The sequence below is a fragment of the Leptopilina heterotoma genome, unplaced genomic scaffold, assembly GCF_015476425.1.
Source record: "Leptopilina heterotoma isolate Lh14 unplaced genomic scaffold, ASM1547642v1 Lhet_42, whole genome shotgun sequence".
Lineage (NCBI taxonomy): Eukaryota > Metazoa > Arthropoda > Insecta > Hymenoptera > Figitidae > Leptopilina > Leptopilina heterotoma.
In genome coordinates this window covers 2,536,389-2,658,284 of record NW_025111078.1, presented here as the reverse complement: position 1 = coordinate 2,658,284, position 121,896 = coordinate 2,536,389, and the positions used below count along the sequence as shown (strand labels likewise).

General features: G+C 26.0%; 6 protein-coding genes across 14 annotated transcripts in view; 2 read left to right on the top strand and 4 right to left on the bottom strand.

The window, feature by feature from the left end:
• Positions 1–915: 915 nt before the first annotated feature.
• LOC122506554 (growth/differentiation factor 8) lies at positions 916–58,052 on the bottom strand. 4 transcript variants are annotated; one of them, XM_043618809.1, is made up of 6 exons: positions 57,611–57,835; positions 57,236–57,288; positions 57,037–57,117; positions 56,476–56,696; positions 3,195–3,795; positions 933–2,386 (listed from the first exon to the last, which is right to left on the bottom strand). In XM_043618809.1, exons 1-6 carry the CDS (start codon positions 57,677–57,679, stop codon positions 2,167–2,169), a joined length of 1,245 nt encoding a protein of 414 aa, XP_043474744.1. In that variant the 5' UTR covers positions 57,680–57,835; the 3' UTR covers positions 933–2,166. The 4 variants fall into 4 exon arrangements, with proteins under 4 accessions (XP_043474745.1, XP_043474744.1, XP_043474743.1 ...); XM_043618808.1 differs by lacking the exons at positions 933–2,386; positions 3,195–3,795; positions 57,611–57,835 and adding exons at positions 52,511–54,793; positions 57,876–58,052; XM_043618807.1 differs by lacking the exons at positions 933–2,386; positions 3,195–3,795 and adding an exon at positions 52,511–54,793 and having other exon boundaries at positions 57,611–57,831.
• On the bottom strand, positions 34,759–46,341 carry LOC122506552 (endothelin-converting enzyme homolog). Of its 3 annotated transcripts, XM_043618804.1 has the most exons (14): positions 46,268–46,341; positions 46,121–46,170; positions 42,151–42,264; positions 40,788–40,959; positions 40,442–40,654; positions 39,903–40,183; positions 39,640–39,738; positions 39,333–39,503; positions 39,059–39,207; positions 38,698–38,920; positions 38,105–38,564; positions 37,889–38,035; positions 37,663–37,802; positions 34,759–37,579 (listed from the first exon to the last, which is right to left on the bottom strand). In XM_043618804.1, the coding sequence occupies exons 2-14, from the start codon at positions 46,130–46,132 to the stop codon at positions 37,403–37,405; spliced, it is 2,358 nt and encodes a 785-aa protein (XP_043474739.1). In that variant the 5' UTR covers positions 46,133–46,170; positions 46,268–46,341; the 3' UTR covers positions 34,759–37,402. The 3 variants fall into 3 exon arrangements, with proteins under 3 accessions (XP_043474739.1, XP_043474740.1, XP_043474741.1); XM_043618805.1 differs by lacking the exons at positions 46,121–46,170; positions 46,268–46,341 and adding an exon at positions 43,830–44,124; XM_043618806.1 differs by lacking the exons at positions 46,121–46,170; positions 46,268–46,341 and adding an exon at positions 43,892–44,124.
• A 1,524-nt stretch (positions 58,053–59,576) lies between the features above and the next one.
• LOC122506477 (acylglycerol kinase, mitochondrial) lies at positions 59,577–61,884 on the top strand. The gene is made up of 7 exons (XM_043618687.1): positions 59,577–60,079; positions 60,164–60,283; positions 60,402–60,792; positions 60,870–60,985; positions 61,146–61,330; positions 61,399–61,673; positions 61,748–61,884. Exons 1-7 carry the CDS (start codon positions 59,970–59,972, stop codon positions 61,859–61,861), a joined length of 1,311 nt encoding a protein of 436 aa, XP_043474622.1. The 5' UTR covers positions 59,577–59,969; the 3' UTR covers positions 61,862–61,884.
• A 167-nt stretch (positions 61,885–62,051) lies between these two features.
• Positions 62,052–65,543, bottom strand: LOC122506476 (protein lethal(2)denticleless). The gene is made up of 8 exons (XM_043618686.1): positions 65,386–65,543; positions 64,675–64,919; positions 64,402–64,582; positions 64,110–64,335; positions 63,839–64,044; positions 63,429–63,631; positions 63,169–63,367; positions 62,052–63,098 (listed from the first exon to the last, which is right to left on the bottom strand). The coding sequence occupies exons 1-8, from the start codon at positions 65,432–65,434 to the stop codon at positions 62,473–62,475; spliced, it is 1,935 nt and encodes a 644-aa protein (XP_043474621.1). The 5' UTR covers positions 65,435–65,543; the 3' UTR covers positions 62,052–62,472.
• Positions 65,544–66,021: 478 nt separating this feature from the next.
• Positions 66,022–80,787, top strand: LOC122506493. Its single transcript, XM_043618709.1, has 10 exons — positions 66,022–66,210; positions 66,615–66,709; positions 66,797–66,927; positions 68,926–69,001; positions 69,089–69,229; positions 69,316–69,492; positions 69,697–70,173; positions 79,426–79,708; positions 79,830–80,049; positions 80,567–80,787. The coding sequence occupies exons 1-10, from the start codon at positions 66,171–66,173 to the stop codon at positions 80,625–80,627; spliced, it is 1,701 nt and encodes a 566-aa protein (XP_043474644.1). The 5' UTR covers positions 66,022–66,170; the 3' UTR covers positions 80,628–80,787.
• A 21,877-nt stretch (positions 80,788–102,664) lies between these two features.
• LOC122506494 (protein bric-a-brac 2-like) overlaps positions 102,665–121,896 on the bottom strand; it is a 296,899-nt gene continuing 277,667 nt past the window's right edge. For 3 of the 4 annotated variants that reach the window (XM_043618712.1, XM_043618714.1, XM_043618713.1), the window contains one exon: positions 102,665–103,903. In XM_043618712.1, the coding sequence (XP_043474647.1) occupies positions 102,941–103,903 (963 nt within the window). In that variant the 3' untranslated portion in view covers positions 102,665–102,940. The remainder of the gene's footprint in view (positions 103,904–121,896) is intronic. The other variant, XM_043618711.1, reaches the window with a different exon arrangement.

Sequence of the window (121,896 nt, the reverse complement as noted above, 5' to 3'; positions counted from 1 at the left end):
AACAATTGAATTTTTGCAACGAATTTTAGTAAAATTTTCAAAAGTAATTGAATTCTTTCGAAGAACTTTATTAATTTTTTTTTAAATACTCATTGAATTCTAGCGAAGAATTTTATAAAAATCATTTTAAATAATTGATTTTTTTCGAAAAATTTTATGAAAATTGTGTTTGCAAATTTTATTAAATTCGTGAGAAAATTTTATTATTTATGAAAATAATTGAATCTTTGTAAAAATTTTATATTTATGAAAATAATTGAATCTCTGGTAAAAATTTTATATTAATGAAAATAATTGAATTATTGCGAAAAAATTTATAAAAAATTTGTAAATCATTGAATTCTTGCAAAGAATTTTATGAAAAAATTTGATAATAATTGAATTTCTACAAAGAATTTAATTAATAATTTACGAAAATAATTGAATTCAAGCGATGAATTTTATTAAATTTTATTTAAATAAAATTGAAATTTTGACAAGAAGTTTATTAAAATTGTTGACAATAATTTAATTCTTGAGAAAATAATTGAATGTTTTCATAGAATTTTATCAAAACTTTTCTTTAATAATTAAATTTTTTGATAAATTTTATGAAAATAGTGAATATTGAAAATTATTCTAATGCGAAAAACTTTTTAAAATAATTGAAATTTTGCAAAGAATTTTATTTAAATTTTTCTGAAAATAATTGAATTTTTGGGGAAAAATTTTGCTATTTATAAAGATAATTGAATTCTTGACGAAATAATCGTTCAAATTTTTAAAAATAATTGAATTTTTTCGAAGAATTTTATTACTTTTGAAAATAATTGAATTCTTGTAATAAATGTTTTGTTTGTTTTATTTTTATAAAAATAATTGAATTTTGCAAAGAATTTTTTTTAAAATTCCTAAAAATAATTGAATCTTTGTGAAGAATCTTGTTATTTATCAAGATAATTGCATTAAAACTTTTGAAATAATAAAATAATATTAAAAAATTCCCTGATTTTCCTGACCTGTGGCAACCCTGCATTTAGTTAAGCTTTTTCGTTCATACGACGCTGATGGTTCTATAGCGGACAGTCTTAACAAAATTACTAATTGTAATTTAATTCCGCAAACTAAGTGACAGTAGTCAATTTATTCAGGTGAATTTCTGAGTTATAATTATTTTTTATTCTACAAAAATATTTTTCTAAATATGGTGAGTACGTACCGAAAAAGTCCGTATCTGGAAAACTTTATTAAACTGGAAGACAGTGGTTAAATTTTTTTTTTTTTATCGAAAATACGTTTGTTAAATAAGTACAGAAAATTAATATGAAAAGCCTCGTAAAAATTCAAAATTTTACTTTTCTTAAAACCTCTATTTCTATAAATTTTTCTCTAAAATATTGTATTTTTGTTCCCTGATAAATTTTGATTGTATAACGTTAGGAAAAGTTTGGTTTTCACGAACCCAAAAAAAAAAGAAAAAAAAAAGAGTATACGAAAAGAAAGGACAGTTTCAATAAATTTTGTCGTCAGTTTATGTACCGGTTTCCCTCATAATTTAACTTGTACGTGTACAGATCGTAACTTCGAGTCGATTCGATTTATCGCGGCACCCATACCCACAAGGCACTTCAGTCTATCGATAAAATGAAAGGTCGATGCGACAAAAAGCGACAACGCGATCCACCCCGTCGATGTGCTTCTTGATTCACAGCTGCGCTTATACTTGTATTTGAGGTACTTACAGACAAGTTACTCCCAGTAATTCGTTACTGAAAGAAGTTGTACAATGAATGATATGATTTTCAACAAGATGGCAATTATTATTTTTTTTAAAAAATTATCATGTCGATATGAAATTTAGAAAATATGCTCCTTTATGTATATATATCTATATATATGTATATAATGCACACGACGATATGTTTAGTTTTCAAATACAATCTTTTTTACATTATGAAAAATTTATATGATTAAAAAAAAATTTTTTCATAAACTGTTACTGAATTAGGCATAAATTTTTTAAACTTTTTAGAGAGAATGAATAAATTTTGCCAACTTAAATTACATTTTGACGATGTAGAAATATATAAAAAATTGAAAAATTGTTGAAAAATATGAGATGATTATGTTTGAAAGTGGGGGGATTGTAAAAAAAATTGTTGTCGTCGGTAGAGTGATCAAAAGAGACTATGAGCAGCCACAGCGCTCGACTACCATTCCTGGCAATCGTGAAAAAACAATTTGATACTCATTATCGAAGTAAAGCATTGTGATTTCAGAGAGCTTCCTCGGCGCACAACATGGTCCCGTGTTGTTTGGAGGCTCCGCAAGGCTCACTATGTGCGTGTTTGGATAGGCAGGCAAAAATGCCATTGGACAGTCACCCGAACAATAGTTTGCATCGTACCTGCAACAAACCAGTTGATGGTAATTATAAATCAAATATATTTCACATTTTTCAATTTTTAAACGAAAATTTTAATTTCCTCTGGGCAAAAAATCATGTTTATTACAAAAGAGGTTCTTAATACGGTTTTTAGAACCTTTCAAACCTTTCATGCCGTTCGAATACTGTTCCAAGAACATTTAGATCAATACTTTACTGTAATTAATTAATTAATCATAATTTAATTTACAATGAAGAAAACGAGGGTGTCAAAGCTTAAAATTGTGAATAGGAAGAGTTCGAAGTTTCTGTTAGGCTAAAGTGTCACAAATCAAGGAGACGACGTAAGGAATTTCACTATTACAACATTAAACTACATTCCTGAATAGAGTGTTGGAAGATACCTTATTGGGAAACTTTCGATAGTTTTTCCATCTGCCTAATGTAACACACACTACCAAATGTAATCTACTGTCACGTCACAAGTTATGTTATGTTCTCTAACCAAGCACCTAATATTCTTAGGATATAGTCTGTTTAAATTATTCGTACCGTCGAATTCTGTATTTTAAAATTCCCACAAGGATTCTTAAAGGTTCTCAAGGAGGATTTTAGAGAATCCCTAGGAGGATCTTTAGAGGATCGTTAAGAGGATCTTTAGAGGCTCCTTAGGAGGATCCATAAAGGATCCCTAGGAGAATCTTTAGAGGATCCTTAGTAGGATCTTTAGAGGACCCTTAGGATGATCATTGAACATTGCATTTAGCTAAAACCCATTCGTAATTATCTGTCTAATAAAAAAATCCAAAAGATATTATCAAATTCTTACTTTTTAGGCGCGATTATCCAATCCCAGCCGAATTTCTCAAAGTCAACGGTGAGCTTATAACGACAACACCTTGATTCTTGACTGGCTTCGTCGCAATTGAGACCAACATTCCTCTTGATTCTGCCACCCCTTCTCGAGTCCAGCTCCTGTGTTTGAACTTCCAGATAGGGGGCATTTTCCGCGGCAGGATTTGTTTCAACCGGTTTATAATTCCTCCTGTGATTGCCGCCACCGCCACCAATTTTCAAGGCCACACCAAGATTATCCCTCGGATGCTTAAACCATTCGGCGACCATGCGTCTGAGTTCAATTGTCACCCATTTGCCACGTCTGCCAATTGGTCGCGAGTATTTTGTCGTTAATGGCGGACCCAATAATGGACCACCCGTCTCTGTTGCACCACGAAGAATTCTTTGGAGTGTTATCGTCACTGGAATATCCATATCCAAATCGATTTCCGCCTCGCAGTCTTCTCTTGGCTCAGTGGTACCGTATATCCACAATGAGAGTTCCGCCCTTGTCACTCGATGCTGAATTACTTTATCCGAAAATTTAAAGTAAAGCACGTCCAGGCTGCCCTTCGAATGCCTCAGCCTCTGATCTGAAAATAGAAAATAGATCCAAATTATTAGCTATTATAAAGAATTTACAAATCGTGAACATCATACAGTTATTGATAATAATTAATTAATTACTGGAACTTTAATTCAGTTTCGGTTACTGTTCGGTTTATTCTTCGGATTTTCTGTTACGATATTCGAGTACTACATTTATATACTGTTTTAATTGGAGCGAAAGAAAAATGAATTCAGAATGACATGTTGACTTACATAAAAGTATAGTTTTACTTTAAATAACTTTTCCCGATGATTTATTGTCATACTAAAAATTCACAAAAAGGAGTGCACTTGAGAAAGTGAGCCGTCAATTCTATCAATCTTTATTACAGTTACATACAAAGTAAAACGAAAGCGATTACTCGCCAACGCGGAAGTTATTTTGCAAGACACATAGTGGTATTGTTAATGATAAGTTGAGAAAGCAGCGATCGTACACGAGGCACTGTTTATAGACACTACACGTGGAGTCCAAAAGTGGAATTTTATGCTCAACTTTTGCATCTCTCAATATTTAATAATATAAATATATTTACTAAGAATTGCATCATTTGTTTTCTCAAACGTCAGATCTGTTATTTACTTTGTTAACTTTCTTAATTAATATTTAAAATCACTTTAGCTAGGAAAAGTAAATTTTTATCTTACAAAAGCTTTTCATACCCAATCATCATAATTTTTCAAAATCCACTTTCTACATGACATAATTTAAATTTTTAACACACAGATAAACAGTGCAGAATAATTTTTTTTTGAATGTCTTTCCCAAAAGGTCATGGAGACAACATTTTAAAATTATGCATAACAGTGTATGTAATACGATATACATCTAGCCCAAAAAACTGTCATTTCTAATTTTTTTTTGCTTGTGTAGCGCGAAAAAAAAGTTCAACCCAATTTCTATTAGAGATTTTTTATCTCAACATCCTTCACGAAATGATTTCTAAAATTAGCCTCAAGAAATTAATCAACAGGTTTTTTTTTTGCTGTTAAATTGTCAAGTATCAAACAGGATTTATATTTTTTTTCGTAACTATAATGTTGCTGTTCTAATTTTGTTGTGTAAAAAGGATAATAATATTCTGAATGTCACTAAATATAGTTGATACAATTTTTTCAGTTCAGAAAGTAAGGTTTCATAAATTGTAGTAAGATGTAATTTTTATCTGGTGTATTATCACTACCGCAATGACAATTTTTGCGGTGTTACTGGGTAATATTTTATACCTATAACATTATAGAGAATCTAATTCCCGCAATAGGATATCTCTGATCAGAAATAATCTCTGCCTTGTTAATAATAAATACGTGTGAAACACAAAACATTTTATATTTTTAATTCAAACACGTGTAATTATTAATTATTCAATTAAAGAAAATAATAATTGTACAAAATTGTTTATATTACCACAGAATGTCAAGTTTTCAATTATTTTTCACCTAGACAAATATTTTAACTAAAGTAAAAATGAAAGAAAACTCGGAAAAATCGATAAATTTTTTATTTTTTCATAAAGAATGCTAACTTTACTCAACTTTCAGGGGCTCAAAAAATTGGATAAAGAATTCTATATAATTTTCCTCTATTCTACGTTTATTTAGCTTTATTTTGATCGAAGGTTCATTCATTTTGGTCAATTCCTTCAAGAGAAATTAGGTTTTGAAAATGAAAATGCAAAAATAACACACTGTGGGTGGATAAATGATTTTTCTCTTTTAAATGATAAAAAAATATCTAATTCGATTAATTATTTAATTAAAAAAACGTAGCAAATTGTATAAAATAGCTCAGAATTTCACCTGAAAACACTTTTTTCGTTTGTGTCACCATGAGACATGTACAATATTGTGACTACTATGCTCCGAAGAGTGACACGAAATTAAACGAATCATTAGTTGCAGCGCTCTTCCGCTCAGTCAATGGCGCTAGTAGTACAAGCGAACACGGATGAAGCAGAACTAATAAACTGCTATTGCTAATTTTTTTTTTCCGAAAATACTTTTCGTCACGCACATAAAACATTAAATTAAAAAACCAGTTGCAGAAATATTTTAAAATTACATTTATTTACAAGAGTGAAAATTTTTTTTCAAACCCAGTTACATATTTTATTAAATAAACAAAAGAAAAATATCATTTAAAATTATTTTTGTAAATAATTTTCAATATTTAGTTAAATTAATTAATGTGAGTGCAACGTGCAATAAATATGTTGGCATTAAGAGAGCGACAAATGTTATCGATCATTTTATCGAGTTCAGTCCTCAGACGAACCAGTTGTTGATATCGCATAATTCAATTTCACTTAAAAATGAATCGAAAGTAAAATTCCCGTTAATTTTATTTCAATGTGCATCACACTTTGGAAAATTACATTGAATGTCGAGAGAAAAAAAATTTGACAACAATCTACGATTTTTTTTTGCGAAAAATTAGAAAGTATTTTCCGTAATTCCGAAAAAAAAGTGTGACGAAAATTTGGGTGAACGCATATGATTTTAGTATGACAATTAACTCATATCGAGGTGTAGATATGACAAATGATGACCCTTGATCTTTAGTGAACACTCATATGTAATTTAAATGAAGCAGAAATAATTTTTTAGGATTAAAAAAAATTTGTAATTAGAATGTCGTTTAAGTAAATTAATTTCTATTTTTGAATTTAAAAAACAAATAGCAGGAGAGATAAGTTTTCTTTTTTAAGCTACGCACTCACAATCGATCAGATAACACATTCATTAATTTGTGATCATTGTAGTATTTCACTATCTACTGCCTAATTTAATGTGCTTTCTTGTTAATCTCACTTATATTCCTTTTGCAATTTAAAGCAGGTCAAGAGATATGAGAGTATTATTCGTTGATCACTGGCATCGTGACCTTCGAAATTTGTAACACTCTTCGATTATACCTATTACTTCATCTCGTGTTCAAAGTAAGCTCTCTCTCTCTCTCTCTCTCACGTTTATTCAATATAATTATAAATAAATAATTTATATCCGGAGAATAAAATACTTATTAGTAACGATATAATTTGTTTTTTAATAAATTAAATATTTAGATAATCGACATTTTCGAAGTAGTCACTTCTAGACAAGTTCAGTGTTAAAATATAAATCTATAGCCTATTGAATAAATACGATCATTGAGAAAATAGCTTATCATAGATTTTATAAAAATTAAAAATTCTTTTCCATAATTTCTATAAAAACGATTATTATTCTGACTTTGTAGCCTGATTTGAATTTTAATTTCGATAATAGCAAGCATAGGCATAATTAATTCAATCTAAATACATTAAGATAAGAGCTTTTAATGTGTTATATAATAACATTAGAGACTTGAGTAAACTCCCTACTTCTTCTTAGGTGAATTAAGTATTAGTTAGTATTAAGTATTTTTAAATAATTAAGTATTAGTTTATTTAATTGTTTTTTTATTTTAATTGTTTTGATTAGCTCAGAAATTCACCTGAAAACACCTTTTTTAGACGACTGGCATCGACTTAATGAAATAGATGACCAACTCTTCCTTCCACTTTGGGTAATAATTTCTCCATTATTGTCCACTGCTATTGGTTAGTGTTCTTTTGGACAACTAGCGCCATCTGAGGGGAAAAGCAGTGCAACTAAAAGTCCCCTCCTAGTTGATTGGCTAACAAATCCTTTACTAATTTTCTTCAATATATTCAACTAAACTTAATTTTTTTTCCATGAACGATTATTTACATCACTTATTTGTTATAAACTAAAACTATTAATCTGTTCGTCGACAAAGTGAAGTGAGATTTCCCCAAGGAGACATAACTATCGTATCGAATAAATCAGGAAAGTACTGCTGCACACTAGCCTGGTTATACTACTGTTTCTCTATGTTTCTCAAATACAAAAAAATCAGATTGTCATACTATGTCGCGGTAGTTGCAAGTCGTCTAATCAGGCCATTGGTCAGAACCGCTTCCATGAAGGGTAAGACGTTCAAATCGTTACCGTTATACGTGCGATACGACTTTTTCTATCGATCAATCAGAGTTCGATCTGCTCGATACGATTGTAAACTTTGTGTTCGCAACACTGTCGTTTAAACACCGATTCTTCAAATTTATTATTTTGATTCCTATTCCTTTATTTAAATATTTTCTATTGATTTAAATTATTAAACTATATTAAATTTAAATCAATTCGGAAATATTTTTATTTATCCAAAAGCGATAATTATCACAATTAGAATATTCTTTTTTCCACTTATACGGAACTCCCGTACGACAATTCAATCGATCCACACGTCTATTATAAAGGGAATATTCTGCTACACGTCAGTTACAATTGCGACATTCCGTCCATCAGTGCCTGATTCCATTTTGGGAGAGAAGTCAATTTTCGAAAATTTACACAGAATGACAAGTTAAATTGAAGGGAGGGGATTGAGACATTATTCAGGAAATCTGTCAAATTCGATTAATTCACAATTTCGAGCAGCGCCAACCCCTTTCATGCAAAATTTATTTCGAAACTAATCTTCTGTCAATGAAAAAAGAATTCAAAAAACAAAATTTACTTAATAAAAAATTCATTTTACAGAAATATTTTTAATATCTTCATTATAGAAATAAATATATACAACTATATGAAAATTTTGCGTAAGGAGACTCAATGAATTTTGAGTGAAAAGCAAGTGGGAGAGGTAGAGAGAAAGAAAGGGGATAAAAAAAGAAACTAAAAGAAAGTACAATAAAACAAACTGCACTAAAGTACATCGTGCTTCAACCACGAGATAAATATAGTTTGGCGAACGGAGGTCACTTGCATTGCTCGACGGTCGTGGAAATGTTTTCTTCTCCGTTCGCTAAAGATTTTCAAATGGCTTTTCACGGCTAAATACAGCCAGACAGAATCCTTCAAAAAAAAAAAAGAAGGAGAAAAAATTATTTCCGTCTGACCTTCAAAACACCACGTTCAATTTTTTTACTCAACTCTTTTGTATGTTACAAAATTTGATTAAGAATCTTCCAAAAATGCATTAGACGATTCTTCTAATAATTAATAAAATAAATAGTAAATAGATTATTAATAAAATGATTAAAAATTAAATTCGAAGATACTAAAATTTTGTATCTCGGTTGTACCCAAATTATTTAAAAAATTAGTGATAATGTATCGTGAACCGTTCATAAATCTCATATAATAAAAGATATTTGACCATATATCAGCTTTCATTTCTTGTGACAAGAATTTTTTTTTTATTTATTATTCCTGCATGTTTTTAATGTCACACTTACAGTGAAAGTTGATTGCACAAAGCGGCAGTTAATAAACTAATTATCGATCGTTATCGATTAGGAAGAAAAATTATCTTTAGCCTTTGGAGGAAAAATGTCAACTAGAAAGGAGTTATATGAATCAATTTTCTTCTAAGTTATTTTAATCGCTTTTATAGAAGTTCTATAAACACTCAGAGTTTGGAAGAAAATTTTCAATTATATTCATTTGGGAAAGTAAGTTAAAAAGAAATTTTCTTGATATTCGTACCATGGCTTAAAATTTTTACAACCAAAAATTAAAAAAGTGGGTAAGAACGATAACTTTTTATTTATTACTTCGTGACGAAAGGGTTTTATCACGATACGTTTGTTATTTACTTTTTTATTACTTAATTAATAAACTTAATTAATAATTTAGTTTTTGAATTTGGCGCGCTTGCAACTTGACTTAGGGCGTGGGGAGATATGCAAACTCCCCTTTATGTCCCAAGTGTGTAGCGGGGTTTGGCATGAAAACAGCAGACGACGAAAGTTCCTTTTTTTTATTGTTTTAAGTTGGAGACATTTTTCTTTTGTTACACGACAAGTGAGAGTGATTGAAGTTTTATTAATAAAGTTGGATTATTGACTATATTTCTTCTGCATAATTGTTTTTCCTCTTTTACAATAGGCAGGTAAGTAGAACCTTCATCTGCGTTTATAAACTAGAAAAATTCGCCAACAATAGATATTTTCTTATACATTTTTTGCGGTCGAAACGTAAAAAAATTGTTTTTTTTCAAGATTTTGTTAATTATGGAAATTCGTTTTCATTGAATATAGGAGCTGGGGTTTGAAAATTTGGAAAATAGGCCGATTCCTACAAGTTTCAGTTGACCGAAGTTGGATCCATTTTTGTATAACTTTACGACGCTTGAGGAGGGGTGAAAAATAGTCGCAACTTTATTTCCCACAATGGGGGATAAATACAGGTAACTGCTTAAATGCTGTCCTTCCGGTTTGTATACATTTTTAAAAAACCGTGGCACTTCTACTATTATGCTATTAGTTCGTAATTTATTTAGTCACGAACTAAAAGATTGAGATAGAAGTGACACTGTTTTTGAAAAGATTGTACAAACCGGAAGGACATCCCTCTAAGTCTGCAATCTTAATCCATCTTTATCTTTCTAGCACCATCAAGTGATTCGCCCACGTCTTCGAAAAATTAACTTAAGAGAGTTCTCTTTCGAGATTAACAAACCGGGACAAATTTAAAAAGGGTTTTAAGGTGAAATTCTGAGCTACTATCATCACCTTTTTTCCCCTTTCATGAAGAATTTAATTTTCAACCCAATTTGAAATTTTTTGAATTTACGAAGAGGGGATTCAGATACTATCGGGGAATCTCGTCGAGAAGAGAGAACAGAATGGATAGTATGGGGCATGATGAGGGGATGAGAGGGAGAAAGAGAGAGCGAAAGACGGGGTGAGTTAGAACTGCCTGGGATGGCAAGTGCATTACAACATTAATTTCGGGGTTCAACGCTCTTGGTGGTTATAAGGTAGGTGTAGGTATAGCCGAGCCGAGAAGTTTCGGTAGACTCACGCAAAGGGGCTTCTGCCTGCTATAGAACCAATAGTTGGATGGATGGGTTAACTAACTGACTAGATGGCTGTCTGCTGACCCCCTCCTTTGAATTCTCAATTCTCGCAACCCTCAATTTCGTCGAATTCTGCCCACGCCTTGGGGGTACAACATCCTTCAGGTGGCAAATACGCCTTGCCTCTCTTCTGACTTTGTACTTCCAAGAAATACCACTGTTTCTAAATATAGTCCCTATTCTTCACCCCTTTTTGAAATTTGTACCATTTATTGACACTTAATCTTATTACCTCTAGGGTAGGTATATCCTTCATTTCCTCAGTCTCATCTTGCAATCCTTCTGAATAAGAATTCATAAGGACAAGAGACTAAGGTGGCCAAAAATCATCAAGGGGAGGATTCTGATACTTGCGAATTAAAAAATTAAATAAATTACCAAAAGTCGTGAACTACCCTCAATTTCACCGAACTCATTAGTACCCTTCCTATCCATTGATTGTAACAACACCCCAGAAACACGATAATTGATACCGTACACTAACTATATACAAACTTGTCATTTGTTCAACCGGTTCTAGTCTTCTTTATATTCTTCGACTGATTTTCAAAAAAAAAATGTCCTCTCTGCACCCGTTTCTCCAGGAAATGTTTGTTTACATTCCTCATTTGATTTGTTTTTATTTTTACAAACCTTGTCGTCACGTTACCCCGACGTGATTATATTTGTCTTTCAGAACATCTTTTTCAACAAATCAGTTAATATTATATTTAACTGTTGACTTTTTTTTACTTTTTACCACGAGACAAAAGGAGAGTCAGAGTCGAAAAAAAATATTCAAAAAATAATTTTAAAAAATCGAAAATAAAGATATGCTGATGTAAGAGAATTGAATGCTGCGCTGTTCTAACTTCGAAGGACATGTCACTTCACCAAAGAGATAAAAAAAACCTTAGACTTGAATAAACGTCAATATCATCAGTGATATCTATGAAATTTGTAATCCACCGTTATATCATTTAATGAAATATTTAAAAAAATAAGAGAAAATTATTAATTGTAAATTTCCAATCATGTGACGCACACCTTATGCTATCAAAACGATAATTTCATAAAAATTAATAATTCGAGTGGTAATTATAAATCAATATCACTTTGTAAATATAATTCTCATAAATCTGTCAATTAGATTTCAAGTAAATTTTAATTTTTAAAATTTTCAAGGTTAATTTAAAATAAATTTGAAAGGTCGTTTGTTTTTTTTTATCTTTTCTCCAAGTGGATAATAGTTTTTTTCCTCCTCTAGATTCAATTCACTCTTTAACTCGGGGCGCACTTAAGTACCGGCACCTTTAGAAGGTGCTTTCGCTGGCACTTTCAACTTGCTCGCGGTTCCCGTGGCTTCCGGCCGGCGTAAAACGCCCGAGCGTTAAAATAATTGCATCGCGTGACGTAACACTACAATTGCAACTGCACTTTGGCAATAACAGTAACTGAATAAAGTGCGCATTTAGGTCACGCTTATGTGTCCTTTTTTCGACAAAAAAAAAAAACTATAATAAGAATCAAAACTTTAACGGTCGAGTAAAAGTTTAATGAGGGAAGTAAAAAAATCGGACAACGATTCTTTATTGATTGTTACTGAAGGGCTCTAAGACCCTTGACTGCAGGTAATCGGTAGGAGATTCTAATAACCGTTCTTATAATTAGATGACCATTGTTGGGCGTCAATATAATTATTTGTGACAGTTGGTTGCCATCCTTTATTCTAGATAGAAGGTCCACGATGGAGCAATCCTCAAGTTTATTAAAAAAAAATTATTTGTAATTTATACAATCGAATATAATTTAAGTATATCTTTGAAGCAAGAAACTTCTCTCTGTGTACAATTTCCAGTATCAATTGTCCACAATCGAAAAAAATAGAAATAAGTAAATTATGAATGTACAAATACAACATAACCTTAAAAAATTAACTGTCATTCACATTTACATGTTTTTCAAGTTAATTTAAAAACTTTTTCTTTTAAAGTTGCTTAGAAAGTCCCTAACCTTAAAAAATTTATTAATAGTTCTTTTGAATTGTTTATTAAAAAAAAATTTAGTTATAATTTACGTTATAATATCGTTCCTAATCTTAAAATAAACTTTCTATAGTTGTCACGCGTGATAAAGTTATTCCAAATTATTTAAATGATTAGAATAATAAGAAATATTTTTAAAACAGTTTCTAATATACTTGTTTATCCACATATTTTGATTTAAAAAATTTTTCAACTTAAATGTACAATAAAAAATGATAAAATCGATAAATAAAATTTTACTCTAATTTCCACGTGTATTGTTCACGTAAAAGTAATACGATCTCGAAAAATCACTTGCCCCGTGTGTGGTGGTCTATTACTGCATTATAGAAATTGAAATCTAATCTCTGAAAAATGCACTAACCTCTTCTATAAATATTTATATATCTCTATCAGACAGTATTTAATACTAATCATAATATTTTCCAATTAATTCCAAAAGCATAATAGCCAAATAGAATCGAGAAGATAAATATATAATTGTCGAGTTTGTAAGGAAAAAAAATTTTTTTTTTTTCAAACCATTTTTGCATGTACATGAAAATTAGATATATGAATAAAATTTAAACGATATCGATATGTACAAGTGTGAAAGGATAATGGAGTTTTGACGTAAAAAGTGAAAGTGAAGGAGAGATGAAGAGTGAAGAATATATAAATGTTATACGAGGGGGGGACAGGTTGCAGAGTGATGAGAGCCTCTGTACGAGCGGCGCCTGTCTGCTAGTATGCTGACCACACTATTCCCTTATTCAACCGTCATTATTCACCAGATCCATTACAGATTTATTAATTTCCCCACACCACTTTTGTATATATAGATGAAATCATTTTATTCGAGCTGATACAATTTAAAAGTTCAGCAGAAAAAAAATAAAGAAAAAATATTTATAGATCCTTTGTTTCGTCACTGTTGAGTGCAATTTTACTTTTCGATTCAAATAGAAGAAAAAAATCATTCATATCTCACGTGATTCTCTTAAATGCAATTCTCTTAACGCCTCTGGGACAATATGTCCCACCTGTCCCACTTACAAAAACCTTAATATCTAGGAACAAAATTAATTTTTTTTATTCAAATGTTTTGCGTTTTCTTCAGGAAAAAGAGGAGTTCAAAAATATGTTAATGGGAAAGTATCTAAAAATTGCTATTGTTTAAAAAACGTTATAAACAATAGTTGTGAAAATTTACGGAATGAAAAATATTTTGAATTTTTATAAAACTCGTTACTTTGGGGGTTTTTAAGGTAGTTTTATAAGAGAACAATCATTAGATCATAGGTACATTTTGAAAAAAGTGAAAAAATAGAAGAAAAAAAGGGTTAAGAAAAGGAGAGAGAGAAAAAAGGGAAAGAGAAAGAAGAAAAATAAGAGAAAGAAAAAAGGAACTAAAGCAAACAGATAAAAGAAATTTAAGATAAAATAGGTAAATAAAAAAAAATTTTAAATTCAGAAAAAATAGATGAAGAAAAACTAGAAGAGAAGAAGCAATTTTTTTCAAAAAAAAAGGAGAGAGGGGGAAGAACAAAATTTAGAGAGGGAGGAAAAGGAAGAGTGAGAGGGGAGGGGGATGAGAAAAAAAGAGTATAAGGGATCATAATAACATGAATTCGCACGTAACGCAGGGCCGAAGCGCCGTTGTTATAGCGCCGGCTCTGCATCTTAACGATCGCCAAATTAACTTATATCTTCCCACGTAATTACAGGTTATACTTTAGTCCTGTATTTTCGCCTTTACACGCACGCATATCGACGATCACGAATAATATTTTTAGTCAACAAAGAGGGGTGTTCGACTTGAACGATATTATAGAAGAGAATTTGAGAAAATTAAAACAGAGAGAGATAGTTTTAGAACCGAGAGAAAGAGAGAGAGAGAGAAAAGGAGAGAGACTCTCTATATACATAAAGCCAGCTATTATATTAGAGAAAAAAAAAAGTTTATTCAAATTTTCTTTTTGCAAAAAATCCTTATTTTTAACATCAGATTATGGAAATAATTCATTAATTCATAAAAAAATGTTACTGAAGCAATTTATTCAAAATTTATTAAAAATTATAATAATAATTGTAATGATAATAATAATAATAATTATTATTTTTAATACTATTATTATAAACAAGTAAAAAATATTTTTTTTACAGTCAAATTTTGAATTTTATGAACAGAAATCTATCGGAATATAATCGGAAATTATTATATTAATTCTCAATGTAATCGCAACGCAAGCGCAGGAATCTTTTTTTCGAAGCGCGGTTAATTATGTAAATAACATAAATTTAGAAGATGAATTTTTTTTCTGCACCTCGTTACTTTAAATGATAAACGTGAAATTTAATGCCCATATAACGATATGAAGCACTTAATAAGAAAACATTCTACAAAGTAGTTTTACTCTCTGCCCACTACTGCGTCGGCCTTCAAAAGGTTCGCAAAGAGGGTCACTAATAGCGGCATAATTTGCGGTACTTTATAAAATACTTTTTTATTCTTTCTAACTCATATATATATACATCTGAGATTGAGAACTTGAAAATTCAATTTTTCTTTCTATTGATTTTTCATAACAAAAAAAAAAGGAAGAAAAATATGAAAAAAGGGATTTTTAATAACAAATTTTTGAAAACAAATTTGTCTAGCACTTGTGTAAAGTAATTAATGAATAAAAAAAAATTTTTGCAAAAATTTTCGCAAAATTGAAGAAAAAAGTGCATATATATATGTAAAATGCATGGTGACGGATGCAAAATTCTTGAAGAAGAACTTTGGTCTTTGAAATGTTATTATATATCGTTTGGGGGATCGATTTTTATTTTCTTTTTTTTAATATGCAAAAGTCCTAATATAGCCTCGAGGGAATTTCATTTCGGTGAGAGAAAGCAAAACAAGCAAAAAAAAAAAAAATATATATCGTGATCGTTCATTTGTAGAATGGTCCTATTTCTAGTTGTGATTTGCCATCCACAAACCATGTTTAACACGATAATGAGCGATGGGACTGACCTAGGCTCCGGCAACGGCGGCCGTGACCTTCGCTACGAATTTAGGCTGACGGTCAACCATATGTGCGTGAAATTTTAGTCTTTGTCATATATACATTTATGTTTGTATTACTTTTAATCTTATTAATTTTTTTTTTCAATTATAAATAAACATAACCTTAAAATCGATTAAGACACCTATCTTCACCTTATATTAACTCAAATTCATAGTGAAGAAAGGTGTCTTAATCGATTTTAATCTTAATAAAATCGATTTAGTCTTAAAATCGATTAAGACAACTTTCTTCACTATGAATTTGAGTTAAGATAAGGTGAAGAAAGGTGAAGAAAGGTGTCTTAATCGATTTTAAGGTTATGTTTATTTATAATTTAAAAAAAAATTTAATAAGATTAAAAGTAATACAAACATAACCTTAAAATTGATTTTCTTTTCAGACACCTTTCTTCACTCTGAATTTGAGTATAGATGAAGAGTCTTCCACTTAAAAAAATAACTGCACATGCACTTAAAATAAGTGAAGATCAACTTATCCACAATAAATTTCACTTATTTAAAAAAAAAATAAAAAAATTGAAGACGAGGAAGACTTTTTAAAACACAAATAAGTGCATATGCACTTATTCATATTTCCAAGTGCATCAGATATAGAAAATTTATATATACATATATATGTAAATTATTTATACATATATATATAACATTTTATGTATATATATATATATATATATATATATATATATATATGTGTGTGTAAAATATAATAATTTATATATATATAAATATAAATATATATAAACACACGGATGCATAATTCTTTTTGTATATATATATATATATATATGTTATACATATATCGGCATCGACCGGTCGACCGAGATCAATCTCTCGAGGACAAGAAGCAAAAAACTGGCGGTTACTTCTCCGAAGAAGAGATAGATAGAGAGAAAGAGAGATGGTGAGCTATGAAATAAGTGAAGAAAGAGGAAGAGAATGAAGAAAGAAATAGAATAAAGTAGGGATGAGAGAGAGAAAGACAGAGAGGGGGTGGGGAGGAGAAAGAGTGGTCGCAATCCAAGATGAAAGACAAAGAGAATGACAAGGGAATGAGTCAAAAAAAAAGAAAAAAGTGAAAAAAAGAACAAAAAAGGAAAAAAAAATGAAGAAAAAGAAAAATATTCGTACTCCCAACAGATTCCAAGGAGATCCCTTCCCCCCTATATTGCACTGACTGAACTGGTGTCTAGAGAATGTGGATAGGTCATTTAATGGCGATAACCCTTTAACTAAATTGATACTACATTGTTATCACACAATTTTTAATTGACATCGTCATTCTCTTCTTTTCTTGGTTCATTTTGTCACTCGGTGAAGCTATTTTTTTTTTAAGGGGGGCGTCAATTTCGTTTTAAACACCTTTGTTTTTTTCTATAATGTTGTCTTTAACTTTTTTTTCTACCTGTTTTACTATTTATTTTGTTCACTAATTAAAATTTTGGTAATTTTTAAATATTGTTGAATTTGACACTCTGTTTATAATAAAAACCTTCACTATAAGGTCCATCCTTGACTGCATTTTAATTTGTAAAATATTTATAAATTAGAAATAATGGGCCAACCTTGACTATAAGCTCCAACTTTGCCTATATTTTTTTAAATGTTTATTACTTAAAAATTACGGTCCAACCCTGACTATGAGGTCCAACCTTGACTACCTTTTTTAAAAATGTTTATATAATTTAAAAGTAATGGTCCAACCCTGACTGCAAGGTCCAAACTTAATTAAATTTTCTTTTTTTTTAAATGTTTATAACTTAAAAATGTTATAAATTATCATTATAGTCAGGGTCCAACCTTGACTATAAGGTCCAACCTTAACTATAAGGTTCAATTTGAACTACTAAAAAATATTTTTCAAAGAATATCAGAAATGAAAATAATGGTAAAAAATATTTTTCAAAGAATATCAAAAATGAAAAAATTTGTTTACCTAAAAATATAAAAGAAGATCAAAATAGTAACTTTTTAATATTTTACAGTCTAGGTGAGCCGAAAAAATTATTGTAGTGATCCAAGGAGAGAAAAAATTATATTAATCATTTCTAATCAGATATTATAATAATTTTTAATTATACTGCAAATAAATGAACAAAAATTTCAATTTTTCCATAATCATAGATTCTATTAAATGTCAACAAAAATTGTTACCACAGTTATTAATAAATTTACACCAAAAATTAAAAAAGAAGACAAAATTATTATATTGATTAAAACTGAGAATAATTTTCTTATCTATTTTTTAATTTCTTAAACATTAAAAGAAAAAAAAATTCAAAGACAAAAATTCTCATTTACAGAAATTTGTTGTTTTTGTGACGTAGTGCATTATAAGAAGTAGAACATTTCACGATTTTGACGTGAGACATACGTTTATTATCGAACGATAACGATTTTATTGAGTCACAAATCTATCAAATTAACCCCTGCCAATGGAAACGATCTTTTATAATAAAAATACGCAAAGTGGGGTCGTTGCATGACCCCACGTGTTTGTCTATAACTTCAAAATACCAGAAATTTCTATAAGAAAAAAATTTTTCTCTTCATTTGCAGAGAAAATTGATTTATTGATTTTTAAGAACATGAATTGCAACGAAAATACAATTTAAAACTACTTAAAGGCATTAAATTATAATACCTAAAAATAAAATATAATTATAATATATAATAATTATTAAAATATTAATATAATATAATTATATAATATAATCATAAAATAAATTTAGAATTATAATTAAATTATTTAAAAATTATTTCTGTTAATTTCAGAATTTTAAACAGTAATTACATAGTTAAAAACAGTAATTAAGATATTTTAAGAAATAAAAAGAAGGGGGATTATTTAATGGAAGTATTTGCATAATACTTAATTATCAATTTAATTAATTGCAAAAAGAAAATGAAAAGAAAAAATTATTTAATGAAAGTACGAATTGAAAAATATTTCGATTGTTGAAAAAATAAGAAAAAAGTCTGTATACTTTTTTTGATTCAAACAACAACAAAAAATTAAGATTATAAAATTTTGGCAACATAGAAAGAGAAAGATATTGAATAACTTTTAAAAATTAAATATATTTAGGAAAATAGAAATTTTAAAATTAATTATCCCTATTGAAAAACAATTCTAAAAAATTGAGAAGTTTATTCTTTTTTTATAAAATAATTTTTTTTTCTACAGTGCGATTAATTTAAAATAAATTATAACTGTCTTATCAGTTATCGTATCTTTTTCACTTCTCATTTTCATTCATTATGAACTATACATTTTGTGTCTGTAAATACATATTTGCATTCTGTCAACAAAAATATCAATTTTATAACAATATTTTTTAAAATATCGAGAAAAAGGCATAAAAAAAATTATTTTCAAGTAAAAATATATACAAAATATATTCGTAAGAATTGAAAAAAATCTTTAAATTAATTTGAATTGAGAAATTGTTAAATTTTAGTAACAAATTTTTTTTATTAATGAAATGAAGTGAATTCACCTATAATAGCAGAAAATACATTAGTTTCGGGTCCCAGTCGATTTTCTTGAAAGTTTTTGAATTTAAATATAGTTTTCTTCATAGACTTAATACAAACTTAAAATTCAAAATCAACTGGGATCCAAAACTAATGTATTTTCTGTGAGGTCCTTTGAACCAAATGATATTTTTCTTTAAACCAAGTAAACTTTTCTTTAAACCACATGGACTTTTATTTAAGCCAAATAAACTTTTATTTAAACCAAATAAACTTTTATTTAAATTAAATAAACTTTTATTTGAACCAAATAAACTTTTATTTAAATATGGCACAAAGTTTGGTAAAGTATGGCTAATGAGCGAATACCATTGTTTAAGATCTACTGTAGAAAACAAACATTAATTTATTCATTAAATCAACTGAAATAAACACTATAAAACCTTTTATTTTTTTATTTTCAAAGTGTGGGCAAAGTATGGCACACATTGCCAAACATTTCCCATAGTTTAAAAATATGAATTATATCATTTTTCTTCTTTCCATGGTTCGACATTCTTTACCCATAGTTTGAAAAATATAAAAAAAATAGTTTTTTTTTAATTTAAAAAAAAAATTTCTTTTCATGGTTAGACAAACTTTGCCCAAAGTTTGGAAATATGAACAAAAGTAGTTTTTCTTCTCTCCATGGTTCGACATTCTTTGCCCATAGTTTGAAAATATAAGAAAAATAGTTTTTTTAATTAAAAAAGTAATTTTTTCTTTATATGGTTCGACAAACTTTGCCCATAGTTTGGAAATATGAAAAAAGTAGTTTTTCTTCTTTCTATGGATCGACATTGCCCATAGTTTAAAAATATAAGAAAAATAGTTTTTTTTAAATTAGAAAAAAAAATTTTTTCTATAGTTTGACAAACTATGCCCATAGTTTGGAAATATAAACAAAAGTAGTTTTTCTTCTCTCCATGGTTCGACATTCTTTGCGCATATAGTTTGAAAATATAAACAAAAGTAGTTTTTCTTCTTTCCAATGTTCGCTAAACTTTGCCCATTGTTTAAAAATTAAAAGAAAATAGTTTTTCTTCTTTCCATGGTTCGACATTCTTTGCCCATAGTTTGAAAATAATAAACAAAAGTAGTTTTTCTTCTTTCCACAGAACGACATTCTTTGCCCACACTTTAAAAATATAAGAAAAATATTTTTTTTAATTAAAAAAAAAATTTTTTTTTCCATGGTTCGACAAACTTTGCCCATAGTTTGGAAATATAAACAAAAGTAGTTTTTCTTTTTTCCATAGTTCGCCAAACTTTGCCCACAGTTTAAAATTTTGATTGTAAACTTTAAAAATATATAAAAAATCTTTCTTTTTTCTCCCCATACTTTAACATAGTTTGTCCATATATGGTTTAAGGATAGAAAAAATTAAAAAGTTTCGTGTTTATATCAGTTATTTTAATAAAAGATTAATTATCTATTGTCGTCACTCTTTAACCATGGGATTCGCTTATTAGCAATACTTTGCCAAATTTAGTGCCATTTTTTACCCATAGTTTTCCATAGAATGACATTTTTACTCATAGTTTTCCATAGTGTGCCATTTTTACCCATACTTCTATTTTCATGCTGATACTATTCAAAAATAAAAAATTTGTTACCCAGAAGAAAATTGCTCGATAAAATAACCAAAAAATGATAGACAAAAATGGCATCGTCAAATAAAATGGCACTGGTGGTGAAAGATAAACCCATGAACTTCATAGAAAAAATGGCAAAAAAGGAAAGAGAAAAAAAATAAGAGAAAGAAGGAAAGAGAAAGAGTGATAAACAGAGAAAAGAATAAAAGAGTTGTCTCTAAAAAAAAAATTTTTTTGTTTTGAAAACCAAAATTATTGGTAAACTTACGAGGTTGCGCCAAGGCAAAGACGCTTTCCGTTTTAGCGGCAAACTCGTCAATCTCCTCATGATGGGTAATTCCCGGCTCTAGTGGTTGGTCCGCCTGCACTCCATACATGTCCATCAATTTTGATATTGGCGGTATTCTCGGCAATGCCCTACCAGTCATATTTGGCGCTTGTTTCAAGCCCAATTTATTCAAAATTTGCTCCTTTATCGCCTCAAGGCTCAAAGCCCTAATCTCCTCATGCATTCGACAAGCATTACAACCACTACTTGCGTGAACCATTTTCTTGGATAATTTTCCCTCAATATTTGGTGCGTCGAAGGCCCCGAGCAGGACCAGCGAGAGTAGCAGCACCCTCGTGATCATTTTTCCTCAAGCTGTCCACTGTTCCCGGAGAATTGCTTCCTCCTTTTGAACGTGATTTTCCCCAAAAAAAAAAAAAAAAAATTACCGAAAAATGCACCCAAATTTTTTAATCAACGAGCGTCATTCTTATTTTTTCCACTGTTTTCACTTTGCAAAAAAAAGGCACATAAAAAAATAGATTTTTTTCTCACTAAACAAAATTTATCTTCTTTCCTCGAATGTTGAAAATCACAATCCGTTGGGCAGTCTTTCGTTTTACTTGATTTTTTTCTTTCTCTCTCTCAGTCTTTTCTTTCTCGGAATTTTTTTTTTTTTTGAAAAGTGAAATTTGAAAGGTGAATTCCCACCTTTCTTGATTTGCACTCTGGCGAGTCCTTATTCTCAAATAATACATACACACAACAACACAAAATTCCCCTTTTGGTCCACTTTCTACGTGCCTTCCTTTTCTCCCGCTTCCTCTCCTTCCGCTGCTGCTGTTGCTGCTGCTGCTGCTGCTGCACCACCACACACGTTGAATGCAACAAATTTCCGCACCCGCCTTTTGATACACTGAGATACCAGCACGACACCCGATTATTCTTCATTAGCGGTGACAAAAAGGCAAAATCACATCTTCCCGGACACTTTAGGTTTTTTTTAAACAAAAGGGTAGGAGAAAAAATTTTTTTTTCTCTTCTTTAGTGAAAAGTGAAAGAAAGAAGGGAAGAGAGGGAGAAAATAAAAGTGTGAAATTAAAGGAAGATATCGCATTAAATTGAAATATTATGATTATCATGATGATGATGGTAGCGATCGGACCAGTGCGTGCACCAGTCCGTCCACTTTCTGTCAATTATCATCATTTGTTATTTTCGATTGACAATTTCTTTTGTACTATACGAGAAAAATTGATTATTTATTTAATCATAGCATTCTGAATCCAATTCAATTGAGATTGACAATTATTTTAAGGATTTTTGGAAAACATTTGTCGGGGACCACGTTGGGAAACTAAAACACGATTTTTAATTATGATTTTTGAGTCAAAAGTTCTTGTTTTTTTTTTTCGTTTTTGCTTCAGGTTTTTTTATTCGAAAATATTTTGACTTTGAGGACTAAATTTGTGAAATGTGAAACGACGTGCGATTCGTGGTCGCGTGTAAAGTCAGTGTTGCCACCACCAGTATAAGCAGAGAGAGAGATGCTAAGAGCTTGCTGGCCTGTCAAGCACTGAGTCAGGAGGCGCGCGTCCCTCACCGCATATATGTATGTTGAGGAGGAGACCTCCTCCTCTCTTCACTCTTCTGTATCTTACGCATTCGCATGTAGGGACTGACAAGAAGAGAAAGAGAGAAAAAGGAATATGAATGAGAGTATATACACATATACATACCGAATATCGAATATATAGCCCATTTGCGAATGACCAGTATACCAAACGTCAAGGAACTGTGTTTTACGAGGGCCAAATGGCCAGGCGAATCTTTTACCCCCTTTTCCTGTTTGTTTCTGACGCATCAGAGAGACGATGAGCTTCTAATGCAATGCCCACCCAACTTAGGAACAATACATATATCGTATCCTTTTCTTAACTTTCAATCTCTTTCTTTTAATTTTTCAAACTATACTCCAAATCATATATACACTATACTACATCATAAATTTTTTAGAAAATTTATCAACTAATTTTGTTGTCTTCTTTTTTGATTCGATTCTGGACCATCATCATCATATCATGTTCGCAGTATCGAACAACATCGATACTGACATCTACTAATCAAAATTGTACGAGATTTTGTACTAAAACCTACAAAGCCTTTTTATCTTAAAGTTGCACCTCAGAAATGAAGTCATCAATAATTTAATTCTTTGCCCACTGGGCAAAGATATTCTAAGAACATCATAAAATGTAAGGTTGCTATGGTTACTATTTCCATAGTAACAGATGGTATAGTAACCACTACCATAGCAATCGTTGCTATAGCAGTTGCTATGGAAACACTTGCCATGGTAACCATTACCATAGCAACGGTTTTCTAGATCCAGTTTCTATGGTAACCATTCAATTACTTTCACTAAGTGAAAGTGGAATTCAATTTTTCAAAAAAAAACAAAATTTTTTTTTGCTAAACTTCTAAACAAGAATTCAATTATTTTTATAAATAATAAAACTCATATAGAAGAATTTTAATTATTTTTAACACTATTCAAAAAATTAATTTTAATCGAAAAAGTCAATTATTTTCACAAATAAAGTTTTACAGAAGAATTCAATGATTGAAAAGAAAATGTTCATAATATTTATTATTTATTTCGAAAATATTAATTATTTAAAACCATGTTTATAAAATATTGAGAATTTTTTTTTTTTTTTTGAAAATAACACTTTTTTTACAGAAATTCAATTCTTTTTAAACATTTTAATAAAATTTTTCGCAATTATTTAATAATTTTAAATTTTCATAATTATAATAAAATTCGATTCATAGAAATTCAATTATTTTTGAAAATTTTAATTAAATTCTTAGCAACTATTCAATTATTTTCATGTAAATAATAAAATCCATTGCAGGATTTCAATTATTTATAATAAGATTTGGAAAAAATTGTTCAAAAAATGTAGGCTGAATTATTCTTAAAAATTTTATTTCAATTCCTCGAAAAAATACAATAAAAAATGTTTTTTTTTAATTCTTTGGAAGAATTATTTATTAATTATTTACGAAAATATTACAATTTTCGACAGAAATTCAATTCTTTTTAACAATTTGAATAACATTCTTCACAATAATTCAATTACATTTATTAATAATATTTTTTATGAAAATTTAAGTTTTTAAAAAAAATTTTCGAAACAAATTCTAAGCAACTATTCAATTATTTTCATAAATAATAAAATTCATCGCAGGATTTAATTATTTTAAATACAATTTTACAACAATTGCTCAAAAATTCAATTGTATGAAAAAATGAATTATATTTAAGTTCCAAATGTTTTTTTAAAATTCTATGAAGGAATTCAATTATTTACAAAAATATTAGAATTTCTTTTACAGGAATTCAATTAATTTCAAATATTTTAATAAAATTGTTCGAAAGAAATCAATTATTTTAAATACAATTTAAATTCAATTTTTTGAAATAATTCAATTATTCTTCTAGATTTTAATAAAATTCTCCTTAAGAATTCAATTATATAAATAATTGAATTCTTGGAAATTAAATTATTTTAAATAATTCTAATAAAATCGTTCGCAAGATTTCAATTCTTTTAATTAACTTCTTTTTAATTTCAATTCTTTTTAATTCAATTCTTTTCATAAATAATAAAATGCTTTTTAGGAATTCAATTATTTTTGAAAAATAAAATTTAATAAAATGCCACACACACACACACACACACACATTCAATTATTGCTAAAAATTTTAATAAGAATTCATTGTAAAATTTAATTATTTTTAAAAACTTTTCGCAATTCAATGATTTTCAATATCTTCTATTTTCATCAAATTTCTAAACAGAATTCAATTGTTTAAAAAATATTTTTGTAAAAATCATCGTAAGAATTCAATTCTTTTCATGAATAATAAAAGTTTCTCAAGAATTCAATTATTTAAATTCGAATTTTGCATAAAATTAGTCGAAAGAAATGAATTATTTAAAAATTTTCATAAAATTCTTCGCAAGAATTAAATTATTTTTTTATTAACAATTAAATTCTTTCATGAATATTAAAATTCGTTGCAGGAATTCAATTTATTGGCAGGATAAAAAGAAAGTAAATATTTTTGATGAAAATTAGGAAAAACTCGGGAAAATAAACTATTGAATGGAATTTTTTTCAGTTTTGTGAAGTGTCTAAACTGAGTTTGTTTGGTCGGCATGTTTAATTTTTCGATAGCTACTTTTTTACTAGGGGAGTGTGTCCAGTTCTGAGACACCTCCAGTTGTGAGACAGTCATATTTTGTCGAATAAATATTATTATTTAGTTAATATATTTTTTATTAATATATTCAATTATTTCTACTAAACATAACGTTTTATGTCAAACTTTTTAAATTTTAACAATTTTTAATAAGTGTCTCACAACTGGACAGATTTTTTTTTTTTTTTTGACAAATGCGTTGAGCTCGGAAAATTGATCATAACTTTTTTTGAGTCCATCTGAACACTACACTTTCTTTGAATAAAAGTTTTGTATTTGTGTTACTTTTCGAACGGTATATTTTATTTACAATTTCGTTTACTTATTTAAAATTTATGGGTTAAAAACAAAACCCGTCTCATACCTAGACACACTTCCCTACTTTTTTTTTAGTTTGAAAGCTACTTTTTGTTACTTTTTTAAATTAATTAACAAGTGCGAAGTCTGCATAAGCAGATAAGTAACCATATAAGTAACCATATAAGTAACCATATAAGTACCATATAAGTAACCCTTAAGTAATGAAGCCTTAACTTTTTGTAAAGCAAAACGGTAGCTTTGCTACTTTTTCAAAGCTTTGCTATTAACACTTTTCGTTTAGAAGGTCGGTAGTACTGATCACCTAAGGATGGTGCATATATAAAAATCTTCTATTAGACCTATGCAGAATAACTCCTAAGAAGATAAATCCTGAACATTTGTTCTTAGTTCATACAAAAGAAGACCATCATCTCTAGGGTTAGACATACAGTGTCCTGTGGACAAACATAGCGCTGTATGTCCAACCCTAGAGATGTTTTTTTTAAAAAAAAATTCTTTAAAACAATCATTCAATTACAAGAAATTAAAACATGAATGATGAAAAATTGTTGACTGCAAAAATTACACCTAATAGGTATACTTAAATGTATAGTGAGAGCGGGTCATTTTTTTCCACTTCATTCTTTTTTTTCGGTGGATTCTTTAAACATCTTCTCCTATATATGGCGTTTCTCCCCTTATTTCGCGTAATAATAACGTTATGCGTGTCAACGGACTGCACGTCAACAATGCAGTTCTCATTCCTGTTCGAATATAGTTCAATGGCCTTGCATACCTGCCACAGCAATCTTTTGTTTCTTAGAAAATCGTCTCGGCCACGTTCTTATTTCTGACCTTGAAAAATCTCATAGAAATTTGTAAAAAAAATTCCCCATCCAAAATGAAATTAGAAACAATTTTATTGGATATTAATCACAATAGATTGAATGTTCACATAGGATGGTTTTAACTAATGATAATAATCGGTTTGCAAACGAGGTTTGAAAAATAAAGTTGTCACAGTTTTCGAGTTCTGTTTGATATGTGTTCGCTGACACTACCAGCAGCGCCACTGACTGAGCGGAAAGTGGTACAACTCATGAGTGGTGTAAGTTTGTGCCTATTCTATTTGTACCAGTCAGCAGTCACCCTTTACCTATGGTGGAAGATGCAAGATGGAACATTCTGATTCTCAAGTTTATTCAGAAAAAAAAGAATTTGTAATTTATACAATCGAATAATTAGATCTTAGATCATTATTAGACGTCAATATATTTATGACATTCAACAGCCATCCTTCATTCAAGAAAGGAACAATCTAATTTTCAAATACATTTCAAAAAATGTATTTGTAATTTATACAATCGAATAAATAGAAATACTAAATAAATAGTATTGCCATCTTTAAAGTAAAGTGTAAAATCACTTGTCTGTATTTCAATTTTTCAGAAAGTTACAATTAAACGTAAGTTCTAACCTCTTTGAGCAAAAAAATAATTAAATTCTAAGAAGATTAATTCGACTCAAATTATAAGGGATTAAACGAAGAAGGGTACATGTGTGTCTATAATTTGTGCACCCTTTGAAAAATATCCTCTTGCAGAATCGATGAAATCCTTTTAACTTGGCTTCATTTAGCATATAATTTTATAACCATTTGAAGCCAAAAGTATTACAGTATTTTTTCTCCAATTCAATATAGCGAATATGGTTTCAAAAAGTAATTAAAATTTACCGATTTTGTTCTGTAGTTAAAAATACCTCGAAAAATTTTCCAATTAGTTAAAATTTCCAAGTTCTCCATTCTCTATTCAAAGAAATTCAAAAATTATATTAAATAATAATAATTATAAGATTAAAAAAATAATACCAGTATTAAATAATGTTAAAAATATATCTGACGCGTGAAATTTTTTTCCTTATTAGAATAAACAATCTTTTCCTCTAAATTTGGTTTTACAATAATTCAAATTTTTTTTGCAATTTAAAATCATGGAATTTCGTTAGTATATTTGCTTTTGCCGGATGTACCTGCATATCCGTTTTATCGATCTTATAAATCGGAGATTATACACTTCAGCATATATTTCATATTTATATATTTCAATTCCCTTCGATTTTTAATACAAAACACGGACATTTGTTTTCAATAATATTTTACTGCTTTTTTCAATATTTTCAGTAAAGAAATAATTTTCTAGAAGGAAAAATTTTTTTTTAGACAAAATATAATTTAAAATTGGAAAATGTTGCAAATTTTTTTTTTTCAACGAAACGGTTTCAATGTGAAATGAATAATAACCAAAAGTATGAGTTCTCATATCTTACTGTGAGTCAGGACTTTAAACAAATCAGATCATATTTCTTTACTGGTACAATATGAGTCAATTACTGCATTTCGTATATATTTTTAGCATGTTTCACCCTGGAGAGATTTAAGACTAAACCTATTTATGTATTTTCAATCAGTTTCTTATTAAATTAATATAAATTTTTTTCTTTCTAACAAAAGTCAAATGCTATCGAAAGAAAAAATATTTTGTTTTTAAATTAAAAATGTGAAAATATTAATTTTAAATTCAGTGAAATAAAATACTATTTTTGACATAATTTTTGTCTTTCTATTATTATAAAACTGATGTGAAAAAGAAAACAACAAAGGAAATGTGTAAATTTTGATCCGGATAAACAGACATTTTTCTGGTCGACAATTTTTATCGAGACAAAAATAAAGCTTTTGGTGAAAAAAAAATTGGCCGATTTGGCCCAGATCCAGATTTCCGAAATTCTACATTTTCTCCCTTTTACCCCGCGGGGTTCTCTTCACTCTTCTGTTCTGGTACTCTTGATTCTCTCTTCCCCTTTCTCTTGACTTATTGCAGTCAGGGTGCTGACCCTGGGCTGGTTTCTAAGTTTCCCAAATCTTCTTCGATTCAACTTTAGTGGTCGTCTTAACACTGTCTGTTTAAAGTATATCTGCGCTTCTTAGAAATTTAAACGAAGTGTAATTTAAATTTTTTCCGAAATATTTTAATTAGTTTCTATTTATCAGTTTGCAAAATTTTTTGGTATTCATCATCTACTATGAAAATTTTTACCACAAGTGGTAGACTTCCTTCCGATAGGTAGTAATATAAGTTTCTGATCCTTGGAAACTGTTTATTGGATGGGATCTTTTTCTAATCCTAAAAACCCTGATATACTTTTTTGTGCAGTTCCTATTTTTCCTCAAAATTTTTTGTTATTCATCATCTACTATGAAAATCTTTACCGCAATTGGTAGATTTCCTTCAGTCAAAGTTTCTGATCCTTAGAAACTGTTTGTTGGTTCGGATCTTCTTCTAATCCTAACAAATTTCAAGTATTTATTGTATAGTTTCTATTTTTCCTCAAAATTTTTTGTTATTCATCATCTAGTAAGAAAATCTTTACCGTCAGTGGTAGACTTCCTTTCAATAGGTAGTCACATAACTTACTGATCGTCAGAAACTGTTTGCTGGATGGGTTTTTTCTTCTAATCCTAACTAGACCTGACGTCTTCTTAATGACTTCAAACACCAGAACTGAACCTGAATCAAAAGTTTTTGGAAATTAAAATTTTTTTCTTGATTTTGTATCATTAGTGATGCATATATTAAAAAGTAAAAATAATAACATAAACTTTGTGAATTACCATCAAGGACCACGCTGAGGTTCCCCTTCCAGATCTGCATAAGCGTCACCATCATGAAGCAGAAAGAGAAATCTCTAAGCAAAAATAATTCTAGGAGACATCTTCTATAATGAAAAATTATTTCCCATCACCTGTCACAGACACCTTATAAATTTAAAACGCAAAAAGAAAATAATTAAACAATTCATGATGTTCAATTGCTATCACTAATTGTTTGACAAGTTTTCGTCTTTGTAGATATCTGTTGGCGCAGTTAAATATACAAAGGCCAACTCAACATCTTTCTGAATTGACGATAACATTTGGACTTTAAAAATTGCATAATTTTTCTCTTCTTCACAATAAAGTGTACATTTAAAATTTTTTTTTATTGAAAACAATATTGTACGTGTCGTTTTGTTATGTTACACTTTTGTATCTTACAATGATAACGTAACTCGAAAACATTTTACACATTACTATATGTTTATAATTCGTCTTGAGAAGATTGTTAAAGATTTTCTGGCATCATAAATGTATCTTGACCAGAATAGAGATTCTTTGTGTTCATTCCGTGGCGGCAGACGCTAAAAAATTTGCAGACGTTATATTGGCAGTAAACTCTCAGTGCATTCTGATTTATGAAGATGCAACATTGAAACTAAACGAATATTTTATTACTTCAACTCGACCCAAACGTCGCGCGTATACGTCATCTTCCGAAGAAAATCCAACACGACACTCTTGTGACTTTTTAGAGCTTTTTAATGGTTCTTTCATTTTCTTCTTAATGTTAATATATATTGTAGTTTCAAATGTTGTACTACTTTCTTATTTGGGTGTTTCAAAATAATCACTGTTAATTAAAATGACACCTATCGCTAATTAACCTTCTGCCAAGGTTGAGCCAGCGTATTTTATAACCATCTGCCAGTCTTTCGACGATCTTAGCCCTACTTTCAGAAATCATTTCTGATTCTTTTATTTCATAGACTAAGAATTAATTTTGTGGAGTTAATTTTTAAACAAGTTTGCAAAGCCATGACATTATTTATTCATTTATATTAAAAGCAACAATTCTCCAATTCCATATATAAAACGTGGGTAAAAAACAATCCCCAAGAAAAAAGATTGACGCGTAATGATTTAATTAAGTAATTATGTAAATTAATGAAAGCATAATACGTTTTTACAAATGGTAAATTTGACGAAAAAAGAAGAAGTTCATTAAGACATGAAGTGAAGCCGATTCGAGGAGTTCCAGGAAAAAGTGTTTCCTAAGCCATCGAGTTGTCCCGATTACGATTTGAGATCGTTCCTTGTTAAGAAGAGACTCGTGGAACAGGGGATGGAAAAAAGGATGAGAAATGATTGAAGATTGTTTTTTCGGGCTTACCTGCTGCCAATGATGGCAACTGTACACGACGGGACGCCGTTTGACGTTAAAGGAGCATCGTGTGGGGGCAGAAACATATGTGGACAAACCTGCACGATATATTCCCGGTCCCATGCTCTCTCCAATCCATTGATTCGTATCATGAACAAAAACCCTAAGCAGTTCCTCATGCGAATATCTGTTCTCTCTTTCTCTTCTGTGTCCTCGGTTCGTTCGATCGATCACGAGAAACCGCAAAACTTATACTATATGAAGTTTGCAAAAATAAGCGAGTTTTCGATATTAATTTTGATGCATAATTTAGGGAGAATAAATTTTTGAGTTGTGAAAACTTTTTTTTTTTATTCAACTTACAATTAATTTGAATGCATTTGCTTTTTCCAGGTTTTGCAAATTTAATTCTTTCCAAAAGGGGTAATTGGGTGCGACTGTGGATTCCATTCGAAGTCATCCAGGAGAACGGATCTGTTAGGATTAGAAAATCATCCCATCCAACAAAATGTTTCTAAGGATCAGAAACTTATACGACTTGCTACTGGAAGGACGTCTACCACTGCGGTAAAGATTTTCATAATAGATGATGAATAACAAAATTTTTTTAGGAAAAATAGGAAGTATGCAGTAAATACTTCAGGTTTGTTAGGATAAGAAAATAATCCCACCCAGCAAACTGTTTCTAAGGATCAGAAACTTATATGACTAGCTACTGGAAGGACGTCTACCACTGAAGGTAAAGATTTTCATAGTAGATGATGAATAACAAAAAATTTTGAGGAAAAATAGGAACTTTACAATAAATACTTCAGGTTTGTTAAGATTAGAAAAAGATCACATCCTATCAACAGTTTCCAAGGATCAGAAACTTATATGGCTGAAGGAAATCTACCACTGGCGGTAAAGATTTTCATAATAGATGATGAATAACAAAAAATTTTGAGAACTGGTTAATAGAAACTATACAATTAGAATCTGTTAGGTCTGTTAGAAATTAGGAAAAGATCCCATTCACCCAACAGTTTCTGAGGATCAGAAAGTTATGTGACTACCTATCTACCAGAAGGCAGTCTACCACTGATGGTAAAGATTTTCATAGTAGATGATGAATAACAAAAATTTTAGAGAACTGACAAATAGGAACTATAAAAAAACACTTTTTAATACATCATAATTTCGTCGGGTTAGCGCAATATCATACTTATTCGATAAACAAGGCAAGAACATACTTATTCAGAAAAGAGGCAAGAACATGCTTATTCAAAATATAAAGTAAAAACAAACGAATTTGCAAATTAACCTTTTTAATCTGACTTTAAATTATCAAGAATATTATAATTTTATTTCAATAATACTTTTCATATTAGAAAAACAAAATATTAAAAAAATTATTCTCAATGGAACTAAATAAAAGTTATTATTCGTAAAACAATTGTACAAAAGTAAAATTTAAAATCTGACTAAAAAGGTTAATTTGCGAATTCGTTTGTTTTTCCTTTATATTTTGAATAAGCATGTTCTTGCCTTTTTTCTGAATAAGTATGTTCTTGCTTTGTTTGTCGAATAAGTCTGATATTGCGCTAACCCGACGATTTACTGTGCTCTTATTTCAAAAATGCTATTTTCTTATTAGTTTCTCTATTGAAAAATGGCGAGAATACTTACTTTTTATAAATATATCACTTAGTCTCAGCCCCTAAATAGAAAATAGAGACTTTCGGCAAATAAAACTAAGAGTATTTTCAGTTTTTAAAAATATAACATTTAGTCTTATTCTCTAAAGGAAAAATAATGACTAATAATATTAGGCTCAAACCTTTCGTATTTATATTAAAACTAAAAAAAGGAAAGGACCGAGTGCATATAGACATATCTCGCTGCCGACATCTGTCATGCAGAATGCGCGGCTACATATCAACATTTCATTACATTATCGATGTTACACACATACATAAATCGTAGAGTGGAACTTCTATCGCTCTTTTAAAACATTAATATCTTAATAAATAATTAAGTATTTACCTCAAATTATGCATAAATGGAATCTGGGATTATTAATTTATTCATTTCAATCGTTTTTTAGAAATATTTTAGTGTTTATCGTTATATTTTCCACCTCTAACCGAGTCGTGACCGAATCGTGACTATGAACTCGGTCACAGTCCGGTTTTACCTAACCGCCAGGGTTTGTGAGGATGAGAAATAGATCCCATCGAACAAACAGTTTCCAAGCATTAGAAACTAATATGACAGAAGGAAGTCTACCACTTGTGGTAAAGATGTTCATAGTAGATGATGAATAACAAATTTTAAGAACTGATAAATAGGAACTATACAACATTGGCATTAAAGTACATCAAAATATAAGTATTAAATAAATATTAAATCTCTAGACTGGAGACTCAAAATATTTTACCTAAACATATTTGATAAAATCATTTTTAGTCCTTTAGTTCCATAATTTATTTTCTTTAAAAGACCTCAGCGTTTTTTCCTCATATTCTCGTATTCAAAAATATATTGCCTTATTTGTCAAGCTTTCAAGACCACGAAAAAATATATATTGCATAATTTTTGAATGCACTATTGCGCGTGAAAAAAAATTCCGAATCTGTTTAAAAAAGGCGAGAACTGAATTATTGAAAAAAGTAATCAAATTCGATGCTGATAAAAATGATAATATGAGGCGCATTTTGCAGTCGCATGAAAAATAAAACGTGACTTCTTGAATTGTAAATAATAAACAGTTTTTTAAATTTGTATATTGATTTTTCGATCAAGATAGTTATTTTTTACGACAAGCGAGAGAAAAAGCTAAAAATAAACTAAATATTCAGAGCAAGAAATTTTTTTAAGAAAAAAATATAGTCATATTTTTAAAAAACCAATAAGAATGTTAATAACAAAGTCATTGGACTTAGAGGTACAAAGAGTCAAAAACTTGATGAAGAATTGCAGTTAATATAATATTTATTTTTACCCTGAGATTTAAGGTCGTAATAATCATTATTGAAACGTGTCCCATTGCGGACAATGATGCATAAAAAATAGTCCACTTTATCACTTCTCAGCGAGGAATCATGTAAATATATTACCTCGGAAGTCGGTCATTTTTAATTTATACTCAAGAAATTCTTTCCCTTTATTATTCTTTCACTGGTAGATAAGATTTGTAACAATTATAACTCTTTAGAAGATGATTAAAAAATTTTTTTTCGACTTTTCTACGTCCTTAAACAGAAAGAAGAAAATAGTCTAAAATCTAAAAGAAGAAAATGATTAGAAAAGGATTTCTAACAAATAATTTTCGTCTCACACAAAAATAAAGTTTTAACTGATGAGTAATTAAAAACATTAGCCACATGTTCTTCATTAACAAGAAGACGAACGAAAGTCGAAAAGAAAATTCAAATAAGAATTATCCAAGTAGATACTCATTTTTATCAACAGAAGTTAATGCATCTGCTGAAAGTGGATTTGTCGAGTATTTCTACTCCTGCAGACGGATTGTCAAATCATTATAGGTAACTCTCGCTTATCATCAGAGTTAAGAGTTACCGGTAAAGTACCTAAATTATCGACGCACATTCAAGTCTTAATTATAATTAATTTAATATTTGTAATTTACAGAATCGAATATTATTCAGAATGGCGGAAGTATTGGAACAAAATCTTAGGTTTGTTTAGAAAAAGGAATTTGTAATTTACACAATCGAATACTATTCAGAATGGCAGAAGCATTGGAACAGAAATAAAGGTTCAAGTACTCAGGTTTGTTTACAAAAAAAATTATTTGTAATTTATACAATCGAATTATTATTCAGAATGGCAGAAGAATTGAAACATAAACGTTCCAATTCCCAAGTAATAGGTTTAGAAAAAATGTATTTGTAATTTACACAATCGAATTATTATTTAAAATTGCAGAAGCATTTTGGAACAGATTGATAAATTAAAAAAATAATATTTTACTTTTGTCAATGTTAACTTTAATAAGCGTAACACATAATGTACAAGAATAATACACCGAAAAATAATCACACGCACTCACACCTCATCGTTTAAAACCTCAATTTTTGTTTCTTGCATTTTATCAAACTAGCCACGAATTGTGAACAACTAATATATTTATTTATATATATATATAAGTTTTGTTTAACGTCAGGTAAGTTTTAAGTTTGATACAATTATTATACAATTTAAAAGTATCATAAAAACACACGTGCTTACCTCTTAACACACATAATTAAGGCCTAGGAATCTTATTAATTCTACTCTAAATTTTTTTTTTTGGTAGCATTCATAATTATTGTTTTTTTGTGGTTGAATCCATGTTAGGTGGCAGGTGCTTAAAGTGACAAACGACTCTATAATTTTTTTTTTAAACTGCAACGTTAGACGAAAGATAATTTAATATTGTTTAAGAAACAAATAACTTACAGATGTTTAATTTCTAAATTGGGTTACTCCCAAAGGACTTGAATTAGACGAATCCACACATGGTTTCAACTCTTTTTTTCTTGCTTTGTTATTCACAAACTCTTATACTAAAAGCAATATATGCTTTTGAAATTATTTTCCATTCTGTTTTTAATTAACACCTATTTTTATTTTTTTTTCTCCATTAAACATTCAAATGGTCACTATAGGTGGGTTTTAGAAACGAAAAAATCTATTTTCACAAGAATAAGGCAGTTTTTTTACAGGTTTCCATAAATTTACGGAAGACGGAATTGTTCGGATAATTTTACAATTTATGTGGAAACAAATATGTCAATGAAAGTATGCTGTAAAGAAAGATTTTGCAAAAAAAAAAATACTAGATGAACATTCATTACTGAATGAAAAGTTTTCTTTCTAGTTTCAATTATTTTTACAATTCACAATTATTCACTCTACTTCACTATACAAAATGTCAAGTTTACTGTACATGAAATCCACTGTTAAAATATTAATTTTGTTCTCAATGTGTTACACGCCTATTTTCTTTTAGCGTCAATGAATATTTTTTATTCTCATTTTCATAATGATATGTTCTATGGGGAATTTTATTTTTTAAACTTTTGCTACACTTCATCTAGATTTGATTCGTTATTTAATTAATGATAATAATCTTGTACTTCAAATAATTTATTTTTATATATTTAAACTAAAATTTTGGCTGAAAAATAAATTGAAAAAGTTTTTCTCTTACATTTTCCATAAATATACCTGTTTTTAGTGTTATATATACAAAAAGTGGTTATTATAGACATTTTCTAAGCTCTACATTCAGAAGCTCATAATTATTCGTGTAATGCTTTGTACCCTTTTACAAAAAACTATGTATCGCCTTATTGAAGGTATTTTCTATATTCTTTAATTAATTTCAAGATTTTATTAAAATAAATTACTTTACATTTAAAACTAAATCTATTTCACTAAATAATCTTTATGCATTTTGTTTTAATTGCAATAAGTAATACAATTTTCAATTCGAAATGAAATATTTTTAATGATTCAATCTGGAAATAGGAAATTTTTTTTACAGAAATAAAAAATTATAGTTTTTTAATGAAACTGTTCATTTTATAGCACCGAGTTACGGATCCATTGTACATTTGTTCTATCACAGTAAACATATACATTTACATAACAACAAAAATAAATTTCTTTCTGCAAAAAAATATTAAAAGTACTTTCCAGATAACAATCGTTTTTCGGCGCAAAGTTATATGCACAGAGCTTTAAATTCTAAAAGCATTTTGTTATCTGGACTTCTAATTCTTTTATTTCTAGATTTTTGAAATCAAAATTTCATGAACTATGGCAAAGTGTGGCGGACCGTGGAAAAAATAAATGTTCATTAATTATACATCTTTGATTCAGAGGAAAACATTTTTTAATCAAATCGAATCTTTATAAAATCATTTTTCCTTAAATTCTTTCTTTCACTTATTTTAATTAATGTGACAGTTGAGAAAATGTGTGCAATTATAAATATGCCTAAAGTGGACAAAAATAATTTAATAATATTAAAATTATTTTGAATAAGGTAATTAAAAATCATGTCCCTGTTTCATTTTTCATCGCAGTCAGTCTTAATCTTCAGTCTATTTTTAATTTAAGTGAAAAATGTATTTCTCTGAGAAAAGAAAAATTTCCTAGCGTCATCCTTGATAAATAATTTATTTTTTTCTTTTCCGTTAGTATTTGAAAAATTGTGGTATAAAAGTGAAAAACATGAAAAATTTTAGTACACAGTAGTACACTTCTGAAAAAGGTTAAAAATGTTTTTCTCCGAACCAAAAATCAAAAATTATTAACACTAATTTATAAAAACAAAATGAAATTTTAATTATCTTAAAAGTCTATAGTGCCCTGTGACCAATGAGTGCAATCATAATAATTTCAAGATTCACACTTCTAATTCCTTTACATTCGTACATTTATTCATTTTTGTATCATCGGTACTATATTTTTTTTTTAAAGACTGTGCACTTTTCAGGCCATTAAAATTGATTCAGAAAACCAGTATTTTTTTTTAAGAACCCCCTCACCATTTTGGCTCAATTATTTCTTTAAAAAAAGAAAAAGTCTTTATTTCTATCGAAAGCACAAAAAAAAATTGTTACCATACTTCACATTTGTGTGTTGGATTCATTTTTGAACCCAAGGGACAATTAAATTCGGTAGAAAATTCTGGAAGATTTGATAATGGACCTATAACACGAAATTTAGCAGGACAGTGTGAATCTTTTTCAATTTGAAGACCTATTGCTTCTGATGTGACAGCAGAACACCAAACCTGGGAATTTAATTTATAAAAATGTAAAAAGCGTCTTCTAGTCTAACGATAAAGGTTTCTATTTGAAAAAAAATCTTTATTACCTGGGCAAAGTTAAGGAAAAATAATTGTCGATGTGTCATATTAAGACCAGGCAATTGCAACTGATCCTTATAATTCTTAGGCGTCGTAATATAGGCATGATATGCAGCTTTTAAACCTCCATTATCAGCTATATTTTCTCCTAAAGGAACAAATCAATTACTAAAAAATTCCCCAACTTTCCAACAACAAAATTTGAAGGATGTAAATTTAGTTTTGTAATAGTACCTAAAGTTTGTTTTCCATTAACATGTCGTCCGTCAATTTCAAATTGACTGTACTGTTCAACAAAGCATTGGGTTCGATTTTTAAATTTCTCAATTGTTGCATTATTCCACCATTGATGTAAATTCCCATGTAAATCATATTCCCTGCCTGAAAATAATCAATTAAAACTTTTCCTTTTTCTAACTTTCAGTAAAAAGAGGAAATGAACCATGATACCTTGATCATCAAAACCATGGGTTAGTTCATGACCCATCACGACACCCATTCCACCAAAATTGAGACTACTTGGATTTTCCATATCGTAGAAGGGACTCTGTAGAATACCGGCGGGAAAAACTATTTGATTCTTTGTTGGTGTGTAATAGGCATTGACAGTTGGTGGTGTCATTATCCAAGTTGTTTTATTAACCGGCTGATCAAGATTCTCCAAACTTTTCCTTAAATTATACTTGTTCACTCTTATGTTGTTGAGAAAATACTCGTTTTCCTTTATCTGCAAACTTTCGTATCGTTCATCTAACTCCTTTGGATTTAGTATGAAATTTGGAAAGCCAATCATGTCAGTGATAGCGTTTGCCTTTTCATCAGCTGACTTTCTCGTTTCTGCGTCCATCCAATTTAAATTTTTCAGATTCTTCGTGAATGCTTGTCTGATTTCGTTGATCATCATCTCAGCCTGGAAAAGAATGAATGTACAATAAGGCAGGAGTATTGGAAGAGTAAGGTTGTAATTCTCAGGTAGGTTTAGGAAAAAAATCGCATTTGTAATTTATACAATCGAATATTATTCAGAATTTGCAGAATCATACCATTGGTTTACTTTTGCCATGGAACACATCCCTGACGAACATTGCGCCAATGGCAAAACCCATAACATTATTTGCATCACTAACACAATATCGCCATTGTTCTTCCCTGCCCTCAGATCCAATGAGAGCTTTTCTAAGTCCCTTGTAAGCATCTCGAAACGGTTTCGAGAGGCAAGCAGTCAATGATCTGACAGTTTGCCATATGAGGTAGTTATTCAAAATTCTGAAAAAAGCAAAAATACAATTGTAATTGTCTCAAGAAGACTTAGATTAAAAGACAATTAATTTTTGTAAACCCTAAACTTTTTCTTGCGATAGCATACACACACATACACCTCGACATCACGTGTAATTGACGTACACTTTTCCTTCAGTCGTGTTGCTATACTCTTGCACTAGTTTGTTCAACTTGGTGAAATACTCAGGCGCATAATTAACAATGTTTGTCTTGCTGTTGACTTTTTTACCCACAGGAATTGTTGCATTTTTAAAATAATCTACCCATGATATCTGCAAGAATTGAACAAATTAAAAAATCCAAATAATACTTTTTATCATCTTATTTACTGATCGCACTGAATTACTACATCTGGTTTAGATGTCGTAGATTTTAGTGATGCAATTAAGAAACTTACGAAAGGAGCCATTTTTTGCAGATCTCCTATTCTCATGAGATTGTACATTTTTTCATCATCCCTTCTCTCCTCTTGTGGAATCGTAATCTCCGCTATTTTTGTCTCGAAATTAATGATGTCCTGCATTTGTCTCCTAGTGGAATTTTCCTCACCTCCTAACAGCACACCAATCTTTAAAATATTTAAATAGATAAGTATTTAATAAATTATTTATTATTTAATTATTATTATCTTCTCTTAGTCTCTTTATTAAAATATGTCGTACGTTAATATTACAATTAGAAAAATTAAATAGTTACACCCTCACCTTAGTCATGTATTCCAAATAGGCCACTAGAACCTTCTCATGTTCCGTTTTATTCAAATAATTATCTATCGTGGGCAAGGTCAAACCACCCTGATCGATCTGGAAGGAAAGAATCATTAGTTAGATAGATTCATGATATTAAATTTAATTCATGGTATAAATTAAAATTAGTATTTGAACGACTTTATCAATAGTAATAAAAATGAGTCTAAGATGGAACTTTAATTGGTGCTTTATTGTCAGTAACCGGTTAGGGTACTCACTTGTATGATATGCCTACTACTATTTCTATCATCTTCATTAACAGCCCAAGAGAAGAGCCCACCCATATTGTAGCCATTCTGCAATATATGCATGCTCTTCTGTAGAGACCAATTGCTAATATTGAATTTTCCTGTTATATTCCAACCTCCAACATCGTCCAATAAATCAAGCATTGGTTTTGCCCCTAAAGCTTCTATTGTCTCATTTACATCCATACATGATGAATAATATAACTTGGCCTTCTTCTCAGCTTCCGATTTCATTTCAGATAACTGTTTCTCTGTCACAATAGATGAACAACGAAATTAGCATTCTTTATATTATTAAAATTATTATTATTACTATTACAATTACTATTAGTATTACTATTACTATTATTACTATTATTACCATTATTACTATTATTAGTATTATACATTATTAATATTATTATTCTAATTATATAATTAAATTCCACTGAATAAAATGAATTCCAATTCTAATTATAGTTGTACATTAAGAACAATGTTTATAAAGTACCCCAAAGTGAATAACTCACCAAGAACATTTTTCACTACCAACTGATTATCTTGTTCTAATTTTCCGAAAGTTCCCCACATACTTTTACCATCCGGTATTGGATTCTTCTTTATCCAACCGCCACATGCGTATTCGTAAAAATCATCACAGGGGTGAACGGAATTATCTATACTATTAATTATGGAGGCTGCCACTGTGACACTATGTGGAGTGATATAATGTGAATCACCTTCTGAGAAGAAGAAACGTAATTTCGTTTGATTATTAGAAGAATTAATCATGAGACTTAATTAATATTAATAACTGACTGATAAGTTATAAGTTATTATATAAGTTTGTCGATAAAAAATTAATTTCCTAATTACCTTTAGGTAATGAAACATGAAGTAGTACTTTCGATTGGTCCTTTGCATATTGGACATTAATTACAATTAAGAGGATTATTATGAGTAATAATAATCCACAAATGTTGACTAAGAGAAATCTCTCTAACTTTGTTCTATGTCGCCATAAAGATACCCCTTGCATTATACCCGACTGGAAAATACATAACAAGGAATTATTACTAAAATCAGAGATTATGAATAGTAGTAGTGATTTACGCAATTGAATTCTATTCAACATGGAACGCCAGTGCAGGATGGTGAGTTTTAATATTTTTATTTAGTTTTTAAAAGAATTTGTAATTTATAGAATCGAATGTTGTCCACCATGAAAGATGCAGGATGTTACCATCCTGCATTTTTCATGATGAACAACATTAGCTAATATAGTTTCCATGACACTTTATTTTAATGAAGCTGAAACTGGCACCCATCAGGTATCAGCACTAACTTAATTTAAATTTCAAAGTTAAATATTTTTTCTGTTTGATCAACATCAAACTTTAGAAAATTAATTGTATGCTGACATCTGGCTATTATAGGCTACTTAAACAATATTTAACTTTAAAATTTAATTATCAAAATTGAATGGGTGCTCACAACTTGCTGAAAGTTTCAACTTCATCTTTGTTTAGATTTTAATAGTATTTGTAATTTATACAATATCGAATATTGTTCAGCATGGAAGATGCAGGATGGTAAGTTCTAATATTCCAGTTTATTTATAGTTTTTAAAATGATTTGTAATTTACACAATCGAATGTTATTCGGAATTACAGAAGCACTGAAAGTGGAACGTTACAATCGAACAGAAATGTTCCACTAGTCAGGTTTGTTTAATAAAAATATTTTTGTAATTTTCACAATCGAATATTATTCAAAATTGCCGAAGCATTGGAACAGAGACGTTTCAAGTCTGAGGTAAGTTTAGAAAAAAAGAATTTGTAATTTACACAATCGAATTTATTCTAGATGGAAGCTTTCAGTTAGTTTAGAAAAAAGTATTTGTAATTTACACAATCGAATATTATTCACGACGGAAGATGTAAGACGGTAATTTCTAATTTTAAAATCACTTTTAAATTTATATATACTGAAGGGTAACTAATTGATTCTAAAAGTAAAGTTATTAAATTATTAATTATTAAAGAACTTACTGTTCTAAAAATAACTTTTTTTATAACTTAAGCTAGTTTTTGTTTAGTTAGCTCTGGTACTCCATGAGACGCAGATATTAAAAAAATTAATAACCCTGACAACTTTATTCCACAAAATGGGAAAACATACCAAAAAGGTTTTTAAGGTGAATTTCTGAGCTATTAAAAAAAAATTCCCTTTTACTTACGGAATGATATCGAATATGTGTAGCAGATGTGCTTATTCTTTCGCTGTTTAATGCGATTGAACCAATACTGCTATTATCATCATCCTCAAATTCTGCCTGTTTATACCTCGTCATCTGCAAAAAAAATATTTGACATTTGACTATTAATTATTCTTTAAAGATTAGAAAAAAATGTAGAAAAAAATATATATTTAACTAACATGTTTCTACCTAATGTTTTATGCATAAGAAAAATTTAATAAATAATTTTAAATTTAAATAAATAATATTTAATAAATAATTTTTTAGAATAAAATCAAACTAAACTTTATTTAAACTAAAATGTATAATGAATGTTAAATATATAATTTATTTTAATTAAATTTTATTCCACAAACATAAATTATTTATGCCCTAATTATTCATATATACGGGCTTTGCTCTCTTAATATTTGCGGTGCGCTGATAAAAACTATGTAAGATAAACATTCATAGTAATTTGATCACGATGGAACAGTGGAAGTGAGAAATGTCAACAAAAGTATTAAAACACATTTTCAAAGAGAATTTATTGTCTTAATAAAAATTTAATTTTTAATTTTAATAAAAATTTAATTTTTAATTTTAATAAAAGTTTAATAAAAATATAATTTCTAAATTTACTATAAATTAATGTGATAAAAATTTATGTTTTAAATTTAATTTTTAATTTCAATCCCTCAATTAAAATTTTAAATACGTAAAAGTCAGTAAAGAAACAAAATAATCTAATAATGAAAAATTGAGAATTGAAAATGTAGAAAATTTATTTAAACTTTATGAGATTCAATAAGAATTTTTTTTAGATTCATAAAGTATTCTAGTTATATTGATAAATGGAAGTTAAAGTTTAGTGATTGACAATGTGTTTAAATTTGAAAATGCAAAATTGCGCTTGTCAGGAATAACTAAAGACGCAATTTTAGTATGAACTAAAAATATAACGTATTTTTGGCGCTCTACTCTTAATTTTGCAACAAATTTCATTCGCGTAATATTTTTCAAATTCTCGAAAAAAATATCGATATGTCTATATATTTACGTAAATTTCAATGTTCAATTTTGAATCTCTATTTAAATAAAAGGTATTTAAATATTATTATATCATACATTATAATTATATTATATATTATATAGCGCTGATATTATATTAAATATTATATAAATATTAATAAATATTAATAATAATAATAGTAATAATAATAAAATAATAAAATAATATTAATAAATAACTAAACCAAAAACAAAATATTTATATATTATATTAAAAATGTAAATACTATTTAAATATTTATAAAATTAGAGAAAAATCTTACTTAACTGATGATTAATAGAAAAATTACATTTGAATTTATATTGAGTTGTAAAATTATGTAGTGAAATAAAAAAAATTTATTTAATTGTTGACATTGACGTATGTATACTGTGTTGCAAAAAATTAACGAAAAAAATTCCAGGTATATTTTCCAGTTATTAATTTAACATATCTACAGTCAAACAACAAATATGAAAATTTCTAATAAATATTTCTCCAATTCTTCGTATAAGAAAGACTAAAAATTAAAATCAATTTTCAACTATATATGGTTTACATAAATACATAAAGTTTGTTCACTTCTTAAAATTTTAAAAACAAAATTTTAAAAAACCAAGAAATTTACTTTTTGTTTCAAAAAAAAGCCGGCGGCGGGTTTTTTTTAAAATTAATTTTCCATTTTCTCACTTTTCTTCCCTTTTTTTTAAATTTCTTTGCCACTTTCCTTTCTTGCTCACTTAATTAAAAACCATTTTTCTCTTTCGCAAAAAGAAATTTTTTTTCCACGAGTGTTTGAAATTTTTTTTTTTTTTTTTGGTTTTTCCAAAAAAAGCACCACTCTTAATCAAAAATGAAAGGGCAGCACAAAGAGAACTAGAAAGACTGATGGCAAAATATGTGTCGCTACTAAAACTGTTCCATCCATCCAATATTATGTATGTTTGTGTATTTTAATGTGAAGAGACGCGCAAGCGTCACAACACAGAATCACGCTTTTCATTCACTTATATACATAAATCTTTGCTATATATATATAAATACAGAGAGCAAGAGAAGAATAGAGAAAATTTATTTTCTTTATTGTGTTGGTGATGGCGTGCAACAGGAAGATAGTACTTGAGCTTTAAGGTAGTTTCAAGTAATTCGCACCAATCCATTCGACATATAGCGAAACGCATTAAAAGAGATTAAATATTTTTATATTTCTATATATATATACATAATATGAAGTAGTAGGTTAGTGGTGATGCTTAATAAGGTCAGGGCTATACTGAATGCAGTGAAGAAGCTGAGTATAGAAAAGAAGATTATGGACCATCAGATTAGATGCAAACTGATATCGTTAATCTCTCTAACAATTGAATATATGAAAAATGTATTATTTCTATTCTATTGTTGTGTTGAATACAGTTTTTTTTAGGAGAAACATATTTAACCATAAGCCTATACTATTTTATCATTTTCAAAACTGAAAAAAAAATTATAGCAGATCTACTATAATTTTTTTTTTAAATTGAAAAAAATCTTTCATTTTTAATTTTCAAAATCTGACATCAAAATCGTATTTATAAACCCAAAAAAATCCGCTGAGTATGAAATTTTAAGCGAATTCAATTAATTTTCAATTTTTAGGTCCGCCATATTGGATTCTCCATTTTGAATTTTGAAAATCTAACATTAAATTCGTATTTTTCAACTCCAAGAACCTTCGAGGAGGAAATTTTAAGCATATCCTATATTAGTTTTAATTCTTACGTCCGCCATATTGGATCCGCTATTTTGAATTTTGAAAATCTGACAACGAATTCGTATTTATCTACCCCAAAAACCCCCGAGTATGTCATTTTAAGCGAATCTGATCGATTTTCAATTTTTAGGTCCGCCATATTGGATCCTCCATTTTGAATTTTAAAAACCTGACACGAAATTCGTAAAAATTGATCCAAAAGACTCCTGTATGGTAAATTTGGAAAAAAATATAAACTTTTTAGATTCTGATCGTCGCATATATTGAATTTGAATAATAAAATAATTAATCATCATAGATATTGCTTTCAGAAATTAAAATTTTTTTATTATATTTTTATTTATTACTACTATTATTATATACTACTATTATTTTTGACATTAATTCTAAAAATAAGTAAAAAAAAGACACATTTTTTTTTTATTTTCATGCATAAAATAAATGAAAAGAAAAAATTTCTTATTTTCCTGAACGTAAATTGTAATTTGAGAAAATTATCTTTATTAGGCTAATGGAAAAAAAACACGTGTCGATATAGCGAAATTATTTTTTCTATGACATCCCTTTTTGTAGATGGTAGAAATTTTTTGATATGGAAAAGTAAACGCCCCCCGGGGGAAATGATAAGTAAACATGTGGTGTAAAAATATTGTGCGTCACAATACACACATCAGATATGCGATAGAAACAATTTTTAATTTCACTTTTTAATTATAATTAGCATCATTCATTGTCCTTTTTAATTTAACAAAAAAAAAGAAAACAAAAACAAACCCCACTGACATTTATTGATTTCATTTTAAATTCACTTTGTCAATTACATCATTTATCTTTCTATAAAACCCTAAATCCCTATCTTAGCGCCAAATACATTTTAATTAAATAACTTTTGTTTACAATTGACAAGATAAAATCCAATATTATCAAGGGTAAATTAAATAGAATTTATTCCCTATAATTTCGGATAAGTATTTTCGAAAAATTTGGAAAAAAATACTTCTAAAGATTGAATTTATAAATTTTCGATTTTATGAATATAACGAAATCTGAAGAATATATATAAATAAAATTAGAAAATTTAAATTTCATCCAAAGTGAAATTTCGCAGAAGATTAAAATTTCAATTTATTTCAGAAATTTTCTTTATTTTGGAAAAATTTACTACTTACCTTCACTGACATTTTGCTGGATCACTGTCACGCACTATGTACACTGTTATCTATTAGAAATTATAAATTAATTATATTTTTAAAAATTTGTTTCCCTTTTTTTTGCAAAAGGGAGGGGAGTTTTAATAAAAAAACAAGTTTATAGACCTGTTAAAGAATTGTAAACTAACAATAAGACATTTTATTGTCGAGAGCATGAAACTGGTCTTGTGCACTAGGATGCTACCCCCTCTTCAAACCCTTTATTGATTTCCAACCAAGTATAACGTTCTCCCTGCCATCTTTGCTATAGATTTTGAAAAACACCTTAAAAACAAAATAAAAAAAAAGTAAAACATTGATTCTCAACGAAAATTTACTATATATTTATTAATAAATAAAAAATATATATAAAAAATAAAATTTACTAATTTTAATTTATATAAATATAAATAAATAGACAACATTGTATTTGTTAATATATATAAACTATAAATAAAATATTTAAATTTTTAATCAATGTTTAAAATTTAAATATTTATTCCAATTTTTGTCTATCAAATTTCTATCATCCATATAATTACTCTACTTTGACTAATTCACTACTACTAGGAAATTTTTATAAACATGCAACAATTATTTTATTTTTATTCGCAATTATCACTTGATTACCAATTTCAATATGCTTCAAATTTTTTAAAATAAAATAACACTTTTAAATAATTAGCTTTGACACTATTTTAATCATTTTAACAGATTTTTAATTTTTTAAACATGAAACCTTTTTTATTTTTGTTCGCAATTTTCATTTAACATTTTTTATTTTTGTTTGCAATTTTTACTTAAATACAAAGTTTAATATGTTAAAAAAATTTTGAAATGAAATAAAACTTTTTTTAATCAGTTTAACACCATTTTAACACTTTTAAGACATTTTTCAAACATAAAACATTTATTTTTGTTTGAAATGTTCACTTAATTACCATGTTCAATATGTTAAAATTTTTTTTTAAATAAAATGTTACGCCACCGTAACCTATTTTCAATAATAATAATAATATGTAGAATAATAATTAATAATAATCATAATAAAAGTTAATAACAAAGATTGTCATTTACATATTATTATAAATAGTAACTATAAATAATAATAGATAAATATAACAAACAACAATAATAAATAATAATAAATTGTAATAATAAATATTAACAAATAATAACAAAATTGTAATAATTAACAAAATTGCAATAATAAATAAATAATAATAAAAAACAATAAATTGTAATAATAAATATTAACAAATAATAACAAAACCGTAATAATAAACAAATAACAATAATAAATTGTAATAATAATTAGATAGATATAACAACTTTAACAAACAATAATAAATAAATATAAAAAATAATAAATTGTAATAATAAATATCAACAACAACAACAGAATTGTAATAATAATAAATTAGGAAATAATAACAACTTTAATTGTAACAAAATTAAACAATTGTAATTAACAAATAACATAACAAATTATAAACAATTAATAACAAAATTCTCCTCATCTGAAACATCAAACATTTATGTGATACATTTGAAAATAAATAAATTTTTCCAAAATCTAGGTACCTGTTTATAAACCAATTTTTACAAAGTTTCTCCCCTTTTGGAATGAAAAAATAAAAATAGTTTGAAATAAATGTTTTTTTTAATTTTGAAGTAATCTGTGAGACTATTACATTCTCTCATTAATCATGATGATCAAATACGAACTTTTCTTTGGTTATCCCATTTGAAAAATTTGACGTAAGAAATGACGCACTTTGGAAGTTAAAAATTACGTATGAAAATATGTTGAATAATGTAAGAAATGAAGTAATATTTTTGTCGTCAAATTATTATTATACCTAAATGTAAAATTTTCAATTGCAATCTTTCCTTTTCTCATGGCCAGAACTGGTTTTCTTTAATCTGAAATAAGAAAATTAAAAAAATGTCTCAATTTGTACCATTTCGGCTATGATATCACGTCTGGTAAGGCCGAACGCAGACTGAGAGCGCAGCGGCAGTGCCGGTCCTTATATACTGCTCCCAGTCGCGCGCTGATTGGTAGACCGCCGCAAGGTGGGGGTATCCCCCACGAGTGGGGACTCGCAGAGTCAGACGACAACTATTGAAATCCTATTAAAGAAAAACTCAATTTTATGTGAATAAATATTCGTGTCTTTATTTCAACAAGACATTTTTTTACATTAGATACAATATTTTACAATGTTTTATTAGTTTTTCGTTTTATTCTTCTTTTTTTTGTCCCTTACGATAACAAATGATTGCATAATACATTCAAAGGATGTGTTCAAAGATATTCTTTTATTCCCAATTTTTCATCAATTTTTTTCTGCACACTACTCACACAAACACATTTATTATTTTTTGGGCCGCTAATTTATTTTATTTAGTGTTGTTTTTTTTTCATTTTTAATCTTATACTTTTTTTTGCGCGAGTATGTTTAAATATAATATTACGTTTATTAATATTACTTTTAATTGAATTTCTGGCAATAGCTCGATTAATCATTATATTTCTGGACAATCGGAGCTTATTTTATATAATCATTAATTAGGATCAATTACAAAAAATAATTGTGTATAGTTTTTTATTCACAATTTCACATCTTTTTTTTTTAATGTCTTAAATCTGCAAAGATAAGCATTTTTTGTTATCTCTTATCCAGATACTTTCTTATCTATGACTTTTGTTTCTATTGGCACGTACACATTTGGACCTCTATTTTCAAAAAATTAGTACTTTTCGCTGGACAATTTCCTCGTTTACTAATGACTAAAATAAATAATTTAGACATTCATGTGAAAAAAAAAAGTTTATAATTATTATTACAATCTACATTAAACTTTTTGAACAAGAATCTTTCTTTATATTCTAATTTTTGTTTTAGAATTTTAAGTTTTAATTTATCTGAAAGTTACGTTTCTTGTTATATTTTTCTTTTGTTCTCGTCAACAATCGTTAGAGACTTTGGCACTTTCATAAATAAAAAAAAAAATTGTTTAGTCACATGAAAGTCCAATATCCGTTAAAAAAATAATAAATTTAACAGTCACAGAACATAGAATATAAATTTCTTAATCAATATATAAAAAATAAAACAACTTTCCTAACATTAAATAAAGACTAAAAAATTGATCTACTTTTTCGATATAAAAAACTATTTTACAATTTTTAAATTTAAAATTATTTCAGACGATAAATAAAAAAAATTTAAATATAAATAAATTTCCTAAGAAAGAGACAACAAGGAACGAGTTAAAAAAAACGAAAAATTAAAACGAGTTCCACCCTTTCCGCGATCGCATTAATTATTTCATTATTTTTCTCTTAATTATCTTCATCACTACCAGACCAATTATTTAGTTATTTTATACATTTAAAATTATTCCATCGTTTGGTTTATAGATATTTGTAAACAAACTATAGATTTATTTATTTTACAATACAGTATATCGATGGCAATACATAAGCTGTGCGAGTCAATGTAGTAATTATTTTTTTTTTTGTAATTAATACTGAAGGTGCGTCAATGTGCGACTCAGAACTGAGATCAGTGGTTTTTTTTTTATTATTTTTCTTTAAAAGAGACATCATGGCACTTACAGCATTGACATTTAGCTAAGATATTTCACACAAATATCACCTGCTTTTAGAAATTCTAATGCCACGTTTATAGACGTTTAGAAAAGTCTTTCTTTATTAATAGGATAAATAATAATTGATATATAGATATATGACAACATTTAGTAATGAAATTTTCATTAAAAAAATTACTTTTGATTGTAATGAGTCAATAGCCTAGCGGTAAAATACTCGGAGATATGTATAACCTACATTCAGGGTTCAATTCTTAGCGGATATGATATTTTTTTTAAGTTTTTTTTCGAATTTTAATAATGAAAATCTTCACACTAAATATCACACATAAAAGAAAAGAGTACAAAATTTCGAATAATAATTTTTTTTTACAGTAAGTGTAGGTATACTTAGAAACTTAATGTGGCGCTGTCATTTTATGAAATTGTGCGTAAATTTAACTCAGATTTTCATAAAATATATAAGTCGCATCTGCTGACATTTTATTATATTTTTTCTGATACTTTTATTTATTTTGTTTTTCATTATTCAAAGGAATGTAGTTTAAAAATTGGTCAACATCAACAATTATTTATTCATAGTCAATGATTATAATATAAATAAACATTATTGAATATATTTAAATGTTTGAAGAAAAAAAAAATGAAAATTTGCATAAAATAATATTTTTACAGTAATAATAAATTACAATTTGTAACATATTTACTATTATGCAAAAAAAAGTTCACAGTTACTTTTTCATTACAGTTAATGTTCATTTAATTATAAAAACAATAAGAAAAAAAAAATATTCAGTAAGTGAAAAGATTTTTTTTTCATTACACAATGAAACTTGATATGTGAATTCAGTCATGAATTTTTTTTTTGTTTCTTTATTCTGTAGATAAAATTAAATATCAAAAATATTTGGAAGAATAGAAAATAAAATAATAATTTTAGAGTAGAAAAATATCATGATATGACACTATTCGTGATGGACAGTTTTTGAAATGTTTTCAAACATTTTTAAATAAAGATTTTACAAGAGAAGTTAAAACAAATTTTTCAAAAAAAAAAAATTTGAAAAAATCTAAAAAAAAGTTAAAAATAATTCTAAAAAAAATTTTAAAATTCATTACAAATTATTATACAAATAATTCTAACAAATCTGATAGTTAATTAAAAAAAATTAAAACTTTCTTTTCTTTATAGAAAATATTCTATTTATATAGTAACAGAATTAATCAAATTTTAAAAACTTTCTTGGCTTTTTTTTATTAAATTTTCTTTTTTTAATTTATCTTTTTAAATTTTTAAAATTACTTTAATTAAAATTTACAATTTTATAACTAGAATTAATTAAAATTGGATAACATTATGTACATAAAAGATTAAAATTAAATTTTTGTAACAAAATTACGATATTAACTATAATTTGCTCGCGAGATTTTTAATTAAATTAATTATTCTAGATAAAAAAAACTCCACGTAACTCGATGGCATCCTATGCGGTTTCTTGCAAATGCATTTTAGGTATGAAAAAATTGACCAAAAAATTAGGACTTTTTATGCTTTAATACGATCCCTAGAAGTGTTAGAAAGTAACTTTTAAAACAAATTCCATTGAAGAAAACGATTTTACATCTCAAATAACTTCAAAATCGTAATCAGTGACTTTAAAAATCCCTAGATGTCAAGTTTCATAAAAATCCAACGATTTTCTCCAAACTTGGCCGCCATATTGGATCCGCCATTTTGAATTTTAAAAATCTGACTTTAGATTCGCAATCAACGACTTTAAAAACCCTTAGATACCAAGTTTCACGAAAATTCAACTTTTTTATTAAAATTTATGCGTTATATTGGATCCACCATTTTGAATTTTCGAAAATCTGAAGATCGATTATATAATTTCATTTCATTTTGATTTCAAAATTGACTTTGACGTCAAAATTCATTTTAATTTAAAATTTGAATTAAATTTGGTAACAATGTCAATTCGAATTCCAAATTAAAATTAATTAACATTAAATTAATTAAATTAATTAATTTAAATTAATTAAATTAATTAAATTAATTAAATTAATTAAATTAATTAAATTTGACTTCAAACTCAATTCAAATTATTATTCAAATCAAATTACATAATCGACCCCCAGATTTTAAAAATCCAAAATGTCGGATCCAACATGGCCGTCAATTTTTAAAGAACTAGTTGGATTTTTATGAAATTTGATATTTAGGGGCTTTTGATGTTGAAGAGAACGAATCTAAAGTCAGATTTAAAAAATTAAAAATGGCAGATCCAATATGACGGTCAATTTAAAAAAAAACCCTTTGGTTTTTAATAAAATTTGGTATCTAGAGGCTTTTGGGGTCGATGAGAACGAATCTAAAATCAGATTTTCAAAATTCAAAATGGCGGATCCAAAATGGCGGTTAATTTTTAAGAAACTAGTTGGATTTTTATTAAACTTGGCATCTAGAGGTTCTAAGTTCACTGAGAACAAATCAGAGTCAGATTTTCAAAATTCAAAATGGCGGATCCCATATGGCTGTCAATTTTTAAGAAATCTTTTTGTTTTTAATGAAATTTAATATCTAGATGCTTTTGGGGTCGATGAGAACGAATCTAAAGTCAGATTTTCAAAATTCAAAATGGCGGATCCAATATAGTGGTCAATTTTTAAGAAACCAGCTGGATTCTTATGAAATTTGACATTTAGAGGCTTCTTGGGTCATTGTGAACGAATCTAAAGTCAGATTTTTAAAATTCAAAATGGCGGATCCAATATGGCGGTCAAAGTTTAAGAAACTTGTTGGATTTATAAGAAACTGTAAGTATAAAATATTTGGTCACTTTTTCCATACCCAATAATCATTTATAACTAAACCTTTCTTCACAATTTTTAATACACAACAAATTCTATATAACTAAAATTCACAATGAAAATAAAATCAGGCATATTGTGCAGTGTTATCATTCAATATTGTAAATTGCTTGCCGTAAATATACGCATAAATATATATATTTACCATTATTATAAATCTCACGTTTTTTTTTGTAATCTCTATAAAGATGGTGTTTTTTTTTAATAAGATTGTAATACACTTGGAATGTAAGTCGCGCGAACATTTTTTTTAATAAAAAATAGATACTCAGAAAACTATATATTGGAATTGTACTGACATATTATATTTTAAAAATCAAATTGCGGAAGATCAGATCCTGCGTGATTCTCTATTTTGACAAAAAAGAAAAACTATATTCAAGATATATTCCTTTTTATAAAAATAAGTCAACAAAAATTATGAATTTACAATTGAGAAATTTGAGCGTTTTTTTTTATTCCATTCGAGATATCCATTTTGTTTTCTAGATCGCTTATTTTATATATTTGAATCAATGATTTTTTCTTCAAAGATCGTTTAATTTAAGATTTTTTTTTATTAGTAATTTCTTTTTAAAGACCGTTTAGTTAATTCTTTAAAATATTTTCCTAAATAGATTTTTATTATCTTAAGTCTCCGGGAAATTGTGGAGTTAGCGAAATATATATATGTGTAAGGTTAGGCAGGATTTAACTTTTCGTTTCTGATATATTGCGATCTAAATTGAAATTCACAATAGGACCTTTTTTTAAGAGAATACTATCTTTTTGATAATGCATGCAGATTACATCCAATAGGGGGGGACTTTTTTTTTTTTTTTTTTTGCTAAACTGTGAAATTAGTTGATATTCGAATGAAACTTTAGACAGATTTTTTGTTTTTAGATGTTTGGGGTAATATGGTTGGATTTTGAAAGAGAAGTTTCTGTCTAAAGTTTCAAATTCAATGATGTCTTTGTACTGTAGAGTGTAGAGAATACACGAGGAGAACAGGACACTAAAAAGTGTTTACTTCCTACTCACATGATAATAACGATGCTCAGTCGAGAGACCTTGACCTGTCTAATTTACATTTACTTTCAAGATTCAAGTTTGTACTCCCTTGACGCGCAGTAAGAAGGCGATGTTGTTGATTAACATTATTCGGAAGTGGTGAATCATTAATGGCGTTAGAAGTAAAAGGAGCTAATATCACATTGTTGGATGGATTCGATTGAAAAGAATTTGTACCTGATGGTACAATATCGTGCCTCGAAGGTTCTGTTAAACGAATTGTGCCACTGAAATTTGCAACTGATGAAGAACTAAAATTTTCAGGATTCTCAATAACACAACATGATGATAAATTTTGATTTTCAATATCATCAAAAACACGAAATGAAGGACATTTATTCCGCCTTTTTGTATTGGGGAACTTTGCTAAACTCTTGTCAGTATCTTCTCTTTTTGATTTCTCATCTTTCTCGTGATTTTCATCTAAATCACTTGATATTGTGACTGTTGTTGATGATCGTGATAATGTGGGTTTCTGATGAACACGACACTCCATTAGCGGCTCGGAACGTCCTTGCATTTTAATAATTGACTCTTCTGCACAAGCCTCGCAATGTTCTCTCGAACCACTTGCGCAGTCTATCCTTTGAATTGAATATTTCTCGGGATTTGAATTTTCCACTAATCTTAGTGAATTATCTTGTTCTGAACAGGTGGTTAATCTTCCCATATTCAGGGGATTTCGAAGGAGGCAAAAATCTTGCCTTCGGAGATTATTCCCTGCTCCTGGGGAATTGTACTGTTGATTAAAATGCGGATAAGTTGAATCAAAGTTCTCAATATGCTGATTACTTGGATTTGCATCAGTCCCGTTAAATTGTGAATTTACGAGGACACCATTTATTCGGGAAGGACTGTAGGTGTGAGCAAAACATTGTGTTATACTCGAATTTTGAATTACGGACGATTGTAGTCTCGAGTGATCGGGAGACGAAGGATTTGATATTTTTCCTCTTGTTTGCGCGATAACTGTTTCGTAACTCGGCGGAGGACCGTATAATTGATAATAAGGGCAGTTGTTGTCATTTAGAACGACACTTGTATTTTGGTAGTGTGTTGAACTGGCAGCGGCGCCATTGTAGGCAGGTGATGCACTTCTATGTGGGCCTGAAGAAAAATAATTTATCTCATTAAGATGTCAAATTTTATAATAAAAAACCATTATTAGTGTTAACATATTGAATCTAATTGTTTCAACTAATAGTTTAGCAATATAATAACAAATCGTAACTTGTCATTTTCTGATCACAAGCAGTCGTCAGAGTTTTTAGTCTTATGTCGTTTTGAATTGTCGAGATAGAGAAGTACAACGTTAAACGAAGATAATAATCGTGATAATTAATAATAATAATAATCATAATAATTAGAATTATTAGAATTAATTAATTATAATTCTTTGTTAATAACAAAGATTGTTATTTACATATTATTATAAATAGTAACTATAAACGATAATAAATAATAATAAATTGTAATAAAAAAATATTAACAAATAATAACAAAATTGTAATAATAACCAAATAACAATAATTAACAATAATAAATTGTAATAAGAAATATTATCAAACTTGTAATAATAAACAAATAACAATAATAAACAACAATAAATTGTAACAATAAATATTAGCAAATAATAACAAATTGTAATAATAAATAGATAGATATAACAACTTTAATTGTAACAAAATTAAACAATTATAATTAACAAATAACAAATTATAATAAATTATAAACAATTAATAACAAAATTATAAAATAACATATGAGTAATAAGGAATGGACACGTGCGATCTAATAGTGAGTCACCACAAGTGTTCCTGCAACAATGGATTTCTAGAAATGCATGGCTTAGCGAACGATCTCAAAAATACATGGCTTTGCGAACAATTTCTAAAATATATGGACAAATTTTGGTATAAGAAGGACCAGACCATCAACAGCAATTCAGTCTAAAAATTTCATCTTAAACGAGTGGTTCTCTACGTCACAGTTTGTTCAACTAAGGTAATTTTTTGTTTATTTACCAAACCCCGTATTGTTTGTGGTAATTCTTCGCGAGTTCGTTATAACCTCAAAAATTGTCTTTAATTAAAAAAAAAGCTGTTACTAGAAAATGAAATTTTATTAAAAGATCAAGGTTGATTGAAGAATAGAATTATTGGTGGTTTGGGTTTGTTCAAACTTGATTGATCACGTGCAGCCGTTCCATTTAATTATGTATAATGTTAAGGCGGAACTCGCAAAATCGATGGACCTTGAGACAAATTGTTTGAGAACTCAATATTACCGTAATGATTGCACTTTTAGGATAAGAATATTGCTGATGACACTTATTAATATCACACACATATACAATATATATGTATACATTGTACGCTATTATTATCCACTGCAATTACTGTAAGTTCGAGTAATTACTAATAACTATAGCAATTCTTCATGTACAATCCCCTTTACAATTTAATTTATCAGACTTGTTATATTTAATTATAGGAAATTAATAATGTACACCCAGATGTATCCGGTATGACGGAATTTTAAAAAGTCGTTGTCAACTCTATATTCCTAGTTCGTGACATAAAGAATTTTTATTCCTATGTCATGATGAACGATCATCTATCAAAATGTTGTGAATACTTCACGAACTAACAACATTTTTATAGATGTGCCACGACTTTTTAAAACACCGTCAAACCGAAAGGAAAGCGGCGTATATCAAAATAAAAAAAATGCGTTTTACAAATCGCAAGCAATTAACTTTTTGAAAGAGTATCAAGTAGTAAAAATACCTTTTAACATTCGGTGCAAAAGGACGGTATTCCTTGCTGAATTATACGATATCCTAGCTTGCTGTGCATGGCATGTTGGACCTCGAAGAGAATTCTGTGTCCTAGAATTGGAAGTCCTATTAGGAATTGCTGATGCTGCTGCTCTATATCTTCCTTGTAACCAATATCGATAACCCAATCCTCCCCCGGAACACACCAGGAACATGATTATCACTAAGAGCCTAAAAATTAATAAAATCTCTATTAAATTTTGCAACAATTAATTACTTATTAAATTGTCTTTCAAACTTTGCAAACTTATTTCTGTTATAACAGAAACAAAGTTTTCAAACTTTGAAAGACTTATGTGGTGAGATCAAAGAGAGTACGAGTTAGAAAAGGATAGTTAATGTTTCTGTCCTTTTTTATCTCATTCGCAGGCTGGCGCATGCGCTATACAACTCAGGGATGGCACTATCAAACATTTCGCCCGTGACGACTTGGAAAATAAATAAAATATGAAAATATCACTTATCGAAAACTAATTTAATAGAAAACAGAATTTATCATAATAATACTTACCAGTAATACCATAGATGGTACATTTGGAAACCGGGAGACACACAGCAACCGAAGTTACAGCAATATTCAGTTCTCGGGCATCTGAAACATTATTTTGTAAATATAAAATAAATCTTAAGCAAAAATTCTTTTGCAAAAATACTTTTCACAAGAAAAATAATTTTAAAAATTACACTTTATAGTAAGATTTTCTACTTACACATAGTACTTCGTTTCTCCCTGTAATTCAAAGGCACAGTATTTTGCTTCAGCCTGAAAAAAAACATCGTAATTATAACAATAAAATTTTCAAAATTATTAATTTAATTAATGAAAATAACAATGAAAATGACAATCCTAAATGTTAAGACTAACAAACCGTAAACAAACCCCGATTATAAACATTACATCTTCTTGATTGTAATTAAATAATTATTAATTTTCGAAATTGAAAATTAAGAAGATGCTATTTTTAAAAATAGAAAAATCGTATTTTAAGTTAATAAAAAAAAATTATATTTGAATAATAAAATTTGCAAAAAAAAAAACACGCAAGGTCGTAGTATAAATGCATCACACAGGGAATGTCACCTACATAAACTAAACATTCTGAAATTCCGGCGAAAATCGCGAGTTTCCATTTTATGTCTCTTGGCATTTTCATCACAAAATTTCTTCACACACTTTTCTAATCATAGATGATACACTTTTACGATATGTTTTGCCATAACAGCCATTTCTTCGAGAACTGTCATGTGCACAGCGTTTATTGATTATCAAACTTTGGGAACCCGACTAGATGATGACGTCAAACGATTAAGATGGCTGCGCCAATATGAAGGATAAACCCGCATATTTACCGTAAATCTTGCTTGAAATAAATGAGGAGTTGGCATTTCAAGCCAAATATCCAATCTCTTTCGATTAATATGGAGAATTTCTTTTATCACTTTCTTTTACATGAACAATTATTCTTTCATTGAGATTTTTTATTCATTTCAAAATTGCGTCTGCCGTAGCAGACGAGGGGTGTTTACGAGATTCTCGCCCTAGGGCGCCCCAAGGCGACCAAAGGTTCTCAAAGTCACTTTTATTATTCTTTATTTATATGAAAACAAACGATAATAAAAGTGACTTTGAGAACCTTTGGTCGCCTCGGGGCGCCCTAGGGCGAGCATCTCGTAAACACCCGAGAAGTCTTCTACTGAATCATTTTGCCAATTGGCGCCAATTTTGAATAGTTATTAATCTTTTTTATTTTCTTTATTTCTTCACTGTTGATTCTTTTTTTGTTTTCATAACTTTTAAGTTTCATGCTGTTTTTCATTTTCTTTTGTATTTTTCTCTTAAATTTGTTAAGTTACAAAATAAAAATAAATTCGATGGTGAAAATGTTAGATTCAGATTAGAACCAATCAGAATGTAACTTAAGCTTTACTTCAACTTTATCTCTATGCGAGATGTTCTGCATTAGTTTCCATTACTGTAAGTAACCAATCAAATTCCTTCATTTAGGCGAAAATTTGTTCTGATAAATAGAGAACCAATCAAATTTAGGTATTTTCTTCATATAATATAGGTTAAGAACCAATCAAATTGCGACAATTTGTCCAGATTGGTAAAGAACCTATCAAATTCGTCTACTCTCTCTGGGTTTTGTCCAGTTTTGTTATGAACAACCAATCAAATTGTATACTTCATCTAAACTGTCACTATAAATCACTTATTGGTCAGAAAAAAGCGCGCTTATTTAAAATGCTTTAATATATTTAAATGTAAAATAAAATTTTTTAAATATTGAAATTCTAAATAATTTTTATTTACGAACTTTTTTAATATATATTAAACATTAATAATAATTAGTAACAATTACTATTTTATTTTATACCATTCAAGAAAAATGTTTATTTTAAACTAAATGTTTATTTTAAACTAAAAAAATTTCACATATTTTTTTAAATTTAGAAATGTAAATATTGTAAATAATAAGTAGGATGTAAATTTAAGTAAATTATAATTTTTTTTAACTTATAAAACAAAATTTTAACTCAACTATTTTAGAAATGTGATCACTCACCACGTGGTATCTGGAAGTAGTGTTTTGAAATTTTCGAGAATTTAAGTTGGGTAATATAACCAAGGAAGTTACGGTAATTTAATTTTTTCAAGAGAATTTAAGTTTATTTATTTAAATAATGTATATATTTATTATTTTTATTAATTATTAATATAAATACATATATTTTAAAACAATTACGATCATTACTTTTATCTAAAAGAATTCTTTACTTTATATCTGTAAATAAAAAAAGTAAACTCATATATTTTTTATCTTATAAATTTAATGTCATTTACATTTATAAAATAATATGCTACACTCTTTGGTTTTGTCATTTTTTAAATCTTTAAACAACTACAAAATAAAATCACAACGCCGGACCATCGCATTTACGAAAATAATGAAAAAAGTGAGGTTATGTTTAATGCTATTAAATTCTCAGAATCGCTGGTTATATTCCCGGAAATATAACGGATTTAGAACTTTAGAACACTATCAAGAAGATTGTTTTTACCGACAGACTCTGACCTTACTTACAATTTCCTTCCTTTTCCTATTCTAAATAAGTTAATAATTAATAAAAATAAGAAGTTATTCATTCTATCTGTTGCAAATGATAATTATTTTATTCTTAAAATTTCGTATTTATTCAAGTTGTTCTTTAAATTACGAAACTTGACGAATAATGTGAATGTAAAATCACTTTAAAGAATAAGGTTATGTTTATTTTTGCGGTAAATAAATTTTTGGAATGGGCCTAAATTTTAATGAATTAAAAGTGTAAAATAAAATGATCAGTGATATTGAAATAAGATTTTTTTAGTGTGTAAATATAAGAGATTTTATTTCCTTTTTTTGTTATCGTCTCGTACGAACTTAACATTTAAGTTAAAAAATGGCAAGAGTCGTGAATTTTTTTAAAACAGTGAGAAATAATTGGAAAAAGTCATTTGTGGGAGCAGCAGCAATTTCCTATGGTGTTAATTATGGAATAGATTCATACGAGTAAGTACTTTTATTTTTTTTTTTTAAATTTTAATTTAAACATATTTCAAAGCCTAACCTAAAAATTTGATTTTTAATTTTCAGTACCCAGAATATGATGAGAGAATTTTGCGAGGAAGCCGTAAAATATGGGGACGTACCAATAGCGCCAAAAGTTCAACCAACACACATGACGGTTATTTTAAATCCTGTTGCAAAAAAGAGGTAAGAAAGTTGTTTTTAGATTTTTCAAATTAATTTCAAATCTTAACATTTTCAACAGTTTCAAAGTTATGTTAACGATTACAATATTAACTTTAGTCTCTATTTCTGAATTCCAAAGGAAGGCAAAAAAGTTATTCGAAAAATATTGCGAACCCTTGTTGCATTTGGCTGGAATTGCCGTAACGGTCATTCAAACGGAATCGGAAAATCAAGCGAGAACACTTGTGGCGAATTTAAATACACGAACTGATGGTATTATTGTTGCCGGTGGAGATGGAACTTTATCGGATGTTGTCACCGGATTAATGAGAAAATATCAGGGAAATGCCGGTTATGTTAAACAATGTCCAGTTGCAATTTTACCACTAGGCATGACAAATAGAGTCGCTGATTCGTTATTAAATCGAGATGACGAGTATTCGGAAGCTCGTGCCTTGGCTGAAGCAACAATGGCAATTGTCAGGGGAAATACAAAGTTATTGGACGTTGTTGAGGTCACTACTTTAGAGGTAATTCCTAAGAAATACTTTTCTTCATTCTTTCCCCTTTCTTCATTAGTCACTGAAGAAAAGTGTCTTTTTTCCAGAATGATCCCGAAAATCCGATGAAACCAGTTTATGCAGTCGGTGCCATTGAATGGGGAGCCTGGAAAGATGCAAACTCTAGAGTTGACAAATATTGGTATTTCGGTCCTTTACGAAAGTAAGTTCATTTATGTTTCTTCTTTTTCGATTTTATAACCTTTATAACCTATCGGTGTTTTTTAAAACTAATAGGTTATGAAGGTTTTAAAAAAACCAAAAGGTAAAAAGGAGAAACATAAAATAAGGGAGCTAATATCGTACCGATATTAAAATTCCAGATACGTTACTTATATTTTTAACGGACACAAAGAGGATCTAAATTGGAAATGCGTCGCTACCATTCGATATTCAGATCCTTGCGAAGGTTGTTCGCGTTGCTATCAAGAACAAAATTCCCCTATCGAGACATCCTCAAAAAGATGGTGGCACGCTTTTGTCCCTCGACAAAAAACCTCCCATTCTGGTAATATTTCACATCTATTTAATTTTCCTTTCTTTATCATTAAATATACAAAAATCTATTTCCAACAGAACACAGTCACATCGATTACAGTAAAGTCGACAACGAAAATTGTGGTATCTTCAAAGAAGTTCCAATTTCAACCACAGACTTTTTTTTATCAACAAAGAATGTTCGTCGAAAAAATGAAGACACTGGAGTTAAAGTGGAACTCGGTCCAAAATCAGTGAATTACACGGATTTTGTTTCCGAAGGTTGGAGGCGAATTAGCGGCAAAAAACAAGAACCACAAAAAATTCTCAACGCCAAAGACATTGAAATTCATCCAGAGAAGGATGAATCCTTCGTGAGTATTACTATATCAATTTTTATTTTACTTTTCATCCTCAATTTTTTATGCGAAAATTTACACTTTTACAGGAGGACAAGAGTCGAATGTTCTACATCGATAATGAAGAATTTGAATTAAAGGCTGTTAAAATTCGACTATTATCACGTTCTGTTAAAATGTTTTGTCCGCAAAATGGAAGTTGATAAATAAATTTAATTTCAAGTAAGTAATTTTTATTTTCTTCAGTTTCGACGAACTGTCACTGAAAAACATGTGTCTAGTAAAAAAAATTGAAATGCAGTGAAAGTCAAATCAAAATCAAATCAATTTACGTAATCGAATCCCGCATGGATTTGGGAAAAAGTGCTAAAACTGCGAATTTAAAATTCCAACGTTATATAAAAACTTTATTTTTCGTTATAAAAATTTTTCACATAAAATATAATTTATTTTCGTTTACTTAGTGAAACAATTTTCAAGTTCTCTTTTTTTCATTTTTTTTTTTTATACTTGATTTGTTTGCATTTGAATTTTGAGTATTTCAGGCGCTCTGCAGGCTCTGCTTTCTAAATGGCACACAACAAACAATCATCATTCACTCGAAGACAAAAAACTAAAAATACATTTTTGTCATGATTTCTTTTCAAGTTTTTCTTACAAAAATACAAAATTTATAACTTATGACAGTAGTTGATAAAAAAACATTAAAGATACGAAGTCTTTCTACAAGTATTAACGAGACAATTTTTAGTCTAGTTTGTCGTTTAATTTAAAAAAGAAAAAAATACTGCTTAGTTGTCAAAGGCAAACAAAATTATTGCTTTCTCATTTTTTTAACGGGTGTTGTATCGTCTTTGTTTTGAATTGTTCTTTCGCATTCTTTATTTGTTGATGAGCGGAAAAAATTGAGTAACGGTCCCGCTGGACTTCGTGGTGTTCGACGTAATTCTGTTGATTTCGATCGACTCGAGCGTCTAGCGGGTGTTACTTGTGCCTTTGGACTCGTTTTTTCAGCGGAACCTTTCGCTCTTTGCTCCTTTTCTTTGCGAATTTTTGTCAGCCAATCGAGATTCTCTTTGTATTTGCGGGGCGACGATTCATTTAAATGGGGCGCTGTGCCGTCGATAACGAAATTCGGTAGATTCGACGTTGGCGAGAATGGCATTTCACAAATGTCCGCTTGTCGCGATGTACTCGGTGCGGGTTCATCGGGTTCTAATTTTAAATCTGTGTTTTTATTGTCCGGACTGAATAGGCGGCGAGCGCCTCGTGTCTCTAAATGAATTCGCTTTGCGGTCGATTCACAATTTTCTAAAATTGGCGACAGGACGATTTTACTGCCCGTTGCTGATGACATTTCGGTGTAATTTCGTTTCTGTGAGTTGCTGGGTTTATTTTCTTGTGATGAGTCACAGCTGAGAACGCGGTCCTCCGAGGTTCCTAATTCAAACATAAATTGTTCAATCTTACGGAAATTAATTTCTTTAGGGTTTAAATTAAATTTACATACCACGACCGTTTATCGACGACGGGGTTTTATCGTGATTAGATAATCGTCGTTTTCGAGTTGTTGGCGTTCTTTGCATGAAAATTGCAGAAGCCGGAACTGCTTCCGCCTGACCATGAAGATCGTGCCTCTGATCGTCCTCCCGATTTTCGTAGCCGACTCTCCAAATTCTGTGGCAACCATCGTCGGAGCAAGTCACAATCTAAAAGAATAATTAAATTTAATTCTTCTGATTGAAATTAATTCTAATAATGAAAAAATACCTTTGTTTCGCCAACACTACACCAGTCGATGCAAGTCACTTCGGCTGCGTGTCCAGTCAGGCGAACCAAAGGACTCCCGTGTTTAGATGTTCGCCAAAGGTATGCGTACGTGTCGCTCGAGCCACTCAATAAATATTTGCCATCCGGACTGAGGCAGATTTTCACGAAAAATGATTTGTTCTCGTAACCAAAATATTCAGCGGCTAAAAAACCAATGATTCAATAAAGTTGCACTTTATAATTGATCCTAAGATAATTTACCTAAATGCGGTCCTGGTGGCATGTGGACTAACTAGAAAATCCCATTAATAACAAAAAGACCCTCGTCTTATGCCACCACGACCCTTGCTGGATCTAGTTATTGTTCTTAGAACTATTAGATGGATCCATTATTAAGTGGAGCAACTCACTTGGTTCCGGATTATAAGACGAGATATTGTAAGTATAAATCGTATTATCCTGACAACTGGCATAAAGTTTCACTCTCGAGGGACAAATCTTTAATGATGTGAATCCATTCAAAACACTGCCACCAGTATATTTTAAAATATGCTTCGCAACAGGATCCTTTTTATGAACTGTATAATTTTTCCTCAAGTCCCACACTTTTATCAATCTGTAACATTAAATTCCAAAAATTAGATTACTGTAATTCAAGTAAAAGGAAAATAAAATAATTACCCATCGGCTGCAGAGCACGATATAAGAGAGGAATCATCCTGAAAAGCGAGACCAGTAATACTTTGTGTTCGCGATGCGGGTGTAAAAGATTTCCGACCCTTCGATGTACCAGAACCCGTTGCATGTGCATTCATAATTGAATTATCTGGTTTTGCATTTGTACTGTGATTTGCCCTAATATCCCAAATCATGATAACTCCATCTCGTGCTCCGGTTGCAAAAACCGCTGTAAAAGTAATTTTTTGCTTAATTGGAAATCTTTTTTTTTTTCGAAATAAAATAAGAAACTTACCATTATCGTCAGTTCTGAAAACAACATTTTTTACACTACGCGTATGTCCTAGAAATGTTTGAATTAATTTAAAATCCGAGGTGGAAACGTCCCATAGTCGTGCCGAATGATCGCCGGACGTTGTCACTAGTTTCAATTCATTTGGCATCCATGCCAAATCAAAAATTGCATTTCGATGGGCCTGAAAAGAAAATAGCTTAAAGTAAAGTAACTTAAAGGTATACTTAATGTAAAGTACTGAAAGTACTTAAAAGTATTCTATAAATAAAATACCCCAAAGCCCTGTAATTGTTCGTGTGGTCGGCCTTTTTGTGTCGTATCTTGAAGGGCAATATTCCCATCGTCATTGGCAAGAGCCAAAAAGTGCTCGTAACCATTAACGGGGCAAAATTGCGAGGCACAAATTGGTGGTTCGGCACTAAAATCACGTGAATCTGGATTTGGCGTTACTCCACGATACACATCGTCACTATAACACTTGAGACGCTGTAAAGCTACATCATAATATGATGATTTCTCTGCAAAATAAACATTTAGTTCCGATTTTTATCTTCATTATACAGATTTTTAACGAATTTATATACAGAAACTTAGTCATTGAAGAATAATTATTCCTCAGCGAAATAGTGCCGGATAATCTTAAATCTATTCTTTAGTAGTACAAAGTTATTAAAAAATGTTATATACGTTCAATAATCAGTTTTTAACCCCAATTTGAACTGCTTTTTTAAATTTATTTTTCCGCAAAGTTTTCTTTTATGAGAGTTGAATTGAGATTTTTATTTCAATGATTATCAGAGACGAAAATTTTGGATATTTAATTTACTTTCGTGGTAAAAAAAACATTATTTCCTTTATTAAAAATAGAGTAATTTAAAAATTATAATATACAAAAGGGTAGGGTCATAACCTCAAAAATCCGGCACTATGTCGATAGGTAAGTAAATGGAGACATGCAATATAAAAATGAAAATGTTTTCTTACCCAAGCCCAATTGTCTTCTTACAATCGAGCTTAGAACGCTCATTGTCATCACTACATTTACTAAAACGTAAAAATTTTTAATAAAAAAACGTAATTTGTTTCTATTTGTTTACATCACAGTTTACGCGGGAATTATTCCAGTCACGAATGTCAGTGCGGGGAATGTAGAATTTCAGTTACTTAAAGGTGCGTTCAGACCTCTCTGCGACTCTGCCTGGATCTGGACAAGAGGAGCGACAAGTTCTATCAGGTATATTACCTGGTTTCATACCGGTAATTTACCATGTAATTTACCTCAAAAATTTCAAACGCAATGCATTTTTTTTGGTGGGGGATAAAATACCGTAAAATACCAGTTTTAGACATGTAAAATACCCATGTAATTTACGTCAAAAACTCCAAGTTACGCGTAACTTCGCAACCCTGAAAGGAACCTATTAGACAAAGTCATTTGCCCATTTGCCAATTGATGAGAGTGTTGATAGTTTCGTCGGTAGATGCCGGCAAGATTCACCAGGGTTGGGAATGTAATGTACTTGTTAAATGTGAATTTGGCTTAATTCGAGAGACATGTGTCAGTGTGAATCATACTTTAAAAACACCAACGCATGCTCATTAAAAAAATAAATTCTTTTATCCAATCAAGATCTTTAATCATCATTTTTCTTTTGTGATGTTTTCTTGTATACACAATTCTTTTTATAATTAAACAATCAAAAAAATGTCGATTTAGAAAACTAGTTAAAACGAATGTTTTTTAGTGTTATTTATAGAATTTTATCAGCATGTGGAAGTGCCACAAATGTGGAAAACCCGTTTACTTTGGTTAGTATATTCGCATTTTTATCATTTTTCTTCATTTCTAAAATTATTTTGATAAATTCACCATTACATTCAATGCATTCAATTGATTTCCAACTCTAATTTATTACCATTTTATTATATCTATAGTATTGTTTATTAATTTTGCGAACAAGAATATTAGAAGAAATCAGGTCAATGCACTGTTTTCGAGGTTATGTTTGTTTTGACATTTCGGAAATGTCAAAATCATGAAAATTTCTATTAAATAAATATAATGTATATTTGCCCTTCGAATTTTTTTCTCAACATATTAACTGTATGTCTGCATTTTTTTTTAAATTGTAAATTATATTATTGATTGTAATAAATAGAAGAATTTATTTTGATGGGTTTTAATATAATTATATACAAAAATAAATTTTCAGCTGAACGCAAACAATCATTGGGTTATGATTGGCATCCGGAGTGTTTACGATGTGAGGAATGTGGTAAGCGATTAAATCCCGGACAGCATGCTGAGGTAATTAATTTAAATATAGAAATATGTGTTTTGAAAATGTAGTTTGTTTTTAATTGTCCTTGACGAATTTTCCAACTTTTATTGCAGCACAAAGGTGTTCCGTACTGCCATGTTCCTTGTTATGGAGCACTTTTTGGACCACAATTATTTGGTCATGGTACAAGAGTTGAATCTCATACTAGTTTCGGAAAAAAAGAACTTCGCTCAACGTTGCCGAGGTATTTATTTTTGTCTCTAAAATTTTACAGGGAAAAGTCAGGGATTTTTAGTAAAAAAAAACTTGGAAAAAATTGATTTTTTAAAATTCATAGGAAAACTCTGAATTTTAATGTTTTTTTGGTTTGCCTCGTAAACTATAAAATTACCACGAATTTTAATACAAAACCTTCCATTTTTTGTATTTTTGTCAATAATTTCTTTTTCAAGAACTATCATAAAATTATTATTTAGAAATTATTTAATGACTAATTTGACTTAAATGTTTCAAAATTAATTGAATTTTACAAGAATTGCGTTAACAATTTTCAGAAATAGATCAACTTCAAAAGGTTTTAATTTTAAATTTTATAAAATTTCAATTTTGAATGAATTTAATTAGAAAGAACTTAGATTTTTGGAAAATTTTAATAATTCACATTCTTCTGAAATTTTAAATTAGTTACATTTTTTAATATATATTTAATTAATTATTAAAAATACTACATTTATAGAAGAATTTTAGTTAAAAATACTTTTAAAAAATTGAATTTTGGAAAAGTTACAAATAATTGCAGAAATTCAATTATTTTCAAAAGTAATAAAATACTTTGCAAAAATTTTTTACTTTTATAAATAATTAAATTCTTCTCAGGAATTCAATTATTTTTTAAAATGTTAATAAAATTCTTTGCAACTATTCAATTATTTTCATAAATAATAAAATTCAAATTTCAATTATTTATCATACAATTTTACAGAAATTTTTCAAAAAATGTAATTTCGCTTCTTCGAAAAAATCAATTATTTACAAAAATATTAGAATTTTTTACAACAATTCAATTATTTGCAAATATTTTAATAAAATTGTTCGTAAGAAATCAATTATTTTAAATAAAATTTTAATTAAATTTTTTTGGAAATAATTCAATTATTCTTTTAGATTTTAATAAAATTCTTCCCAAGAATTCAATTATTTACATAAATATTTCATAGAAAGAATTCATTTATTAAAGATAAATAACAAAATTATTCCCGAAAATTAAATTATTTTGAGGCATTTTAATAAAATTCTTTGCGAAAATTCAATTATTTTCATAAATACAAATATTAATCATAAGAATAAAATTATTTTTAAGAATAAATGAAATTCTTTTCATAAATTCAATTATTTTCAAAAATTAAAAAAAAATTCTCGTCATGATTTCAATTATCTTTATAAAATTCTTCGCTGAAATACAATTATTTAAAAAAAATTTAATAAAATTCAACGTAAACATTTAATTATTTTTATAAATAATAAAAATTTCCCAGGATTTCAATTATTTACAAATTTTTTTATAAATGTTTTCGCAATAATTCAATTATTTTTATAAATAAATAAATCTATTCTCAGGAATTTAATTATTTTCATAAATATAATATAACTCATCGTAGAATTTTAATTATTTTTTATACAATTTTAATCGAATTTCTCGAAAAATGTAATTATTCTTAAAAACTTCATGAAAATTCGTCAAAAGAATTCTATTATTTAAAAATTTGTTGATACAAATTCAATTCAGAATTCAGTTTCAACAAACATTCAATTATTCAATAAATTATTTATTTGTATTTTATTTGTATTTAAGTAATTGAATTCTAGTAGAATTTTCTATGAAAAATTGATTTAAAAATGAATTTCCGAATAATTGATTAAATGAAAATAATTGAATTCTTGCAACGAAATTTATTACATTTTTCTTAAATAATTGAATTCTTTTGTGAAATTTTACTACTTGTAGAAATAATTGACTTCTTGCGAAGGATTTTTGTAAATAATTAAATTTATTTTGAAAAATTTTATGGTAATTTTAATTATTATAAAACATGAATTTGAATATTTTGAAGAATTTGAATTCCTATTGGAAAATAATAAGGGAAAGTTATTTAAAATATTTTTTTCGAATTTGTATCTAAAAAAACTACCAAAATATGTATTTAACATCTTAATTTACAATTTTGTTTGTTCATTTTATTAGGTCACATTTGGAGTCGAAACTAAAAGTTTTCAATCAATATTACGAGGGGAAAAGTGGAGGAATTCGAAGTCGAGAGGTGTGGAAATTATTTAAAAATAAATACGATTCTTTTGTAAATTATTAATTAGAATAAAAAAGTAAATATTTAAATTTTATTCAATAGGTGAATGGACGATTAATTTTGGAAGGCGCATTGAGAATTTATTGGGGCGTTCGCGGTGTAATTCACTTAAAGGAAGATGATGATCAACGAACGGTTGTTACTGCCAGACATAGAAATTCTTGCAGACGAAGTGTTACTGACGTTTGTATTTCCAATTTTTACTTCTAATTAATAATTAATTACAGAACGTTTATTGATATAATAATTTATTTATTGCCTGGAATTAGGAGGTCGATAAAGGTGAAATAATCGACACAACAAAGAATTCGCCAACAGTTGAAAATCACATAGAAAGTGAAACCGAATCAGTTCCCCCGTCTCCCGATCATTTAAAAAGTTTAACTCTACCAATGAAATTGGAAGTTAAAACTTCAAATTGGGACGAGCTCGACGAACTTCTCCAGGTATTATATAAAAATTGTCTAAGAACTTTTTTCTCTGTATTTAAAAAAGAAGAATTACATTTTAATTCGAATACGGAAATTAAATAAAATCAATCTAAATTTAATTCAAAATTAAGTTTAAACTAAATTTAGAATGAAAATTAAATTTAAACTAAATTTAGATTGAAAATGAAATAAAATTTTTGTACTGAAATATATTTTTAGGTTGAACGCAAAGTCGAGGAGGGAAATAAACTTTATCAAACAATGCCAGAAAGTTTACCGTCAATAAGTTCACATTCCAGTAATGAATTAACACCGCCGCAATCGTTGAAAAATGGTTCGATAACGAATAGTCCAAATAATAATAAAATTGGAAAGGGAAGTGAGAGTAGTGTGAGTAGTACACCAACGCACAGTGTCGACAGTTCTTCCAGTAATGATACTCCAATTTATCATGGAACACCAAATAAAAATGGCACACTACGACGAGTCGAGTACTTTGATAGTTTAGAGAAAAGTATAGCGAGTAATCGATCGATTGAGAGTGATGAAAGTTGGATTGAGAAGGGATTAAATCGATCGATGTCTGGACCCGATTGTTTACAAAGGCATCGCAATGACAGTGATAATGATTCAGTGAATTCATTGCAGTTTCGTGACGATGATAATATGACAATGTCCACTGACAGTGGATTAGAGGTTCGATTTTCTTTTCAATTCATTCTAATATATTCAATACTATTTCGCACTCATCTACTAAAACCTATTTACTACTTTTTTTGCGATATGATACTATTTGGGTACATTTTTTAGATTTCAGCAACTAAAAGCTCCTATTTCTGTTTTTTTTTAATTTTCGCTACTTTAAATTCGCTAATACTAGAAATCAAAAAACTGTTCGAAAAAATTATTATCAAATTCTTTAAAACTATTCAATTATTTTCAAAACATATTCGAAATTCAATTATTATCAAAAAACATACAAAAATCAATTATTTTCAATATATTTTCATAAAATTTCGCGAAAGAATACAATTATTTAAAAAATATTGATAAACTTCATCCAAAATTCAATTATTTTCATAAATAATAAAATTTACACTGGAATTCAATTAATTTAGAATAGCATTTTCAAAAAAATCAATTATTTAACAAAATTTTTATACAATTCTTCACAATAATTCAATTACTTTCACTAATAATAAAATTTTTCATGGACATTCAATTTTTTTTCAAAAAATTTTTGTCATAAAATTCTAAACATGAATTCAATTATTTTCATAAATAATAAAACTCGTCGAAGAATTTCAATTATTTTTAATACTATTCTTAAAAATTTAATTTCAATTTCACGAAAAAAACAATTATTTAAAAAAATGTTTTTTTAAATTCTTTGGAAGAATTCAAGTATTTTGAAAAATATTCCAATTTTTAACAGAAATTCAATTATTTTCAAATATTTTAATAAAATTGGTTTTTTAAATTTTTGCTAATTTTCCATAATTTTAGATTTTTTACTAAAGGTTGGAGACTATTAAATAAGTAAAGTATTTTTGAAGAGCACAAAAATAATGAAGCTAAATCCCATAAAAGAGAGAAAAAAATGTTGAATTTTAAGAAATTCGGATTTTTTAATTTTTGATAATTTTCGATAATTTTAGATTTTTTACCAAAGAGTCGAGACTATTAAATAAGTTAAGTATTTTCCAAAAGCACAAAAATAATAAAGCTAAATGCCACAAAAAAGGAGAAAAAATGTTGAATTTTAAGAAATTCGGATTTTTGAATTTTTGATAATTTTCGATAATTTTAGATTTTTTACCAAAGAGTCGAGACTATTAAATAAGTAAAGTATTTTCCTAAAGCACAAAAATAATAAAGCTAAATGCCATAAAAAAGGAGAGAAAATGTTGAATTTTAAGAAATTCGGATTTTTGAATTTTTGATAATTTTCGATAATTTTAGATTTTTTACCAAAGAGTCGAGACTATTAAATAAGTAAAGTATTTTCCAAAAGCACAAAAATAATAAAGCTAAATGCCACAAAAAAGGAGAAAAAATGTTGAATATTAAGAAATTCGGATTTTTGAATTTTTGATAATTTTCGATAATTTTAGATTTTTTACCAAAGGTTGGAGACTATTAAATAAGTAAAGTATTTTTGAAGAGCACAAAAATAATAAAGCTAAATCCCATAAAAGAGAGAAAAAAATGTTGAATTTTAAGAAATTCGGATTTTTGAGTTTTTGATAATTTTCTATAATTTTAGATTTTTTACCAAAGAGTCGAGACTATTAAATAAGTAAAGTTTTTTCCAAAAGCACAAAAATAATAAAGCTAAATGCTATAAAAAAAGGAGAGAAAATGTTGAATTTTAAGAAATTCGGATTTTTGAATTTTTGATAATTTTCGATAATTTTAGATTTTTTACCAAAGAGTCGAGACTATTAAATTAGTAAAGTATTTTCCAAAAGCACAAAAATAATAAAGCTAAATGCCACAAAAAAGGAGAAAAAATGTTGAATTTTAAGAAATTCGGATTTTTGAATTTTTGATAATTTTCGATAATTTTAGATTTTTTACCAAAGAGTCGAGACTATTAAATAAGTAAATTATTTTCCAAAAGCACAAAAATATTGAAGCTAAATCTCATAAAAGAGAGGAAAAAGTGTTGAATTTTAAGAAATTCGGATTTTTGAATTTTTGATAATTTTCTATAATTTTAGATTTTTTACCAAAGAGTCGCGACTATTAAATAAGTAAAGTATTTTCCAAAAGCACAAAAATAATAAAGCTAAATGCCACGAAAAAGAAGAAAAAATGTTGAATTTTAAGAAATTCGGATTTTTGAATTTTTGATAATTTTCGATAATTTTAGATTTTTTACCAAAGAGTCGAGACTATTAAATAAGTAAAGTATTTTCCAAAAGCACAAAAATATTGAAGCTAAATCCCATAAAAGAGAGGAAAAAGTGTTGAATTTTAAGAAATTCGGATTTTTGAATTTTTGATAATTTTCGATAATTTTAGATTTTTTACCAAAGAGTCGAGACTATTAAATAAGTAAAGTATTTTCCAAAAGCACAAAAATAATAAAGCTAAATGCCACGAAAAAGGAGAAAAAATGTTGAATTTTAAGAAATTCGGATTTTTGAATTTTTGATAATTTTCGATAATTTTAGATTTTTTACCAAAGAGTCGAGACTATTAAATAAGTAAAGTATTTTCCAAAAGCACAAAAATAATAAAGCTAAATGCCACAAAAAAGGAGAAAAAATGTTGAATATTAAGAAATTCGGATTTTTGAATTTTTGATAATTTTCGATAATTTTAGATTTTTTACCAAAGGTTGGAGACTATTAAATAAGTAAAGTATTTTTGAAGAGCACAAAAATAATAAAGCTAAATCCCATAAAAGAGAGAAAAAAATGTTGAATTTTAAGAAATTCGGATTTTTGAGTTTTTGATAATTTTCTATAATTTTAGATTTTTTACCAAAGAGTCGAGACTATTAAATAAGTAAAGTTTTTTCCAAAAGCACAAAAATAATAAAGCTAAATGCTATAAAAAAAGGAGAGAAAATGTTGAATTTTAAGAAATTCGGATTTTTGAATTTTTGATAATTTTCGATAATTTTAGATTTTTTACCAAAGAGTCGAGACTATTAAATAAGTAAATTATTTTCCAAAAGCACAAAAATATTGAAGCTAAATCTCATAAAAGAGAGGAAAAAGTGTTGAATTTTAAGAAATTCGAATTTTTGAATTTTTGATAATTTTCTATAATTTTAGATTTTTTACCAAAGAGTCGAGACTATTAAATTAGTAAAGTATTTTCCAAAAGCACAAAAATAATAAAGCTAAATGCCACAAAAAAGGAGAAAAAATGTTGAATTTTAAGAAATTCGGATTTTTGAATTTTTGATAATTTTCGATAATTTTAGATTTTTTACCAAAGAGTCGAGACTATTAAATAAGTAAATTATTTTCCAAAAGCACAAAAATATTGAAGCTAAATCTCATAAAAGAGAGGAAAAAGTGTTGAATTTTAAGAAATTCGGATTTTTGAATTTTTGATAATTTTCTATAATTTTAGATTTTTTACCAAAGAGTCGCGACTATTAAATAAGTAAAGTATTTTCCAAAAGCACAAAAATAATAAAGCTAAATGCCACGAAAAAGAAGAAAAAATGTTGAATTTTAAGAAATTCGGATTTTTGAGTTTTTGATAATTTTCGATAATTTTAGATTTTTTACCAAAGAGTCGAGACTATTAAATAAGTAAAGTATTTTCCAAAAGCACAAAAATATTGAAGCTAAATCCCATAAAAGAGAGGAAAAAGTGTTGAATTTTAAGAAATTCGGATTTTTGAATTTTTGATAATTTTCGATAATTTTAGATTTTTTACCAAAGAGTCGAGACTATTAAATAAGTAAAGTATTTTCCAAAAGCACAAAAATAATAAAGCTAAATGCCATAAAAAAGGAGAGAAAATGTTGAATTTTAAGAAATTCGGATTTTTGAATTTTTGATAATTTTCGATAATTTTAGATTTTTTACCAAAGAGTCGAGACTATTAAATAAGTAAAGTATTTTCCAAAAGCACAAAAATAATAAAGCTAAATGCCACAAAAAAGGAGAAAAAATGTTGAATATTAAGAAATTCGGATTTTTGAATTTTTGATAATTTTCGATAATTTTAGATTTTTTACCAAAGAGTCGAGACTATTAAATAAGTAACGTATTTTCCTAAAGCACAAAAATAATAAAGCTTAATGCCATAAAAAAGGAGAAAAAATGTTGAATTTTAAGAAATTCGGATTTTTGAGTTTTTGATAATTTTCTATAATTTTAGATTTTTTACCAAAGAGTCGAGACTATTAAATAAGTAAAGTTTTTTCCAAAAGCACAAAAATAATAAAGCTAAATGCTATAAAAAAGGAGAGAAAATGTTGAATTTTAAGAAATTCGGATTTTTGAATTTTTGATAATTTTCGATAATTTTAGATTTTTTACCAAAGAGTCGAGACTATTAAATAAGTAAATTATTTTCCAAAAGCACAAAAATATTGAAGCTAAATCTCATAAAAGAGAGGAAAAAGTGTTGAATTTTAAGAAATTCGAATTTTTGAATTTTTGATTATTTTCTATAATTTTAGATTTTTTACCAAAGAGTCGAGACTATTAAATTAGTAAAGTATTTTCCAAAAGCACAAAAATAATAAAGCTAAATGCCACGAAAAAGGAGAAAAAATGTTGAATTTTAAGAAATTCGGATTTTTGAATTTTTGATAATTTTCGATAATTTTAGATTTTTTACCAAAGAGTCGCGACTATTAAATAAGTAAAGTATTTTCAAAAAGCACAAAAATAATAAAGCTAAATGCCACAAAAAAGGAGAAAAAATGTTGAATATTAAGAAATTCGGATTTTTGAATTTTTGATAATTTTCGATAATTTTAGATTTTTTACCAAAGAGTCGAGACTATTAAATAAGTAACGTATTTTCCTAAAGCACAAAAATAATAAAGCTTAATGCCATAAAAAAGGAGAAAAAATGTTGAATTTTAAGAAATTCGGATTTTTGAGTTTTTGATAATTTTCTATAATTTTAGATTTTTTACCAAAGAGTCGAGACTATTAAATAAGTAAAGTTTTTTCCAAAAGCACAAAAATAATAAAGCTAAATGCTATAAAAAAGGAGAAAAAGTGTTGAATTTTAAGAAATTCGGATTTTTGAATTTTTGATAATTTTCGATAATTTTAGATTTTTTTACCAAAGAGTCGAGACTATTAAATAAGTAAAGTATTTTCCTAAAGCACAAAAATATTGAAGCTAAATCCCATAAAAGAGAGGAAAAAGTGTTGAATTTTAAGAAATTCGGATTTTTGAATTTTTGATAATTTTCGATAATTTTAGATTTTTTACCAAAGAGTCGCGACTATTAAATAAGTAAAGTATTTTCAAAAAGCACAAAAATAATAAAGCTAAATGCCACGAAAAAGGAGAAAAAATGTTGAATATTAAGAAATTCGGATTTTTGAATTTTTGATAATTTTCGATAATTTTAGATTTTTTACCAAAGAGTCGAGACTATTAAATAAGTAAAGTATTTTCCAAAAGCACAAAAATAATAAAGCTAAATGCCACAAAAAAGGAGAAAAAATGTTGAATATTAAGAAATTCGGATTTTTGAATTTTTGATAATTTTCGATAATTTTAGATTTTTTACCAAAGAGTCGAGACTATTAAATAAGTAACGTATTTTCCTAAAGCACAAAAATAATAAAGCTTAATGCCATAAAAAAGGAGAAAAAATGTTGAATTTTAAGAAATTCGGATTTTTGAGTTTTTGATAATTTTCTATAATTTTAGATTTTTTACCAAAGAGTCGAGACTATTAAATAAGTAAAGTTTTTTCCAAAAGCACAAAAATAATAAAGCTAAATGCTATAAAAAAGGAGAGAAAATGTTGAATTTTAAGAAATTCGGATTTTTGAATTTTTGATAATTTTCGATAATTTTAGATTTTTTACCAAAGAGTCGAGACTATTAAATAAGTAAATTATTTTCCAAAAGCACAAAAATATTGAAGCTAAATCTCATAAAAGAGAGGAAAAAGTGTTGAATTTTAAGAAATTCGAATTTTTGAATTTTTGATTATTTTCTATAATTTTAGATTTTTTACCAAAGAGTCGAGACTATTAAATTAGTAAAGTATTTTCCAAAAGCACAAAAATAATAAAGCTAAATGCCACGAAAAAGGAGAAAAAATGTTGAATTTTAAGAAATTCGGATTTTTGAATTTTTGATAATTTTCGATAATTTTAGATTTTTTACCAAAGAGTCGCGACTATTAAATAAGTAAAGTATTTTCAAAAAGCACAAAAATAATAAAGCTAAATGCCACGAAAAAGGAGAAAAAATGTTGAATATTAAGAAATTCGGATTTTTGAATTTTTGATAATTTTCGATAATTTTAGATTTTTTACCAAAGAGTCGAGACTATTAAATAAGTAAAGTATTTTCCAAAAGCACAAAAATAATAAAGCTAAATGCCACAAAAAAGGAGAAAAAATGTTGAATATTAAGAAATTCGGATTTTTGAATTTTTGATAATTTTCGATAATTTTAGATTTTTTACCAAAGAGTCGAGACTATTAAATAAGTAACGTATTTTCCTAAAGCACAAAAATAATAAAGCTTAATGCCATAAAAAAGGAGAAAAAATGTTGAATTTTAAGAAATTCGGATTTTTGAGTTTTTGATAATTTTCTATAATTTTAGATTTTTTACCAAAGAGTCGAGACTATTAAATAAGTAAAGTTTTTTCCAAAAGCACAAAAATAATAAAGCTAAATGCTATAAAAAAGGAGAGAAAATGTTGAATTTTAAGAAATTCGGATTTTTGAATTTTTGATAATTTTCGATAATTTTAGATTTTTTACCAAAGAGTCGAGACTATTAAATAAGTAAAGTATTTTCCTAAAGCACAAAAATAATAAAGCTAAATGCCATAAAAAAGGAGAGAAAATGTTGAATATTAAGAAATTCGGATTTTTGAATTTTTGATAATTTTCGATAATTTTAGATTTTTTACCAAAGAGTAGAGACTATTAAATAAGTAAAGTATTTTCCTAAAGCACAAAAATAATAAAGCTTAATGCCATAAAAAAGGAGAAAAAATGTTGAATTTTAAGAAATTCGAATTTTTGAGTTTTTGATAATTTTCTATAATTTTAGATTTTTTACCAAAGAGTCGAGACTATTAAATAAGTAAAGTTTTTTCCAAAAGCACAAAAATAATAAAGCTAAATGCTATAAAAAAGGAGAGAAAATGTTGAATTTTAAGAAATTCGGATTTTTGAATTTTTGATAATTTTCGATAATTTTAGATTTTTTACCAAAGAGTCGAGACTATTAAATAAGTAAATTATTTTCCAAAAGCACAAAAATATTGAAGCTAAATCTCATAAAAGAGAGGAAAAAGTGTTGAATTTTAAGAAATTCGGATTTTTGAATTTTTGATAATTTTCGATAATTTTAGATTTTTTACCAAAGAGTCGAGACTATTAAATTAGTAAAGTATTTTCCAAAAGCACAAAAATAATAAAGCTAAATGCCACGAAAAAGGAGAAAAAATGTTGAATTTTAAGAAATTCGGATTTTTGAATTTTTGATAATTTTCGATAATTTTAGATTTTTTTACCAAAGAGTCGAGACTATTAAATAAGTAAAGTATTTTCCTAAAGCACAAAAATATTGAAGCTAAATCCCATAAAAGAGAGGAAAAAGTGTTGAATTTTAAGAAATTCGGATTTTTGAATTTTTGATAATTTTCGATAATTTTAGATTTTTTACCAAAGAGTCGAGACTATTAAATTAGTAAAGTATTTTCCAAAAGCACAAAAATAATAAAGCTAAATGCCACGAAAAAGGAGAAAAAATGTTGAATTTTAAGAAATTCGGATTTTTGAATTTTTGATAATTTTCGATAATTTTAGATTTTTTACCAAAGAGAAATTCGGATTTTTGAATTTTTGATAATTTTCGATAATTTTAGATTTTTTACCAAAGAGTCGAGACTATTAAATAAGTAAAGTGTTTTGAAAGACCCCAAAAATAATGAAATTAGATTTAAAATTCCACTGGAATTTCGTAAAAATTTGACCTGGAAATCATGGAAAAGGTATGGAATTTTAAATTCGGATTTCTATAGGAATCCTGTAAAATTCTTTGCAATATTCAATTATTTTTATAAATAACAATATTCATCACAAGAATTAATTTATTTTTAAAAGTAACAAAATTTTTCACAGAAATTCAGTGCTTTTTAAAGATTTTAATAAAATTTTTCGCAATAGTTCAATTATTTACATAAATAATAAAATTTTTCTCAGGAGTTCAATTAATTACGAAAATTTTAATAAAATTCTTTGCAACTATTTAATTATTTTCATATAAATAATAAAAATCATCGCAGGATTTTAATTATTTTTAATACAATTATTCAGGAAATGCTTAAAAAATGTAATTATTATTAAAAATTTAATTTCAATTTCTCGAAAAAATCAATTATTTAAAATGTTTTTAAAATTCTTTGGAAGAATTCAATTATTTACAAAAATATTAGAATTATTTACAGGAATTTAATTATTTTGAATTATTTTAATAAAATTGTTCTAAAGAAATCAATTATTTTAAATACAATTTTAATTAAATTTTTTTGAAATAATTCAATTCTATCGATAAATAACAAAATTTTTCCCGAAAATTCAATTATTTTGAGGCTTTTTAATAAAATTCTTCGCAAAAATTCAATTATTTTTATAAATAATAAAATTCATCGTAGATTTCAATTATTTTTAATTTACAAAAATATTAGAATTTTTCACAGGAATTCAATTATATTTTCAAATATTTTAATAAACTTGTTAAAAGGAAATCAATTATTTTGAATACAATATTTTAATTAAATTTTTTTGAAATAATTTAATTATTCTTTTAGATTTTAATAAAATTCTTTCTAATAATTCAATTATTTACATAAATAATTCTTCAAAAGGATTCAATTATTTAAGATAAATAACAAAATTTTTCCCGAAAATTAAATTATTTTGAGGCATTTTAATAAAATTCTTTGCAAAAATTCAATTATTTTCATGAATAATAAAAATGAATTGAATTTCTCAGGAATTCATTTATTTTATTTAGAATTTACATAAAATTAGTCGAAAGAAATGAATTATTTGGAAATTTTTCTAAAATTCTTCACAAGAATTAAATTATTTTTACAAATATTTAAATTCTTTCAAGAATAATAAAATTCGTTGCAGGAATTTAATTTATTAGCAGGACAAAAAAGAAGTTTAATTTTTGATAAAAATTAGGAAAAAGTCAGGAAAAGAAAATATAGAATTTTCGTTTTTATAATTTTGTTTTGTTTTCAGTTGGACGGAGTTGTTCTGCGTCGGAAACAAGGATCAACGGCAATAAGACGTCGACCTGGTGGAAGACGTCAATCGCGTAATCGATTGCGACGACGTTGCTCGATTAATGGACATTTTTATAATCGTGAAACGAGCTTCTTCACTCCGCCACATGGATCACAAATGTCCGTTTGGGTCACTAGTCTCGTAAGCACTCAGGAAGTTATCAATTTAATGCTTGACAAATATAAAGTCGATGCGAAACCTGATAATTTTGCTCTCTTTGTTATTCGTGATAATGGAGGTAAGATTTAATTCTTTCTTTTTTAATTTTTCCCTTTTTTGCTCCTTTACAATATTTTTTTTTCCTTTTATTTTAATTAATATTTTCGACTATAAAATAAAAAAAAAAATACAATTTTTAGAACAACGAAGACTGCGAGAAGATGAATATCCATTGGAAGTAAGAGTCGTTTTGGGACCTCATGAAAATATTGCTCGTCTATTTCTTGTCGATAAACTCTCGACACCTGAAATAAGTTCAGATGTCGCACAATTTTTGAATCTCTCTCTCGCCGAATGTCAAGGAATATTAAAACGTTATCATCATGAGGAGGAAAGACATATATTGCTCCTTAAAGAAAAGTAAGTTCCTTTTTTTTATGAGAATGTAAAATAATCGATATTAATAATCGTTGTATTATTGTAATATTTTCAATTTTAAAATTTCTGAAAATCCTAATTAAATTCATTTGAAGAATTTCTATCAATTTTTTTTTATAATAGAGTTTCTTTAATAATTTTAATTGAAAACTTTGACAATAATTGGATTTTGCGAACAATTTATTTAAGTTTTTAAAATAATCGTGTTTCTTAATAATTGAAATTAAACAATTAAATTATGGAATTTTATTAAAACCTTTAGAAAATAATTAAATTCTTCTCAGAATTTTATTAAAATATAGAAAATAATTTAATTCTTTCGAAAAATTTTATAACGAATTAAGAAAAAAATTGAATTATTTTCTGAAATTTTATTGAAAATAATTGAATTCTTTCGTGAAATTTTATTACAAATTTTAGAAAATAATTGAATTCTTTCGTGAAATTTTATTAAAAGTTTTAGAAAATAATTTAATTCAACTAATATTTCTATTTTTAGATACAAGGAGATGCGTCGAAGAATAAAACAAAGAATGGAAGATCTGAAGGTTCGTTTATAAGAAAAAAATTTCGATTGTCGTTGAACGATACACGGTATGAAATATTTGAATTTTTTTTTTAATATTTAGTTTAAATAATTCAGACTCGAAAATAATTATTTAATTATAATATTATTGAATAATTATTTAATAATCAACTTCTAAATAATGAATTATCAAATAATGGAATTATTAAATATTAACTGAATTATCAGATAATTAAATTACTAGATAACTGAATTGTTAGATAATTCAATTAATAAATAATTCAATTATTTAATTATTCAATTATTTAATACTTTTAATTATCAAATAGTCATTTAATAATTAATTATATTAATATAATTAAATTTCTTCAAAGCAAGAGTGCAATTCAACCTTCAAAGGGTTTTTAAACAATGGCAAATTTTTGTTTATAATAATTTGTTCTCCATTTCTATTAAATTCAAAAATAATTTTTGAATTTATACGTATAATAAATAATTATGAGAGAATTTTATAGAATCTTTTTTTTTGCACAATTTGTTGACACGCGCAATTTACAAATTTCTGATAGTCAACAACAATTTATTGACAAATACTTGTATTATAATTATTTACAGGTATAAAAACTAGTTTAGAATCATGTGCGATTTAAAGAAAAAAGAAAAAAGAAAAAAAAGAAAAAAAATGCATGTATACTTCGAACATTAAGCTAACATTTACTACTGTCATAAATCTGATTTCTATTTTGTTTCTTAAAATTTAATATATTACAGGAAAGTAATAATAATAATTATTCAATGATGATAATAATAATACCGAAGATGTGGTCTGTGAAAATGAATTTTTTTCACGTAAAACAACTGTGATTATGCAAATCCATTACTTAAAGAAACGATAACACTTTGAAAGTATAAACGAAATGTTATACTTCTCAAGATAAAACATTGAAAGATCCAAATTATTTTTATTGATACTACTAAAATTTTTTACTAAAAAAAATTGAATAACAATATTAACTATTTTATATATAGAAATGTCTTTTCTTTACTTTAACAAATATATACTCGAATTTATTGTAATTCTTTTTTTTTATACAAATCTTAAGTTGTTCCATGGTATTTTTAAATGAAGTGAAAAAAAATTTTGTTGCCATTTTAAAAAATATTAATTAAATTTAATTTCTCTATTAAATTAACTAAGGAAATTATTTAATTTAATTAGTTAATTAAATTATCGAATTTAAATAATTAGATTATCGAATTAAATTAACTAACGAAATTATTGAATTCGTTAAAATATCAATTAAATTAATGAACTAAAATATAAATTATCAAATTTTATTGAATTACTTCATAATACTGGATGGAAAATTAAATTCATTTTCAAGATTGTTTTTTTAAACAATAAGAACAACCTGTGATCTCGAAACTTGTATGGTCAGTGGAACGCTTAAAAATTACAGCTGATTATATTTAGTAAATAATTATGTAAAGAATCTAGAAAACAAGAAATGGAAAAAATTTCGAATGCAATAAGATTCGTTACAATTGTTTTTTTTTTTTTGAGAATTAAGGTTCGATATTGTAAAATTAATTTACAATCTATTATTATTGTCTAACACTGCCGCTTATTCTTGACTGTCTGCATTTACTAACAATCAGCTGAATAGTTTAAAACGTAACATTTAATTATTATCAATCGTTTTAGATAATAGTTTTTATTTTAAAGGCAATTGTTTTCCTAAATATTGAAAATATTGTCAAAAAGTTGTTACGACTCATAAAAAAAAGTCTTCTCTTATTTTAATATTATATACTAAAAGTTTTTTAATTATTGTAAAAAAACGAATCAAATTATTTTGTTTCGATTTTCAATTGAAAAATTTTAATTTATAAATTGAGAACTGGATTTATTTAAAATCAAAATATACATTTATAAAATTAATAAATTCAAAATTGAATTTATATAATTTGATAAATTATTGGAATTAATAATTAATAATTAATAATATTGAATTGGAAATTCAATATTAATTTTCGAAATTTAACATCGAATATTTATGAATTGAAAATTAATTTCAAAAATAATAATTATTTATTTATTATAAATTCAAAAGTTTACAAATTTATAAATTAAAATTTTGAATTCTGTAACATTAGTTATTGATCAAAAGAAATGTTTATTATAATTAATTATATATTATAAATATTATAATTATGTAAAAAAGATTAATCAATTTTCCTGTTAATTGATTAAATCTCTCTGTAGTTAATTTCGTAGTTAAACCGAGGAAATTAGAAAATTGAACAAATTTCATATCTTTGTAGAATTAGAATTTTATAATAAGATTTTTTATTAACTACATATACAATTGATTTATGTACTCTACGAAAATTTTTTTCTTTTTACAAATTCGTACTACAGCGGAAATCTGTTTTTTATTTACTGATTTCTAGTCAATAAATTTCATCGTCTTTATTATTGTAAAAATTATTTTAAAAATTAAATAAAAAAACAATTAAAAAAAAAAACATCGACCTAGCCGCCAGGAATTAATAATATAATAGTAGAAATTTTTCAAAAATATTCCAAATTTTAATTAAAAATAATTATAAAACTACAAAATTTTTATTTCCTTTGTAATAGAAAATAATTTAATTCTTTTAGAATTGCGAAAATTAAATTTTTCTCTTTTTTGGAATTAGAAAAATGGAATTTTTTTTAACTGAAAAAATTAATATCATAAATAAAAAATTAATATTATAACTGAAAATTAATAATATTAGGGAAAAAAATAATTCTGTTTAATTATCATCGAATTCTGAGCAATTAGTCAATTTTAAATAATATACTCCGTTCCATAATGACAAAAAAAGGAAAAACATTACCGAATTCAACTTGAAATGTACCTCCCAAAAAAATTAACTAGTAGATGTTATATAAAAAAAAATAAAAAAATTTATATGAATTCTTTAATTGAAAGTTGTATCGAAAAGTTGTACACGAGTAATAAATAACAGTGTTGCTTCGTAATTATTGTGATTTGAATAATTTGAAAATACTTTTTTATTATTTATTTCTATTATTAATTTGTTTGTTTACATAATTTACTTTATAATTGATAATAATAATAATAATAATAATAATAATAATAATAATAATAAAAATATTATTTTTTTTCTTTATTATATTAATTAATTATATTTATTATTTTTCATTTTATTTTTTTTTTATTATTCTTGTTTTAATAGTTAATATATTATTAATTATATACAAAAGTCTTATAAACGTATTATTTTTAATTTAATTAATAAATATAAATATTATTATGATTATAATTAAAAATAAAATTCTATTTAGTGATTTGAATTTCCCGCCACTAAATGTTTACGGTGGTGTAGAAATTGCACGTGTGATATTGACTTTACTATCCACAGTCGGTAACATTTGCGGAAATGGCGGGAAAAGTGCTTGGCGTGCTTGGACACTCCTCCCCCAGTCATGATGAAGCCGCCATTTGCATTTTTTGCGGAACCGTCAAAGTTTACAGTTGTGATAATTGTTATCAAGTGTTAATTTATAGTGAAAGGAGGAGAAAGTGAAGAATCTTTTGAATATCTTGGAGCAATATTGTAATCATTTCAATAGGTGAGCATAATTATATACATAAACAATGCGCAATTTTTTGGTAAATGTGAGTAAACATTTGTGATGTTCTGTGTATTCCACTTTGTCGCTTGTCGACGGTTGGTTTTTTTTGCTGTTCGGGAATTTCGAGATATATTGTACTACAACTATAAATTGCAATATTTCCATTTTTCAAGTGTTCTAAAAGTGAAAATTCAATTTCCAGGCGGATTTAATGTTTTGCAGGTTATGTTTTTTTTTTATTATTTTCTGCCTTTCGTTGTGTTCGTTACGTTCGTTAAAAATTTGTGGCGATAGAAATTTTTAGATTTTAATTATTTTAAGTATGAAGAATTAGCAGAAAATCTTTTATTTAATGTCTCAATTTTACGAGAATGGTATTTTATATATTTTTATTTCGATAAATCTGTAGGAAAAAAAAATTCTATTTATAATAGTGAAAATATTTTCGTTTTATTTTACTTTAATTGTGTTTTTAATATTTTTGTTTTAGGTATGTTACTTTATTTTTTTTTAATATTTTTTTTATTTTACTTTAATTGTTTTTTTATTAAAGAAATTCTGTTTTGAAAAATAATTTGTAATTTATTCGTTTTGAATTTCCCGCTTGGGAAATATTCGAAAATTATTGGCGGAACTATGAAAATTGTAGGTAATGTACCGACTGTCGGTAACAATTTTCTACCATAATTGGCGCGAAATAGCGCGGTCACCGACTCCCCAGTCATGAGCGGCAGCCATTTGCAATTTTTGCAGAGAACAACAAACAAGTGTAACGTTGAAAATTGTGTTAAAAGTATTAATTGTTGTGATAAATAAGACGAAATCAGAAGTTTTTTAGAACTTTTTCAACGAAATAATAATTGTTTTAAAAGGTGAGAATAGTGATATATATCGACAGTGCGCATTATTTCGGAAAAGTTGTTCCTTTTGTCAATGTGTTAGCGAACCGGCTATTTTTCTGTTTACTTTCAAAGAATATTATAAATTATTATTTCCTCGTTGCCTTTACATTCTTCATTCATTAAATGCTAGTTCTTTTACTAATTACTTTATTAATTTTAACTTAATATAGTTATTTGATTCTTTTATTTATTTTTTTACAGGTGGAACACACATGCTTTTAGTTAAAATGGACCAAATTGGACTCGTCTGCAGAATCTGGATCGGATCGCTGAAAGCATCTCGGAAACAAAGTTAGTTTTTCAATTATCAAAAATAATAACACTCGAATTTTACATGCAATTTGAACATAATTAAAAGTTGCATTTGAATAAAAATCGTCCAATTTTCTGTTAATGAGAAATATTTCCTAAATTTTAGGTTATGTTTCTCAGATCGTTTCTTTTATTGACAGAAAATTGTAATTCACTATTTTTTAAATAATTTTTTGTTTAAAATTTTAAAATAAATAGATTCTTATAGAGAATTTTAATATTTATAAAAAGAATTCAAATTTCTTCCGATAATCGTTTCAGTCCTCGGATATTATGACTTTTTCGATTTTTTTCGACTTATTTTAAAAAATTGCGACTTTTTCGACTTTTTTTCCAAATGTTGCAACAAAATACCACATTTTTACTATAAAATGCAACTTACTTCGATTTTTATAATGTGAAAAATAACTGTAGACAAATTTTTCAAAATTATATTTTCGAATAATTTTTTTAAGACAATAAAATTTTAAAAATATACGTATAATTAAAAAATTTTAGAATAATTGAAATTTTGTAAAATTTAATTAAAAATAGTTTATTTTTTAAGTATTTTATTAAAATTTTTGAAAATCAATTTTTGAAAAGAATTTAAATTGCAAATTTTGTAAAAATAATTGAATTCTTTTTAACAAATTGAATTTTCAATGTATTTTAATTTAATAATTGATTATTAATGAAAATTTTTATTAGTTAATTTTAAAAAAGATACAAACATACAATTTTTTAATAAAATTGAATTTTCGCAAAGTTTTTTTTTTAAATTCTGAAAAATAAGATTTTACAAATTTTTCAATTTTATTGTTTCAAGATAATTGAATTTTTATAAACAAATAATTGAAAATTTTTTAAATAATTTAAATTTCTTTACATTCTATTAAAATTAATTAAATTACATTATTTTAAAGAATTTTATTTAAATTTTTCGAAAATAATCGAAGGAAGTTAGTCACCATAATTATAATTTTATTTTTAAAAATTTCTTCGCAATATATTCAATTATTTCCATAAATAGCAAAATTCTTCAGAATTAATAAATTCTTTTGAATATTATTTAAAAAAAAAATTCTTGACAAGAATTTAATTATTTTCATAAATTTCCATAAAATTCTAAAAAATCAATTCAATTATTATCAAAAGTAATAAAATTCTTCGCAGAAATTCAATTAATGTTTAAATTTTCAAAATTTCAATTATTTTTATAAATAATTAAATTGTTCTCTACAATTCAATTATGTTTAAAATTTATTTTTAAATTCTCCTCAAAATTTCAATTATTTTTATAAATAATTAAATTGTTCTCCACAATTCAATTATTTTCAAAAATTGTAATAAAATTCCACGCAAACATTTAATTATTTTGATAAATAATAACATTTTATGGAAGGATTCAATTACTTTTATAAATAGTATAGAATTCTTTGAAGAAATTCAATTAGTATCAATATATTTTAATAAAAATGTATTTTTTTTTTTGGAAAATTAATCAAATTTCCAATTATGATTATAAACAGTCATGATTATTTTAAAAAATTGAAAAAATTTTTCAATTATTTTTTAAATTTTTAATTAAAACTATTCAAAAAACATTATTTTAAAAAAATTTAACGAAACTCGTCAAAAGAATTTAATTATTCATAAAAATTTTTGAAGCTATTTGTAGATTTATTTATGTTTGAAATCAAATAAATTTAAATTTGATTTGAACTTTAGGAAAATTTTTAATTTTGGGAATATAGAAGGAATGTGAGTGAAAGAAAACAATTTTATTCAGGTTGGACAGAATGCATTTATTTATCTTTAGAGTAAGTAGAGTTAAAGTAGATCAATGTAGTGTTATGAGTAGTAATCATACGAGTTACTAGGAACGAGTTTTTTTTTTGTTTTTTTTTTTATTAATATTTTCTTAATACCCACAACACCGAAGGGCTCTTTTTAGACCCCTTATTTGCACGACACTTATATACGAAAAAATGTTACGGAGTTGATAATAATAACATTTTGTTATTATTATTCATTTCTTTTTGCCATTGATTAAATCACTTCTTTTTTTTTTTTAGTATCATATATAATAGGCATTAATCATACTGTGCTTGACTTTTGTCTTTGGCATCACAATTACCGCAGGACCAGATATTTAGTCTCACATCAAATATTACATTTTCTACTTTCGTTTTTGTCCCCAACTTGTTTTTTTTTCGTTTCTTTTTCATTTAAATGATTAAATATTTTTCTTTATTACTTATTATATTATATGGAAATATAATATTTGTAAAATAACTTCAATTTGCGCTCCATTTTAAATTAGTGAAGTAACACAGAGGAAAGAAAAGCTTATTTTACAATAACACTCAATATCTTTTTTTAAATTCTCTTTTTTTAATGATAACTGAATAATATTGGACGTTATTATTTTGATAATAAAAAATACAAATATTTTTAATTTTTAATAAAAATATTAATTTTTAACAAAAATATTAATTTTTAACAAAAATATAAAAATATTTCGTTGATTTTTGGAGAATTCGTAAAAAATTAAAATCTGGAGTATAATTCGAAAATTGAAACTATTTTTTGTTACCATTTCTCACAAGAAAAAAAAAATTGCAGAAATATTTTGAAATACACTGCAAAAAGTTGTTTGGACACTCAATCCAAGTGTGTTTTTTTTATTCGAAATAACAGTTTTAAAAGAATTCGAGCTTTTTTTTTTTGTTTTTATTTATTTATAGGCGTTGTTTGGTGAAAGTTTGGAGTGCGCTTTGGTGTTTTCGACTGTTACACAAGTACAACCGAATCGAGAAGTAGTTATATTGGGTTTATCTCTGAGGGTTGGGAAAGGGGAAAGAGAGGGGTTGGAAGAGAATGCATTATTGGCCATTGAAACATTTTTTTTTCCCCCGTTAATAATTGTTTCCGAAATCCACTCACTTTTTTTCCCGATCACATTCAGAATTATCTCATCGTTGTTATATCAGATAAATTGAATACATATTAAAAAGTATAAAAAAATAGAGGCTAATTATTTCAGATTTTTGAGAAAACAATTTTTTCTTCTTCTTTGTATATACCAAACGATCGCCAAAAAAGCCCTTTTTTCAAAATATTTATTATTGAATATTATCAAAAAGTTTACACAATTCCTTTTTAGTCCATGTTTTCCATTTTCTTTATTTTTTCCTGAAATAAGAATTTTTTCTCTCAATTTTCTGGATTTTAATGTAAGAATTTTCTTTTTTCAAAAAAGAAAAGTTTTTGTTGCACTTTTTTCAGAATTTAGAAAAGGATTTTTGTTTTTGTTTTTTAATTATTAATTATTAATTATATTATAACTAATAGCCAGTTTTAATGAGCCGAAGAGAATAGGTTGAATATTTTCGATGAAGTTACGGACTCGATTATCACAATCTGGCGCAAAAATTGAACCATACAAAAAATACAGTACGTGTCCGCAACCCCTCAAATTAATGTTTTTGCTTTTCTTTTTTTTTTCTTTCTTTCATGTTTTTATTTTTCAAAAAACTTTTCTACACTCATTTCTACTGTGTGCAATATTTGTATATACGAAAAATGAAAAATTCAAGGGGCCTTGTTTTCCTCAGTCACAATTATTATAAATAATTTTTTTTTGTCTCTTAAAAAGTCAATTTTTCGTAAATTTACATATATATTTATAGATTACTCCCTTGAATTATTTAATAATATAATTATACATCGAACAAGTATTTTTCTTTCCAATTCAACTGAATATTTTTTAGATAAAATTTACACTTTTTACTTAAAAATAAGAATAACGATTCAATTAATATTTTAATTTTAAATTTAATTTCAAACTTTAAATCAAATTTTTAAGTAATTTAATTTTAAAATCACGAATAAAATTATAAAATTATAAATGTTGATAAAGAAAATAAAAGTGTAAATTTTATTTAAAAAACAGTATATAAAATCGTTAAAATTCTTGGCACTGGAATTATTCCTCTCAAATTAAAATCAAAAGGACGTCAATTATTAATTTATTACCTAATTTTTTTCTATAGGAAAAAAAGTTTTATAATTTTTAAAAACAGTTTACGTGTGTTTAGTTTTTTTCTCTCTCTCTTTAGGAGTTTTTCTTTTTTTTGGTTTTTGGTTTGCTTATACATGGATCGCATTCGTATTGTTCGTCTAAAATTCGATGTGCTCGTCCTCAACAATAACAATTGAATATGAATTAGAAAAATAACATTATATCGTAGACAACAATCGGTTATAATGTATTTTAATAATATATACCGGTAATAATAGGATTTTATTATTAGTAAATGTACTTTATTTTTTTTTATCTTAATATTTTTTTCATTAATCCATTGACGCAAGTTGTTTCTTTTTGTTTCATTTTTTTTTTGTACATGTACGGTTTTATATTTTTATTCGTTTTTTAAGGCAAAGTTTTCATTTATTCTTCAAATCACATCTTCTTGTTTATTAAATATAATATTTTTCCGCGAATTTTTTCTAAATTGCCCGAAATTATATTTATTAACAAAAAAAGTTGTTTTAATTAATTGTAAGAATTTTCTTTTTGTTAAAAGTGATGCGCTCTGAAGAAAGATAAGCAAAATAAACTCAAAAATTTATATTTATTATATTTTAAAATAAAAGAAGTTGTGTTTTGAAGATCAAAAAGCAAAACTGATTTTTTGGTTTTTATAAAACAATACGAAATTGGGTCGGAATGGGATAACATTTTTTTTTTTTCTATAATAATTAAACATATGAACAATTTTGCGTCAATGGATTAAATTTTGTGGACAGATCTGACATTGGCGTGTTGATAGTTTTTTTTTTTTAATCGTTACGCAAGAAAAATCTTCTTGATCGCATTCGGTTTTTTTTTCTTGTTTTGTTTCTTACCATATTATAACATTTACTAGCTAAATTTAAAATCTAATTAATATACGACTTGTACGATAAACATTGACATTTATGTATATAATATATATTTATATATATATATATTTATATATATTTATATTTATATTATATATTTATAATATATATTTATTATTTAATATTATTCATATATTACAATTAGATTGCTCATTGTCAATTCATCAATTATCACATTTAATACAAGTTGAAAAATATCTCTAAACATCCAGGTCACGTTTTGCATTATACGATTTTATGAAAATTGGCAAAAAAAATAGATTATTTTTGATAATAATTATTTTTTTTACCAATTTTTATATTCGTTGGTTTACGATTTAATTCGTAACGTGCTGTACGTGTAATATTTAATATTTATAATTTTATATCTAATATAGGTACGATAAACAATGATAGTACGGGCCACAAATTTTTTTTCTTTCTAATTTTTTTTTTCACATTATAGCAGAGTGATTGCAAAATTTTTCGTTGTTATTTCTTTTCCTTTGAAATTTAAATATTCAACTCTGATAAAATTTTTGTTTTTTAAAACAATTGTCTCTACTGCGTTCTAAAATTTTTTCATTGGTTAAAATTTGTTTTTAGGGAAAGAAACAAACAACGATTTATTTTAACTGTGTTTTTGAAAATTATTTACGGAAGACACGAGTGCCATAATTATTATATTATAGAGTATTTGCACTTTGGTTTTTTGTTTTCTTTTTGTTTAACTATTTTTTGGTCAATATGAAACATAAATTTAGTATGGTCGTTTCTATTTTTTCTATTTTGGGTTTTTTTTTTGTTGAAAAACCCATAGCAAGGTCTAGACTATCATAAACTTTTTTATTTGTACAAAATACGATAAAAATGTGACTTCTTATGATAATTCGTTATCTATTTCTATTTTTTTTAGGTAGGGATAAAAATTGTTTAATTATTTTTTTTTATTTTTGCAGGAAGGTGCGAATAGGATGGAATTAGTATTGTACTAAATTAGGATTCAAAATTTACGATTATATAAAAATTTGTGGCAATTTCCGAGTAGAAAAATTAATTTAAGAAAGATTCTCACTGACAGTTGAGATCAAAAGTTATTAATTTGTTCTTTCCTATTAAAAAATCATTATTAATGTGTTCTTTCCTATTAAAAAATTATTAATGTATTCTTTCCTATTAAAAAGAAGTACGTTTTGAAAACGAAATTTCTGAAGACAAAATGATGTAATTTTTAGTAAGAAAAATGTTTCTTTTAATCAAAAATGAAAACTTTCTGCCATAAGGAATTTTAGGATAATATAAAATTCTTTGATGAATTTTTGTTTGGAAACTGTGACTAACTTTTGTTTCGACTGTTTGTCAGATTCTTCCTTAAAGAGAGCTATTTTTCATTACTGTGTAAAAAAATATTTTCTTTCAATTAATTTTTCTAAATGATAAAAATATAGTTTTATTCGTTTCAATTAATTATAGACAATTATTATTTAACTTCAGTCAATTATTTCTTAATAATATTAATTCTCTGAAAGAAAGAATTTTTTAAAATGAATTTTCTAAAATATTTTTGAGGATAATTTCCTTAACAAAGTTCTTTTTTTCTTAAGAGAAAGAAGTTTAACTAAAAGTATAATTTCGCGAAAATTCTTAGGTATGATAGTCTCAACCGAGCATTGTTTGGAGGAAAGATTTTCTTTTTTTCTTGTCGCTTGTCCTTTGGGAAAACTTGTTTATTTTCAAAGAGAAGAAACTTTCATTCGTTAAATTTTACGAAGCGTGGCTGTGGTGCAACTTGTTTTTTTTACTGGTTGGTACATTTTGCAACCGCGCTGCGTAAGAGAATCGCTATACACAGACAGGGAATATTAAACTTTTTTTCTTATTATTATTATTATTATTGGTATTAGTATTATTATTATTATTATTTTTTCTTTAGAATAATAGACATCAAAGACATCGAGACTGGAGGAGAGAATGAAAATAGAGAGAAAAAGTTTCGTTTATCTACGTTTAAAAGTTAGATTATTGAAGATTCGCTAATTTTCTACTTAGTAATTGTCTAGATCTGTTTTTTTCTATTTAATAATAATAGTAATTAATTTATATTAATAGCCGTTCCCGTACGGAAGGACGGACCGACGGACGCTGAGGATTGAGCAAAATTGTTATTGCACGGAGCGCCTAAATCGTTTGCTTTTTTTTGTCGTTTTTTTATGGACATTTGAGTTTTTTTCTCGGAGAACAATTTTTATTTATTAACCAACCACTTGACTCTTTATAATCGACTCGAAATATTTACTAATAGTCAGCGATCTTCCGAACATGTTCTGGGTTTCGAATATTTTCTTTTTGCTTAAATTCGAGAAATTAAGGGGAAAACTAGTTAGAGCCAGGTTAGTGCCCGGTTTGGTCGAATCGAAGAGTAGGGATTTTTCCTTTCCCACGTAAAATTTCGGATCTGGTTCCAAATTAGAAGGAACAATTCGGACTAGGGCTTTGTAACCAGGCTTTGTCCTGGCTCCAAACTGGCCCTACTTTGTTAAGAGTTTCTAACAATTTTTTTCAACATTTTTTGTTGAAAATGTCCCGAATTGGAAAACTTGTTTAAATCTGTCTCCATGGCAAATTAAACTCAATAAATCTGCCCCATTTAACCTAACCAGGCTTTGTCCTGGCGCCAACCAGTTTTCCTATTTTAAATCAAATTTCCAATCTTTCGAAGTTTTTTCAAACTTTTTAATTCAGAATTTCAATTCTGTTCAAAAATCGATTTGCCTTCGAATTTTACATGTTTCTCGATTGTAACCTTAAACTATAAAGAAAAATTAAAATCGATACAAAGTCGTGAACATTCAGAAGATAATTGTCTATTAAAAAATTTTCCAAACCCGAATAAATAATTGGTGAGAATTCTCACGATTAAAACCACTTATTAGATTGTAATAATTATAATAGCTAGATCCTCGGAACATCGATAAACTGGTTAAAAACATTGTATATGTACCTATCTACCTATACATAATATATAGATATAATGTTTGTATATCGTAACCATATTAATTAATTAATTACATTAATTATATTTTATATATATGATTACAGTAAATAATTATCAATTATTTCTTACGCGTATATCACATCTGATCGTTCAGTCAGTATAGGAAGACCCTCGCTTCGCCCTACTATTGCCCCCCTTTTTTTATTTCTTTTCACGCGACACAAAAACCGCCTCTTTTCTCAAAAAATTTTGGAGAAAAAATTCATTTTTTTTTCTTCCTTCTAGCTGTCTCTAATTTTTTCTATTCTTCTATACACATTTCTAGGATTCTTCTTTTTTTTTCCTCGCATTTTTTTTAAAATCAACTTTCACTCGCAGTTGCTTTTTTTATATACTAACATCACGTCGTCTATTATCTAGAGACACTCAATTTTTTTATTTCTGTTGTAAAAACTTGAAATCACCATAGAATATCAATTTAATACACTTATTATGTACTTAAGGTATAAATATAGGAACATTCATTAAATATATTCTTTATGTATATATAATAAAGTTATCCCCGTCAAGAAATCTTTTTGTCTATTACTGAAAATGTTTTCTAATTTTTTTTTTTAAAGAAAGGAGTAAAAAAAATTTACTTTAATTATTTATTCATTAATTGACAAATATTTTTATGATAATTCAAAAATTTATTGATAATTTATTATAATAATTTATAATTATAATAATAATTTATAATTATAATAATAATTTACAATTATTATTTTAAATTACAAACTTTATAATTAAAAAATTTACCATTGATAATTTAAAAATTTACAAATTTATAATTTAAAAATTCACGATTTATAATAATAATGAATAAATAATAATTTACAATACCTATATTAATATATATAAATAATTTTCAATTATATACTTATTTTCACGTTCAATTGATTATGTAAAATGTGGATAAAAAAATATAAAGTATATATATTTGACTATAAATTAAAAATTTAATATAAAAATGCTCTTTAATTATTAGAACTTTAAGATTTTAACTTTTCAGTGATAGATAATTTTGTTTTCTTAATAATATAATATAATATATATATATATATATATATTAAAAATTTTTTTTTTATTATTATATTATCTTTTTTATATATACAACTTATTTGGTGTTGTATTATATAATCCAGTAGCTAATTATATTAAAATGCCCATAAATTCAATGGCGCCTGAATTATTATTCATTTATTTTCACTGCGATTATTATTTTCCATTTACTAATAATTACTTCATCACGATTGATAAATAATTAATTAATTTATGTTATTAATTCGTTCAAAATTTTCTCTCTCTCAAAATATAATTTATATTAATAATTTTTATTCCAGTCTTCAAATTATTTGAAATATAATTTAAATTTTAGTAAATTTTATTGTAAAAAAAAATGAGTTTGTCGAGTGATTGTATGAATTAACAATTTGGAGAATTTTAAATTGCGCTTTTTTTGGTCATGATATTTAATTTAGTTAACAAAATTTTTCGATTCTTTGGGTTTTTTTTTTTTTTTTGTAATTTTTGAATTTGATAATATTGTAAAAAAGTTGGGCTCGTTGTATGTGAAATCGTTGACAAAGTTTCGCCATTAAAGGCACAGGTTTTTTTTTTTAATTTATTAATTATTATAAATAAGTTTAATAAAATAAATTATACTTTAATATTCCCCCCCCCCCCCTTTTAGACATCTTTCAAATTTTTCAAAAATGAGAAATTCAAGACACGGTTTATATATAGTGAATAAGCAAAGTGAATTGAGCAATATTCGAAATTAATTCCTAAATCGTGATTTAATACTCGCTATAATCTTATTTGAAAGACGATTGGGTATCACGCAATCCAAACAAGACAGGCAAAACACTCTTTTGCGGAAATTATATATAGTTTATCTGGTATGTGAACTTCCTTTTTTTTTTTCTTTTTTGAAAATATATTAAATTTCTTTCGTGATTTTTAAATTTTACATGAATTTTATTTTTTTATTTTCTATTTTACTATTTTTAATTTTGTATAGATTATTTTTTAAACGATTCTACGTTCTCAAAAACGTCGTAAATATACTTAACAACGTATAGTAAAAATTACTTTATTCTGTTTGTTATAGTAAAAAGTATAGTAAAATTTACTTTATTTTGTTTGTTATAGTAGAAAGTATAGTAAAATTTACTTTACTCTTTTTTTAACACTAAAGTATAGTAAAATTTACTTCACCAATTTTTTTCGTGTTTTTTTTTTATTATTTTGCCAAAAAAGAGAAATAAATAAATTCCAAAAAGTAAATCCACATTGTTAAGTTAATATTGTAAAGTAATTATTGAAGTAGTAAAAAAATAAAATTGAATAAAATGAATTAACAATTGATTGATGATTGATTAAAAGAGAAAGGAGAATCGTTTGTATGTTTTGTCGTAATTAAAGCAATTGGATTGTCACACTTGTTAACAGAGGTATAATGTCGAGGGTTGGATTTTACTCGCTTTTACATCAGAGTACATTCACAAAGGAAAATTTTTTTTTTTTTTTTTATTTTATTTTTGTTCTGATTTTGATATTCATATATAACAATCACTCGCAGACTCTTTTTTTTTACTCCCAGGTAAACCTAAAGTAATGCGATGGAAATAAATATCTTTTACTCATTTTTTTTTTATCATTGCATCATAGGCGAGATTTATGAGAATAAACATCTGTTTGAAATCTCATTGCTTCAGGGAAAATAATTGTGTTTTTTTTCTATTATTATTTAGTCGTATTTATAAATATAGGTATATTCTATATTCTCGAATTTACTCTCGATATTTATATGAATCATTTATTAAAAAATAGAGAGAAAAAGCAGCACACCCGTATTCTCGCGATTTACAAAAAGTGTCTTTCTTGTGCGTTTTGTGTTTGTTTTTTTTTTGTACTTTTGTCACTTTATGTTTAAAAGTTATGTGAAAGAAAAAAAGGCAGAAGTATTTGTTTAAGGAATACGATATTTAAATACCTTTTTTATATAATTTGAAAATTATTTTCTTCTGTTTTTTTTACTAATTTTCAGTTACAAAATTTTTCTCTACTTTTTATTTTCTCTGAAGCAAAGGTTATTTTTTTTTTTTTTGAAAAGGTGTTTTTTCAATTTTTTTTTTCTTTTTGTATGATTTTTAAGGAGAAATCCGACAAGCAATCGAAACAAAAGTTTCGAAATTTTATTTAATTTTAAATTAATTTAATTTTAAATAGTTTTTTTTATTTATTTATTTTTTTTTTGAAAAATACGAAAAAGTGAAACTAATCTTTTAATTCGACTGTCCGTCAAATTAGTTCTTAAAAATATATTAGAAACAGAATATTAAAGAGTAATTTTTCATTTCTGGTAATTATTATATTTGGGTTTTATTTGGAAAAAGTTTTCAAAATTTTCATTGCGGGGAGAAAAAGAGACGAAACTAGAGAAAATGAGCGATGCAATAGTGAACTTAAGTTGAATTAATGATAGAAAACGTCAGACCTCAGGCGCCAGAGAATCGTTTTGCTTCAAGAAACGACTAAACGATGGACGTTTCGAGTTTCTCGTTCGTCGCGATTGTTTCGTTGCTGCTTATTATTATTATTTTTATTCTTATTTACAATTATTTTCACTATTATTATTAATATTATTCTTATTAATAATTATTAATATAATTATTATTTTATTGTTATTATTTTATTATTATTATTATTATTATTATTATTATTATTATTATTATTATTATTATTATTATTATTATTATTATTATTATTAATATTATTCTTATTAATAATATTATTATTATTATAATTATTATAATTATAATTATCACTATTAATATTAATATTATTACTATTATTAATATTTCTATTATTTTCATAACTACCATACTAGGGATGAATAACGAACAAATTCGACGAAAAGAGAACGGACACTTTGAAATTTTTAAGATTTTGTTAAATTCAATTTTTTTTTCATAATTTGACCTAAGAAATATTTTTCAAAAAAAAAAAAAGAAAAAAAATGTATTAGAAATTTGTGTAATTGTAAAGATAACTAAACTATTTTTTTTTAAATTTGTAAAATTTTTGGAAAATTTTTTCCTTTTCTCGATTCGTCACTGTTATTTAAAAAATTTTTTCGTTAGTTTTTGCGCGGATCTATATATTTATATATATAAAGTGTTAGCTATATTTTGCGAAGCGAGGATAAAAAAGTTTCTTTACAACCTTAAGACCATAGGACGTTTAATTAGCTTAAAGTGGTCATTCGTAAAGCCAGGCCAGTCTCTTTAAAATGCTCTTTAAAAATGGAAGAGGGAAATGATTTCTCTTTTCTTTTTCCCCGCGCGAGTTCGTAAATTGAAATTTTCCGTTTTTTTTCTTTGGCACTGCTTTTCATTTTGCATTTTCTTTTTTTTTTTTTTATTGAGAACTGACCGGCATTTTGCGATTGAACCCTAATTATTAGGTAGCACCTTCGTGAGTCAATTGTTTTTTATTGCCGTCTTCTATAAACGCTATAATTTTTTTTAAGCACCAATTTTTTTTATTTTTTTGTAATGCAAATTTAGAAAATTATTTTTACATTTTGGATTATTTTTGATTTTTCTAGAGTTGTAGCAAATATATGAATTTTATCTCCCGACATTTTGAATTTGCATCTATTTCAATTGGTTTCATAAAATTTACAAAAAAAAAAAAAATTAAGGACAAAAAATTTAATAGAATTAAAAACTTGAATTGAACTAAAGTTAGGAAACTTGAGTTCAATTTAAGTTTTTAATTTTATTAAATTTTTTGTCCTCTAGAATTTGATATTGGAACACATTTATTCTTTTCGAATTCATAATTAATCTCCAAATTTTGTTTTAGTTTTTTTTGTCCTCTAAATTTAAATTGGAACATATTTTTTTGAATTTATTAACTCAGGGGAAAAAATTCAGATCCAGTTAAAATAAAAACGGTCCAACTTGTCACTTTATTATTTATAATTCCCTAAACAGTAAAAGTGGAACCAAAGAGAAAAAAGATTTTTTTTTTTTACGTAAATTTCATTCTATTGATCAAAATTCGGAAAAAATATCTTTATTGCCTATTTTTGAATTCTGAGGGTAAAATATTAATAAAAAAAATGGTGCTAAAGAGCGTTGACGGCAATTTTTTTTAACGCTACAAATGGACAACAATAAAGGAATATTAAAGGATTGTATAGACCGTGCAGTAAAAGACGTATTTTTTTTGCGACTTTCGACGACGAATCTATATTACATATAGATAAAAGCGAATATTACAAAAGTCCTACTTGAATTTTTGAAGAGGAAAAAAATTAATAATTTTGGATTTAAAAGGCACCGGCACTTTTTTCGGAAGTACAATATACTTGCGAACTAGTTTCGAATCAACTGTAAAAGATTTTACCAAATTTTAATTATTTTCGAAGATTTCAACAAATTTCAATTGTTTTAATAAGATTTTATCAAATTTCAATTATTTTTTAAAAGATTTTACCAAAATTCAATTGTTTGGAAATTTTTTAATTGTATATATATATAATTGAAAAATTATTTAAAAATTGAAAAATTGTCTCTTTTTTCAGTTTGCTTTTAATTTCCGTTTTTAAATTCACTTTTACTTTGTTGAGTTCAAAATTTGGATCACAAAGTGCCTGGTGGGAAATTAGAAAAAAAGAGGCTCTTAACTGAACTTCTATTTTAATTATAAAAGAACATTTTTGTCGTTAAAGAGAAAATTTGAAAAACTGCATCTTTTTTGTACTTCCGTTTTCAGTGCACCATGTCGCGACTCTTTCTTTAACGTCATATAATTCTAAATTGTGTATATATAAAAATCGCTACCGATCTAAATTTCTTTTTCTATTTAAATCGCCAGATTTTTCGTTGGGAGAAACTACGAGTTTGACTCGGAATAATTAATAAATAGTATAATAATTACTACTTTAGTCTAAGAATAGGGTTATAATAGAATAACGTATATATCACTTTTTTTTTGGATATTTCGTCACACGAAGATGAAGAAATAGGAAGTATTATAGAGAAGACCAACAGTGACAAAATAATGATTAATGAGCTAATTCATTTTTTATAGAAGGTATATTAGAAGAGGGAATAGATTTCTTTTTTCAATAACCATCGTCTTTGTTTAGCCGCGTCGTCATGTTCTTTGGTTTAATAAATCCTTATCACAAATTATTCTCACTAGCATATTATGTATGTACATCAGAAATCTTCTTTTTCGGATGGTTTTAGGAGCACTTTGGCTTCTTTAGTTGTTATTTCGCGTTTCTCTCTTTTTGTTTTCGTTTTTTCTTTCATTATTTACTTAATTCGTAATTGACGCGTCTTGGGCCGTTGGCTGGATGGATACAATTAATTTCTATTCCATTTTAATGCCAAACTTCTTTTTTCCCGTAGAATAATATACACGGGAAAATTTTTGAGGCAGTTTCTGTACCTTATAATATGGTGCATCTGTTATCCCTATCAAAAATTTTACATTTCAATTCACTTCACACTTATTATTTCCTATTGTTTTTATATAAAGTGAAGTTAATTATTGGACAAACTTTTTTAAAGATACAGCGTGTGCATCTTAAATTTTTCCGTGTAGTGAAAATGGAGAAGTGATCTCAGGGCTCGAACCAGTGAAAGTATTTAAAAATAGTAAATACGGACTTTACGGACCAAAAATGAAAAATTATTGACCATTTACGGACCATCTGACAAAAATATAACCAGTCCGAGTCAAATAAGAGAACATTTTAGTTAAAACTAGAAATTCAATTTTTCATAACTATAAAACATGAAGAAATCGATAACTCCGAGTTCGGAGTGATTCGACTCGGAGTGATCCATTTCTTCATGTTTTATATAATAGACTGAGTGATAAAATCATCAATTCAATTATTATTTACAAGAATTTTTAACTAAAATTCTTCTTTAAATCGATTATTTTCAATAATTTTCGAAAAAGTTCTTTGGAAAATTTTAAATCCATTTCTTTACAATATTCAATTTTACGAAATTTCAATTATTCGTAAATTCTTGAATTATATAAATTAAAGAAAATAAAAACTTCAAATAATATTTAAAAAAATTCAATTACTTTTTCAAAAAAAATTGATTTCAAAATTCAATTATTTTTTAAAATTCAAGCTATATTGCTTTTAATATTCAATTATATCTAAAATTTTAACTGAAATTTATTTTTAAATAAATTTTCATTAGAAAATTCTACGAGAATTCAATTATTTAAATACAAAAATAAATAATTTATTAAATAATTGAATGTTTCTTAAAATTCAATTCGAATAAAGAATCGTTATCAACAAATTTTCAAATAATTGAATTCTATCGACGAATTTTAATAAAAAATTTTAAAAATAATTACAATTTTCGAGAAATTTGATTAAAATTCTATTAAAAATAATTGAAATTCTGCAATGAGTTTTATTATTTGTGAAAATAATTGAATTTTTGCAATAATTTGTAACTTTTACAAAATTGAATTTTTTTTCGTGTTTTTAACTAAACATCTTTTATAAATCCATTATTTTCAATAATTTTTGAAAAAGTTTCTTAAGAATTTGCAAATTCATTTGTTTACAATTCAATTTTACGAAATTTCAATTATTCGTAAATTCTTCAATTAAATGTATAGTAGAAAATAAAAACTAAATAATTTTTAAAAAAACTGCAATTAAAGTTTAAAAAAAAAATTAATTCCACAGAATTGTTAGCTGAAAATATGAAAAATTCTAATTTTCAAATATTATATTTTAATCTGAAACCTTTTCAAAATTCATCTTTTAAGAAATTCAATTATTTTCGAAAAATTACATTAGAATATTTTTTAAAAAAAAAGTAATTCTTAGAATTGTTTTATCATATTTTTTTAAAAATTTACTTATCTTCGAACAAAGTAAATTAAAATTTTCTAAAATTTACTTTTTTAGACTTATTCAAAATTTTGAAGAAATCATTTCATGAATTCATGATTATAATTAAAATTCTTCAAAAATTTGATTTAAAAAATTTTTTTTTAAATCTCAATTATTTTTAAAACATTTTATCAAATTACAATTTTTTTTTTAAAGATTTTATCAAATTTCAATTATTTCTCGAAGATTTTACCAATATTTCAATAATTTTTTTAAATATTTTATTGAATTTCCATTATTTTTCAAAGATTTTACCAAATTTAAATTATTTTTCAAAGATTTTATCGAATTTCAAATATTTCTCGCTTATTTGACCAAATTTCAATTATTTTTAAAAAAATATTATCAAATTTCAATTATTTTTCAAAAATTTTATCAAATTTCAATTATTTTTCAAAGATTCTATCGAATTTCAATTATTTCTCGAAGATTTTATTAAATTTCAATTATTTTTTAAAAGATTTGATTGAATTTTCATTATTTTTCAAAGATTTTACCAAATTTAAATTATTTTTCAAAGATTTTATCAAATTTCCATTATTTCTCGTAAAATTGAACCAAATTTCAATTATTTTTTAAAAGATATTATCAAATTTCAATTATTTTTCAAAAATTTTATCAAATTTCAATTATTTTTGAAAGATTCTATCGAATTTCAATTATTTCTCGAAGATTTTACCAAATTTCAATTATTTTTGAAAGATTCTATCGAATTTCAATTATTTCTCGAAGATTTTACCAAATTTCAATTATTTTTTAAAAGATCTGATTAAATTTCAATTATTTTTTAAAGATTTTATCAAATTTTCTATTATTTTTAAAAGATTTTACCAGATTTCAATTATTTTTTAAAAGATTTTACTAAATTTCAATTATTTTTCAAAGATTTTACCAGATTTAAATTCCTCTGAAATTTTTATTATTTTTTGAAAATAATTAAAAGTTTGTGTAGAATTTTATTCAATTTTTTTTTTAAATAATTGAATTCTTTTGGTAAATTTTATGAAAATAATAGATATGGGGTCATTCACAAACTACGTCACGCTTTTTCGGTCTGATCTTTACCCCCTCCCCTCCCTCCCTCCCTTCCAAAAATTTTTTTTTTTTGAACAACCCCTATTGAAAATCATTGAATTGAGGAAAATTTTTAAAAATACTTGAATTTCGGAGAAGAATTTTATTGCTTGTAAAAATAATTGAAATTTTGCCAAGAATTTTATTAAAATTTTAGAAAATAATTGAATTTCAGAGAAGAATTTAATTATTTCTAAAGTGTAATTGAAATTTTGATGAGAATTTAAAAAAAATTTCCAACATAATTGAATTTCTGCAATCATTTGTAATTTCTCTAAAATTATCCAAACTATATCGTAAAATTTACAAAGTTTTCATCCTTTTTGAATTAAATTACGGATTTTTACGGGATTTACAGACCTAGTTCGAGTCCTGTGATCTTGAGTAGGTTTGTGGGATCAGTAAAGTTTTGTAGTTACTTATAAATCGTTTTTTCTTTTTGGGAACGAATTCAGAGTATTGGCAAAAGAGTGGAATGAATGAGCTAGTTGGATTTTTGTTTGTATCAGCGTCGATGTAGATGGGTTGTGATGTGCTTGGAGAGATAGTCGGCCCTGGCGAATTTCTTTCCACAGACATCGCACTCGTAGGGTTTTTCGCCAGTGTGGATTCGAAGATGTCGAGTTAGGTCACTTTTACCACCGAATGCCCTGAGACAAAATAGACATTGAAATGGTTTCTCGCCAGTGTGTTTTCGAATATGAAGTTTTAGATTCTCCTTCGACCGGACACACTTTCCACAGTACATGCAGGCGAATCGTTTATCCTTACGATCAGTCTCTCGTGTTCTGGTGACGTTGAGGGACATTTGTATTTTAGTACGAATATCATCACTGTTACAATTCTCTGGCTTTAGATTATCAATGGCGGACATGTAGGATGTCTCGGTAATTGGTGGACTCGTGTCGGAGATGAGTTCCTTTTTGCATAGAGTCGACGATGTTGTGTTCTCGAAATTCTCGTCCGAACGATCCTCAATGTCGACGGGACTCGTGTCGCCGGCAATTTCCATTTGGAATGGTTCGCCGGTGCTTGAGACTTGATCGCTTCTCTCGACTGATGATGAGGATGTTCCTTGGGATTCGGGTGTTCGATGAAGGCGCTCGAGGTGATGGTTTAACCTGTGTTTCTTAAATGACTTTAGATACCTGAATTGCATACCGCAGACGTCGCATGTGAAGAGTTTGTCGGCTGGGAGGCGGGCGCGATGATTTTGCTCGCGATGCTTGACGTATGCTGATCGATAGCGATAACGTTGTCCGCATTGATCGCAAGTGAAGGGTTTGTCGTCGCCGGGTGGACAGGGATGCTTGAGAATTGCGTGCCTCTGCAGAAGAAGGGCATCGGGAAATGCTGCTAGACACACACCACATCTTTGAGCAAAACCAGCAATTCCAGCGATTCCCGATGCTGTTCTTTCGATTAATGCATTCCAACTGCTCGCATCCAAGCCAAGTGCTAATGATACCTGCGGGAAAAGAAAAATTCTTCTCATTATTATTGTCTCGAGATGCTTTCTTCAGTTTTGTTATTTACCATTTTCTTTTTCATCCATTTCATGTTCGAATTGTTTTCTCTTTGCATTTTCCGCCAAGAAAGACAAGAACATTTCTTGACAAATTTCAATACGAATAATTGAAAATCAAAATTAATAACCTAATGTTGAAGAGTTAACTCAATTTTTACTCAGTAGGAAAAAGATGTTCATCAAAAATTAAAATTTTTAAACAGGGTTTGCCACAGGTCAGGGGATTCAGGAAAAAGTCAGAAAAGGTACAATTGGTCAGGAAAAGCAAGAAAAAGTCAGGGATTTTTAGAAAAAATACTTTAAAAAATTGAATTTTGGAAAAGTTACAAATGATTGCAGAAAATCAATTATTTTCAAAAGTCATCAAATTCTTCGCAAAAATTCAATTATGTTCAAAAATTAAAAAAAAAATTCTCTTTAAAATTTCGAGTATCTTTATAAATAATAAAATTCTTCTCTGAAATTTTCAAAAATTTTAATAAAATTCATGACAAAAATTCAATTATTTTCAAAAATTTTGAAAAAATTCAATTATTTCGATAAATAATAAAATTCATGACAGAATTCAATTATATTCAAAAATTCTAATAAAATCTTTTAAAGACTTCAATTATTTTGATAAATAATAAAAGTCTTTTAAAGAATTCAATTATTTTAGAAAATAATAAAATTCTTGACAAGAATTCAATTATTTTCTAAAATTCTTTGAAAGAAAATTAATTATTTCGATAAATAATAAAGTTAATGACAGGAATTCAATTATTTTCAAAAATTTTGAAAAAATTCTTTGAAAGAATTCAATTATTTTGATAAATAATAAAATTCATGACAGAAATTCAATTATTTTCAAAAAGTCTAATAAAATTTCTTTGAAAGAATTCAATTATTTTGATAAATAATAAAATTCTTGACAAAAATGCAAATATTTTCTAAAATTTTGAAAAAATTCTTTGCATGAATTTAATTATTTTGATAAATAATAAAATGATTAACAGGAATTAAAATACTTTGAAAAAGTCGAAGAAAATTCTTTTAAAGAATTCCATTATTTTGAAAAATAATAAAATTCATGACAGAAAATCAATTATTTTCAAAAATTTTTTAATAAAATTCTTTGAAAGAATTCAATTATTTTGATAGATAATAAAATTCATGACGTTATTCAATTATTTTCAAAAATTCTAATAAAATTCTTTGAAAGAATTCAATTATTTCGATAAATAATGAAATTCATGGCGGAATTCAATTGTTTTCTAAAATTTTGAAAAAATTCTTTAAAAGAATTCAATTATTTTGAAAAAATTTTGAAAAAATTCTTTAAAAGAATTCAATTATTTTGAAAAAATTTTGAAAAAATTTTGAAAAAATTTTGAAAAAATTTTGAAAAAATTCTTTAAAAGAATTCAATTATTTTGATAAATAATAAAATTCTTAGTAGGAAATCAATTATTTTCAAAAATTTAAATAAAATTCTTGGCAATAATTCAAATATTTTTGAAAATAGTAAAATTCTTCGCAGAAATTCAATTATTTTTAAAAATTTCAATAACAATTCTTGGAAAAAATGCAACTGTTTTAATAAATAATAATATTCTTGCCAGGAAATCAGTCATTTTCAAAAAATTTTTATAACATTCTTAACTCAATTTTTAAATTTTTTTTTAATTTTTCAAATTTTTAACTCAAACATTAACATTTTTTAAAATTTAGTCAAATGCTAGGATTCTTTGGGTCTAGAAAGGATTTTTATTCCTCAATAGTTAGTATTTACACTGAATGGATTAAATAATTAAAAAATAAATAATTAATAAATTTGAAATAATTTTCAATTATTTAAAAATTAAATTAAATTATAAAAAAATTATTTCTTATTAGTAAAAGGATAATAAAGATAATCAAAATGAAATTAACACAAACAGTTTGCAGTTTTATTTCACAAATTGTTAATTTACAACTATGATATGCATTCGTTCTTCTAAGAACAGAAATAAATGGTCTTAATTATTCAAATTAATAAGTAATAGTACCCATATATAGCAAGGAAAGCGCGTATCGTGCGTGTGAATTAATGAACGAGTAAATACACACTAAAATCATTTTTAAATTGTTCGCAAAAAAAAAGTTTTCCTCACATTTAACTGAATACTTTTTTTTATTCAACTTGTTCATTTTTATTAGATTTTTCTTTTTTTAACGAATTTTGTATTTATGAAAATATAAATTTTTTTTTTTTAATATTCATTTTTATAAATGAATTTTAAATATAAAATATGAATGAAATTTACTATAAGAGAAAAGAAAGTTTTATATAAAAATATTTTAATAGAAAATTATTTTACAAAATTGTGTCTAAATTTTACCATTGCGTTCCTGTTTTGACACGCAAAGATACGCGTTTTCCGGTTAAAATAATTAATTTACAAGTCAATAGTGATTACAAGTACTTTGGGACGAGCTTTAGAGAGTGTTTTCTTTTTGTTTCTTTTTCTTTAGACATGTGTAAATTTCGAGTTTTACGTAAGTGCATTTCAGAGGAATATTGATAGCAATTTTTTTTTTGAGTATCTTTAAAAATCCACGAAAACGAGTACGTTGTTTAAATTTTTTATGTTTAAGTTTAAATTTTTTACCATTTTCGTATTTTTTATTCACTATTCGCGACTAAAAATATCCGTGCGGTATACAGAAGTTTACCTTCACAAGTTATTCCCAAAGGTGGATAACAAAAGCGAACAAAAATGTCAACTTCTCAAAGAGAAAAATTTCTTTTTTTTTTTTTTGCAAAATCGATCTTCATGTCAAGGGAATGAAATAAAACTTTTCTCAACTTTTGATTTTTTTAGACGAAAAAAATTTGTAGTAAAAAGAAATGAATATTATATAATCTTGAAGTTGAAAAATGAATAAAATTGAAAATGAAAAATGTTTGTAAAATTATAGATTGCTTGTAAAAATTTTCTCTCTCTCTCTCTTGATAAAAAATAGTGTTCGTACTCGTTAACGTTGATTTTTATTTATTTATTTTTTTGGAAGAAAAATACATTTATTAGTGATTCTTTCATTCGTATAAATTACCTGTTATTACAAATTTTTCGTTGGATCTGAATTTTATTATCAAATGCAAGACAAGTGCCGAAATTTTTATATTTTAGAATCATGATTGGTATATTATTATTTTTAGCAGAATGATTTTTTATTCAAATTATTTTGGCTCCTTGTCTTGCAAGAGATAAAATTGTGACTGAAAAATTACTTTCTCCCAAGTTTATGCAGTAAAAATAAGCAATATTCTTAATAATTTTTAATTGTAACTGAATAAGGAGTATAAATATTCAACAACTTCCACTTGACGACAAATTATTTGGACATAAATTTCTAAAATTTCTATCAAATTTTTATTAAATATTAGGAACCCTCTTTTAAACCTCTGTTCAATTTTAAGAACTCTTTTCATTCTTCTAATGAATCCTCTTAAGAAAATTTTTCTAATTTATGTATAAAAAAATTTATTAACAGCATGTGACTGTTTGAGCTCCAATTCTAATTTTTCAACCATTTTCTTTAAAAATAATAAAATTCTTTTCCGAAATTCAATTATTTTAAAAATTTTAATAAAATTCTTATAAAGAATTCAATTACTTTTGATAAATAATAAAATTCTTTGAAAGAATTCAATTATTTTGATAAATAATAAAATTATTAACAGGAATTCAGTTATTTTGAAAAAGTCTAATAAAATTCTTTGAAAGAATTCAATGATTTTGAAAAATATTTATAAAATTCTTGTCAATAATTCAATTATCTTTGAAAATAATAAAATTCTTAGCAGGAATTCAATTATTTTTGAAAATAGTAAAATTATTTTTAGAAATTTCATTATTTTCAAAAAGTCTAATAAAATTCATGACAGGAATTCAATTATTTTTAAAAATTTTGAAAAAATTCAATTATTTTGATAAATAATAAAATTCATGACAGAATTCAATTATTTTAAAAAAGTCTAATAAAATTTTTTGAAAGTATTCAATTATTTTGAAAAATAATAATAATAATAATAATAATAATAATTCTTGACAGGAAATCAATTATTCTGAAAAATATTTATAACATTCTTGTCAATAATTCAATTATCTTTGAAAATAATAAAATTTTTAGGAATTCAATTATTTTCAAGAATTTCAATAAAATACTTTGAAAAAATTCAATTATTTCGATAAATAATAAAATTTATGACAGAAATTCAATTATTTTCAAAAATTTTGCTTAAATTCTTTGAAAGAATTCAATTATTTTCGAAAATTTTGTTTAAATTCTTTGAAAGAATTCAATTATTTTGAAAAATAATAAAATTCTTGACAGAAATTCAATTATTTTCAAGAATTCTAAACAAATTCTTTGAAAGAATTGAATTATTTTGATAAATAATAAAATTCATGACTGAATTCAATTATTTTTAAAAATTTTTATAAAATTCTTTGAAAGAATTCAATTATTTTGATAAATAATATAATTCATGACGGAATTCAATTATTTTCGAAAAATTACATTATACGAAATTTTAGCTGTTTGGAAATTTTTTAAAATTGAAAAACTATTATCTTTAAAAAATTATTTATAATAAACAACTTAAGAAAAAACTATGAAGAGTTAATAAAAAATCGAGTTTTTCTATTTAAATAATTGAATTCTAGAAGAACTTTTGGAAAATTAAATTAATTGATTCAGAGATGAAGTTTAGTTGAAAATTGTAGAAAATAATTAAATTCAGGAAGAGTTAAAATTGTAATTTTTAAAAGTTATTAAAATTCATAAATTTTACTCATTTTTCATAAACATTCATAGTTTCCTGTAAAAAGAATTTCACCAGGAAATCAATTTCCCTGACAATTTACTAACATTAAATTAATTAATTTCAGTAAATTGTCAGGGAAATTAATAAACTAAAACTTGTGACCAGCTAAAGGATTTACAAGGTTTAAAAGAGGTTAAAATTTAAGCCTTTTTTGAGCCTCGAAAGAGAGTAAAAATTTTTGACATTATCTTTGTTATTATTTTATTTTTTTTTTATTTTATTTTTTTTATTTTTTATTTGACTAAACTTTGTTAAACAGCATTAAGTTTTCAAGTTTTTTGTCTAGAGAAACTATATCAAATAACTGTGTCAAGGGATTTTATACCAATTTTCATTTTTGAGCCTTTAGAACGCATTTTTTCATGAAATTGGAATATTCATGCGCCTTTATTTTCTTTTGTCAATAATTTCCAATGAGAGAAATTTTTTCGATCTGATATTTTCTATGTGACTGAAATTTTTCTTTATGTTTTCTTTATGTAACTTGCTTCTGGTCTTTTAGTTTGTAAATCTTTGATGACCCTTAACCTTTAGAGGGCCGGTAAATTTTTCACTGGTTTTAGTAGTTTTTTTTATTAAGAAAAATTTATAAATAAAAAGTCAAGTGGCCACCATTTATTTTAAGTCAATTATAAGATTATAATTAATTATAAATTTATAAGTCAAATATAAGAAGTCCATTGGATAAAAATTCGTCAAAATAAATGATGGCCACTATAGATGGCCACCATTTATTTCGACCAATTTTTATCCAATTGACTTCTTATTTATAAATTTTTATAAAAAAAAAAAACCCCGGCCCTCTAGAGGTTTAAATTCTCTCGTCATTATAGATTTTAGTCACGATTTTAGTTCATAATTTTAAATAAAAAAATTAATTGAAGTAAGTTTAAAATTTAGCCTTCCTTCGGGTTGAATCTCCTCTTTGTTTGGGAAACCAGATCGGGAAAAATTTCTCAAGTACCGCATTTTTTTTTTTTTTTTTTTTTTTTAATTAACATTTTCAGTAATATCACTAATCAGAATATCGTTTTTTTTCGAATGCATTAACATTTTATCGGGAAAATGATAACAAATGGGCAAGAGTACCGTGTCTCTTTTTATAATAAATACATCTATGAGCAGGATCTATTAATATCAATGTTGACATGATGAGCATAATAACTAATGATGATGATGATAATAATAATTTAACACAGTATACGGATAGAGGTATGTTATCGACCATATAATAATAATAATCTGAAACTCAAAGTTTATTTTTCTTTTTCTTTTTTTTTTCCCTAAAAAAGACTGGTTGGCACAAAACGAAATGAGTATATAGGATATTATTATCGACGGGTGCGTATGTGTATTTGCATTTCCCGTGGATTATAAATCGTTTCTGGTAGTAATAGTAGTAGTACTCGGTATGAAAAATATTCCGTTGGTAACACCGTTTAAAAAAGTTATTGCATCTGGGGTATATAACCTATGTCGTATAGGTATACACTTTTTTATCATTTATAATATTGTACAAATATTGCATTGATTTGGTACAAACGTTACTTTTTTTGTATTGTATAGAAAAACATAACAATTTCCTTAGGTTTCATCATTTACGGAAAGTTTCTATTTTTATTCCTTTTTTTTTAAATAATTCTTGCAGAGTGTACTAATACATAGGTGCATTAAATGCTTAGTGTAGTTTTTTTTTTTAATCTGAGATGGCGGAGACAATTTTTTATAAACGATAAAGGAAACTTGTTTTTATCATTTATTTATATATATATAATAAATGAATATATTTATTAAACGTGTAAAAAATGTATTTTTAAAATCAGTTATTTTAAAAATAAAAAATTGCTACGTACTTTTTTTCGTGTTTTAAAAACGGTTTGATTGGAAAAAGCTCTCGTGTCATGTATTTAGATTCTTTTTTTTTTTTTTCAACTGGTAACATGTTTAAAAAAAAATACCTCTCTTGAAATGGAAGCTTTTTTTCGCTTGTCATCTACATTTGATTTGTCAAACAAAGGTTTCAATTATTTTCCTATTCCGTGTTAGCCAATTACATGATTTCGTTTCTCTGTGGATTTTTTTAAAAACAAAATTTTTTTTATTAAAAAAATTAAACTTGGAAGAATTTGAAGAATGGTGAGAATGGTGAGAATTGAATATATAGGTGACCTAATCTCTAAATTCATGGAGTGAACTGGGGTAGTAGTGACCCCGCGAATTGTGTAAGGTTTATAGGGGGGAGGGTGGAGGTGAAGTACGAGACACACGAGGGGAGAGGTTTTGTAGGCGCCTCGAAGTAGATTACATATAGGCGCATATATACGGGAGTAGGCGCACAAATGGTTTTTTACTTGTGTGTAAGTGCGTGGGTGTGTAGGCGTTACTTTAGGTAGAAATCGCGCAGGTAGGCGTGCCTTAGGGCGGTCTCAGGTAAATACACCCCTGACCCCAACGACACGCGTCACATAAGAAATTATGTAAAATACATATTATAGGGGAATTAGATATAAAGTTTGTCTAACGATAACCATCAAGTGAATTACGTTCTATAGCCTTTTCCCTCAATCAAAATTCATTTTTTTTTCCACATTCGGTATATGAAAACATTTAAAGTTACTTTCTTACTTTTTAAAAATTAGTCGATATTTGGATCAAAGAAAATTATTGATAAAGTCTTAATTGAATTTTGTTTCTAATTAATTTAAAAATAAAGAAAAGCATTTCCTATGGAAAATATATGTCTACAGGGCTCGAACTAGGTCCGTAAATCCCGTAAATGTCCGTTTTTTTGAAAAAAGGTCCGTAAAGTAAATTTGATTCAAAAAGGATGAAAAGTTTGTAAATTCTACAATATAATTTGGATAATTTTAGAGAAATGACAAATTGCAGAAATTCAATTATTTTCAAAAGTCATTAAATTCTTCGCAGAAATTCAATTATGTTCAAAAATTTAAAAAAAAATCTTGTCAAAATTTCAATTATCTTTAGAAATAATTAAATTCTCCAAAAGTCAATTATTTTCCAAAATTTTTTTAAATTATCGTCAAAATTTCAATTATCTTTAGAAATAATTAAATTCTTCTCTGAAATTTAATTATTTTCACAAAAATATTCCTCAATTGAATGATTTTCAATATCTATTTTCATAAAATCATCCAAAAGAATTAAATAATTTAAAAAAAAAAGGTTTATAAAATTCTTCGCAAACATTCAATTATTTTCATAAATAAAACAATTTTCACTGGAATTGAATTATTTAAAATAGAATCTCACGGATAATACAATTATTTGCAGGAATTCAATTATTTTCAGAAATTTTTATAAAATTCTTCGCAAGAATTCAATTATTTAAAAAAAAATTAATAAACTTCCTAAGAATTCAATTATACATATAAAAATAATAAAATTTTCTGCAAGAATTCAAATTATTTACAAAATATTAATAAACTTCCTAAGAATTCAATTATTTTTATAAATAATAAAATTATTAACAGAAATTCAATTATTTTCAAAAAGTCTAATAAAATTCTTCAAAAGAATTCAATTATTTTGAAAATAGTAAAATTCTTCGCAGAAATTCAAATTATTTTCAAAAATTTCAAATAAAAATTCTTCGAAAAAATGCAACTTGTTTTGATAAATAATAATATTCTTGACAGGAAATCAATTATTTTCAAAATTTTTTTATAAGATTCTTTGAAAAAATCTTAAAAAATAACAAAATTCTTTTCAGAAATTCAATTATTTTTAAAAATTAAAAAAAATTCTCGTTATGATTTCAATTATCTTTATAATCATTGAAAAAATTCAATTATTTTCATAAATAATAAAATTCATCGCAGGAATTCAATTATTTCAAAATTTTAATGAAATTCTTCGGAAAAATTCAATTATATCTTCACGGATAATAAAAAATTATTTGCTGGAATTCAATTATTTTCAGAAATAATAAAATTTTTACGGCGATTCAATAATTGAATTCTAGTAGAATTTTCTTATAAACATTGATTGAAAAATGAATTTTATTTGAAATTTTAGATTATAATTGAATTTTACAAGCATTAGAGAATAAATTTTTAGTAATAATAATTGAATTTTGAAAAGGTTACAGATTAAAATCTTTGAAAATTTTAATTTTTTATATTTTCAATTATTTTCACAAATAATAAAACTCATCGCAGAATTTCAATTATTTTATTTATTTTTAATACAATTTGAATCGAATTTCTCGAAAAATGTAATTATTCTTAAAAATTTTATTAAAATTCGTTAATAGAATTCAATTATTTGAAAAATTCGTTGATTAAAGAATCTTCATTAGAATTCAATTTTAAGAAACATTAAAATTATATGTAACAAATTATTTATTTTTATATTTAAATAATTGAATTCTAGTAGAATTTCCCAATAAAAATTGATTTAAAAATTAATTTCAGTTATAATTTTAGATAATAGAATATTAAAAGCAAATAGAGCGTGAATTTTTAAAAATAATTGGGATTTTGAAATTAATTTTTTTGAAAAAGTTTAATTGAATTTTTTTAATATTATTTCAAGTTTTTATTTTCATGTTTTATAGTTATGAAAAATTGAATTTCTAGTTTGAAGTAAAATGTTCCTTTATTTGATTCGGCCTAATTATATTTTTGTCAGTTGGTCCGTAAATGGTCCGTACTTTTTAATTTTTGGTCCGTAAAGTCAATATTTACTATTTTTAAATACTTTCACTATGGTTCGAGCCCTGAATTAGTCGATATTCGGACCAAACTAAATTATTGCAAAAATCTTAATTGATTTTTGTTTCTAATTAATTCAAAAATCTAATAAAGAAAAGCATTTCCTGGAAAATGTACATGTCTGATGCATCCTAAAAGACTCTTTCAAAAAATTAGTCTAGAGAGTAAAGATCTAAGTTCAAAAATTGAAAATTTGTATTCAAGACCGTTTTTACATATATAAGGTTAGAAGGATTAGCAAAATTTCCAAGTCAGTAGGAATAGGAATAAATTAAATGGTTTAAATTGTAGCAAAAATATATGATAGTTACTAGGTTTTTTTTCTCTCTAATATTGATTTCAGTTTCTGAAAGTATAAGTTATAACCTTTTCCTATTCTTTAGGGTTTATTTTAGTTGTGCCATTTCAGTTTATAGTTTCCTCGTAGGGGATGAAAATAATTTATCACAAGTCACGGAATAGTATTCGTATTCCAAGTATCGGAAATGTTTTTAGAGTATCTAATACAATTTATAGAGACGTAATAACAAAATTAGGACACACCTGAAATAAAAATTCATTGAAACAAAAATTTGGGACTAAATAATTAAATAAATGATAAATTGGAATAATACAAGTTGGACAATGTTTCCTTTATCGTGAATATTTTATTGTAGGGTGTTTATAGTATATTTATAAAAGATAATTGGCTTTTTTTCAAGTATACCGCGAAAATAAAAGGAATAACGTGCGACTACGATTACATTCCTGATTTTGCTATAGCTTTTCACTTTCAAAATAAAAGGGGTGACTGTCAAGCTGGCGAGAATGTTGCATACATATATTTCTTATCATTGCATATCTGCTAACATATACATATATATATATAAATATTCTTGTGCGCTTGTTGAAAACATAACTTCTTTTAAAACCAGATAATAATCTCGCTTGAGGGAAAGCGAGAATGAAGGATGAACTCATAACTCTAATTATTAGTTTGCTTTACTTGCATATCTTATTGATGAAAGGATATGAGATTCTATCTTGACAAATTTATATAAATGTTTTCTTTTTTCAAAAAACGGAATCTAATCCGATTAATGATAGTTTAATTCCAAAAGATATTAATATTTAACCATCAAATTCTTAAATTTTGTTTAGAATTTTGTATCCTTTGTCCACATTCTGAATTCAAATTATAGTCAAAAGTAACTAATTATTAGTTAAATTCTTTTTTAATCTAATTTACAGATTTTTCAATCAAATTAATTTTAATCCGCAGAAATTTATGTTTTACAAAAATTATTTTTCAAAAACTGCTAAAGTAAAAAATCAGTCTAGATTTTACCACTAATTAGTTATTTTTAATAAAATTTGAATTACAGGGTTACCACAGGTCAGGGAAAAGTCAGAAAGTTTTATTAAACGTACTGGAAAAAATTAAATGTTTAGAATTTATTAGAAAATTCTGAATTTTTGTGTCTTTTTGTTTGCCTTATAAACTATGAAATTACCACGAATTCTAAAAAAAACATTCAATTTTTTCTATTTCTGACAATAATTTCTTTTAAATAACTAAATTCTATTGAAGAACTGCCATAAAGTTATTACTTAAAAATCATTTTTTTGAAAAATTTTAATTTCTTAATAAATATTACAATTATTTCCAGAAATTCAATTATTTTTTAAATTAAAAAAAAAATTATTGCTAACATTTCGAATATCTTTATAAATAGCAAAATTCTTGGTTGAAATTCAATTATATTCAGGAATTTTTATAAAATTTATTGTAAAATTCAATTATTTTCCAAAATAACAATATTCATCACAAGAATTCAATTATTTTCAAAAAATCTAAAAAAAAATGTTAAACATTTCAATTATCTTTATAAATAAATTTCAAAATTCATTTATTTTCAAAATTAATAAAATTCTTCGCAGAAATATAATTATTTTCAAAAAATCTAAAAAAATTGTCAATTTTTCAATTATCTTTCAATTATCAGTAGCAAAATTCTTCGACAAAATTCAATTATTTTCAGAAATTTTAGTAAAATTCATTGTAAAATTCAATTATTTTCCTAAACAACGACATTCATCACAAAAATTCAATTATTTTCAAAATTAATAAATTTCTTCGCAGAAATTCAATTATTTTAAAAAAATCTAAAAACAATTGTCAAAATTTCAATTATATTTATAAATAAATAGTAAAATTTTTCGACAAAATTCAATTATTTTCAGGAATTTTAATGAAATTCATTGTAAAATTCAATTATTTTCATAAATAACAATATTCATCACAAGAGTTCAATTATTTAAAACCAATTTTAACAATGTTCCACACGAATATTCAATTATTTCCTAAAATAATGAAAATTTCAGAGGAATTCAATTAAAAATGATTGAATTTTTGAAAAATATAAAAAAAATTAGCAATTTTTTAGAGAATTTTAATTAAAAATTTTGAAATTGATTGTTTTCCCTCAGAAATGTTAAAAACGATTCTAAAAAATTTTAATATTATTATTTATTGTATGAATTTGAATTTTCGGAAATATGTCATTGAAAATATTGAAAATAATTGCATTTTAAAACATTTAAATGAATTCAATTATATTTTTAAAATTCCCAATTAAAATTCTTCAAAAGTTTATTTTCAAAAATACTTTGAAAAATCAATTATTCTTTCTCGAAATTCAATTATTTTCAAAATTTATAATAAAATTCTTGTCAAAATTTTAATTATTTTCAAAAATTTTTCTTTTTTTCAATAATTTTCAATATTTCTACTACTTTAATAAAACTATCCAAAAGAAATAAATTATTTTAAAAAAATTTAATAAAATTTTACCCAAACATTTAATTATTTTCGTAAAAAATAATAAATTTTCACAGAAATTCATTTTTTTTTTGGAATTTCTTTGCAATATTTCTATTATTTTCATAAGGAATAAAACTCATTGCAGAATTTCAATTATTTTATTTATTTTTAATACACTTTTAATCAAATTTCTCGAAAAATGTAATTATTCTTAAAAATTTGAATTAAAATTCGTCGAAAGAATTTAATTATTTAAAAATTTGTTGATAAAATTATGTATAATTGAATTCTCGTAGAATTTTTCCAATAAAAAATAGATTTAAAAATTAATTTCAGTTAAAGTTTTAGATAATAATTGAATTTTGGAGAAGTTACTAATAATTTCAATCTTTTTAGAAATAATTGAATTTTGTAAAGGTTTCAAAATTAAAATCTTTGAAAATTTGAATTTTTCATACTTTTAATTAAAAATTTAATATGGAAATAATTTTTTTCAAAAAGCTTTTAATTGAAATTTTTTAAATTTATTTCAAGTTTTTATTTTCGAATTTATATTTAAATGAAGAATTTCCGAATAATCGAAATTTCACGTACAATAGAATTACAAATGGATTTGAAATCACTCAAGAAGAACTTTTACAAAAATTATTAAAAATAATTGATTTAAAGAAGAATTTTATTTCAAAATTAGTAGAAAATAATAATTAAAATGATTTTTCATGTGAATCAGAATATTCTTAAGGATCAGGGAAAAAGTCAAAATTTTTTCTGGAAATCAGGGAAAAACAAAATTAATTTTTCTGGCAACCCTGAATTAGAACAGATAAAAATATTCACGTTTACTTTCATACAAGCAAAATTTTCATAATTTTTGTTTAAAATTTATATTTATATATATGTATTTAAATAAAATTTAAAATTTCTTTATTTCTTTATTTTCTTATTTTTTGTGTTTTCATATATTGGAAAAATATTATAACATTCTCGTCGCTTAACAAAAATTATTTTTCTTTTATTAGCTTTCATTTGTATTGTTAAATTCTTCTTTTATCTAAAATTAAGAGCACCGAATTTCTGCGTAAAACGAAATTCCACGTGATTGCAATAAATTGAAATATATGTTCATTAGGGTCGATTATTTATATAATTTGAAAATAACAAATTGATCGTATATAATGAATTCTAAATGGATTTTAAGGGCGTCAAAGTAGCGAAAGGATTAATTTTATCGTTTATTTAAAAGAAAAAATACTTCTACAATTTGCTGAATTTCCATTCAATTTTTAATTTTAATTCATATTTTGTTTTCTTTTATAAAAAAAAAATTTAATCCTCTTTGCAAATTATGAAATATTTTATCTCTTTGCAATTATAAAATACAAAAACGATTTAGTTATTAATAAACTTATAATTTCGAACAAAATTGACTTAAAAATAGTCTCAAAAAGAAATGTCGTTCTATATTTACAATTAAAGTTTTATATTTACAATTAAAGTGATAAGATTGTAATTTTTGGTAAATTCAAAAAAATTTGATTAAATTAGATAACTTTTTTTTCGAAAGGAAAAAAATGGCAAGTTGTAGAAGTTTAAAATTATTGTAAAATTCTCCATGACGCCTGGTGTTTCTTTTTTTTGTAAATTTTGAACAAGTCAGTTTCTTTTTTAATCGTGACATCGTGCCCAACGTACGTATATAATATATATATATTTTTATATATAGAAAGAAAAACAAAACTTATAATCTAGCTAAGTCTCAACGCTCTTTCTCATGGCACTATCTCGCCTAATTTATTTCTTTTTTCCCCTATTATTTAATGTCTTTAATTGTGATTACGCGTCGCTGTGGTACTGTCTATGTAGATGCTGCGCGATTTACATATAATAAAGTTTTTTCTTGCACCTTATAATCTACATACTCATAATGCCTAAATTAATTAACTTTTTTTTCCATTTTTTTTTTAATAGTGAGATTAACTCCTATTCACATAATTAATTATGTCAATATGCCATTGTGTATTATAATAGTTTTCTATATGCAATATCCGTTGTTTATCACTATTTATCCATAGCTTTCGATGGATATAAATACATATACATATTTGTACATCTAATTGCAAATATATAATGTATATTATATATATCGCAGAATAGTATTTCCTATTTATCGTATATTTACAGCGGTTTATTTTTTTTTTTCAACACTATCACTCTCGCGCGTATAATACATCCGTTCTTTTTTTTTTAATATATATTTTTTTATATATTATATTGTGTTTACGTGCTAAACTATTAAAATACTAGTATAAATATCTCTTGACATATAATATATATTTTCATATATTTATAATATATATTTATTTTTATTTATTTTTATTTATTTATATTTATTTATATATGTATAGTGTGTATATAGCATATAGTCGACCAAATGGGGTAAAAGCTCACTGTTTTTGTCTCGCCAAAAAAAAAGAGCGAGAGAAAAATTTGAAAACAGTGCACTTGAACCGCATTGGTCTTTATTTATGTTTATTGCTATTGGATTCATTGCATAGTAGGTTCTCTCTTGTGAACTGATATTTTTTATCTCTCTACTCTTTTTTTTTTCATTTGCGATCAGAGGTGTTTGATTGAAGGAAGGACGTCGAGCGCGTTTGTGATTTTTTTTTCGTTTATAGAGAAAATTATCGTGCGTAACGCGTAGAGCGCAGGTTCCGGAGTGGAGGGGGGATAATGAGAGTGAGAAAGAAGTCTCAGAGTTTCTCTCTCCTTCTCATTGGCCTACCTCTCCAGCGCCTGCGCTCTGCTTCTCAGTAACAACATTCTAATTGTCAGTTTTGAACCTCCGGAGGAAAAGCGCGCTCACTGTTTTTTTTTTTTTAAATATTTTAGATTAATTTAATTAAAAATTCGGTATTGTAGATAAAAATGATATGAAAATAGTTAAATCACTTAATTAAAATTAAATTTTCTGTTACTAATTGATAATAAACCTGTCTGCTTTTATTTTTATCTTTACATTCAATTTTTTTTCCAAAAATTCAAAGTACAGGGCTCGAACTAGGTCCGTAAATCCCGTAAAAGTCCGTAACTTTGCTTGAAGTCCGTAAAAGTCCGTTTTTTTAAAAAAGGTCCGTGATTTGATTCAAAAAGGATGAAAAGTTTGTAAATTCTACAATATAATTTGGATAATTTTAGAGAAATGACAAATTGCAGAAATTCAATTATTTTCAAAAGTAAAAAAAATTCTTCGCAGAAATTCAATTATGTGCAAAACTTTTTAAAAATTCACGTCAAAATTTCAATTGTCTTTAGAATTAAATAAATTCTTCTCCAAAATTCAATTATATTTAAAAATAACAAAATTTTTCGCAAGAATTCAATTATTTAAAAAATATTAATAAACTTCCTAAAAATTCAATTATTATTTTTCAAAATTTTAATAAAATTCCTTTAAAAAATTCAATTATTTTCATAAATAATAAAATTATTAACAGGAATTCAATTATTTTTGAAAAAAAAATTCTTTTTAGAAATTTAATTATTTTCAAAAAGTCTAATAAAATTTCTTATAAAGAATTCAACTATTTTGATAAATAACAAAATTCATGACAGGAATTCAATTATTTTTAAAAATTTTGAAAAAATTCAATTATTTTGATAAATAATAAAATTCATGACGGAATTCAGTGATTTTCAAAAAGTATAATAAAATTTTTTGAAAGTATTCAATTATTTTGATAAATAATAAAATTCATGACTGAATTCAATTATTTAAAAGAATTCTAAGAAAATTCTTTTAAAGAATTCCATTATTTTGACAAATAATAAAATTCTTGGTAGGAAATCAATTATTTTCAAAAATTTAAATAAAATTCTTGTCAATAATTCAATTATCTTTGAAAATAATAAAATTCTTAGCAGGAATTCAATTATTTTCAAAAAAATTTTGAAAAAATTCTTTAAAAGAATTCAATTATTTTGAAAATAGAAAAATTTTTCGCAGAAATTCAATTATTTTCAAAAATTTCAATAAAATAAGATTTTTTGAAAAAATCTTAATAAATAACAAAATTCTTTTCAGAAATTCAATTATTTTTAAAAATTAAAAAAAATTATCGTCATGATTTCAATTATCTTTATTATCTTTGAAAAAATTCAATTATTTTCATAAATAATAAAATTCATCGCAGGAATTCAATTATTTTCAAAAATTTTAGTAATCATTGTTGCAAGAATTCAATTATTTTTAATACACAATTATTTTAAATGATTTTGATAAAATTTCTTTATTATAATTTAATCATTATTTTCAATTTCATTTTTAATTATATTTCTTGAAAGAATTTAATTATTTTCAAAAATTTTAATAAAATTCTTCGGAAAAATTCAATTATCTTTACGGATAATAAAATTATTTGCTGGAATTCAATTATATTCAGAAATAATAAAATTTTTACGGGGATTCAATAATTAAATTCTAGTAGAATTTTCTCATAAACATTGATTTAAAATAGGATTTCAATTAATATTTTAGATTATAATTGAATTTTAAAAGTATTAGAGTGTAAATTTTTAGAAACAATTGAATTTTGAAAAGGTTTTAGATTAAAATCTTTGAAAATTTGAATTTTAACTAACAATTCTGTAGAATTAATTGTTTTTGAGAAACTCTAATTGCGGATGTTTTTTAAAATTATTTAAAGTTTTTATTTTTTAATATATATTTAATTGAAGATTTTACGAATAATTGAAATTTTGTAAAATGAATTGTAAACAAATGAATTTGAAAATTCTTAAAGAACTTTTTCAAAAATTATTAAAAATACTGGATTTATAGAAGATGTTTAGTTCAAAACACGAAAAAAAAATTCAATTTTGTAAAAGTTACAAATTCAATTATTTTCCAGAATAATAATAATATTCTTCGCAAAAATTAAATATTTTCTTTCTTCTTCTGTTCTTAAAATTTTTATTAAAATTCGTTTATAGAATTCAATTATTAGAAAATTTGTTGATAACGATTCTTTATTAGAATTGAATTTTATAGTTTTATAGTTATGAAAAATTGAATTTATAGTTTTAAGTAAAATGTTTCTTTATTTGACTCGGCCTGATTATATTTTTGTCGGTTGGTCCGTAATTTTTATTTTTTGGTCCGTAAAGTCCGTATTTACTATTTATAAATACTTTCATTGGTTCGAGCCCTGAAAGTGAAAAAAATTCACGTAAACCTAAATTCAGAACATTTAAAATAGCCAAAGTCACTATTTATTAAAAACATTTTAGATTAATTTAATTAAAAATTTATTATTGTAGATAAAATGATATGAAAATAGTTAAATCAATTAATTAAAATTATTTTCTGTTACAAATTGATAATAAACCCTCTATAAGCTCTCTTTATCGAACTTTTTCTTTAAATTTCTTTTGCAAATTTAAAAAAATAATCATACTCCTCCAAATCGATTGCATATTACGGATATCAATTCAAATTTTATCGATAAGTTACTAATCAATGTTAAAGCATCCTGAATATATC

Bases quoted from the DNA above. Each gene is read 5' to 3' on its own strand.
- LOC122506552 (XM_043618804.1), bottom strand. The intron at 40,960-42,150 runs GTAAGTAAAAGG...TGTATTTTCCAG, and splicing joins CACATATTCGATATCATTCC to TCGGGTATAATGCAAGGGGT. The intron at 38,565-38,697 runs GTATGATTCTGC...ATTCTTTTCCAG, and splicing joins ATGGCAAAAGTAAACCAATG to GCTGAGATGATGATCAACGA.
- LOC122506476 (XM_043618686.1), bottom strand. From the start codon at position 65,434: ATGACAATGAGCGTTCTAAGCTCGATTGTAAGAAGACAATTGGGCTTG. The intron at 64,920-65,385 runs GTAAGAAAACAT...TTTATTTTGCAG, and splicing joins AAGAAGACAATTGGGCTTGG to AGAAATCATCATATTATGAT. The intron at 63,368-63,428 runs GTATTTTTTCAT...TTATTCTTTTAG, and splicing joins GTAGTGTTGGCGAAACAAAG to ATTGTGACTTGCTCCGACGA.
- LOC122506554 (XM_043618807.1), bottom strand. From the start codon at position 57,679: ATGAAAATGCCAAGAGACATAAAATGGAAACTCGCGATTTTCGCCGGA. The intron at 57,289-57,610 runs GTAGGTGACATT...GTTTTTTTTCAG, and splicing joins TTTCAGAATGTTTAGTTTAT to GCTGAAGCAAAATACTGTGC. The intron at 54,794-56,475 runs GTATTTTTACTA...ATTTTTCTTCAG, and splicing joins TTTGCACCGAATGTTAAAAG to GCCCACATAGAAGTGCATCA.
- LOC122506477 (XM_043618687.1), top strand. From the start codon at position 59,970: ATGGCAAGAGTCGTGAATTTTTTTAAAACAGTGAGAAATAATTGGAAA. The intron at 60,080-60,163 runs GTAAGTACTTTT...TTTAATTTTCAG, and splicing joins TATGGAATAGATTCATACGA to TACCCAGAATATGATGAGAG. The intron at 60,986-61,145 runs GTAAGTTCATTT...TTAAAATTCCAG, and splicing joins TATTTCGGTCCTTTACGAAA to ATACGTTACTTATATTTTTA.
- LOC122506493 (XM_043618709.1), top strand. From the start codon at position 66,171: ATGTGGAAGTGCCACAAATGTGGAAAACCCGTTTACTTTG. The intron at 66,928-68,925 runs GTATTTATTTTT...TCATTTTATTAG, and splicing joins CTTCGCTCAACGTTGCCGAG to GTCACATTTGGAGTCGAAAC. The intron at 69,002-69,088 runs GTGTGGAAATTA...TTTATTCAATAG, and splicing joins GAGGAATTCGAAGTCGAGAG to GTGAATGGACGATTAATTTT.